The 144,179-nt window shown below is 38.5% G+C and overlaps 1 protein-coding gene across 1 annotated transcript; it reads left to right on the top strand.

Moving 5' to 3' along the window:
- Window positions 1–44,513: 44,513 nt before the first annotated feature.
- On the top strand, window positions 44,514–106,245 carry KLF15 (Kruppel like factor 15). Its single transcript, XM_044078593.1, has 3 exons — window positions 44,514–44,693; window positions 54,191–55,289; window positions 103,681–106,245. The coding sequence occupies exons 2-3, from the start codon at window positions 54,256–54,258 to the stop codon at window positions 103,847–103,849; spliced, it is 1,203 nt and encodes a 400-aa protein (XP_043934528.1). The 5' UTR covers window positions 44,514–44,693; window positions 54,191–54,255; the 3' UTR covers window positions 103,850–106,245.
- The last annotated feature ends 37,934 nt before the right edge of the window (window positions 106,246–144,179 follow it).

Below are 144,179 nucleotides of genomic sequence, written 5' to 3' on the forward strand. Positions count from 1 at the left end.
TGGAAATTTTCTGTAATTTCACCTCTACTCAAACAAAAAAAAAGATAAAAAGTTAGTTTCATCATATAAACCTATTTCATTATTAAATGTAGATCATAAAACATTTGTTTCCACTTTACCTATAAGATTAAGAGCTATAGCAGATACATTAACTAATAAGATCAGACATGATTTATAGTCTATAGATTAAGTTATGATAATATTAAAAGGGTAGTAACAATCTTAGATTTAGAAAATGGATTGAACAAAACAACTTGCTGTAATTAGATTTGACTCTGTCAATTGAAACTACACATTTAAAACTTTGGAAGCATTTGCATTTCCAGAACAATTTATTAGAATATTTATAAAATGTATAGAGATTCCAAAGCATATATTAAAAGTGGACCTTACATTTCTCAAGGAGTCACCATAAACAAAGGTACAAAACAAGGATGTCACTTGTCACCTCTACTGTTTGCATTATTGAACCCTTAGCTAACAGTATAAGAATCAATGATAAAGTTGAGGGTTTCTCAATTAATGAGGATTGTGAGTCTAAAATACAGCATTTTGCAGACAATGTTTTACTAACTATAGGAGATTTAAACTACTTAATTTAAGAAATAGTCGAGGAAATTAGAAAGTTTCAATAATTATCATTGCTGCAATTTAATAATTAAAATACTAGATAGTATGTTGAAAGATAAATATAAATATAATCGAGAGGGACAAGAATTAAAACATTTAGGAAAAATTGTATTAAGATGTAAGTAAGATTATTAATAATAATTCTGAAAGAGTAACTGAAGTGTTACTTCTCATTAAACAATGGAATGAGTGTTTTTTCACATTTGAAGATAGGTTTATATATATATATATATATATAATATATATATATATATATAGAGAGAGAGAGGGATACTCCATTCAATAGATTTAATATGTGACAAAAACTATTACAGAAAATGGAAAAATTGATAACTTCATTCTTCTGGTACCGTAAAAAAGCTGAGAATTGTTTATGAAAATCATATTAAACTGTGGAAGTATGGTGGTGTCAGCTTTCCTGACATAGAATCTTTTCCTATTGCTGCAAATTTTAACTCTATTATACTTTGATTACACTCAACTTAAATTAGTCAATGGAAAACCATTCAGGAACAGATTATACATTTTTTTATACATTTATCAAATATGGTAAATTAGATGTTTGTAACAATCCATTCATTTGGTTAATAAAATACACTTCTGAAGGAAACTTGTTTCAATCTCTAGATTTATCATATATGAAATTAATAACAGTTAAGAAATATGTTTTTAAAATCTCATTAATTTAAAATGGAAATTTTTATACTTTCCCATCACATATACCTGTGGATTTGCTTAAACTCAGGACAATTTTTGAAATAAATTTTCTAAAAAGCAATGGGTTAGTATTATGGTCTAATTGCTTTGAAAAAGGGAACTCTTAAGTCACCAGAAAGTTTAATGAAAGATTATAATTTGGATAAATCTCTTATCAGGAAATAATAGAAAGAAATGAGATGGATTTGTAGCTAATATGGTTGAAGAGGAACAGAACATTATTCCCTCAATATATGAATATATGGGTGCTATCTTCAAAGGTAAATTGACCTACAAAGGACATCTGTCCAAGTTATGTTATATAAGTTAATTATATATTATAATAGCTTAGATGCAAAATTTTGGTATTTTTTAGATAGTAGTGGATCGATTGACTCAACTGTTGATAAGAATAAAGCTGTGTTATTTAAATCAGTTAGACAAACACCTTCAGTTCTATACTGGAAAGTTTTTATGTGGAAAAAATCTCTCTCTCTCTCTCTCTCTATATATATATATATATATATATATATATATACATACATACATATACATATATGGATCTACTTCGGTAGATCGAAAGTTCAGAATATCAAAATTTATTTTAATGAGACAAAAATAGTGAAATTACTTAAGCATTAAAATGTACTATGTCGAAACTGATAATACTGAAAAGTCAACTGTGCATGTTAAAAATCATTCGCATCTTGTAAATGGAGATTGCTTTGTACTGCTACAAACAATGGCTCAATTTAAACAATTTACTTAACATAAAAATATTTTAAATATTTTTGCAGGGGAGTAAACCCCCCTGCACTCCCCATGTGGGGGTTGTGACCCTCACACCCCCTACTAATTATATTTACTAACTCCAAGTTTGCACTGCAATGAAGAAGCGGTTAAACTTACCAGTCCTTACTATACCATGATTTGCATTTGAAATCTTTTAAAAAGGTACACTTTCATTTTAAATCCACTATTTAAATGGAGCTGCTATTTCTGCCAGTACACCGTGATCTCTATTGACATGATTCGTGTGGTGTCTGACATGCACAGAGTTTGCATCTCTTTAAAATAAATTTCAATATTCCAAACATTCAATCTACTGAAGTAGATCCATATATATATATATATATATATATATATATATATATATATATATATAGATATATACACATAACCGCAGAATGTATGTTACTCCTTATAAAATTTCTAAGTCTAGTAAAGTGACTTCTTCAGTTTGCTGCAAAGATGTGAAAGCTGATTGGGCACATATGTTTATGGATTGTAAAAAGTAAATGTTTATTGGGAAGAGATACATGTTTTAAAGAGTTATGGTCTGATAATTGCTCTTTAACTAGATCAACAATACTAATGAATGTTCCACTTCCTTTATCTGTAAAAGACAAATAGCAAAACATGTTTTGGGAGTCTCAAAGTAGCTAGAAAAATAATTACAAAAAATGGAAATTAAACTCAGTTTTTACATTCAATACAATTTTAAGTTTAACAGCAATGCTGTATAAAACTGAAAAAAGTGATTAGAATAAGGTCTGTAAATCATAGTAAGACTTCTAGCTGTTGTAATAAGCTTGAAATGTTGCTACTGAAATACCAAGATACTTAATTTATTACATTAGATTACTCTGATGATACTAATTTCTTCCTTTCTGTATATATATTGTATAGATTTTAAATCAGTAAATATGTTCTTAACAAATTAAAAAAAATGATTAAAAGAACATTTGAAGGAATTCTGGTGTTCCGCTTACCACAATGGCAATGGCTAATTCTAGTAATCAATCCAATGAATAAAAATAAAAAAGAGCAAAATCTTTTCATTTTTCAACTGCATTTTGCATGATGAATAATATGAAAATGCTTATGCTCTTGTAGAAACACAGTTGCATAACTTTTTTCCATATGGCTTATATCAGGATTTCCTACTTCATGCATCAGTCTTGTAATCAGAAATAGTGTTTTCTCCATGTATAGGTATTTATTAAATGTATAATGGTTTACCAAGATAAGTACTCTTTTGATTTATATAGCAGTCAATTAACTGTTGCTTCTAAATGCTATACTTACATGTTGATTCTGCAGTTCAAAATAGTAACAATATATGCATCCAGGATTATTGTCTGGAAGACACTAATGTTCACAAGTGTTATGTATGACTGCTACTGTGTAACTGTCAGGTTTGCCCTAGATGACAGGCTGCAGAATCACTGTGGATTTTTCCTTTCCATGAGATGGAACAGCTTTTCTAGTTAGTATATATAACTAACATGTATGTGAGGGGTGCAGCCCCTACACTGGGTGTGCACTTGGTCTTGCACATCATGAAAAGTACTTTATCACCTATGTTCACATGTAAATGTTGGTCATATTTGAGTGATATTGTTCTTTTGTGACTGCAGGTATGTGCTGTGATCACAAAAGAGTAGACAGCTTGTCATGGAGACAACAATATGCCAATGTTATATTGTCGATTGTCTAGCTCATGGTAGAATAGAGTCCACAGACAGTCTACCTACCCAGTTATTGTATCAAAAGCATATAGATAGATAGATAGATAGATAGATAGATAGATAGATAGATAAGAAAATAACTCACCTAGGAAAGCATCCCATCTTCTGGTGAAAATCTGTCTACCAGTAAGAAATTAGCATGCTACTTCTGAGGAGTTACTAGCACCTAACCTGCCAGGAAGATGCTTGACTCTGGCTTGCTTGTGAGAAATGTGAGCTTCAGATACCATGTGAGGTTTACAGAGTTTTCTGTGACTGACTCTGAAAGGGGGAGGGGAGAGAAAGAACTACAAGATTCCTAAGCCCCAGCCTACTCATGGAGTCCATATTGAACAGGAAATGCTGCTAATGTAACCATATGGAGAACAGTCCACTGGGTAAAACTTGACACTGTCCTTCCAGTGACTGAAGGAGGTTTTATAAGTAAGATTCACTGTCAAAAGACCCTTGCGATTGAGTCCAGAATGCCTGAATCATATTTTATGGGTTCCTAAGTGATGTGACCTTCTCAGGATATATATGAAGTATTTACACTCATTCAAGTTAACTTCAGCAGAACTGTGGACTTTGCAGCTACAGGAGGATCCATAGAGCAGACAGGCAATAAGTGCAGTTTTTTAGAGAGCATCATGCAAGGATTAGTTATATTATTCTCTTTTGTCAGTATTTTTCACACTGTGCCTGCTTTGTAGTATGGAGGAATTTAGTGGTCATTTGACACCTTTACCATTAGTTACAGTTAGTAGAACTTTGTTATTTTCTTTACCTTTGATACAAGCTTGGTGTGATATATACCTGGCATACCTTTGTATTGTAGACTTATTCGACTAAAATAAACTAGATGTCAATGTTTCTACTGTTTTTTATGACATTAGCTGAATTATAAATTATATACAATTGTTTCTTCCTAAATTTACTCACCTCAAATAGTATCTTCTATCAGCATATGTCCATATTTTACAACAGAAAGTAATCTGCAAACATCCAGTGGCCACTCCACTTACTTTTTCCATTGAATAGTCAATGAATATTTAAGGAGACAATGTGGGCACTTCATACTCTCTTCTTCTTTTTCTGTATTCTTAGTGACAGATTTTTGAGTCAGTATAGAAACTATCTCAGGCTAAATGAGAATACATTACATACTTTTCACAATGAGACAACATGCAAAAGCTATAAATATAGCAAAGTGCTAGAGGCAAAACTCTAAGGATTTGAAGACATCTATGAGCATTCACCTTTCCCTAAATCTTACCCTGAGGTTCTCAAGGAGTTACTCACTAAGGCCTTTGAGCAAGAAAGAAGAGAAATTTAGAGGAGCGGTTGTATATATATATATATATATATATATATATATATATATTTATATATATATATATATATATATATATATATATATATATATATATGTCTGTGTATGTATAGACCCTCACAAATGAATATTCACCTGACGCTAATAAATAAAATCACTCACAAGATATGCAAACCAGCCACATTGAGACAGTGCTGTTGCTACAGACAATTTAGTAATCTGACATATAAGTATTGCTATAAAAAAGTTTATAAGGAGTGAGTCATGGCCACATATTACTATGAAGTCAAATTAAAGGACGTTTCTAGGACATTAAGAAAATGGCATGGTAGTAGGACCAAGTGAGGGTGAATAATGTGTGTCTTTCTGCTTTGAAGGAGACAGAGTGATATGACAATTGTTTTTACAGCACTTCCTCATGCAGGAAAAACTCAAAGACTGTGTGGTGTCCTGCCTTCACCAACAATAATTGGCTTTAATAATTGTCTTTGTGGCTGCTTTTATCAGAAAATTTAGTCTGTATCCATATGGAAGCAGGTAAGTGCTTCACCATCCTTCTTTGCAGGTGATAGCCTTTTCCCCTTTCCTCAGTAGAGTAGAAAAATATGCCATTCCAGTACCATTTTTGCTTAAGGTAAATTTAAATACTTCAAAAATTAATAGATGAAAATGTAAAAGAAGTCTAAATAAGGATCCATTTAACTTTTTCCATATTCCTAATTAATAATGCATTCCACGTAGATCATGTGGGACTGGTATGGATGCATTCTCCTACATACATGCCATAAAGCCACTTAGCATAAACCATAATGAAATTAATAACAACACGCATAAACATCAATAGCAATGATCACAGTATAACTGTCTCTTACTCTGTCCTCCTCTTTCACCTAGGAGCAGCATATAGAATATTGTTGACTTAGAACAACTACTAATGAAAATAATACTGTCATTAAGGGTGATTTCAAAGATCCCGTAAGGGACAGGAACAACTGCACTCCTAGTAATGTGTGATAACTGCCTCCTTGAATTAACCTCTAGAAACTGGGAAAGTCTTTCTACAGAAAACAAAAAACAAACAAACAAAAAGACAAAAAGAAACGTATTATTCTGACCAGCATACCATTTGTCTGTTGAGTCTTTTACCATCACACCTTGTCTTTTCAAATCAGACCACTATACTGTGGAACTTTATCAAAATAAGCATTAGTGTTTTTGGGCAGCACCTGTACGTTTAGGGATTTCTCCAGAATTAATCATGTCCTATCAATGCTAATTGGAATCAAAATTAATGTCCCAATATGTCAGTGAAACCTGAATAAGCTCCATCACCGCATCACTTACATCATAGTGTAAAACAACCCTATATAACTGAACTGCAGCATTTCTTGCAGCAAATGTACCATGCAAATGGAAAAGGCATTTATTTTTATTTATTTTTAGTTTAGTTTACTTGTTTTCCAGGGTAGAGTACTGATCCCAATGGACCTTTTTCAGACTCAGCCTGGAAGTGGTGTCTAGTTGAGTGACTTGTTCACAGTCACATAGTTAAACAATGGAAGCTGAATGAATCAAACCATGGATGATAGGGCCACAGGAAATGGCTCCTTAATCCTTTAACTCAACTGCCAGACAAATGCTATACTCCTATAAGAGTTGCAGTATTCCATAATATATGAAAAAGGAAAACCCATAGACAGTGTATCTGTTGTGCAGTTTCATAATTGTCAGTATGTGCTTGACAAGGAGACAGATATAGAGTGCCACCTCGACTTCTACAGGATGTGTTGTGCAAAACTGTATATTACACTGAGAATAACATATGCCTACAACCTGATGAAGCCTTCTGACATCCATAGTTATTAATTTGCTGTACACAGTTTCAGATTATAAAGAGTCTTTTAAGAGAACACATCTTCCAACTTCTGGTGGATATGTTGTGTAATACTTCTGGGATGGCACTGTGTGCCAGATGGCCTCACCTAGTTCTTTCGGTAGATTCCACAAGCAAAACAAATCAGAATCATTCTTAGGCTTAAATCTAAGCTTCTCACAATGAAAACTAAATATAACACAGTTAAATAAATAATGCTTCTAGCACAAACCTGTTGCATCAAATTGAAACAGAAAAACTTCAATAAAATCAGAAAAGCCATAAGAATACGAGTATCAATGCTTTATAGTCAACTAAGAATAAAGGAGTGCATCAAAATATGTTAGATAGATAGTAAGGTCTACAAAATAACTAAGCCTTAATGGAGGTGTGAAATTGTTCCATCAACAGGTCAAGCTGTAAAAGACAATGCAGTGCAATCCAGATATGCCCTTGATGGAACTCTGGCATGACCATCAAATTCTTAATGTAAGAAGGAGCTGAGTCATGTGGGATGAGAATCATTACAATAATGATCTTGTTTTCACTCTTTGAATTGTTTGGTATCTACTGCAGACTTTGGAAAAAAGTTCTTGCATAGGACTAATGACGTGCTTCTCTTAAAAACATGCATCAGATAAAAGTAACCTGTATCCTTACAAGGCATTCCAGTTCAAAAACATTAAGCATGTCCACATGTGAAGAGACTAAAGCATATATACTAGACAAGTTTTCTTTAAAATGAGATGATTACTGTGAACAATGTTCTTAAAAAGATAAAAAGAAGACTTAATGGCACCTGGCATCTAATTCTTTAGTTAGACATCAAGGACTTTAGCCAGACTTGAAAATCAAGGTACTTTAATTGCCTACCCAGCGATTAGTCACAAACTCCAATGCTATCTACCAAACTGTCCTCTACGGTCAAATGCTAAACAACTGTTTACCCTCTACAAACAACAAAGGGCTGCTGGGGTCACTATCTATTCCAATAATTTAGCTAGAACTTGAATAAAATTCCTACATCAGTCAGGTCTATCTCACACCTTCATCTTTCCAAACTATTACTAAAAGATTTCCTCTCTGCCTCCTGGCTTTGTCCCTGTTCCTCATCTGGGACATAACTCACTAACACCCTTCATCACCTTCTTATAGATCCCTTTAAAGCACTAAATCACTCAATCTGCTTATCCCCTTCCAATACTTCACTTTACTGTAGTACTTAAACTACTATACTGACTTCTAATTTTCACAGCCAAATTACAATTCTTTCACTACTTCTCTATTAACACTTAAACTTGCATATCCCTTCTAATTCCTCACTCTGTTTCTTAAACTATTCCTACCTATTTTATTCACTGCTCTTCTATTTGTAAATTCTCAGTACAGTGCTTGTATACTGATGTTTGTGAATATCAGTACAAGTTTTATTATACTGACTACAATGCTGTGTTCATTGACACTGCATTATAAAATTTGTTATTATAAATATTGATTGCGTTAAATTGTTACCTTGAAACATTTCTCCCTGACCCTCTAACAAAAAAGGGCACCTGGGTCCAGTCAGGCTTTCCCAGTAAACATCATAGGAAAAAGGTGAAACGTAGTGAAGCATATGTGTAGTTAACATCTCGCTTGCCTGAAGGAGTCATAAATAACTACTCATCTTCCAGCTAATAACATGCCTCTCTGTTTCTAATTTTCAGGCATGTCCTTCATTTTTTGCTGTACTTCTAATATGTCCTAAAACTAGCAATTCTGTCAGAAAAGGCGGTAGATTACACTTAACAAACGATTGAAAATGCATGCTAATTCACATTCTCTTATTCTGTCAAGTTCAAAAAGTTAATAGTATTAAAATGTCCCTTGTTGTCCATGATTATCTCTTGATTTGTCCATGATTCTTGAGACAGAACTTGAGAGTTATGGATGACACTCAGGCTATCTTGCAATGTGACCAGGACAGACCACATACTGGGGGAAAGGGTTATAACTGGGAATTATCTCCATAGCAGTGATACCTCAAATTTTACCTTTAAATGATATCTAAAAGGGGAATTATTTAACCTATGATTAACAGTTATTCAAGAATGTAGATCTGTGGTATCCTGCAATTCAGAGGATGTTTCTTTGTGGAAACAGCTCAGAAACATTCCTGTGAATGTATCCCAAGAGATAACAGGTAGACTAGTCAAAGGCTGCGAATTAAGAAAAGTATGTTCCAATAAGATCACATGATGCATGATGTCAAATGCAGCTCAGACAGCCAGTAAGACCAGGACTGAATAATAATAATAATAACAAAGACCCTCACCAACATATTATTAATTCCCCACAAGAACATATTATTAATTCCCCAAAAGATAATAAAACCAAAACACATAGAAACCATACCAAACCATTCTCTCTCTCATCCTCTAAACCCTCTAACCTACTATCCTTGGCCAATCTCAATATACGTAGCATCTGTAACAAAATTAGTCAACTCCATGCCCTACTAGAAACACACAACTTTGATATTTTATGCTTATCAGAAACTTGGCTAAAGCCTTCAATTAAAGACATTGAAATTACCCCACCTGGTTATAACATTGTTAGACTTGACCGCGCCACCAGGAAGGGTGGGGGAGTAGCAATTATATATAAAACAAACCTAAAGCTTACTCTTCTTGACCTTACCCTTACCCAAAACAACAATGCCGAAATAATCTGCTCCAAAATACAAATCAACACTACTAAAGCAATAAACTTCATTTGTGCATATCTCCCCCCTGGAAATAACATCCCCACCTTAGAACAAATTCTTGAACAACTCTCTAATAAACTCCCTCAAGAAACACTATTCCTTGGGGACTTTAACACTGATTGGAAATCATGTAACAATACTAACCCTACTTCCCATATAAACCTTTATGGTTTCAAACAACTCATTAATAGTCCCACTAGAATCAATAAAAAAAGCAAAAAAGAAACCACCTTAGACTGGATCCTTACTAACTCCCCCCTGCAAACCTACCAAACTGGCATCCTTCCAGATGACCTTAGCGATCACTCCCTCACCTACGTCATTAGAGCTAAAACTAACCTAAACTTACATACCTCTCACAGAACACTATACTCCAAAAAACAATTTAATCCCGAACAGTTTCAAACAGAACTTTCACAATACAACTGGGCCCCTCTAAAACACCTCACACTCAACAAGGCTGTTGAACACTTCAGCTCAGCATTCCTTGCAATCCTAAATCAACATGCCCCAGTCGCACCATTAGAACAAAGACTAAAACAGCACCCTGGCTAACCTCTAATACTAAGCATAAAATTATACTCAGAAATAAATCTTGGAATAAATGGCGTTCCTCTAGAAACCAAACAGATCATCAAACCTTTAGAGAGCTCAGAAACAGTACCAAAAAAGCCATCCTTTCAGATAAAAATAATTATTACTTTGAACTTCAGCAATCCACCAAAAAAGAACCAAAAAAGTTCTGGTCTACTATTAACATCTACTTACCCCAGGCAAAATAGTTACACCCAACCCACAGGACTCAGACCCTGATGATCCCTCTTTAATAGCCAATAACTTCAATACTTTCTTTACTACTTCCATACAAAGTCTAGCTAACCACCTATCTCCTGACACTTCTCAACTGCTCTTAAGTAGCTTCAATGACTCTCTTCCTCCCCTTCAACTACAACCCATATCCACCTCCTATATACAATCACTTTTACAAAAACTTAAACCCACTACCCCCTCAGCAGATAAGCTTCCTGCTGAATTCCTGCAAGTAGCAGCTAAAGCTATTGCCTACCCTGTCTCTATCCTAATAAACAGATCCATAAAAGAAAGTACTTTCCCAGCAATCTGGAAGATATCATACATCATACCCTTACACAAAGGAGGTAAATCTACTGACCTTTCTAACTTTCGCCCTATAGCACTATTATCTCCTCTAGCTAAAATCATGGAAAAATGTATACACAAACAACTACTTAACCATCTCCTCCATAACAACCTACTAGCTAACACTCAACATGGATTCAGACCTTCACATAGTACTACCACTGCACTACTTTCTTTTACCAACACTATCAACTGTAACCATAACAACAACAAACTAACCTCTTCTCTTTTCCTAGACCTGTCAAAAGCCTTTGATATGGTAAACCATACACTTCTTCTACACATACTTAAATCCCTTGCCTTGGATTACTCTTCCTTAACCTGGTTTTCATCCTATCTTGAAAACCGACAACAAGCAGTACTCTGGAAAAATTCTCTATCTGCTCTACTACCTATCTCTTTAGGAGTACCTCAAGGATCTATACTAGGCCCACTTTTATTTTCTATCTTTATTAATGATCTCCAATCATCTATCCAAAACACTACCTGTATACAATATGCAGATGATTCTACCATAATTTGTACGGCTTCCTCTCAAATAGAACTCCAGTCTCTTACACAATCAACCTTTTCAACCGTTGAACAGTGGTTCTCAAAAAGATGTCTTCTCCTCAACCCCAAGAAAACTAAACTATTACTATTCTCACCTACCCACAAATCTACTCAACTAAACTTCACTATTACTGCAAGTGATAATTCAAACATTTCCCCCGACTCTACTACAAAACTGCTTGGTGTTACTATTGATAATAATCTTAACTATGATTATCACATCAATAACACAATAAAAGCAGTTAATAAAAAGATTGTCTCACTGTACAGAATCAAACCCTTCCTTACACCCGAAGCACGGACCACCTTAGCACAATCACATCTTATCTCTACCCTTGTGTATGCTTCCCCTATTTACACTAATCTCTCTAAAGGTAACCTTAGGAAACTGACTACATCTTACCACAATATAGCTCGATTTGCCACAGCATCTCAGTATAGAACTCACCACTATCTAAACTTATAGGTTCATAGGTTCATACTAGGCTATCTGCCCAAGGGCATTTATAAGCCCAGCCCAGAGTTTTTGTGGCTTTCGCCACCCCTTTAGTTTGAAGAAAACTATGCCCATTATTTTGCTGTGCCTCTGTCAAGCAGTGACACTGAGGTAATCCCTGGGGTATATCTGCGATCTCCCATCCATTGGTCAAGATTTCTCTTGAACATGGCCAGCGAGGTGCTCTGCCTCACATGTACCGGGATTTTGTTCCACAGCATAGGGAGTCTCTGGGTGATGAATCTGTCCCTCCAGCACGTCCTATTAATAACCGTGTCAAGGTTTAAGTCTCCCGCCCTTGTAGTTCTGGGGATCTAGATTTTTTGATGTGAAGCATGTTCATCAAATCTGGGTTTGACATGGCCTTGTATGTCAGGCACAGGTCACCTCTGAGCAAGCGTGGCGACTGAATAGAGCTGGAGTTCTTTCAGTCGGGCAGCATAAGACATATTTTTGAGACCCTTTATCCTTTTGGTGAGGAACTTTTGGGGCCTTTCCAGCTGCTGCAGGTGTCAGGTCAGATACATTCCGAATGGGGCATTGTACTCAATCCTTGGTCTGATGAGTGATGAGTACAGGGGGACGATGACCTCCCTTGATCTAGATGTGAATCCCTTCATGATCAGGTGGGCAATGTAGAAGGTCTTCCTAACTACTTTAGCAATGTGAGTGTCAAATGAAAGGTTACTGTCAACCTGGGTCCCCAGATCCCTGATAACTTCTTCTGTGCTCAGTGGATTGCCACCTATATGGTAGCTAGGGGTAACCTTGTTTTTCCCGAAGGGTATGACTATGCATTTCTTGGCGTTTAACTTTAGGCCATGGCTCTGGCACCAGTTTTCCGTTTCTGTGAGACCCTTCTGAAGGATATCTGTGTCAGATGTGTTTTCGACTATGGCACCGAGTTTGCAGTCATCTGCAAACTTTGTCAGCCATAACCCTCTTGTGTTTGCTTGTACTTCAGAAAAGTAGATGCTGAACAAGAGTGGGCCCAGGACTGAGCCCTGTGGGACACCACTTGTGACAGGCTTTGAGTCTGACATGGCGCCAGCAACTCTGACCCTGTGGGTTCTGTCACTTAGCCAGTTTGCAACCCATCTTGTGATGTATGGGTTTACATTTAAGCTGATGAGTTTTTCAATGATACCTGAGTGGGGTATTGTGTCGAAAGCCTTTGCCAGGTTGAGGTAGGCTGTATGGACTGCCTTTCCCTCATCAATGGCCTTGGTGACTGTTTCGAAAAAGTCAACCAAGTTTAAAAGGCATGATCTGCCTTTGACAAAGCCAAACTGGGTTGGATCCAAAGTCTGCAAGTTCCCTATGTCTTTATTTATGAGTTTCATTATGATCCTCTCCATGGCTTTGCAGATCAGGCTTGTCAAGCTGATGGGATGGTAATTTCCAGGGTTGGTGGAGGCACTGCCTTTGTGAAGTGGGACCACAGTTGCCGTGCGCCACTCCTTGGGTACGTATCCTGAGGTGAGGCTGAGATTAAACAGCTGTCCTAACTGCGGGTTTAATTCCTCATTGAGTTCGTGGAGCACACAGCCGGGGACACCATCCGGTCCCATGGATGCTGTGTTTTTCGCCTTAGAGAGAGCAGTTCTCACCTGGGCGTTAGAGATGTTTGGGGGGCTACATTCCTCTGGTATAGATATCTGTCCTTTTGGGGGGGAGAAGTTTGCACTGAACTTTTCAGCCAGTATATTGGCGATGTCTGTAGGTTCAGTAATTTTCACATCATTTTGAACTAATTCTGAGCATATCTGAGAGTTTCCTCCCAGGTTTCTAACATAGCTAAAGAAGGCCTTATGATTGTCTTTTGAGTCCTTAGCGATTTTTCTCTCAAAATTTGCCTTGGATGATTTTATGAGAGCTCTTAGTTTTTTACTTATAATGATCAAAGGTGTCTTACCTTTTAAGGATTTTGCTCTATCTTGTAGTAGCTTCCTCCTTTTGTTGTAGAGCTTGTTTATGGCTGGGGTCCACCAGACTGGACGCTTGCCTTTGGTACAAAGAGTCTTTGTTTTGTTTGGGATTGCCTGATCCATGCAGTCCTGTAGGTGCTGGTAGAAGGCATTTGTAAGTGATTCAGCGGCTTGAGTAATGTTTACCACCGGCTCGGGGGCCTTAAAAGAGACCACACTATTCTTTAGAAGTGTGAAGTCGGCTTTTGAGAAGTTCTTCACTGTGGTCTTTTTTATCTCAGGTGGGGGCGGAATGAGGACCTCCAGTGAGATTAGTTTATGATCTGATCTCACCAGTGAGGGATATACTTCTGGTGTTGAACATTGTGATCCCATGTTCGTGATGATGAGATCAAGTATGTTTTCACCTCTTGTGGGGATGGTGACTAGTTGTTCCATGGCATTTGAGTTTATGAACTCCAGGAACCTTTGGGCTAGAATGTTTGGGCTTGAGTAGTGATCCCAGTCTATATTAGGGTAGTTGAAGTCACCTAGTATGATGGTGTTTGGAGATACATTTATCCCCTCCAGTGTTTTCAGGAAAGCTATGTGAGTTTCCTGAGTTTGAGAGGGTGGCCTGTAACATGCTACAAATTGCAGAGCAGTCTTGCCTGTGGTTAATTGCACCTGGATGGTCTCCGATGCATCGTGCATTGCCACCAACCTTGAGGTGTGGGTGTCCTTGATGAATATGGACACCCCCCCCTCCTTTCTTGGTGTTGTCCGGATTTTGGGGCCGGAACGCATGATATGAGGTAAAACCTGATAGTGCTGGGGTGCTCTCTGGAGCCTTGAACCAGGTTTCAGTCACAGCACAGACATCAATGTTCTCCATACTGAGAAGGGCCTTGAGTGCCTGCATCTTGAGGTTGAGACTTCTGGCATTGAGCAGCATTTCCCGTAGTTTTTTTCCCTTTTTGCGTTCTAGGGTGGTAGGTTTAGAATTTGAGCCTTGCCTAAAAAAGGCACTATGGGGGTGGCAAGAGCCTTTGCCAATATCCAGAAGCCCAGGGGTGACAGGTGCAAGCCGTCCCTTGCGAAGCAGCGTGGCTTGTCCAGCATGTCATCCCAGGCAGACAGACATTGGATCCCCTTTGAATGACACCAGAGTTTAAGCCAATTATTAAAGCTGATCATCTTATCTCTGTATTGTGGCATCATTCTTGGTGAAGGTAGGATACTGCTCAAGGTCAGGGTCATACCTGCCTGGGCTACATAATCAGAGAGCTCCTCAATGTCTCTTTTCATGTAGTCCAAGGAGGTACGTCTCAGGTCGTTTACACCAGCGTGGACAATGACTGAGTCGTACTTGTACCTGCTGTTGAGAGACCTGAGTGCTTGCGTTATGTGGCGGATTCTAGCGCCTGACAGGCAGCTTACTGTGACCTTCTCCTTACTCAATTTGGTGAGCGGGACGTCAGTGTGTCTGACTATGGAGTCACCAATGACGAGTGTGTCTGGCATTGTGTTTGGCCTTAAGGGCTGTGACTGTTTGGCACACTGACTGTGTGGTCTATGTGTTGCTTGTGTTGTGTCCTGAGGTGGTAGTTGTTTGGGTGTCTGCTTTGGTGGCCTCTGCTGTTTTGGTAGATTTTTGATCAGAGCATCCGAGTATGTCTTTGTGTGTTTATGTGTATGATTTGAAGTTGTGATAGTACTATGTGAGACTGGGTATGTGGTGTGTGTGGTTACCTTCTCCTCCTGTCTGGTCTTGCCAGTCCTATGTTGAGAGAGCTCAGCCTCCAGTTTGGCTGTATAGTTGCATCTCTCGCATGTATTTGTGTTTTGTGGGAGAAGAAGAACTTTAAACAATTACACTGGTTGGAACTTCCTAACAAGCTTATCTATCAACAACTCTTAATAGCACATAAAATTCTATATCAACCATCAAAAACACCGTCTCTTAGCAACCTCTTGACTCCATAATAACCTGAAACAACTACGCTCCTCAGAAAAGCTACAAGTTAACACTACTAGAATTACAAATTCTGCAGGTAACTGCCTTTTCTCCAACTCAGTTGGCAAAATATGGAATAACCTTCCCTCACACATCTCCTCTCTAGCCACTCTTCCTCTCTTTAAGAAACAACTTCTTTTGCATCTGAACAATTTCTGGCTCTGCTCTTGTACCAATCCTGACTAATCTGCTTTCATCTTTCTACTATCATATTTCTTTATTCAACACTGCAATATTTCTCTCTGATCACAAATGACTTAATGATTCTATTGTTACTACTGTTCTCATATATGAAAAAAAAAAAAAAAAATTTGTTACAATTAATGTTTTTATAAGTATGTATTACATTTTGAACTACGTAATACTCCCACCCTCCCATATTTTGTACTGAAAGTAGTCAATGCCTTACTTATTACGTAGTTGGTATTATTTGTTTTTTTCTTAGATTTGTATTACCTGACCTGGACTAATATCTTTGTATTTTTGCTCATTGCCTGTCTCATAAGTGTTTATTGTACATGTTTATTTTCTATTACCTTGCTTTAATCTGTGGAGCTTTTCTCCCCGGGCCTCCACTGAAAATGGACATTGATCCAGCTGGACTAGCCCGGTCAACAAATGTAAAATAAATAAATAAATAAATAAATTATTCTTAAATTAGCCACAATTTTTTGAAATTTGACAGAAATAGAGTGAGGAGTTCACAAGACTTCAGATATGATTCAAGCTGTTACTGAAATCAACTTTTCAATACACTTACCAATAAAAGCAAGGTTAGAAATAGGCTGGTGATTCTCCAAATGAATCAGATCCAACTTGGTTCCTTGAGGACAGGTGTAATAAAAGCTTCTTTTAAGTCTGAATAAAAAAACAACTACCCATATGAAGTATCTGACAATTTACAGAATCTCTGGATCCAGCATAACCAGACAAGCTGTAACCAGTCTGGTTAGTACTGGATATAACCTGCAGGTCACGGAACACTTGCTTAAAATCAAATACATTCCCTCAGAGCAGTCAACCTTAGTATATTCATGCACATCAGACAAAGTCAGTAAACTCGCACACATCAGACAAAGTCAGCTGGAATGTCTCTGGCATTGCTGTTACACCCTAAAGAGGTACTATGACAAGTTTCCTACCCAATGAGAGTAGTCATGGCTGTAAGTACTTCAGCATTCAGAGGATAAAAAAGCCTTAGGTTTGGAAAGGCAGGTAAGGTGGACTACACAGTGCATCCACATCTTAGAGGAGCCTTGCTAGTTGCCTATAAATTACAATTTTTTTTCTGGATAAGAACATTATCTTCTTATGAAAGATTACTGCATGATGGCTCAGGAGACCACTAAGGAGCCTAGTCCAGTTTCTCATTTGCCCCAAAGCACTGCTTGGATAAGTGACTTGCTGAAGGTCAAACAGTAGGCAAACCAAGGCTGAGTGAATCAAACTATATATCACATGAATCAGCTCATTAACAGCTCATAACCTAATACTATCTGCAGACTGCAGTAAGTGCCATGGGATCTTTTACATCCATTTGAGATACCACCAACCCAGGCAGTTGGGACCTCAGTCTAAAGAGTCATCCAAGGGATGGCGCATTCAGGAGTGTAGCCCACACGTATACTGCACTGTAGTGTCAGTAATAGAAAATAAATCTAAGCACCAGGAATGCAAACAGAACCCACAGCCTTCTGCATTTAGAGGATAAAAATCCACCATCAAAGCAAAATTACTATATGTTGAGACACTGGCACTAAATTCTGATCTACTCTGTAACACATATGGATACTCACCACTATAATAATAAGGAGTTTAATTTCCATTGCATTTTTTCACAGGATCCTAAGCCTCCTACACAGAATGTAGATGGACAAAGGATTGAAACTGAAATAAAACAGCTAGGAGTGTGTTCAGATTGTGACTTAAATGCTGTTCTTGAACCAATGCAAAGAAGATACAAAGCTGCACCCAATCCAGAGTTTTGTTAGAAAAATAAGATAAGGTTGTGCACATGCCAACATTTATTGACCATTGGCTTGTCTGACAAAATATTTGCTCTAATTATTTGCTACTGCAGATAAAATCAAAATATGTTGATAGCTGGGCATTTGCTCTGGTTGTCTTTTAAAAAATTAAGAGTTGTGCACCTCATTTTTATGTACTATATGAAATTGTTCAGTGTTCAAAAAACTGTCTGAAGACAATGACAAGAAGCTTGGAAGTCACTGAAAACAGAATACAGCAAGATGCACCAACTCCTCTCTTTCCTACTTTTATATCCAATAGGCTGCACCTATACCTATCATGTCAACCAATGATTAAGCCATACTCTACTACAATTCATTATATCACTTCCTCACAGAATATAACATCACTTCCTCTAACTATAAGCAGCTATCCAAACCTATAATGACACTCACTGATAAAGTAATACTCTACTACAACACACTACATCACTTCCTGTCAGAACATAACACCATTTCCTATGAACTACAAACCTTTCACTACAACTCCTTTCTTTCATCCCAGTTACCTCCCACAACTACAGTCTTCTTTTACAGTCCTTACCTAGTATTCTCCAGTATCATGCCTAGCATCTACTTTACGGCATTTCTTTTCCATATGTCTATGGTAGAAGCATAAAACTCATATCACCTAGCAGCTTTCAACTATCTCCACTCTTATCATAGATTATCTACTCACCTCACCAATGTTAGTCATAACAATTATTGTTTTCCATCCTCATCCTTACATACTCAACTTCATATAATTTTCCCTTCTCTCATCTTTCTCTAATCTCTACACACCAATCCACATTTAGTCACCCACCCAATAACCCAATTACATCTGAACTCTTTACAACCCAGCTCATAGAGTTTTGTAGACTTAAGTATCTTCACCATAAGTTCAAACAACCATATTCCATCCTTGAATCCTTAAAAAAAAGATGTGCTGTTTGTAACCATCTATTTGTCCTCTCATGAATAACCTGAAACAATCTGGTGATGTACACACTGACCATGGCCCAACTACTATTTTAAATATATTCCAACCCCTAATACCTACAAGTATAAGCCTAGCACCAATGTCAAAAACCAAAAAAATCCTCCTTAAAATTCTCTAACTTAAATTCTCAAAGCTTCTGTGATAAAGTTACCAAACTCCATGCATGAACAAACAGTCACACCCTGACATCCTTGTCTTCACTGAACGAAACATGGCTTAAGCCCTCTGTTAAAGATGAAGAACTTCTACCTCCATGATTTAACATATTTTATAACATATTTTGTGTCATACTGAGATGACTGTAAGACCAAAAGAGCTGGGTATGATCTATTATGAATAAAAATTCACTTCAACTGCAACTTTATTCTCATAATATTCCCATATTCCACAATGCAGAAATCCTATTTACCTTACTAAAACAAGCCTCCCCGGTGGGCATCTAGCATTAATAAGTTATACAACAAAAGGAAGAGGTTGCTGTCAAAGAATAAAAAAGAGAAGTCCCAGCACTGGAAGAACACCCTCCACTGATTGAACAAACAATAACAAACAAATAAAACAACTTGTAAAATCCTCTAAGGGCAACTTGGAAAAAAAATTAGCAACTATAGCTAAGGACAACCATAAGGCATTCTTCAGGTATATCTATAACCTAAACTGTAGGACCCAGACATGTGCTGAACTAGCTGTGTATGACATTACACACTGATCCTGCAAAACCAGTTAACCTATTTTAACAGACAGGTTTGGCAAAAATTTCACCCCCTCTGTCCTCTTCAAACATTCCACAAAGCATTCCCTCTAAATATCCCCCACCTTGCACCCCCAAAGAGCAAATCATTAATGTTCTCTCCAAGGCCAAAAATACAGCTTCTATGGGACTGGATGGCATCCCAGGTTGCATTTTAAATGGTCTAAAACATGAGTTAGCAACTCCATTAGGTACCCTCTTCAGCCACAGCCTGAGTAAGGGTTTTGTTCCTGCTGAATGGAAAAAAGGAGGCATTACCCCCTTCATAAAGGGGTACAGCAACAGACCTTGAGAACTACAGACCCATAAGCTTAACCAGTCTTATCTGTAAGGCCATGGAACAAATCATTATGGACCTTATAAATAAGGATATAGGTGATCTCCAAACCCTTGATCCAACACAGTTTAATTTTATCAAAGGTAGGTCATGCCTGCTAAACCTGGTGGACTTCTTCAAAAATGTCACCAGAGCCATAGATGAAGGCAAACCTGTGCATAACAGCCTACCATGACTTAGCCAAGCCTTCGACACAATCCCACATTCAGGCATCATTGATAAACTCTCCCAGTTGAATATCAACTCTTATGTCATCAGGTGGGTTGCCAACTGTCTCACTGACAGATCACACTCAGTCAAAATTGGGGACTTTATCTCAACCAGCAGGCCTGTTACCAGTGGGGTTCCACAGGTGTCATTGTTAGGCCCCCTACTGTTTGGAATATACTTCTCAGAAGTTCAGGCCAAAACAGAGGGGCTGACTACTGCAAATTAGGTGCAATCATTGAATCTCCAAATAATATCAATCTACTGTCAATATACTTCAAGAGGGACTTACACAAACCAATAACTGGTGCCTAAGCCATGAACTCAAACTCAGTGCTAAAAAATGCGTAATCATCCCCCTTCGGTGAAAATAATATCCCTGCAGACTATCATATAAATAATAATACTCTAAGAAACAACTCAGTAGTGAGAGATTTCAGAACACAAGTTGACTGTAGCCTAAACTTTGACCACCATGTGTCTACTGTAGCAAGGAAGCCATTCTATGTCACACACCTCATTAGCAAAAGCATTGCCTAAAGAGTGAAAGAGGTCATAACACCTCTGTACTTGACCCTCATCTGGCCAATAATTGAGTACAATGCTCCCTTTGGTATGCTATCAGGCATCTGTAGCAACTTGAGTGACCTCAGAGATTTCTAACCAAGAAAACTGTGGGTCTCCAGCACATGTCATACATCGACAGACTGAAATTACTGTCACTGTACTCAATAGCATACAGACTAGAGGAGACTTGTGCCTGGCCTATAGAGCAATCTCAGATCCAAACCTAATGGAAATATTGCACATCCACAAGTCAAATGGGACAAGGGTCACCCACTCCAGGGATCTTAACCTGGCCTACGACATAAATAGGACCTGCTGGAGAGACAGATATGTCTCTCAGAGGTAGCCACTCCTCTAGAGTAGGTTACCAATTCACATCGAACAAAGCCCCTTTAGTACTCCGTTTAAGTGTAGCTTGGATGACTGGATGGGAAACCGTAAATTCTTGCTGGGAATCTCACCTATGACCCTCCTAGATATGGGCAGTCATTGCTAACTAAGATCTTGAGTTTAGGCAAGATCCCTTATACTGGGTTTCTCTAGTATTATACTGGGTACATTAGCTAGGTTTATAGGTTCATAGGTTCATAGCTTAGTCCTAAGCTAACTGCCCTTGCGAGCCATTTTCAGCCTAGCCAATTATCCCTTGTGAGACTCAAATCATGCACTTTGTGTTTGTAAGGCAAAAACCTTAACCATTAGGCCACCCTCCCAACCACCTTTGGGTCTATAGCCCAGTAACCACCTATGAACCAAAAGAAAGCCACATTGTCTATCTACAGGAACTAGAATCACACAGTATTAAACACAATACCGTTTTATAGATGATCTAAACTATCCAACTATAGACTGGTAAGCCTACACCACCACTAGTGCATAAACATTGACATTCCTGGACTTTGTTAATATACACACCCTAGAACAATTAGCCATAGTAGCCACTGAGTGAATAACATCATGGATTTTGTCCTTACTAATATGGGAGCATCTTACATCATTCCTTGCATATCTTCATCACTTGTTAGGTATGACAATAAAGCAGTCTCCTTTGAAATAAAAATGAAACCAGAGATCCATTCCACCAAAGGTAGCTTTAGAAGTTTGTTTGAGTCAAGCTACCTAGTCCTAAGTGATACATAGGGAAGCTTCGAATCCCCAGCAAACCTAGTTAACTCGACTAAATATGCAGAAGTGTACACCACCATACTACACCAGCAAGTAAACAGCTGCACTAGATGTAGCTGTACCCAGTAGGAACAAGTGAAGGTCAAATTCCAGAAACAAACTCAAATGGTGGAACCATAATATCAACAAGCTCTATAAGGAAAGGTAAAGAATTTTCACCAAAAGTGAGAACAATAATTCCCAGAATATTTGTGCCCATGTAACTGACTGAAATAAACAAATAACTCAGGAGCATAATAAAATTCACCAAAGCCTAAAGACAAGGCATTTTTTTAATTATGTTTGGAATCTTGAAAGCACAATACAGTAATGCACTGAACTAATTGTGAAAAATGTTACAGACACTAAGGATGAAAATATAGCAAACCTGCTGGCCGATAAATTTAGTTCTAACTTTATCCCTCATTCCCTGCGATCTGTCCCTCAAGATATACTTGAAAGTGGCTCAACTCTAGCTATCACACTAGACTAAGTCCTAAAAGTAATATTGAAGCTAAAAATACTGCATCAGTGGGTCCTGACAATATCCCTGGAAGCATCTTAAACAGAATGAAGCACGATTTAGCCACAGCCCTAATAAGAATATTCAATCTCAGCCTCCAAACAGATTTTTTACCAAATGAATGGAGAACAGCTACAGTCATTCCCCTGCATAAAGGAGGATCTTCCACAGACCCGGGCAATTACAGTCCTAGAAGTCTGACCAGCCTTATATGCAAAGCCATGGAAATACTTTTGGAATTAATCAGTTAGGACATATGGAACCTCAAAGCACTGGCCCCGTCACAGTTTGGATTCATCAAGGGCACAGTTTGGATTCATCAAGGGCAGGTCATACTTAGTCAACCTAGGGAATATTTTTGTAAAGACCAACAAAGCAACAGATGAAGGCAAAATGGTACACATCACATACATCAACCTGGTCAAAAATCTTTTCACACAATTCCCCACTTGAGCATTGTAGAAAAGGTAAATAAACTGGGAATAACCCCCAAGTCCCCCCCCCCCATATTGCCAACTGTCTCACAGATAGGATTCAGATAATCAATACAGGAGAAGTTACTTCCACAAAGAGACCAGTCACCCGTGGAGCCCCCAGGGTTCTGTGCTAGGACCTCTCATGTTTAGCATCTACTTTTCTAAAGTAAAAGCCAGTACTAAAATGCTCTGGCTGACTAAGTATCCTTTGGGAAGTCATCTACAACAGAAAAATACCACATTGACAATATGGCCCTAAGAGTTGACCCAGTTGATTGGGATTTGGGAACATATGTGGATAGTGTTATTGTAAGAAAGTCCTTCTATGTTACACAGCTTATAAACAGAGGGATTGTATCTAGATCTAGGAATGTATTTGTCCCCCTTTACTCATCCCTCACTAGGCCAATCATTGAACATAATGCTCCCTTCAGCATATATCTGTCCAGAAATGTGCAACAAATGGAACACACACAGGGATGCCTAACTAAAAGAATACAATTCCTACACAACACATCCTACATGCGGTGACTCAGAGCCCTTCCCTATACTCAGTATCTTACAGACTGCTAAGAAGTGCTGTGTTTCTGGCATATAAGGCATCCTCTCACCCATTACTAATGGATTTACTGCATATCAGCAAGTCACATGGCATCAAAAATACTCAATCTAGGGATCTAAACCTCTTCTGCAACATCAACAGAATGGTTTGGAGGAACAGGTGTATCTCACATAGGATATTCTTTCTAAGGAACAGATTCGCCATTCACATAAAACAAAGTTCATCCCTGTCAGTTTTTAAGTACAACTTCGATCTAATGTATGTGAAACAGAAAATTTACCCTGGCCTTCCCCCTGTACTACTAATGGATAGAGGCAACTCCTAAATGCTTTATCCCATGGATGTGCCCTCTCACATTATCTATGTTATAATCCCAGTTATTCTCATTAGGGGTAATTTATAATTATTGACCATAGTGGGGGTAAGGCCAGTCTATTACCAAATGGAATACGTTATTTCAAGAACAAAAAGGGAAATTGGCTAGGCTTAAAATGGCCCACAAGCACAGCTAGCCCAGTACTTACCTGTGAACATATGAACCTAAAGAAAAACAAATCAGTTTGTATGATAGCTCTACACATCTTTGCAAAAAATGAGATAAGTATGCCTTAATGAATTCTTTCATGGTTCTTCCAAAATATCTCTGAAAAAAAGGGCATACTTGGTGACCTTCCAGTAAACAGGGCTAACGCTGATAAATGGGCTGCTGTACACTCAGTAACTCTATAAATTAGACAACACATTCATTACATAAACAGATTTAACAAGACCACAAATACTACTTCATTCTTAGACTGGAGTCTTACCTCCAACCCTAAAAAAGGGCACATTCTTTAATATAATTAATGAACACCTCACCACATAGGCCATTACACCTCACAAAGCATCCTGTCTCTCACACCTACAACTTTGTGAGAAACCTTATCAACTTCACTCCTGAAACATTCTTAATGATTGTGCAGAAATTTATCTGGCATCTGCATAAATATGTCTCCTTAGACAAGGTGACCAAAATATTTCATACCTTTCTTAACATCCTGAATACACAGGTTCCACCAAGCAGGAAGCATGTCAAGTCCATCCCAGCCCCATGCCCACCTATACTATACAGCAATACATGCAAAAAAAAAAATGAGATAAGGCCTAGAGATGTTGGCAGCACACCTACAAACTACCATTTGTACAGAATACTTCATAACAAAGTCAACACTTTAGTTAACCACAGCAGAAAAAGTTACTACTTTAACCTGCAAAATAAGCATCCAAGTAATCCAGAAAACTACTGGACAACAATCAACAGCCTTCTAAAACTAGGAAAACCTTCACAAGCCAACCATATATCAAATGAACCTGATAATAAACTAATACACTCTTTTAAATCACATTTCATCAATCCATCAACATCACTTCTCCAAAATCCAACCAGCAACAAATCTGAATAATTTCCTTTTATTCAAATAACCTAAAACAATAAGTAAAAAGGTCACACAGAAGAACCAATCGGTTAAAAAACAAAAAGAAAAATCTTGCAAGGCTAGACTTTTACTGTGTGATACCGTAAACCTCTTGTCTTAAAGGCAATATGGGATATATGCAAATTACCCCTTGATGATGTCAGGTGTTTCAGCTAAATGGCAATTCTGAATGCCCATGACTTTTTCTTTTAAGTCTATTTATGGACAATTTCAGGCCAATAAAGCCAACCCCCACTAGCTGTGGATATGCATGTTTCTGCCTTCTTATGGCATCATCAGCACAGCATAAGTGGCATCATCAGCACAATGATGAGAATACAGACAGAGACGGTTAGGGCTTTTGCTGCAAGCTTAATGTATTTATTTGGTTTATATGTTGGATGTGAGATGCTAAATATTTAAGTAGAGTACTGTTACCACATATTTATTAATTAAATGCAGTTTCCTGCAGTGACACTGCATATATCTATCTATATCTATATATATATGTATATATATATATATATATATATATATATATATATATATATATATATATATATATGTCTATATCTATATATATATATATATATATATATATATATATATATATATATATATATACATATCTAGATATATGGGTGTAGGACTACTCACTGAAAGCACATTTCACTGAAAGTCAAATGACTGTGCACAAATCACTGAAAGCTCAATTCACTGAAAACACAATGCACTGAAACACATTTCACTGAAAGGTATATATGGCATTTTCCCCACTGTAGTCTGACCCTGGAGTTAGTAGCCCCTCACATAGTTTGGATATACATTAAGTTCAGAAAAGAGTAATTTATTGGAATTGCAAGTATCCTTGTATATAGTTCAAAATATTTAAAATAGGTGGGGTGCTACACCCCCCCACACCCCCTTTTACTATATATATACTAATTCCAGGGTCGCACTACAGTGGGGAAAAGGCCATATATAACTTTCAGGGAAATGTGTTTCAGTGAACTGTGTTTTCAGTGAATTGAGCTTTCAGTGAATTGTCCACAGTCAAATGTGTGTCAGTGAAATGTGCTTTCAGTGAACAGTCCTAGACCTATACATATATATATATATATATATATATATATATATATAAAACTATAAAACCAGTTGTGGGCAGCGTAGAGAGAAGAGGCTTGAATCATCTAACCACCACTCAAAGTAGATGTCAGCTATCATGGCAGTTGGTGTGGTCCTTAGAGATGCTGCACTGGCACATCATTTAGAATGTCAGCACTAATAAACATGGAGGTGCAAGATCATTCTACCCTCTGAAGTACATCGAATAAAATACTGCCGGCGAGAAATGTTTGCCTGACTAAATGATCTGAAGCACCATCCCACCATTATCATATTAGTGTGCAAAACCTAAACACTATGGGGGGATAGGAGTGGAATGTGTGCTTCTAGAAACCTCTGTGCTTTCTGCCCCATTTCACTTGGAGTGGCCTTAATATATAGTTGGAAAATTAGTATCTCAGATAGAGTCACTATCTTGGAATGTGAAGCGCCTAAATACTGAAGTTAAAAAGAAGGATATCAGCACATACAGTGTAAGACCTGCATGTTTGCAAGCAACCAAACTGAATGTCCCCAATGCAAAAACATATCTCAGGCACTGGAAAGGGTGGTACATTGGTGCCTACAACAAAGCACCTTCAAAAGATGTTCCAACATCATTTAGCCAGAAGTTGGGTTGAGGTAAATTGAAGGCTAAACAACAAGACAGACAGATGGGCTTTATTCAAAGTCCGATCTGCATTAGGTTGTCTATTACTGGTTAACTTCTATAGGTCTAATCAGGAAGATCTGAGCTCCTTCACATCATTGTGTAATGCATGATGTGAAATGGGGGATATTATGGGTGATAACTTTAATGCTGTATTAGACATTAGGATGAGCAAAATAGCTAATACCTGACCTAGATTATCCAAATGTAGAGACATAGTTTTGTCTTGGATGAAGTAATTAATTTGGTAGATTTATGGAGAATAAAACATCTGAATGAAAAGAAGCCACAGTGGTGCAGCAGTAGCATTGTCGCCTCACAGCAAGAGTTTCTCCCGTTCAATTCTTGGCTGGAGCGCCTTCTGTGTGGAGTCTGCATGTCCTCCTTGTGGTTGAGTGGAGTTCGAAAGACATGTGTTGAGCGTGCCTTCATGAAGGTTGGGCGTCAAGCTGGCACCTCAGCACCGTAAAAATTTACTGCCAATCATTAGTGGACCGGAGTTCTGCTGTGGCGACCTCTAACCGGGAAAAGCCAAAAGAAGAAGAAGAAGAACAAAACATCTGAAAGAAAGGGCATTTACCTATAATGCTTCACAGATAGATTCAGACAGCAAGTTATGTATGCTATTGATAAGTCATCATTTAATGGAAGGTGTCTCACAGATAGAAATCTGCCCTAATGTATTTTTCTGGCCATAGCATATTACATACGAGTTTTGTGAACTCTGCTGACCTCAGACTTCATGCCAAATACAGACTAACTTCTATTTTACTAACAGCCACACTTCAACAAATTTGAAAGAATGGGCAAGCCAGTTTTAATAAGCAAGTGTACTTCTGGTGAACACATATATCTGGCATGATAGTCCTTAATTCAAGAGGAATTTAATAGCCTATGCTAAATATTTAAGTACAAACAGAGGGAGACATCTATAATTCACTTTCTGCTTACCAAACACAGTTAGTTGCAGCTATGAAGAGATACAAAGATTAATACTGTAAGGATAAGGTATATAACCTAGAGACATGGTAATTAAAAAGAAAGACCAAAAACATCTCTGGACCAGATAGTCAATACACCAACCAAGGGTGCAACCATACTGGATCTGTTCTTCACTATACGGGAGAGTGCTGCACATCCCCTACTTTAATGCCTTCCCTGGTAAGGTCAGACCACAAAATGGTCTCCTTTGAAGTAAAAATAAATTCTGGACCCCCAGCTAAACTGGGAATATTCTGGGGGTCTATATTATATCCTCAAATGCTTAAAAAAGCGAACGCTGATTGATCGAACTTATTTTCGCGAAACTGCAAAATATCGAAGCAGCAGAAACTCAAATTTTTTTCCTAGGGAAAGAATTTGGTTGTCCGTTTCTGTTGCTTCGGTATTTTCAGTGTTATGGTGGAACGTTACCGGTCGGATTCAGGTAAGTGTGCGATTATGTGGATGTGAGTGTTAGGGTGATTTAGGTGAGTTAGGGTTAGGGCTCGGGTTAGGTGTGTGTGCGATTGAGTGGACATATGGGTTAGAGCGGATTTAAGTGAGTTAGGGTTAGGGAGCAGGTGAGGTGAGTGTGCGATAGTGACGGACCTTAGGGTTAGGGTTTGGGTTAAGGTAAGTGGGTAGTTAGTGGTGTGTGCATAGTTTAGTGTAGGGTTAGGTATCAGATTTTAGGTGTATGTGTGTGGATTTCTGTTTGTTTGGTGTGCTTGTGTTGTGTGTATGTGTTTTGGATCAGCGATTTTTTTCCCTGGAAAAAAAAATCGCTGATCTGACAGTTCGAGATTGTAAGCTTTCGCTTAAATTAGGTTGATCAATCAGCGTTCGCTTTTTTAAGCATTAAATGATATAATATAGACCCTATTCTGGAACTATTCTAAGGCTAACCTCCTGCTATTAAGTGAGAACCTGGTAAAATTTCAAGCCCCTATAAACCCTGAGAACACTTCTGCCTATGCAGAACTCTTTACAGAAACCCTGTACAAGCATGTTAATAGCTGTATAGAGGCAGCTGCACCCAACAGAAAGAAGTACAGAACTAACTAAAAACAAGCCACCCTGGTGGAGTCACAAAATCAATCAGATGTATAACAGGAGGAAGAAAATCATGGCAAAAATTAGGAGGCGCAGCACCCAGCAGGATAAAAACACTCTAATTAAACTAACCAAACAACTTAGAGGACACATAAAGTCTACCAAAGCTAAATTTGAGGTAAGTTTGGCCTCCTAGGCCAAGGACAATCACAAAGCATTTTTTAGCTATGTCCACAACCTCAAAGGCAATACGCAATTGTGTGCAGAATTCATTGTAAATGGAGCCACGTATACTGAGCCAGAAGATATAGCAAACCTCCTGGCTGATAAATTCAGCTCCAACTTTACTCCTCTCTCCCCCTCAACCTTCCTTCAGGAAATATCATCAAATACAACTCCCCCTACTATCACTAGGAAACAGGTCCTTAATGCTCTCTCTAAGACCAAGAACACTGCATCAATGGGCCCAGACCATATCCCAGGATGCCTTCTAACTAGCATGAAACATGACCTATCAGGGTCTCTAGAATTACTATTTAACTGTAGCCTCCAAACAGGCTTTGTGCCTCATGAATGGAGAAAGGCAACAGTCATCCCTCTGCACAAAGGTGGGCCATCTACAGACCCTGGAAACTACATAACCATAAGTCTCACTAGTCTTATATGTAAAGCCATGGAAAGAATTATCACGGAGATGATCAATACAGATATAGCAAACCTCCAGACACTGGACCCAACCCAGTTTGGTTTCTTAAAGGGCAGATCATGCCTACTCAACCTGGTGGACTTCTTTGAGAAGGTCAACAAAGCAATGGATAAGGGCAATGTCATTCACACTGCCTACCTTGACCTGGCCAATGCATTTGACACAATACCCCACTCAGGCATTGTTGACAAACTCAAAATGTTAGGTACATACCTGTATGTTACCCACTGGATAGCCAACTGGCTCACAGACAGGATCCAGGAAGTTAGAATTGGGGAATCCACCTGTACAAAGAGGCCAGTCACAAGTGGAGTCCCTCAGTGATCATTCCTTGGACCGCTCCTTTTTGGCATTTACTTCTCAGAAGTCAAGGCCAATGTCAGTAGCCTCTGGCTGACTAAATTTGCAGATGATTGCAAATTAGGAGCTGTGAATAAATTTCACGCAGACACAAATGTTTCCAGGAGGAGATGAAACAGACAAACAGCTGGTGTCAGAGTCATGGCCTAAAACTAAATGCCAAGAAATGCATAATAGTAACCTTTGGGAAGTCATCCATCCCTGATAACTATCATATTGACAACACATCCGTTAGAGTTGGCCCAGTAGTCAGGGACTTAGGGACACACATAGATAGTAATCTAGCCTTTGATCATCATCTGTCTGCACTGGTGAGGAAATCATTCTATATTGCACAACTTATAAACATAGGTATCTAAGTCCAAGAAAGTCATTGTTCCACTGTATTTAGCATTCATCAGACCTATCATTGAGTACAGTGCTCCCTTTGGTAGGTACACAACAACTGGAATGTCCACAAAAGTTCCTCACTAAAAGAATACAGGGCATAAGTATTATGTCCTTTGCAGACCACCTCAAGGCCCTATCCCTGAATTCTGTTTCCTACAGGCTTTTAAGGGGAGATCTATGCCTGGCATACAGGGTATTGTCAGACCCCACTCTGATGGACCTTCTGCATATTTACAAAACAAACAGTACCAGAATTACCTGTTCTAAAGACTTAAAACTTGCCTGTGATATAAATAAGACCTGCTGGAGAGATAGGTATGTATCCCAGAGACTACCCCATCTATGGAACAGGTTTTCCATCCATGTGAAGCAGAGTTCCTCCCTAATCCAATTCAAGTGCAACTTAGACAATCGGATGGGAAACCGGAAATTCCTCCCTGGTTTGGCACCTATGTCTCTGATGCAAACAGGTAACCTGTAAATGGTTCATCTCCCAGGCGCATGCTAACACTTATCAAGGGTATCAGAACTCGTCAGAGATTTGGGATGCATGGCTAGGCTTAAAAAGGCCCTTGTGGTCGTTAGCCTAGTAAATACCTATGAACCTATGAACTTCAAGTATGCTTTGCAACACCAATGTTGGGCGAGGATTAAACTATTTTATTCGGTGAAGCATTTGAGATTCCCAAACTCCTAGCCTATAGGCTACATGAGCAAAAGCAAACTCAGAAAAACCAAAAACGAACCAGCACTGGAAGAAAAAGGCTGAATACTTTAATTAAGCAACGTAAATCTTGAAAAGTACCAACAAGTACCAACAACTTGCAAACCGGTTTTGGCTATAATTTTAGCCTTCATCAGTGCATCAAAAAACAAAACAAATGGTGCATCTTAGTTCCTGCTTATATAGCCAAAAGTTTTAAAGCTATACATACATGCAGTTGAACTTAGTAATATAAAGATTGTTTTGTAAATGTACAAAAATTTCTTTAATAAATGTAAAACTAGATTGGCATGAAAAATTACACATTTTCATTTAAACCTGGTTTAAATACAGCCCCCAACCTGGTAATCCATACAAACTCCATATTATTCAGTTTCTCATGCCATCCAGTTTTGAGAGTTCTGTGCATGTTGATTTTATCAATAATAGTAAATTTGAATTGGGCAGTTTTGTGGATGGTAGTGTGTTTATACAAAGCATTAGACATTTTGCAAGTTCTAATAGCACTAAGATGTTCACTTATACGAAACCTGAGGGGTCTAGATGTTTGACCAACGTAAAATGAAAAACATGTGCATGTGGCCAAATAGATAACACAGTCAGTGCTGCAGTTACCAAAAATGTTTATCTGGTATATCTTAGCAGTATTCCTGCTAGTGAATTCCATAGTTTTATAAATATGTCTGCATGCACTGCAATGGCCACAAGGAAAACAGACCCTTAATGGGTCACCAAATAATGTAGTCTGAATGGTTATTGGAGGATTGTGCCTTTTATAATGTGTTAAATAAGAATTAATTGTTCTTCCTCTACGGTATGAAAAGAGACATCTTTCAGATAATATTTCATTGAGATGTTCATGGGCCCTCAAAATCTCCCAGTGGTTGTCAATTATCTGTCTGAATAGGGATGTATTGCTGCCAAAGGTAGTTACAAATCTAATGGGTTGATCTGTGTTGGATTCAATGACTGAATTTTTGTATTGTAAAAGTTCAGACCTGGATATACCTCTCACATGATTCCTAGTTTGGATGATACGAGATTTGTTATATCCCCTATTTATGAACCTATCCGCCAATTCTGTTTCACATATAGAATGGGAGTCTGTAGGTAAACAAATATGCTTCATACGCAAAAATTGTGATTTGGGGATGTTGTTGATGATGTGGCGGGGATGATGGCTGGCAGCATGTAAAAGTGTATTATACTGGGGAAATTTTCTGTAAACGCAGGTGGCCAAAGTATGGTCATTCTGTCTAGAAACAGCGACTTCCAAAAACATTATTTTGTAATATCTAATGGTTAAAGTAAACCGAATTCCCCATGTGTTATTGTTTAAATATGACACAAATTCCTCTGCCATATTCAAATCACCCCGCCACTCCATCCAACAATCATCCAGGTATCTTCTCCAAATGTCTAATTCTGGCATGTAGATATTGTTATGGGAATCATATATATATTGTTCTTCAAAGAAACCCATAAATAGATCAGCATATATGGGAGCAAAGGATGCTCCCATAGCTGTACCTCTCACTTGCCAGTAGGCCTGCCCTTCAAAATAGAAAATATTCTTTGTCAATACACATTCTGTCAATTGGATCAAGAAGTTGTTAAATCCAGGGGTGTATAACTTGGATCTATCTAACCAAAATGCTACAGCCGATAATCCAGCATCATGTGGGATGCTGGTATAAAGAGAAGCAACATCCAATATACACAACCACCAATCCTCATCCAATTGTGTGTCATTGACAATTTTGAGGAATTCTGTTGTATCTTGTAGCCTAGATCTGACCAGGGAGAGTAACGGTTTAAGATAGAATGTAAGAAAGGCAGATAAAGGTTCAGTAAGTGATCCATTGCCTGATAAAATAGGTCTACCAGGAGGATTTGTAGAATGTTTATGAATCTTTGGGAGGAGATATAAATATTGAGCTCTCGGGTCAGACACCTTCAACTGTTTGCATATGTGGTTATCAATAATGCCCTCCTCAGTAGCTAAGTCCAGTAACAAGTCAATGCGTGTCTTAAAGTTAAGTGTAGGATCCACCACAAGTTGGATATAAAACCTAGCATCAGAAAGTTGTCTATGTGCTTCTGCTTGATACATGGACCAATCCATAACCACAATACCTCCCCCCTTATCAGCTGGCACAATAACAATATTATGATTTGTACTCAAATCATTTAGAGCTTGTCGTTCCTCAAAAGTTAGATTTTGTCTTATGGGTTGATAGCCCAAGGAAAAATGTAAGTCCTTGGTAACACATTCTTTGAATATTGCTACGCGCTTTTCCATGGGGGGTTGAAAGTTAGATTTACCAAATTTGAAAACAGTAGATCTTTGAGTTTCAACAGAATCTGAAAAAAATATTTTTAAACTGATCAGCCTGCAAAAATCATTGAGTTCATTCACTAATATATGTTCATGGGACTCCTGATTGGAAGGGCAATCATAATCTGTAGCAGAGGATGCTTCATCCTCAGATGTGCCACTAACTGTTTGTGTATTCTTTCTTAGTATGGACATTGGCCTTTTCTTTCTATTGTTGGTTTTAGAACCAAAATCAGTAAATCTTACATTTTTTCTGGGTGACAAAAGGTTTACCCTTTTCATAATCTGCCATGTCACGGTTAAATTTGTATGCTTTATTTTTGATCAACTGCTCTTCCAATGAGGCCAAATCCTTGGCCAAATTGGTTAAATGGGTATTATAAAAATTTTCAGACTCATAAACTTGGGCCTCCAAACAATTCTTGTGTAATTCAATAACATGGCGGATTATGAAAAGGGTAAACCTTTTGTCACCCAGAAAAATGTAAGATTTACTGATTTTGGTTGTAAAACCAACAATAGAAAGAAAAGGCCAAGGTCCATACTAAGAAAGAATACACAAACAGTTAGTGGCACATCTGAGGATGAAGCATCCTCTGCTACAGATTATGATTGCCCTTCCAATCAGGAGTCCCCAGCTGCCAAAAGGAAACAATTTGTTGACCCTTTAGATCTAGGAGACACAGAGGTGGCAGAAAACATAGAAGGAAGGGCCCAAAGTCTTGCAATGTTGTTACAGAAAATTGTGAAACAATAAATAATGTGCATAACATCTCTTCTTTTGAATTATCTGAGGCTCACAATAAACTGCTGAATAAGGGTCTTAACTTTGTGCCGACTGCTTTTGTTCCAGAACATATATTAGTGAATGAACTCAATGATTTTTGCAGGTTGATCAATTTAAAAATATTTTTTTCAGATTCTGTTGAAACCCAAAGATCTACTGTTTTCAAATTTGGTAAATCTAACTTTCAACCACCCATGGATAAGCACGTAGCAATATTCAAGGAATGTGTTACCAAGGACTTACATTTTTCCTTGGGCTATCAACCCATAAGACAAAATCTAACTTTTGAGGAATGACAAGCTCTAAATGATTTGAGTACAAATCATAATATTGTCATTGTGCCAGCTGATAAGGGGGGAGGTATTGTGGTTATGGATTGGTCCATGTATCAAGCAGAAGCACATAGACAACTTCCTGATGCTAGGTTTTATATCCAACTTGTGGTGGATCCTACACCTAACTTTAAGACACACATTGACTCGTTACTGGACTTAGCTACTGAGGAGGGCATTATTGATAATCACATATGCAAACAGTTGAAGGTGTCTGACCCGAGAGCTCAATATTTATATCTCCTCCCAAAGATTCATAAACATTCTACAAATCCTCCTAGTAGACCTATTGTATCAGGCAATGGATCACTTACTGAACCTTTATCTGCCTTTCTTACATTCTATCTTAAACCGTTACTCTCCCTGGTCAGATCTAGGCTACAAGACACAACGGAATTCCTCAAAATTGTCAATGACACACAATTCGATGAGGATTGGTGGTTGTGTACATTGGATGTTGCTTCTCTTTATACCAGCATCCCACATGATGCTGGATTATGGGCTGTAACATTTTGGTTGGATAGATCCAAGTTAGACACCCCTGGATTTAACAACTTCTTGATCCAATTGACAGAATGTGCATTGACAAAGAATATTTTCTATTTTGAAGGGCAGGCCTACTAGCAAGTGAGAGGTACAGCTATGGGAGCATCCTTTGCTCCAATATATGCTGATCTATTTATGGGTTTCTTTGAAGAACAATATATATATGATTCCCATAACAGTATTTACATGCCAGAATTAGACATTTGGAGAAGATACCTGGATGATTGTTGGATGGTGTGCCGGGGTGATTTGAATATGGCAGAGGAATTTGTGTCATATTTAAACAATAACACATCGGGAATTTGGTTTACTTTAACCATTGAATATCACAAAATAGTGTTTTTGGATGTCGCTGTTTCTAGACAGAATGACCATACTTTGGCCACCCGTGTTTACAGAAAATTTCCCCAGTATAATACACTTTTACATGCTGCCAGCCATCATCCCCACCACATCATCAACAACATCCCCAAATCACAATTTTTGCGTATGAAGCGTAAAACAGAATTGGCGGATAGGTTCATAAATAGGGGATATAACAAATCTCGTATCATCCAAACTAGGAATCATGTGAGAGGTATATCCAGGTCTGAACTTTTGCAATACAAAAATCCAGTCATTGCATCCAACACAGATCAACCCATTAGAATTATAACTACCTTTGGCAGCAATACATCCCTATTCAGACAGATAGTTGATAACCATTGGGAGATTTTGAGGGCCCATGAACATCTCAATTAAATATTATCTGAAAGATGTCTCTTTTCATACCATAGAGGAAGAACAATTAATTCTTATTTAACAAATTATAAAAGGCACAATCCTCCAATAACCATTCAGACTACATTATCTGGTGACCCATTAAGGGGCTGTTTTCCTTGTGGCCATTGCAGTGTATGCAGACATATTAATAAAACTATGGAATTCACTAGCAGGAATACTGCTAAGATATACCAGATAAACATTTTTGGTAACTGCAGCACTGATTGGGTTATCTATTTGGCCACATGCACATGTTTTTCATTTTACGTTGGTCAAACATCTAGACTCCTCAGGTTTCGTATAAGTGAACATCTTAGTGCTATTAGAACTTGCAAAATGTCTAATGTTTTGTATAAACACACTACCATCCACAAAACTGCCCAATTCAAATTTACTATTATTGATAAAATCAACATGCACAGAACTCTCAAAACTGGATGGCATGAGAAACTGAATAATATGGAGTTTGCATGGATTACCAGGTTGGGGGCTCTATTTAAGCCAGGTTTAAATGAAAATGTGTAATTTTTCATGCCAATCTAGTTTTACATTTATTAATGACGTTTTTGTACATTTACAAAACAATCTTTATATTACTAAGTTGAACTGCATGTATGTATAACTTTAAAACTTTTGGCTATATAAGCAGGAACCAAGATGCACCATTTGTTTTGTTTTTTGATGCACTGATGAAGGCTAAAATTATAGCTGAAACCGGTTTGCAAGTTGTTGGTACTTTTCAAGATTGATGTTGCTTAATTAAAGTATTCAGCCTTTTTCTTCCAGTGCTGGTTCGTTTTTGGTTTTTCTGGATTAATAGTTGAATCGTGCACTTGTCCACTGTGCGTGTATTTGGACTGTTCCAAAAGCAAACTCAGGCCATCACAAATCTTAGAAATGCCCAGGGATCTTAGTGCACTCTGCTCAGGAAATCAACAATACCAAGAAGGAATTTTTTCAGCAGCTATTCCAGAAATACAGTTTCCCCTAGCCACAACTGTGTTAGTCTGCTTCTTGATAACAATCCCTGACCTACAATCCATCTGTCAAAACCAATGGAAACTAATTCTTCTTTGTAGAGGGTGTAATACAACAAGCTATAATGCTCCTGGAATTTGTGAGAGCTGTAGGGCCAGACCGACTAACTGCAGAGCTATACAAGAAGCTACAGAATGATTTGGTCCCTACTCTGTTAAAATTATTTGGGACTAGTGAGACTGTAGGCATCCTATTGACCCAGTCTATAGTGGTGATCACTGTAACTTTCTTTAAAGGAGAGGAAAGACACCTTTTGACCCTTGAAACTATATTCTCATTTTTTTGATGCACATCTAAATTAAAGTATAAGCCAAGGTACGGGCAGCTAGATTGGGGAAAGTGATACATATACTGATGGTGGAAACACAACAAGCTTTCATACCATACAGAGAGGGTATACCTGGCTTGATGAGAACCTTCATCAATATGCAACAATTATGAAGGTTAAACCTGAACCCAGCAGCTGAATTGTTCTTAGATTTTAACAAAGCCTTTGGCACAGTGTAGTGGAGCTTTATTTGGTCAGAGCTGAGGCAGTTTGGTATTAAGGGGATTTTCTCATTTGGCTTAAGCTTTTATACATCCAACTATTAGCACAAGTTGTCACTAATAATGCATGTTCAGTGCCCTTCAACATTTCCTGGGGAGATGGACAGGGCTGCCTCCTGTCCACATACTAATTAATTTTGACAGTAAAATCACTGACTATTGAAATAAGGGAAAAATACAGTCATCTGGGCATCAAACTTCTTGGGGAGGGTGCTTTAACTAACATGTGGTTTGTAGATTATTGCATTTTGTGGTTACTTAACCCCCAGGACAATATAAATGAGTGTCTAGATCTATTACATGATTTTGAAAGATCTTTGGTCCTCGCAATTAATTAGAAGAAGACTGCATTATTTCCCCACAATGCAGCTTGCTGGAAAATCCAAGACGCACTGGTCCTTTATGGGGTGCAGTTTGTAAATTCCCATGTCTATCACAGCATCAAAACTGCAGATACCATAAATGAAATAGTTTATATAAATCTGTGCCTTTTGTGATCCTATATGTGTGGCAAAATAAGGGTCTGGAGGAGACTGTACCTACCTCTTTTAGGAAAGACTGCAGCCATATGCATGTGCTTACTCCACAAATTCATATTCATGGACAGATGTCTCCATAACCTGCACTTTCTTGCTGTCATAAAAATTACAACAGGAGTTGATTCATTTTATATGGGATGGAAAATATCCTTTTTGGCCAGAAAGGAGTTAATTGCATCCAAACACTATGGCAGACTGGGGTTCTCTGATCTTTCAAGATATGCTTAAGCCACCAAACTTGCTCACTTCATCTTACCCATAACCAGGGCCAGATCAAACTGGTTATTCCCAGAAATCACTCTCAATCTAAAAATGGGTAGGATGCTTTCCATAAAGGAATGTAGGAGAGTATGGGACCCTGGTGGGTAAGAAATGAGTACGGAAAAACTTACTGAAAGCATCAGAAGCATCTGGGTACTTATCTGGAATTTGGAATTATGCTGGATGTGGAACTTTGTATCTTTCTGGCAGGACTGGATTTCAGGTTCTCATTCTGGTGTAGAATATATACTAATGACAGATCTAGTCCTTTAACACTAGCTGAATGTCAGGTTCAATGTACCAATGAAAATTTATTTTGGTGGCAATACCTATACCTCTTGCACATGGGGAATAGAGTAAGTAAAACCCCATCCTCACTAGAGTCAATAGTAGGCCAGCATCCTCAGTGGGTCAAGGTCAGGGACTACCATCTATCCACCTTATAAAAATATTTGGACAACCATAATGCCAAGATATTTGAACCTGGCAGATAAAAATGGGAAAGGATGTTAGGTGTGCATGTGATGCTGAAGGACTGGGATAAATGTGCTCAGATGACTGAGACATGGAGTCTCACACATCCCTTGTTCTTCATGCATTTAAAAAAAATCACTTCTGGCAACTCACTGCTTTACATGAGCATAACAGAACATCTAAGGAAGCCAGGTGCTGGAGATGCTGCAGCACTAATGTTGACTGCCTACACGTTATTCTGCAGCCCAGCAGTGCAGACATTACGGGCCAGAACACATGAGGCAGCTTCCTATGCACTAAGAACACCTATTTTAGCTTTAAGTGACAGTCGTTTCTGTGTTATGAGTATAACTTTTCATATATCAGGCCTTATTGAAAGGAATGGGTTACTTTATCTGCAATCCACCATTTCAGCCATCATATGTAAGTATTGGAAATTTCCCATTAATTATATTTTTTAAAGACTCAAACTGTTACAGCAATAGACTTTGCAATGTTCAAAGAAAATATCATGAAATCTCTGCTGAAGAGGAACTTTGGTCCACTTTTTTAAATATGTTGTCTATTCTCAGAAGAAGTACAGATTGTATCTGCTCTTCTTTTCTGACTGAACTTTGCATGCATTTGAACTACATTGTTGAAAAATTATGCAGTAAATTCTGTTTCAGTAAAAACAGAGAGAACACTACTGCTTTACCCTTTACAAAGCTAAATGGCTTCTCATACCTCGAAGAAATATCCTTCTATTAGGTTCTCTTTTATTAAAACTTATTTTTGAAGAAAGATTTCTCTATTTATCACTAAGGATCCTAGACAGACTCCTATCATACAATGTCAGATCTCAATCCAGCTCAACAGGCCACTTATAAACTCCTTTCACCAAAAAAAAAGACACATTTTCTCACTACTTGCTCCAGAAATATGAGAATCTATTCTAGACAACATGAAGTCCATATCTTCATTCAGCAATTAACAGAAAGAACTAATACCTTTCCTAATCAGTCAGACACACTGAAAGTGCTTCCACAATACCTCTGTCAGCTAACTGTACACATCACCAACACCTGAATTTCAGTAAATCCTCCCCTCCCACAACTGTGATTTTCTATATCAATCCCTCACCTTTTTAATTCTTTGATGCATACTTTCTCTAATTGACTTTTTTATTTATTTATTTATCCTTTGTTGACTGGGTTAGTCCCACTAGACTTCACTGATGTTGGATTTACCGTGAAAGCACTTATTCCTGTATATTGTATTAAATATTTATATCAGCTTTTCCTGCCTTACATGTGTTCCTGATACTCTTTTATTAGTTTTTTGCTATTTGACATTTATTCGTGATAGTATCTGGATTTGCTCTGGACTTGGTGGCAATATTTTGGCTAAAATACTTAACGGATTACACACAGTCTGTCAAATGACAAATGTTCTCTACCTTCTACCTTGTCTAAACTGGTGTCCCACAAGGGTCCATTCTTGAATCCCTCCTACTATTTAATATTTTCATCAACAAACTGCAAATTTCCACTGGTCCCTCTGCAATGTTTCTGTATGCTTACATTTCCATATTAATCTGTTCAGCTCATTCCTCGTCTTACCTTCAGTTCTTTACCGATAATGCATTTACTGCTGCAGAGTACTGCTTATAAAACTCTGACTTCATACTCAATCAAATAAATAAATAAATACAATATAATAGATAAATAAATGAATGAACAAATAACTAATCTTTCTCTATACATCCTTACCTCCTGACTCAACCAAGCTAACCATGCTATCATCGTAAAATATGACAGTGGATATAGCTTCCAGTATGAAAAACTGCTCAGACTGGCCAGTGACAACAAAATAAAATTTGGTCTGGAGATTACTAATGTCATAAAAGATTCAGTAAAAGTTAGGAGTCTTATACAAAGTCAAACATTACATAACTGATCACAGTTGTATAGCTACAGCCACTACTTACATACCCTATGCGACTTTTAAATTCAACAATCTCCATCCAACTCAGCTGCAGAGGCTGATGCAGTACTATAACAAAACTGCAATATTTGCTGCTGGATTCTCCAGCAGAGATCACCAATGAATGCACTTAAGGGACTCTAGTGGATGGAATGTCCACAGTATCTGAAATAGGCCCACTTCATACTATATCAGTACATTAAATGTTCATCAACAGCAACCTTCCTGCAGTGGTGATGCTCTGTACCCATCTACCACATCCAACTTCCTGAACAATATCCCTTTCACACTGAGGCATCTTAAAAATCCAAGAGTCTTAAAAAGAACCTCATTACCAAGCTCTGCTCCTACCCTACCCAGCCAAACTAACCTAAATGTGCTACATCCCCCACGTCTCTGTATTATGTACACTTCACCACATTAAGTTGGTAAACCTTTTGCTCTTTGCTCTGAATGCTTACCACATACCTCTGTTTTTCATTTTTATCTGCCTTCTTTTCTGCTACTCCACTTTGGCCTACTTTTATTTTCTCTGCATAAGTTTTGTTTTCTATCTCATCACAGTAATGATGTACAGTTACAAAAAAGAAATAAGAGACACTGGATAAAGATTTCTAATTAAGAATGTTTGGGAGACAGTCAGCTGAACAGATCCTATTTGGAACTGTCAGCCACTGTGTTTAAGCTACCACAGAAGTCTTCATAATATGTGAATGACATGTGTCGTCTTATTGTTATTAACAGAAAACAGTGCCATATCATCTTCATAAACTTGCAGCCTATATTAAAAAGAAATATCCCGCTATATGTTCTGTGGGACATGTGCATTGGGAATAAATAACTAGGAAAGTGATCATCAATTGTAGTACTGCAAAATCTACCTGCTAATTAAGACACACACAACCTTATAAAATTCCACCTTACACTTAACTTTGATAAAGAGAGAACGATATTCTTGTAACAAACACAAATGAAAGCTTTGACAAATCAGTAAGAAAGACTAAATTTTTGTTTGCGATATCACAGACACAACAAATCCTTTGACTACAATACAGTATCTCAAACAAAAAGACTGAATGCCTCTTTCTGAAACCATGGTAGAAACTCTAGTAAATTTGTATTCTCACAATAATTTATCAACTTTTGAAAAATCTTTGAAACTGGTGAAAAAGGTGCTATGGGACAATAATTTAGCCTGATTTTTTCCCCTTTTTAGAAGTATGCACTACAATTATTGTTTCTAGGTTTCTGAAACAAGCATGACATCTCAAATGGAGGATGTGTTGGATGAGGTACTTAAGTTAAAGGAAATGTTTGTAGAAAGGGGATACCCCGGTCCCCTTGTGATAGCTTGCTATTGGAAGTTTATAATGAATGGGGGAGAAGGTATAAACCCCTACTAGGAACTGGGTTAACAGCAACATCACGACCTGATGAATACAAAAATGAGAAGGCCTTAATAGTTAAATACAACCAGTTCTCTAATGAAATCAAGGAAATTATTAAAAGAAATCTACTGGTGTATTTTTAAAACCAATGCTGATTTATTTTACTCAGTGGAGCCAGAACCAGTATTTATTACTAAAACTGCCCCTAATTTCAAGAAACTAATGGAGAATAAACATATGGCTTCTTCCAAGACTTCTAAAGGCACTACTAAATGTGGATATTGCAAACAATCCACCTACATCACAGGCAACCACACTGTGGTGTTAGGAAACATAATGAAAACTAAGATCACTTTTCAATATGGGAACTGTATTACACCTACAGTGGTCTATCTTGCGATGTGTGTTGCATGTCCAACTTTCTATGTTGGCAAAATGGAGCGTGCCCTTCAGACACGCATTTATGAACATACATATGATATCGCCAACAAAAATGAAAACTGCCTTATACAGACAATCTATACAAACTGATGGATTTAGCAAATTTCAATTTGGTATATTAGAAAATATTACATTAGACCCCAGAAGGGGTGACTGGAAGAACTTTTTAAAAGTTTGTGAATTGCATTGGCAACTCGGTTTGGGGCATCTTTTTCTCCAGGATTGAATGGCTGCATTTTTATCGCATCTGTACTAAACCTGAAAGCCAATAAATTATAATTGCATGTTTTTTCTGTGGGATTACTATGTTGGTATTTCTGGTGTACTGTTTTAAAGTTTAAAAAAACATGGTTCCTTGTGCTTTTTAAAATAAGATATCAGTTATTGTGCAGTATTATTTTCTGGCCCTTTAAAAAAGATTTAGTTTCAATTAATCTGCTGTGATGGCTTAGTGGTTAGCTACTGTGACTATAGTGTACAGGGTCATGGGTTCAAGACCTACAAAGGCTGGGTATTATGGGCAGACTCAAAAAACTTCAACTATTTTCTATCTCATATCACCTTCTTAGAGGCGATCTCTGCTTGACTTACAAAGCCATGTCTGACACAACTCTGTCAGAAATGCTACATCTAAAGAAATCCCAATCCCTCCGCATCACACGTTCCAAAGACCTCATCCTCATTACCACAATTAACAGAACATGCTGATGGAACAGGTTCATAACCCAGAGACTGCCCATGTTATGGAACAGACTTCCCATACATGTCAAGCAGAGCAAGTCAGTGGCCCTCTTCAAGAGAAATCTTGATGAGTGGATAGGAAATAAAAAATTCACCTCATGGATCATTCCAGTGGCTCTACTCGACAGAGGCACTAGGAAATAAGATTGGGTGGCACGATGTCAGAGTAATCCTATGGGCTAGGCTTGTAAAGGCTCCAGGGTCATTAGCCTAGTACACACCTATGAACTACTAATGAGATTCATTTTTATGGTGCACTTAATGGCTCTGTGTTGGGACAACTTTATTCTGATGAGGTCTCGTTTGGAGACAAAAGCGCTCAGTGTTATTGGTTTTAGATTTTACTTTTTCCTGGCGATTTTAATAAATGTATTTGAACCATCTGTGGATCCTCCATGACGCTGATTTCTTCTGGTTCTTAATTCATCAAATGAACTTTTTCTAAGTATAAAGTAACACATTTGAACCATTTTATCAGCTTCCTATTTGAAGTTTAGTTACAATACAGCGGTCAACCTGTTAGCACAAAAAATCTGGACAAAGACAGAAATAATGGGGGTTCAAAGCCCCCACAATAGGGACAAATTTTAAATTTTGCTCTAAGAAACTAAGCAAATTGCTACAATAAAAGTTCTTGTGTTACCGTTATATCTCTCAGCTATTCAGATTTTCACGGAATGTCCAGCTTTTTGCCTCATATTTGTGGCCTGCTTCTCATAAATTTGTATTTAAAGTCAGACAATAATGGCAGACATTTGAGGTATATTTTGCTGCAAATAAGTTTCCCACATTATGTGAGGCATTGTTCCACATTTTACGGATTGAAGGTTGACAGTTATGAACCAGAAATACAATCGCACAGAAATCTAAAAATTGCATAATTAAAGCTTGGCGTAAATTCAGGACTATGTGCGTGTTTCAGACAGTGATAACCTTTTCTGCTTGCTTACGGCTATTCAGACTACACACAACTCTTTGGTAACGCCAATTCGAAAGCCCACGCTCCTAATATTAAACAATATACTCCGATGAGTACGTTTTCGTCATACCTGCCATTGAGCACATGCCTCTTTTGTCGGAGTTTTGCCTGAATTTCACAGCTGAAAGAGAAGCACGTTTAACCAGGCTTATCAACATTCCTGCAGCTAACTGAGACTCATTCAAAACATAGGAGGGGAGCATTGCTGTACGAGTAACAGATTGCTGCTTACAAGTCTAATGACGACAAACCTGTAGATCACACCTCTTCAGTACATTCCGCCAATGGGCGTTGAGTGTCAGGCGAGCCTACCGCGAGCCTTCATTCCCTGGCTCGAGCAGTTAGCATCTGAGCTGGAGTCATGTGACAGTAATAATATAGTACAACTGCACTAACTCCAGCAGAGGGGAAACAGCTACCAACCTGAACGCGTGAGTCTCAACGTAGTTAATGTGTAAATATATCCTGCTGCTGTTGCAGTCGTGGTCAATGTCAAGGACACGTTTATAAGGGAGCTGAACATTTGCTCAAGCTTTCTTTTCCCTTACATTCTTGCACATTCTACTATCGAAGAATCAGACGTTCGCTGTTAAAGAGGTACGAGAAATACATGCTTCTGCCATGATTTGTCCGTATTAGCATATTACCTTGTTCTAGTGTTTGGGGGGGGGGGTTACAGCCCTTGCTGTCACAGTTTGATTGGGTACGGGGTTACAGCCCTTGCTGTCACAGTTTGATTGTTTATCATTCTACCATTTGTTTTCACTATATACATTTTGTACTATAAAATACAAAACTAATGTACAGTAATGCAAGTACCTTCATCATGGACAAACCCCCTTCTACAATGCCATGAAGACCTACCTAGTGGAGCTGTAACTGCAGTCTAGCTGTTTTCTGGTGCAATATCTGTATTGATTGCATCTGTATTCTAATGCCTTTTACAGAAAAAGAATTTCACCGTTTCGCAATAACTTCGCTATATCTGCTCTACTGTGGCATGCACTGTAAATTATGTCATTTTACTGGAAAACTTTGGAAACTACACTGGCGAGGCACGAATGTGCAAACCCATTCCACTGACTGCTTTTTTATCACAAATTTCTGACCTGTGAAGTAAACGAAGCTTTTAAGTTAAAGAATCTGGAAATTCAGATTAAGTTGCATATTCAGAATAAGGTTGTACGAGTGAAATTACACAGTCTCTCTTATTAGCTGTGCTCCGAATATGTATTAAGGATATCTTTTTGGAGATGAAAGTTATCTGTAATTTCTGCAAAGGTTTAGTTATTTTACTTTTTTGTGGTTGTAATGCTGCCTTTTGTTTGGTTCCACTGCGATATAAAATTGTTTAATAAAAATAAGAAAGTGCAAACGTGTTTAAATATTGTTAAATTGTGACTGACATAGCGTAAACTCGCCATTTCTCTTGGATGTCCTTTGCTGTTGGTTATGGTAATACTGTAATGTTGACAGGAGCTGACTAGTTTTGGGTTACTGTCGGTCACACTGAACCTGGAGGCCACAGAAGGGGGAAGGCATTTAGTGGAAAAAGTACAATCAAGTCCATTCATATGATTTAAGGAAAAATAGGCAGAGTTAAAAATGCATCTTCTGCAGATGTTAACCTGGGTGAAGATACATACATATATATTTAAATCATAAATTATATTGTGGGGAGATGATGCTAAAAAAGGAAGAAACTTGGGGCATACAGAGTCTGTGCTCTGAAAAATGATAAATAAGATAAAGTGTTACTTGAAACAATTCCTGTGCTGCTTGGATATAACAGCCTTTCTACCACAGTATGGTGCTATAGTAATGCAGAGTAGCAACAAGTTTGTATAAACAGAGGACATTCGGAAGAAATAAAAGTCAGGATTTCAGACCATGTTTTTCTTATCTTTCTTTCTTTCTTTTCTTTTTTATTCTTTACTTGCAGTTACCCTGCATTTTCCTTCTTATTATTCATTTGTAATTTTACTTAGTACTGACTAAAATAAGTTGTTGATATCATTTTACTTTACAAAATTGTTTGTTCCAGCAAAATATATACTGTATGCAAAAAAATGCATTTTTAAGTTGGCTGATGACTTTGGAAAAGTTGTTAATTTTAGTTTGGTGCAAGGAAACATCCATGACAGAGTACTTTGGTTAACTTACCTTTTTTTTTCATTTAATAGTTCATTAATGGATGTGTTTATCTGTGGTATGTGTGTGTGTTTGTGTGTATGTGCACACACGTGCAGTCATGGGGAAAATGTATACATGTTATGTACTTCAAAAATGACATATTCGATGAGTACTATCAGCTACGGGATATTTACACATTTTGAATTTCTTCGTGAACTTGGTTTGCCATTTAAGTTATCTTTAGATCATGTTTATATGCTAGGATGCACAGTAGAGCACACAAATTATCAACATTGACTGGCCTATTAAGCTATAATTATGTTTTCATTATAGTCAACCTTTTTGGGTACCCACCTCTCTGTTTACTGCATTTATTAATTCTAAAATTCAGAAGTACCTCACAAAGAGGATCCTAGACCTTAAACACATGTCCTATATGGACAGACTCAAAAAGCTCCAACAATAATATCTCATATCGCCTACTTAGAGGTGATATCTGCTTGACTTAAAGCCATGTCTGACCCAGCTCTGTTAGAAATGCTACATCTAAAGAAATCCCAATCCCTCCGTACCACATGCTCCAGAGACCTCAACCTCATTACCACAATCAGCAGAACATGCTGGAGAGACAGGTTCATAACCCAGAGACTCCACATGCTATGGAATAGACTTCCCATACATGTCAAGCAGAGCACCTCACTGGCCCACTTCAAGAGAAATCTTGTTGAGTAGATGGGAAATAGAAAATTCATCCAGTGGCTCTACTCGAAACAGGCACCTGGAACTAAGATTGGGTGGCACAATGCCAAGGTGATCCTATGGGCTAGGCTTGTAAAGGCTCCAGGGCCATTAGCCTAGTACACACCTATGAACCTATAAACATGTCATTATTTAATGTAGCATAGTGAACAAACAGTATGTGACTATATAAGTGCAAACTCACATTGCATTAAGGTACTGTTTAATAAGTGGTGTCTTAACAAAAAAAGTAAAAAAAAGAAGAAAACCTGTGATTCGGTTAACTATTGAATTGTTGTTTTAAGTGCTGTGCCCTCTAAATATCTTTGTGGTAGCTGTTAATGCAGAGGAATATCTGTAAAAATGAGCATCAGTGACTGTCAAATGTTTTAAGTGTGGTGGCTTCTAATCTGTGGTAACTGTGGATCCAGAGATGTGCAATTCCATCACTAAAGCATGGTCTTCAAACACATTTTATTGGAGAACAGGGAAGCACATGGATGGTCCTGTGTTATTGATTGTGTTACTTTTTACTTTCGTAGAGGTTCTTTTCCATGAAAGTAGTGCAACTAAAGGGGTCACAGCAGCAGCACAGTAAACAACAAATAAGGGGTACCTTAGCGACAATACATATGATGGAAGGAAACGTCCCAGCAAGTTGTTGTACTGTCTTCCCCTTCGATGTTTAGTGTATTCTGCTTGTACTTAACACTGAAGAAGGTTATTTTGAGACTATTGCCCTTTTTATAGTGACATAAGTTGTAAATATTCTATCTAATGGAAATGTGGATAGTTGAGCGATCCCTTGCTATTCTCTAACCAATGCAATCAGATCTTAAGCATCAGTTGGAACTATTAAAGCTTATATTTTTAATTTTATGACTTTATGATGCATAGGAGCATGAGGTAAGCCAGTCATCTACTTGTGCTTTTATCTCAACCAGTAGATATCTTTATCTTGGCTTAACTTGATTCTTCTGGTCCAGTTGGACTTTCCTGGTAAACAAATGTAAATAAATAGTGAAGATTATTAAGCTGACATTACAAAATGAGATGTCAAATTAAACAAGAGTCACATGTAAGGGATTACATAATTAGCATAAGACTGAAACTGCATGCTGTTTGTTTTTGTCAGCAATCAAAGTGGGACTGTACACTGCACCTATCGTGACTGACAGATTGAATCGCTGTGATTCTATACAGGATACATGCTGATTTAAACCCCTGTGATTCTACATAGGATAAAAGCTGAATAAGTATGAACTTTTTTATCTGCTATTTGCCATACTAAAACAAAAAACAGAATTGAAGACAATAAAAACATATCCACCAAACTCTTATAAAGCCCTGAAATGAGTTGGAATAAATGAACCCAGTACCAGTGACATCAGAAGCTATTGAGAGTTTGAGAAGAACTGGGAAGGGATGTCTTACTGCATTCAGAACAAGTTTATTTATTAATTTGACAAATGGGATCTGTGCATTGTAGTAAACTCTAAACCATATGCAAATGATTATCATTTTAACTAGTATTGTAATGTTTCCCAGCACGTTAAATAAGTTTTGTGTTTTGCCAGCCTTTATTGATTACTAATCATAACTGTTATCAATTTTTATTAAATAGTATCCTTGAGGTATACGGACTCTGGAATCTTACCACAGATGTCTTTGTTATTTGGTTATTTGATTTTATACCCACTGTTTGAAGCCTCTTCTCTTGAGATTGAAGACCAACTAGGCAGTCAATGATGGGGGATAAGACTTGCCCCAAGGTTGGTGACCTTGAAGTTAATTATAACCAAAAAGAAAATGCTACTGGACGCCCATAGAAATTTAAACCATGGAAGTAGTTCAAATTAATTTATTTGTTCCATAAATAATTCCATCAGTTAAGGGCTTTCATCTATAAATCGTAAAGTTAATTACGTTAGATAGCTAATGCAGGGGAGTCTCTTTCTCCAAAGCAGAATGGAGGGTGGAGGCTAGGGTAACTGCATAAAAAATGTATTAGTGTATTATGTTTTTGGGTCTATATCACATTATCAAATGTTTCTTTAAGTGAATACCTAATTGTCGAACTACAATCATCAAAATCCTCATTCAGCGAACACCCTATTCAGCAAAAAATTCTTCAAACTGTTTTAGTTGGCCAGCCTGAAAAGAACATCATGTGATTGACATGCCAACTGGCTATGATTATGCATTATGTCACTGTAGTGCAATCTTGGAGTTGGTATATTTAGTTTGCAAGGGATGTGCGGTGCACAGCCCTCAAGGTGGGGGGGGGGGTGCATAGCCACCCCTGCGAAAATGTAAAAAAAAATTACCTTTCCCAGTGGTTGGCCAATTAAAACAATTCAGTAAATTCTCCTTTACTGAATAGGGTGTTTGCTGAATATGGTTTTCGAAGATTGTAGTTCAACAATTAGGTATTCGCTGAAAGAAACATTCAACAATGTGATATAGACCCGTCTTTTTAGGTAGCCAGACACAACTGATCTGGCCTTGATGAGACAAGCTGATAGTAAACTAAGCATATATTCATGTCTTTGAAGTATCAGAATTTGTTTCTTTATACTACATCTTGCTTGCAGCTAAGCTCAGAATGCTGTCTTACTATCAGCTGGACTATGATGTTGCTTCCAGACTTGCTTGGCTAGAAGTGGCTTACCAGAATCCCTGGATGGAGTGGCATCCTAGGTTGTGGAGGAACACTCGGGTGTTCCCGAAGAGTTATACTTGAACCCCTGTTACCTTGATTTTTAACACTGTGCATTTCTTAGACTATACTCATTTTAATGTTTATTTGATATGTGTATGTATCTGTGTGTATGTATGTATGTAAGATATAGATATATATATATATATATATATATATATATATATATATATATATATATATATATATATATATATATATAGTTTTGAGAGTTCCCACACTAGCAATCAGTTTAAGGGTTGCTGACTGCAGGTGTAGGCAGTATTTCATTTGATTTACTGGTGAGGCACTGGCCATGGTTACAGCTAATGCAACATCTGTGTTTGATTTTGTGTCCTTTGGTGGATTGGCGAGGTAGTCAGGAACATGTGTTACTGGAACATCTTTCTTCAAAGTAGGAGTCTAGTTGAAAAGGCATTACAAGTTAAATGCTGAGACTGCTTAAAACCCAAGATTTATATTCTTTTTTTTCATTTTGAAAAAACTGCAAACCATCTTAGAGCACTACTACTGTAACTATGACAACAGCTGTGAGAGGGTCAGCTGCCCTCCATGAGTTGGAATTTGATCTCTCCCTACAAAATGCGAAGAATACATTTATGCAACTACTGGATACTTCAAGGTTGCTACATGTTTAATGTTAAGAAGTAAAAAAGAAGGGGAGACTTGTAGTGGATCACCTCATCATAGCATGTTCTTAATAGGATAAGTATATTTAAGGGTAAATGGATGTTAGTAAAATTTGATAAAGTGAATTGAGTAAAGTCTTGAGATCAGAAAGTCTGTAGTTAAGTCTGTCCAATCACTCCATCCATGAGAATTATTTGGATGAAGGTGGCAGAAAAATGGAAGTGGACTGACAGCTGATCTACTGGGGAAGGACTTTTGTCATGTTCTATAAATTATATGTTGATTGTAAAAAAATTCACATTTACCTAGCTTATATTTGCATTTTGAGGTTAATTAACATTAAAAAGGACTGCTGTCAGAGTGTTTCTGCATATTTTTGGTGTACATTTTCAGAGTGTAATTTTTGTTGGCTGTGGATACAAGAAAGTAATGATGATGACATGTCATGCTGATACATATGTAAGTATGTATGAATAAGAGGGTAGTAGTCAAAACAGAGTAATGGGTTTAAAAATGAGCATTAGTGACTGTCTAAATATTTTAAATGTGGTGATATGGAGTTCCATTATATTACTGGATTGCACACACACACACACACACACATATATGGCTCTACTTTTAAATCACAAAAGTTTAAAATACTGAAGACCAGAAGACCGAAACGATTAAACCAAAATCTCAGAATACTGAAACTTCAGTATACCAAGTCCCAGAATGCCGAACTGTAATGTAAAGGTGAATCGGTAAGTGATGAAATTCTGCTCGGTCACTTTAAGATTTGTGTAACATACATTAAATGAACATGGCAAAGTTTACGTTCCAAGCTCCTGGTGTTGGTGGAGATGTTTTTGTAAGTTTTGTCTGTAAAGTAAAGAAAAGAAGTGGTAGTTATCGACCAGTTTGTGTTTGGAGAGGTAGAGTTGTGTGGTTATGTTTAGCTAGTGGTGATAAGTTGAAATCATTGATTGTTTATAGTAACACAGGAGATCATGTTGATGTGGTGAGTAAAGAATATTAAATGTGTAGTTGTAGTTTACCCTTTTTCACAATGTAGTATTAACTATAGGGGGTGTGGGAGCTTGCCCTCCTGCTTAAAGGTAGGGAAGTCGGTAGTGGATTGTTTTGTATTTGTTGGTGTCTGTTTTGTGGTGTAGGGTAGAAAGTTTATGTTTGTGCTCTGTTTTTTGATATTTTGGGACTCTGTTTTACAATTTTAGGATATTGAAGTTTCATCATTCTGGTCTCGATCTTCTGGTTTTCGGTATTTTGAAATTCCGTGATTTCAAAGTAGATTTTATATAAATATATCTATTTTTTTTGGCAGACTGGGAAAAGCTAGTAACTCTTAATAGTATGTACATCAAGAAAGTGGTAGATGAGTGTGTTTTCAACCACTGTCAGTGGTCAGTGACTTGAGTTTTTGGGTCTTTATTTTTATTTGAGCTGTCAGTTAAACTGGCCAGGGATTAAAAGGATGGCACCTTCCCAATATAATATGATTCCCTGATAGTTGATTTCACATTGGGCCAGAGAGATGACTGATGAAGAACACTGTGTAAGCACTATTAGTTCACTGAATTAATAAATGTCACACTTGCAGCTCTGCAACTCTGCTGTTAAATGTCTCAGCCTACAAGAGTTATACATTTTTTAGAGCTCGTTGTTATTCTTAATAAGCTAGAATACATCCCTAAATTGTAGTTTTGTAACACGTCCGTGGCATTTTCACTACATAAAAGAGTTATGCATTGTTGGATTATAAATAAACACTAGGCTATTAATATGCAGACTATTATAAGCCTAGTCAACAAAGAGAAGTCAGAATCAAAACTTGTACCTCATATTTATGAGGTTAAGACCTTAAGCAATATATTACATGGTGGCCAGTGCCACTTTGCTGGCTATATTTTCCGTATTCCTATCTGTCATAAGGATATATTTGGTTTTCTTCTGCAGATTCTGATGTCTTCCTACAACATTCCCTAGTGTTTTTTCATGCTTTACAGCCACGTGGCATAACTGTCTCTCTCTTTTCAAGACTTAGTGTGAGAAGCCCCTCATTCCTTCCCCTCCATCTGGGGAGGGCTCTCCTTTGTGAAATAGTTTTGTGGTTGCCAGATGTGTTTAAAACGGGTTTTAAAAAGAAGAAAAAGTACAATCCTGATTCTTGGTTTCTTTAACAATGCTAGGTAAGTGTTTGCCCAAAGAGCACACTGATGTTTTTCTCTCTTTGGGAACAGTACCTGCAGTAGTGTTACAGCCTGTTTTTCTGCTTATGAGAAATACTGAATCATGCACTTAATTAATACCAGGTGCTGCCACCCTTGTTGGGCTATATGGAGCTCTGTTTTCCACCTGGGGTGAGATTTGTCCTAAGGGGGCTGGTTCTGCTATCATCTCTACTATAGCTGGCCTCACTGCTGTTTGCTACTATACATAGTTGAAACAACATTTCTATAGCCCAGTGGTTTGTATCTATTTTGGTGAGCGGAATCGGAGCTTGTAACTTTTATAATGTTCCTCAAAAGACAGTTATATTAACAAGTTTGTCTATAACATTTACCACTGTGTCTATCCAAATATAGATGATACTGGAGCTCCACACACCTTTAGAAAGCGAATACTGAACCAGCACATCTGTAGTTCAACAGAAACTTTATTTTATTTAATGATTCATATTATGTTATGTTTTTACTGAGATGTTAAACAGAGTGACTGATACTGATTTAAAATGTGAAACATATTTAATCTTAAAGCTGTATTTTGTTATTGACAACCCTAATAACAGTGTACAATGATAGTATTTATATTGTAAAACTTACTGCAGAAAAGCACTACCCGAAGCAGAGGCCATAAACACAAGCACTCCTTCAACACTTACTAAGCTGCAAAAACTTAAAAAAGTGCAATAGAGTATATTTTAAACAGTTTTTGCAGGAAGAAGTGACTTAAAAGACTTTTTGAAAGTTGAAGTATAAGCTGCTATTGACTGTTCTGACCAAAGCTAAAACAGCAGTGACATTGGGAAGAAATATTATGCAAATATTCTTTCTAGTATTTTCTTCTTGATGGGTCATGTGTTTGAGCAGCACATATGTATAATACACACACACGCATGCCTGCTTGTGTGCACTCACACATCATACATACATTCACACACATTCCGTCTTTTTTTCCACACAAGATTACTACTTCCCTTACAGCTGGCAGTTTTATTCCTAGCAAACAAACTAAAGTTTTAGCATTTGTCCTTTTCATACTTGCCTTAACCTAATCAAGGAAACCAAAGTATGAATGAGCACACAGTTTTAATTCAGTTGTGAAAATCCTTATGTTTTTGTTACTTGAAGCAGGTCATTACATGAATCGGGACAGTGTAAATAATTTGGGGCACAGCTCATTGCTCTGCAGAGGACATAGATCACATTCATGTTTTTTCCATTAGATTTGTGGTTAATGTGGTTAACAGTGAGGCCAAATAGTTGTGTATAGTGACTTGGACCAAGACATACTTTGTGCACCAAGTTTCAGGGCTTATTCATTGCATAGTTATTTATTTTATTGAAAGTTCTACATCTAGCAAAACAGTATGGTCTAAGTAGAGAAAGTACACATCTTTTGAGAGCAAAGGTACAAGTTATACCAAAGATTTAAGGCTCAGTTTACATAGACATTTAATATGTAAAATGAACCAGTGCCTATAATGCTCTAACACAGTCTGGTAGTACTATGTAGGGTTATCATGCAACCACAGTAACCACATGGTTAGCATGTATATTGCTTCTGTTAATTTCCAATGTGCTTGAATACATTTGCTCTTTTTCTAAAAAGGTTGTAGCTGCATAACTCACTATTTCCATTTGTTTTACTTTAGGAATCATTTGAAGCCAAACTGTGTCTGTATATGTTGAGCAGCAAACAGCAAAACAGGATCTAGGAATGGTGGATCATTTGCTTCCCAGTGATGAATCATTCCTGCATGTAAATTCATTTTCTGGGTACAAATATAACATGCTGACAGATGGGGGGCACTACCAAATGCAACCTTCACCACTATCAGAGGATGAGAGTGATTCATCCAGCTTCCGTTCCTGCTCTAGCCCAGAATCCCAGGTTCTGAGCTCAAGTTATGAAAGCACTTCAAGTACTGAAAGCCAAGACAGCATTTTGGACTACCTTCTTTCTCAAGCTTCTTTGGGAAAGATGTCCCAGTCATGGTGGGACAAGAGAGAAGCTAGTTCAGGGGTGAAAGATGAGAACTTTGGGGTACCCAGCTTTACAGCAGATGTTGAAGAGTCTGGAGCATTTCAGCCAACACTTGAAGAGATTGAGGAATTTCTTGAAGAAAATATGAATCATGACCTCAAATGTGAACTCCAAAATGAGACCAAGGAACTGAGGACTACTGGTCAGTTTTCTCATACTGCAATTCAATGCAATGACCAAACTGTGCCCAGTATTGGTGATTGTGAGTCTAAACTAGAACACTGTTCTACTGAACAACAAAGTGCTGCCTCACACCAAAGTGAACCTAGTGACAGAGGAATGCCAATTATCTTACAAATACAACCTTTACAGATTAAACAGGAAGGGACCTCTGGTTTCAATGAACAGCAACAAGGAGCAATAAAGATTGCACAGCTGCTAGTTAACATTCAAGGACAGACATATGCATTGGTGCCTCAGATTGTTCAGTCTACAAACTCAAGTCTGTCCCCCAAATTTGTTCGAATAGCTCCTGTACCAATTGCTGCAAAACCTTTAAGCGTGGGTGAGGGGACACAAGGGCATTCAGGTATCATCATTGGGCAGAAATTTCAAAAGAGCGCAACATCAGAACTGATAAAAATGCATAAGTGTACCTTCCCTGGTTGCAACAAAATGTATACCAAGAGTAGTCATTTAAAGGCCCACCTGCGGAGGCACACAGGAGAAAAACCATTTGCATGCACGTGGCCTGGATGTGGTTGGAGGTCAGTATTAAATATCTCTGCCATGCCCCAAAGAGTTATTAAGAATAGTCAGAGCATATGTCTTTCTAATACTTGATTTAGGTATTTATACATGCACTCTTTTTTTCTGATCTTGTAACAAGTGTTATACAGTATTATTACTCTAAATGTATCATTGCTTTTTCATTTTACCTTCAGTTACACAATGTGCAACAATACATTCTGCTGGGCAATACTGTTAGTGTGTTGAAATTCTGATTGATTTCTGCACCCAAGTGATAGCATTACCATATAGTCATATATACAACCCTTACATTCTTACATAGTTTTAAGAAAACAATTCTGCAGTTTTGCTTTAAAACTGGTACAGAACACTAAATGCTTCAAAAATATATTGACAGACAGCTCTCGTCATCATATCTGACCGATCACATTTCCTAGATTATTCTCATAATTTTTATTACCCTGCTTTCAGGACTAAGCTTTTTGCTTTATGTTAATCAAGTCACTTTAGCATCACATGTAGGACCTCTGCTTTATGATAAAACAATTGAAATTCAGTATTTTGTTACATCATGTAAACTTTCAATAGCTCCCCTTCCTAGCACCAGTCAGCCCAGTCATTCTTCCCATGAGGGGCATCAGCTAGACCTATTCATTCACCAACCAGAGCAGAATTCCTTTGGCCCATTTGTTCTTTGGCTAAGGCCCAAAACCTGAGGCAAAAGAGAGGCTTTGCTTTCTGCAGTTATGTGAGAGACCCCCTTACTCAGCCTAACCCCTAACTATGGTAGCCAGTGGCATGCATGCATAAGCTGCTGTCCAGGAAGGAGGCATACCCCATGCTATGAGCACCCTGGCTTATATGCAACACACTGACACTATGACTTCATTCAAGCTCTGTCCTTCCCCTGGTTCATCAGTTCAGGCCAGCAATGCAATGGGTCTAGCTAACTCCTTCCCCTGAGACTGAAGATTCAGCGAGGCTGCTCAGTCTCACCCCCCCCAGTTTTTCCAGAGACTTCCAGTTGCTAATCAAATTTGGGTCATCTAGGATATAGTCAGGGCTTCATCCTTGTAAATTCACAGAGCTAGAAAATTAAATTCCATTTTAATGAGCCAGAAATCCTGGAAATGTACTTGTGATTGTAAAGTCCAGTTTCTGGTCCTCATTATGATTCACTGTAATGCCTGGGAGTGTTAACTTGCAACTGTATTTGTTAACCAGATAGGTGTGCTGGTTTCATGAAAACATTGTGTACTGGCAGCAAAGAAGATACATGCTGTTGTATAAGTGGTTTTTACTTGCAGCTCCTGTTTAACCACATTCCAGCTTGTAAAAGAAAAAAAAAAGTGATTCTTTCAGAAAAATTATACATAACAAAACTGTCTCCTGCAGTGTGCCCCATGTCACCAACAGTGGACAGCTGTACAATTTGGGAAGATGATTGTTACCTGAAGTCCAATCCCAGATACCCTTGCTTTGACCTTTAACAAGTTTTGTTTCATCTTTACTGACAAAAAGCAGAAGGTAAAAATGAGATGAAAGCACTCTAGAAAGCAACGAAGTTAAACAGTCAAGGATACTTTTTTTCTTTGTTAAAGCAAACTGTCATTTTTCTTTTAAGAGTACATGCATGCAAATAATATTGACAAAGAAGGAAATAATGGATAATTTTCTTCTCCTGAGTATGTTGCCTGCTTTCAAATGTTGTTTAATTTTATTTCTGCTTTGTTGAGTTGCAGAATTTTATTTCCATTGATGGGATCTGATCCCATTTATATTTTTATGAGTCTGGCAACAACCTATTTAAAATCAGTTTGAGAAAACTTGATAATGATTACGTTGCTGGACTTCATAGTTAGAATACTGGGTTTAATTCCTTGACCTGCACTCAAGTAGCATTTGACGCTAAATAATTTACTTTACCTCTTCATACTAAAATTGTACTTTGTGCGATGCTGAGTGATGGTGTCGGCACAGAGCTGCAGACCTAGGGCATGTACTGTTTTGTCAGCCAGGGTGGAGGTGAGGGGGGATTACTGTGGTGAGTGCTATGCACTGACAGCTCGCACACTGCCACAACCTGTTTGCACTTGCCCACAACAAAGTCATGTGGATATCCACATTTTTTTTTTCTGAATCCCACTAGCAATCTCATAACTTTAACAGTGTTTTGCATTTTGATTTTAAGCTAATAGCACACTAATTTCTACAGTCAACATGAACTGTATGACAGTTATCATATTCAGTGGGGCTGAAACCACAGGGCTGTGCACCTTGCTATTGCACATAATGATCCTTAGGGGTCCTTTTTTCAGCCCCTTGTTTTTCCACTGCTTAAGCATTCAGTTTGTGGGATATAGTGTTTTTGTGAACTGTTACCAATATGGAGAAAAATAATAACTTTTATATTTTTTCTTGCTTGTGGTTAATGGCAAATATATTTGGGTGCCGCGAGTGAGTGTGTGTGTGTGTGTGTGTGTGTGTGTGTGTGTGTGTGTGTGTGTGTGTGTGTGTGTGTGTGTGTGTGTGTGTGTGTGTGTGTGTGTGCGCGCGCGAATGAAGGAAATCCATTAGTTGTTGAAGGGTGCCCCACCCCACAACAACCTTAATTAAATATAATTATGCCAAGGCTGCTGCAGTAAGTATTTGTAAGTACTGAATGTCGACTATATTGGTTGTAGATGGCAAACCTCTCAAATGTTCAGATTTATGCTTCATATTTTTGGTCTATTTCTCATACAATATGTGTTTTTCTGGAAAATCGAGGATTGAACTCACTAAATAATGATAGAATCTTGAGTTTCAGACTTCATATACTCCAGAAAATACTAACACAAAACCTGTTATTCTATTAACTTTCTAAATTTATCAGAGCAACATTTAAAATCTGTCCCTATTTTTGGGCCTTTGACCCCCTCCGTTATTTGTTGGCTTTGTTCCACTGTGAGGTTGAGAGGTACTGCAACACTACAGTGGGAGGGAGAAAGAGAAAGATGTGGTAACATATCTATTTCTCATACAATGTGTGTTTTTCAGGAAAATCGAGGAGTGAAGTCGCTAAATAATGACAGAAATGTGAGTTGCAGACTTTGTATACTCCAGAAAATACTTATTAACATAAAACCTGCTATTCTATCAACTTTCTAAATGTATAAGAGCAATATTTAAAATCTGCCCCTGTGTTTTGGGCCTTTGTCCCCCCTCCATTGTTTGTTGACATTGTTCCACTGAGAGTTTGAGAGGTACTGCAACACTACACAGGGAGGGAGAAAGAGAGAGAGAAAGATGTGGTAACATACACTGTAAGCTATGGCATGAAATAAGTTATTAACAGGGCTTTGATTAGTAAGCAAAAAGGTGGTGGTATATATATCCCCACCCAGTCCCACCCCAACCCCCACCCCAAATACTTCTTTTTTTTTCTGCAAATCCTCTTTTATGAAAAATAAATAAAATCTTCTCTGTTAATAATGCAACAATTGAAGTCACTTCTCACAGCAAATTATTAGGCATGATAGTGGACAGTAATCTTAAATTTTACCTGCAGTCCTGCATTATCCTTGTGCTGACGGGTCCACCTGTCCCAGACAGTTATTTTGTTTGAAGAGCTCCTGTTATATCCTTTATTCATGGGGTTCCAAATGAAAAATCTCAATATTCAATATATCACATAACAGGTTAAAATTTGAAATTGACAAATCGTCAAGTGTATGTGTACTGTGTTGCAAAAATCCCACAGCTGTATTTAGAAACAACTGAAATGAGGGCCTGGCCTGATGGTGAAAGGCCTGGTAAGTTTCTGGACAAAAGATCAAGGCTTACAGGCAACAGATATCCATAGTAGGGATCATGAATTAATCCAGAGTCCCATCACTTCTATGAGCAACTTTACTTAGAAGTCCTTTGCTTGATGATTGGGAGAGTAAGATGAGTGAATTCTTTGACAAAGTGAACCCTCTTAAACTGTCACTGGAAAAGTGGAGTAGAGTTCTCCCTACAATTTCTCAAGGGGAGGTGTGCAAGGTGATAGGTGGTATGCCTTGTGGTGAACCCTGTGACCTGGATGGGGTAACTGTATAAAAGCCTTGTATCACATTTTCCATGGGTTGTTGATTATTTTTAGATCTTTCCAGACTTGCAGGATGATTAACCTTCTCTTGAACATCTGCCATAATAATGGTCATCTCTAAACCCAGGAAGGATTCCTTACTGGTCACTGGCTGCAAAACATTGCCTGGTTTCTCTTAATGTGGAATTTTATGTATATAAACCAGAATGGCTTCAGTGGTAAAAAAACGATCCACTAGGCGTATAATATAATACAATGCACTTTATTGACAACACACACAGAGGAAAAAAAATACGAATGAATAATACTAATCCAAATAGACCAAATCCAAGCGCTTTCGTCTCCTGTGTAGGAGACTTTTTCAAGAACAGAGCATGCCCAACAACTGAAAACATTTATACCATCCTTAATTAAATTTCAAACCAAAACACCAATCATTTTCTTTTTCTACTAATTAATCCATTAGTGTAAGGTGCAACAATTAAAGGAGTAGCTCAATAAAATATGCAGTTCTACCACGACCAAACATTACAAATATTAAGACATGTATATGTGTATACTGTTTATGCAATACAGTCAGTTATCATGAAATATATTAAAAAGTATGTAACTAATAGTCTAATATCCAAGTATGAAATTTCTTCTTCACCAATGTTGTGGGTACATTTAAGAAAGGGTGTTGAATTATTAATATAAATTAAAAAATCATCAATAAGGTCCCTTGGACCAACCCAAAAGATGAAAATATCATCCAAAAATCTGACATACATTCTACAATAGTTAAAGAAATGTGATTTAAAAACAACTCTCTTTTCCCATTGTAGCATCACCATATTAGCATAAAGGCCACCACAAGGGGAACCCATAGTAATACTCACCATTTGAATAAAAAATTCTTTGTTAAAAAATATACAATCATTTTTTAAAACAAGATCAAACAGTTGGTCGAACACATTGATTCTTTGTCTATATAAGTTATATATACTCACACATTTTTTATACTTTTACTTATACAGATGCTTATTTATTCATATATTGATAATTTTTTGTGAATAGGTTACATAAGCATGCGCGTATGTGTATGCACTTGTAAAACCTAATACAAGTACATTAGTTATATACTTTTTAATATATTTCATGATAACTGACTGTATTGCATGAACAGTATACACACATACATGTTTTAATATTTGTATTGTTTGGTCGTGGTAGAACTGCATATTTTATTGTGCTACTCCTTTAATTATTACACCTTACACTAATGGATTAATTAGTAGAAACTGAAAATGATTGGTGTTTTGGTTTGAAATTTAATTAAAGATGGTATAAATGTTTTCAGTTGTTGAGCATGCTCTGTTCTTGAAAATGTCTCCTACACAGGAGACGAAGGTGCTTGGGTTTGGTCTATTTGGATTAGTATTATTCATTAATTTATTTTTTTTCCTCTGTGTGTGTTGTCAGTAAAGTGCATTGTATGATATTATACGCCTACTGGATCATTTTTTCACCACTGAAGCCATTCTGGTTTATTTGTTTTTTCGGCTTTTTTAGTTTGCACAACTTTATGTATATGTTAAAGTCCTAGCACACCAGATTAAATCTCTTCTGTCAAAATGTATCTTTCCCACACAGGCTGGATTTGTACTAATTTGGAAAATTGAGGATATCTTAAGGACAGCGCTCCTTTATGTCAAGACTGCAAGGGATAGTTGAGCCCGCTCAGGTGGTTTTAGCTGACTTTGAGAAGGTTTTCAACTTGGTTAGAGAGAGTTCTTTGAAGATAGCATCCTAATCTGTGATTATCTTGCAATGAAGCCCTCCTCGAGTATATCTTTAAGTAATGGTTTATTGTCTAGTCCCTTTAGTTTGTACAAGGGCACTTGCTAGGATTGTCAATTTTCTCATTCTTTTTTTTTTTTTTTACTGTATAACCCCTAAATAGGTTCCTTCGGTACATTTATGGGTAATCCATGTAATGGTTTATTGTCTAGTCCCTTTAGTTTGTACAAGAGCACTTGCTAGGATTGTCAGTTTTCTCATGTTTTTTTTTTTTTTTTACTGTATAACCCCTAAATAGATTCCTTCAGTACATTTATGGGCAATCCATGTGTGGGATAGTAGGGGCTGTACTTATGTACAAGTGTATCAATTTTGTAGTTATTGCTATGTTTATGTTTTTAACATTTATTACCCTTGTGGGTTTTTGTATTTTAGGTTTTACATGAATTTATTATGTTTTCTCTATGGCCATTTGGGGCTTGTGTTTTTTTAAAAGTGGGCAGGGTTTGTATCTTGGATTTTTGAATTATTTGATGATGTGATTAATTAATGACATTTAAGGACTTGATGTTATTAGTGTTTTGTCTGATGAAGTTTGCTAATTCTAGTAAACGAAAGCGCTTACTTCACACAGCTGGCGTGGAGTGTTTCTTGTTCCTTTTGGTGGTTATTTTATTACTTATTTTGCTGGTGTTTCGTTTGTCATTGGTAGAGATTCCTTCTGGGTCGCAGCTGCTTTTTGCTAATGAGAGTCTTGGTACACCCATTAGTACATCTACCGAACAGCACATGATTGGGAACTTAACATTACTGATTCAAATTCTCACTCAGCATGTTGATGTTCTGTCCAACCAACTTAACGGACGTATGGCTAATGCTTTGGGGGCTTTGGTCCCTGATCACATTTCAGGATCACAGGATTAGAGGGATCTGACCTATGCCTCTCCTTCTACGGCCAATTTAGTTCGTTCTGATCAGTCTTCCAACGTGGAACCCTGCAACAACAACAACAACAGTGATGTGCTCTGTCAAGATAACTTACGACAAGGACTTGTAAGTACTAATTGTACAATTCCTTCCCTTAATGAATGGTTTAACAACTCCATTTTGTTTTGCTCTGAGAATACAACTATGAATGAACAAGTATGTGTCTCCGGTGTTAATCGGAGCATCATTGTAGAAAATTAAAAATTTTTCGACCAGAAGCTCTTTAAATTTAAAAAGCTTTAGTTAGAAGTTCAGTATCTAAAAGAATGTCTGAATAGGCAGCAAGTACCAAAGGGGCTGAGACAGTGGCGGTTTCCAACTGGTCTCGTACATAACTCTCCCTTCCATTTAGACTTACTGCGCCTGTTTGATGGGCAGGGCTGTGAATTCAGTGAACATTTGATTAAAGACTATTGTTTACAAATTAAAGCCCTGAAAGTTGATTTGACTCACTTGGATAATGATATCCAAGCAGATAATGACTTTATCCATTATAAATTTGATTACTCCTAGATGTTTTCAAGTACTGAGACCTCTTTGAACAAAATTCGAGAAACTAAAATTAAGAAATTAAACGGGGACAAATATACGATTATGAGCATGGTCTGGCATACCCCTCTCCCCCTACAAATGCACAGAATAATTTGGTGAGTAAAAATGGGGGAGGGCAAATAGTAAGCAGTACCGATAATGACCCTGAAACTGTTAACTGTTATTGCGGGAACGTCCAATGACATCAGTATGGATAACCCACATGTCAGGAGAAGTGAAAGAATTTCTAATAAGCGGGATCATGGTAATTCTACTAGTTTCTTCACTTCCATGAATAATCAAACTGGTTTGCAGGATTTTCATGGGGTCAATGGCAACAACTCAGTGAGACAACAGGGCGACTCTTACAGAGGACAAGGGAGGAAGAAACAGAACAAACGGAGGAGGTAGTTGTCGAGGATGGATTATTGCATCATAACTCTTGTTTGGAACCAGGAAATACCATGCGTGTACTATTTAATAGCACTAGTGATTTTTAAAATATTTAACTATTCTCAGATGTTCATTGTGCATACAGCTGCAGTCATAACAGATGGGTTCTCCTGCCGTCAGGCGGGTCCTCGGTCGGCCGAATTCCAAAGTCTAGGTCCGGCGTCGGTTGTCTTTCTTTCCTGACGTCAGTGCGACAGGGGTATATAAGACACTGCCGACGCCATTTTCTTCAGTCTTTTTTGCCGCGCGGTGCCCGAAGCAGAAGTAGTTCGCAAGTGCCGGTCGGCCAGCTCCTGAAATTACGAAAATTTGGAAACCGAAGTCTTCTTTAAAGCTAAGTACCCCGTTGGGGAAACTTTTCTTGCCTCAGACCGATGTCAGACAAAGTTAACAATTGTATTTCTTGTGGGAAGCAAATACCGCATAAGGATTTCCATTCCCTCTTCTGTAACCGAGACCGCAGGTGCCTCGGCCCATACCCAGACTACAGCTACCGAAGCCACTGTGAGTGTTGAGCCTCCTAATGTGGACAGGTCCACTTCCACCCATGGTGTCTTTAGACCCTCATCTTCCTTTTCCATAAAGGCCTTTACTAAGTCCAAATCAGCCATGCATCCCAAGAGGCCTGTTGCACAGGGCCCATCTCCAGAACCCATGCCTAAAAAGCAGATGCTAAAAATGGCTGAGGATTTAATTACTCTTTTATCAGGGGTTCCCAACCCCCTCCGGACAAGAGACCCAGAGTGGAGGAAGATTCTCCCTCTTCTGACCAGGGCTCCATTATTTCAGAACATTCTGATGAAGAGCGACACTCGTACTCCCCCTTTGAAGATTCTGATGCAGAGCAGTCCATTCCTTCTGTATCTCCCCCAGAGGATTTTTCTTTTGGGGAAATCTTGCATACCTTGAGGGAACACTTCCATTGGGAAGGCCAAGACTTTTCTGATTCCAAGAAAAGACTTGGGGAATTTCTTTTGCTACCTCAGCACAGACCTCTGGCGATACCTCCTGTCTTGGACATACTTGATGATGTTTACTCGGAGGCTTGCCTTAATCCGGATTCCCTGCCTCCTGCCCCAGTCAAGCCTGATAGGTACTACAGAGTTCCTAACTCTCACCAATTTCTTTACAAAAGCCATAATGCTGACCCTGAAACCATTTCTCAAGGCCCCAAGGGAATGAAGGCCTCTACTGCTAAGAATCCACTACCTTCTGAAAGAGAGTCTAGATCCTTAGAAAGGTGGGGAAAAAAGGTATATACCTCGGCCACCCTAGCCATGAGGGCCTTAAATTGTCAGTTCCATATGCTTAAATATCAGCAGTTTCTGTTATCACAATTAAGGAATAAAATGTCACAACCTGAACAACCAGATTTGAAGGAGTTGCAGGATATGATGCATAGTGCAGAACAAGTGGGTAAACACATCTTACAATGTGGCTATGATGCTCTAGAGGCCTCAAGTAGAGCTGCTGTTACAGGATCAGTCATTCGTAGACATGCCTGGCTTAGGAAACAAACCTTGCCTGATCATGTTAAAGCTAAACTACTAGATGCTCCTTTACAAAAGGATGTATTATTTGGTACTAATGCTGAGGAGATACTACGGAAAATGGAAGAAAAAGCTAAATCTATGCAAACTGTCAAAGCTTTTCTACAGGTTCAACCACCACGTTTTAGCAGAAATTGGCCTTCAAAAAACTGGTCCTTTCCAGCCACGGACAAGCCCCAAAGAGGTAGATACAGGCACACAAGGGGCAGAGGACAATCTCAAGGATCATATAGAGGCAGACAATGGCAAACTCCAGCACCAAGAGGTGGCGAAGACAGTACACAACAATACAGGAAACAAACCCAATGACTTTCTCCTTTGCATGCCAAGCAAGTCTCAGCTGGCAGCACCCTTGGTAGGAAAGCTGGCATTATTTACAAAAAAATTGGCATATTATCACAACAGACAAATGGATCCTGGACATTATAAACAGAGGCTACAGATTTCATTTTCACACTCTTCCAAAAATGAGAGGCATGCCAAACCTGCCACACAATCAAAGGGCAGAGGCTCAAATACAAATTTCAAAGCTCATGGACATCAAAGCTATTCAAGAGGTACCTACTCACGAACAAGGTCAAGGTTTTTATTCCAGACTATTCCTGGTACCAAGGAAAGGAACCGACTGGAGACCCATTTTGGACTTATCCATCCTAAACACATTTCTACTCGTACCAAAATTCAAGATGCTCACCTTACAGCAGCTTCTTCCCATGCTGGGCAAGGAGTCTTGGCTGGTAACATTGGACCTCAAGGAGGCATACCTGCATGTCCCAATCAGACAAAGCTGCAGAAGATACCTCAGATTTCTTGCAGGTTCAATCCACTATCAATTCTCTGCATTGCCCTTTGTCTTATCTACTGCACCCAGAGTATTCACGAAATGCCTGGCATCAGTAATTGCCTACTGCAGACTTCAAAGGATACAAATTTACCCTTATTTGGACGATTGCCTGATCCAAGCGGACAGCAGACACATACGTCTGGAACATCTGGCTTATGTAACACTGTTATTGAATTCTCTGGGATACACAGTCAACAAAGAGAAATCCAGGCTAACACCATCTCAGAAAATAACTTTCCTGGGTGCCAACTTGGACACAAACACCCAGATAGCCTATCTTATGCCAGAAAAACAGGGGCAGTTAACTCAGTACTTCAAAATACTAGCAAATTGTACCAGGCTAACTGCAAGGAAAATCCTGCAGGCTCTGGGCTTCATGGCATCTTGCATTCTTCTAATCCCATGTGCAAAGTTGCATATGAGGAAACTTCAATGGTACCTAAAAAACCTTTGGTCTCAACACAGCCACAGTTTGGAAACAATAATACCAATAATTCCATGTTTGCAAAAGGAATTTCTATGGTGGGCCCAAGCATGCCAAACAAACACAGGTCTACCATTCTGCAAGCCTCAAGCAAATCAAGTCATCACAACAGACGCCTCAGACTACGCCTGGGGGCACACATGACAGACAGGTGCATTCAGGGCAAATGGTCCCAAAAGGAAAAGCACCTTCACATCAATCAAAAGGAAATGCTAGCAGTGATAAATGCAATTACAGCTTTCAAGGACCTCCTGCATCCAGGGCAATTATTGATAAGAACAGACAACACCACAGTAATGTGGTACATAAACAAACAAGGAGGAACACATTCATACCCCCTGTGCAGGCTAGCCATGTCACTTTGGAACTTGGCTCTGGAATGGCAAATCGAACTTCAAGCACAGTACCTGCCAGGATTGGAAAACACGCTGGCAGACAATCTAAGCAGAAATATGACAGACCCACATGAATGGAAGTTGCATCCTCAAGTCTTTACAAAGATAATCCAAGCATGGGGAAGGCCAGACATAGATCTCTTTGCCACCCACAGGAATCATCAATTGACAAAGTTCTGCTCAAGGACCTTCCATCCAAAGGCCTGGAGAGTGGATGCCCTTTCTTTCAGTTGGGCAGCACGGACAGTTTACGCCTTCCCACCTTTGCCTCTTCTGCCCAAGGTGCTCTTGAAAGCAAGAGAAGACAGACCGAAGATGATATTGATTGCTCCAGACTGGCCAAGACAACACTGGTACCCACTCCTGAGGAGCCTAACACATACTCCTCCCTGGACCCTACCTCTAATGCCTCTTCTACTGACTCAGCACAGCTACAAAACTCTTCACAGTCAGCTGAAAACACTCAGTCTGGCTGCATGGAAAATTCCTTAACACCACAACAGACCCTACTCTCCAAAGAGGTGCAGGATGTCATTTTGGAGGCCAGAAGGCCATCTACTAGAAAGGCTTACTCCGCAAAATGGAAACGGTTTTGCGTTTGGAATGAGAAAAAAGGCTAGGATCCTAGAAAACTGAATTTGCCTCAGATATTACAGTATCTAGCTGAGCTGTTGAACAGTAGACTTTCATTTTCCTCCATCAAAATTCATGCCTCAGCCATTTCTGCAGAATACAACACTGATCCACCCTTATTCTCTCACCCACTCTTAAGACAGTTCCTCAGAGGGGCTAAGAATATAAGACCTCCAAGGAAACAACCAATACCAGCCTGGGATCTTAATTACATTCTAGAAAAATTAACATTGCCTCCCTTTGAACCAGCTGCCTCAACAGATTTGCAATATTTATCCTGGAAAACAGCTTTCCTTCTGGCCATTACCTCAGCTCGTAGGGTTTCGGAACTACAAGCCCTCATGGCTGTGCAGCCCTTTCTCATCTTCCATCAGGACAGGGTTTCCCTACGAACCAACCTGTCATTTATGCCTAAGGTAGTATCCAGGGTAGCTTTAAATCAGGCCATACACTTACCTACCTTTTACCCCAATCCTCAAAACAAAGGGGAAAGGCTGCTACATTCCTTAGACATCCATAGACAGCTACATTACTATTTGGACAGAACAAAGCCTTTCAGGAAATCAGAACAACTCTTTGTGTCCTATGCTGTAGGAGCTCAAGGGAAGCCAATTTCCAAGCAGACAATTTCGAAATGGATAGGCCACTGCATACGGTTTTGTTACTCCTTTCATGGTAAATCTGTACCTGCAGGCATCAGATCCCACTACACAAGGGCCACAGCTACCTCTGCAGCCTTCCTCAGAGGAGTCCCTACCAAAGATATTTTGGAGGCAGCCACTTGGAGTTCTGTGCATACCTTCACTAAACACTACCACCTACCTTTATACTCCAAAACTAGAGCAGGCTTTGCTACTGCTGTGTTGCAGGGCATTCTGACTCCTCCCATTTCCACCTAGTGCCTACCACCCTGTGCGTAGCTTTGGGATTCTACCCATCTGTTATGACTGCAGCTGTATGCACGATGAACATAGTACAGTTTTGTACCTACCATAAATGTAGATGTTCGAGTGCTAATACAGCTGCAGTCCAGGTTTCCCTCCCTCCTTCCCCTCTGGGTACAGACCTAGTGGCTAACTCCTCATCTTACAACTTGATTGGGTTATCCTTCTATGGTGTATTTCCTTGCAACTACTGATTTTTGATTATATTGTAATGCATAATTATATATTATATATATATATATATATATATATATATATATATATATATATATATATATATATTGCCTTCTTTCTGGGGGCACCTGACATCTGGGGCAAGAAAGACTGAAGAAAATGGTGTCGGCTGTGTCTTATATACCCTTGTCGCACTGACGTCAGGAAAGAAAGCTACGACAACCGACGCCGGACCTAGACTTTGGAATTCGGCCGACCGAGGACCCGCCTGACTGCAGGAGAACCCATCTGTTATGACTGCAGCTGTATTAGCACTCGAACATCTACATTTATGGTAGGTACAAAACTGTACTTTTACACCGTCTGAGATCTTGGTGGAAACTTTTGCTAAGGGACTTACCTTTGTACCCAGTGCATGTGCAGATTTAGTGAACACATTATTGGATTTGAAATCTTTTACACGTTAACTTAATTTAAATGTTTTATTGGGTAATTGTAGCTATCTGACTACTGATTTCAGAACATCAAGTATTTTTAATCTCCCGTTGCACACCTCCATTCTCCTTTTTGAGAAACAATGTGAGAATGACATCAGATGTTTATTGAATGACAAGCAAGTGTATGGTAAGAAAATGGATAATCTGTCTACCATGGAAAGGGATGCATTATGTGATTTAAAGTTTGCAAATGTTCGGGGCATTAAGCCGGATAAAGGGGGCGGGCTGATTTGTATGGACAGTGAGGACTATAATGAAAGGATGTATTCTCTTTTATCTAGTGAGGCCTATGAAAAGGTGCCCAGGAATACAATGAACGGGGCTTATCAGCATATTAAAAGTTTCATAAATGATCTTTTTATTAATGGCTTTATAGATATTGACTTATATAATTATTTGAATATCATTTGTCCCATTGTACCTGTTATCTTCGGCCTGCCGAAAATTCATAAAAATCTGAACGATCCCCCATTACGCCCCATTGTGGATAGTAGGCAATCCATCACCTTTGGTTGTGCCAAATTTGTTGACAGTAAACTGAAGCAGTTTTGGTGGGGGAGCGATATATTTGTAGGGATTCCTGGCCTTTTCTTGAATCTGTGAATAAACTTACTTAAAGTGATGATTATAATTTTCTTACCATTGATATCCGGGATTTATACACCAGTATCCCACAAGAAATGGGACGTGATTGGGTTAGGGAATTTTTATTAGAGAAGAGGGTGGATGGTGAGGTCATTAATTTAGTTGATTATTTGTTGGAAATGGTTTTGAATAACAATTATTTTATGTTTAACAAAGAGTTTTATTTACAGAGGACCGGGGTTGCCATGGGCTCACCCTGTGGTGCTACCTTCACCAACACAGTTATGGTCTATTGGGAGAAGAACCACTTATTTAAGGATGTTGTTTTTAAACAACTAGTGGTTTGGTATACCCGTTGTCTGGATGATATTTTTATCATCTGGAATGGGGATTCAGTTACGGCATCAGCCTTTGTGCAACATATTTTGGGGTTTACTGACTTCCGGGATTTCACCTGGGAATTTGATAGTGAACATATTGCTTATTTAGACGCTGACTTATTTAAGGATAGGTCTAATAAAAGATTTACATCAAAATTATTAGAAAGGCCACCTATTCCAACGTCTTTTTGCTCTTTGCAAGCTCTCACCCTTACCATCAAAAGAAAGCCGTTGTTAAGGGACAGCTGCTGAGAGCTGCTAGGATGGTCACTTTGGATTCTGAATTTTTGGTGGAATGTGACCTTTTGAAGGACATATTTATTAAATGGGGTTATCCAGAGAATTTGATCAATCAATTGATTGAGGAGGTCTTTTATAAAAGGTTGGCTGGGAACTTTAAACCTTTACTTTATTTAGATTCAAATTATGATACATCTAATTCAACTAGGAATACCTTGAGTCCATCCTCGATGGCAGCACCACTACCTATATCATGTCAGGGTGTACCTATTGACCTAACGGAGTCAAGTTTTGAGGGAGGAAAGCCACATTTGAAAGACAATTTTAATATTGGGTTTATTACCACTTTTTCTGTGGACGCACCATTATTGAGACTTATTTTAAATAAGAATTGGTGCTTCCTCTCTGAGGATATTACTATTGGGAATAAGGTAGGGGAAGTCCCTAAGATAATTTTTAGGAAAGGATGGAATTTAAAATCTAGATTGGAGAATGGTATATAAAGAAATAAGTCCCTTCATTGTGTCATGTTTAAATGTGGGAGATGTAGGGTTTGTAAATATGTAAATCATGTCAGTATCTTTGTCCTTCATGACCAACATTATTATTTGAAAGGGCGATTCAATTGTGAATCCAAGGGCATTATTTATTTAGCATTGTGCCAATTCTTTCTGACTTTTATGTTGGCAAGACGGAGAGGTGCCTGAAACAAAGAATTTACGAGCACATTTATAATATTGGCAAATTAAACCTGAACAATGCCTTGGCTAGGCACGTGAAGGATTATCCCACACACTAATTTCTTTTTTGTGGGAAAATAGAGGAAAATGTTAGAGGGGGACCTACTTCTTTAAAATTAGATGAAAAAGAACTGGCTTGGCAGCTTAGGCTGAATGCACACGTACCCCCAGGACTAAATTATAGTCTTTCTATCAAATGTATTCTGAAATTAAAATTCCTTAATAGATGAACTTCACGGTTAGGAAAGTTTAATCAGTTATGTAAGTGCTCACATGGATACAAGTGTATCAATTTTGTAGTTATTACTAAGTTTATGTTTTTAACATTTATTTCCCTTGCGGGTGTTTGTATTTTAGGTTTTACATTAATTTATTATGTTTTCTCTATGGCCGTTTGGGGCTTGTGTTTTTTTAAAAGTGGGCGGGGTTTGTATCTTGGATTTTTTAATTATTTGATGATGTAATTAGTTAATGATATAAGGACTTGATGTTATTAGTGTTTTGTCTGATGAAGTTTGCTGATTCTAGTAAACGAAAGCGCTTACTTCACACAGCTGGCTTGGAGTGTTTCTTGTTCCTTTTTAAGGGCAGTACTTATGAATGATTGTTTAGTCCTTATGCAGAACCCAAGAAAGGATCTCACTGACATAGCTGGATGCCTGGATTACTGAAAAGCTTTGATATCATTTCTGGGCAGTGTCTCAGCAAAGCCAACACAGAGATATCTGTGGCCAACTCACAGACTGAGACTGAAGGATGAGGGTCTGGATCCCCCCCTCTACATGGTCCTGTCCCAGATATTTAGTGTTCTACTTTCACCATCATGTGAATTTTATGATAATATTGGATGCCAAGATTCACTTCTCAAGCTTTACTCTCAAGGTGCTCCCCTTGACATCCAAGTCTGAAAATATTATAAAGAGGTTATGATTGGAGACCAGATCATAATCTTCAATGTTGTAATCATTTTTGCGAATTAGAGTAATATTTAAGAAATTGTCCCAGATTTTCAGCTTTTGTCCCCTCATTACTTGTTTTCTCTAGAATTCTTGATCAAAGAAATTAAGATGCATGTCCCCTTTTTCATGCTAAGAATGGGCATCCTCAAGACTGCATAGTACAGGAAAATGATTGCTTCTGCTGTCTATTCATTCTATAGCTGTCTGGGAACTGGAGAACAGAGGGTAGAATGAGTGTAAGGAGCGGAAAGCACACATATTTGTCAGGAAAGAGTCACTATAACTCACATTGACATAGACATATAATTAATGGCACAAATGATGACAATCTCAGATGAAAAGGTGGAGATATGTAACATGCAGTATGATTAGTGAATTATCTGAAATGTGAAGACCCACAGTCACATGGAAAATTTAAAGCAGTATGCTTGCTCTCACTTAATTGTCGATTTACTGAAGACATCATGTCACAGATAAGTACTGCATAATATTGTGATTTACAGAATTTCCAAAATTGAAGAATATCAACTGCAAGTTAATAACGACCTCCGTTATGTAGTCCCATAAAACAATCAGTCCTTATTCCTTAAGCTGATGGAGTTTTGAAGAAAATTTCAGACTTTTTGCATATTTTCATCAAATGAAGTCTCCCTAATTCATTCTTTGCTTTGAGTGTCAATGGCTGATCTTCGTCCTTGTAATAGTCACAAATTAACGTATCTTGCAGGATCAAAGTGTGTGAGGTGTGTGTGTGGAGGGCCAACCAATCATATCAAGAGAAGTGCGGAAATGGTTCTTGTAAGTAATGAGGCTCTCATTGGAGTAACAATTAGATTAATTTGCAAAAAGCCATGTTCGCACTCACTTGATGAAACTGGAATACAACTAAGAGCATGCAATAGTGGCTGCAGTTTTTTGGACTGTTTTCAGTGAGGTACTGATGGAATCCATAAATTGCATCTCTTTCTGGTAACTGTAGATTTCTACAGATGCCCCTAATTTCCTTTTCACCAAAGTTAAATGATTATGTACATCCTTAGGCCATTGCTTTTGGTCAAATATGCATGCCTGTTGTGCAAATGTGGCATTGTCACAGTCAAGTAGCCTTCTAGACATTGATTCATGAAGTTTTGTGTAAGACACAGTTGGATCAATTGGAGGATCATTTTTGCAATCCTTGCTGTGAAGCAACACGCCGCTGAACTGGAGATTTTTCACAGCTATTGCAGCCGTCTCGTAATACTGACCTGGATTTGTTTGCCTTTCTTTGAAAACTTGAATGAGCATTTGTATCTTTCATTTGCTTTGTACAAATCGGTGTTGCAATCTTGCAATTCCAAGCTTAATTCTGACAGTTCTTGAAGGGCGTCGCACATTAGGCCAAGATCTAACACAAACACTGACGTGATTTTTCTTTGGAAACCCTCATACATACACCACTCTGTACGATCACGTGATGGACATTGTTTGGCTTCCTCAAAATGTTTAACCATAACTTTGTACTTTTTCCAAACTGCAGACATGGTATGATAACTTGGATGCTACCCATCATGTGCTTAAAATCCGACCAATTATTAGCATCTGAGTATCGAGCTCTTTTGCACACATCTGTAATTTTTTGGTGATTAATGGTATAGCACATACAGCTTATCAAGGAATGCCTTAAATCTGTTAATACCCGAAACTTGTTTGATTACATCCCCAACAGAGAGTTCCAATCTGTGATTCATACAGTGCCAAAAGATAACTGATGGCAACTAGTCTGTCATTAGCTTCTTAACGCCACTTTTACATCCTAGCATAATGGTTGCATCATCACATGCAACACAAACCAAGTTACATTTCAGGTAATCCTCTGTTAAACCATGAGATTTAAGGCACTCAAGCAAAGAATTAAAAATCCCTTCCGATGTTGTGTTTTGCAATTCAGTTAAGTCCAAAAATAAATTTACTGCTGAGTTCATTCTGCTGTCAGCAAGACAGGTGCGAACATAAACAATGAGCTTTGATTTGTTGCTCAGCATTGTTGACTTATCAATAATTAATGATATTTTGCTACTGGATGTGACAAGATTTTTTCTCATTTCATCGCTTATGTGATTAACTATATTGATGCATGCATCACTAGAATGAAGAATGTGTCCCATATCAACTCCATTTAGTTGTTGTAAATCAATTTCAGACTCAAAATTATGTAAGCTTTGGTTTTCTTTCACCACTTTATAGGCAGTACAAAAAATGTTCATAGTGACAGTATTTTTTTTTTATTTTTTTTTTGCCTGGTCCTTCAAAATCATCTGCTCCAGAATCTGTTTGTCTGCTTCTTCAAGAAGCTTTGTGGCAGCTTTGTGATCACAGATTCCTTGTGGTCGAATGTTTTTCACAGGGATGTTAACTGTTGTTGTCGACTTTCACCAAAGGAAGTTATCAAGTCATTGGTCCATACCTTTGCAATTTTGAGACCCTTCTTACTCTCTACGCCAAGACCTGCCACACTGCGGCACGTTTTACATCCAAATTTGTTACTGCAAATCAACAGCCAGCCGTACTTACTGCAGTAGTCATTTTTCTGGTCCAAAGTCCAGCAGTCAGGCCTGTCTGTGTCACCAGCAGCCTCATGAATGGCATTACTACATGAAGCAGAAGCAATACTTTGTAAGGATTCCACCTCCATAGCACCATCTGGCTCATCTGCAACACTACTGCTTGAAGCACAAGCAACATTTGGTGTAGACAGTGTAGACACCATCCTAATAGGGTCACTACAAACTGTAAGATTTGGACCATCCTTGCTCAGTCATGGTCGTTTATTTATAAGGCGTCCTGTCCCAGAAAAGTAACTAGTAATTTTGGCCATCACTAAAGGGTAAATGGTGTAGTATTTAGCAATGTGCTTATACATTTGTGTAGAATTCACAGTGACTCACTAAAGTATATTCCTGACTTCAAACAAGAGGACTATAAACTCTTTTGACAACGAAGAAGCTATTAAATGTAATCAGTGCTCTACCAAAATTGTACCGTTTGAGAGGTACGAGCCCTGACCCACACTGTCGTCAAATGCAGCCTAATCAATAATACTGCTGTACGTGCAGAATGAGAAGTACTGACCTTCACAGTACAGGAGTTGTAAACATTAGGCACTCTATTCAGAATACCATTATACATGCTTACATAAATTATATTTATTTTGATGATTTATAATATTCCAAACTTCTTCTGTTTTAAAAGTTGGATCTTGGAACATTCATAATAGCACCTTTTTACTGAAGAATCTAAAGAAACGGGATAAAATTTAAGAAATAAGCTAGATAATGTTACAGTTGTATGCTGCTGTATTAAATTATCTACAGCCAACCCCCCCAAAGAAAGAATTACATTTCACAGATTTAAAAAATGTGACACAGTCTTCTGAGCCTCTGACAAAAAAATCTTAATGGAGTAGGCAATAAGCATATAAAACACTTTATATTCATCTTTCTGCCCTACCACCCTTCTACCATGTTCAAACTGACATACTGTTAACTGATAGGCACAACTAATTTCTCACATACTTTTATTCTCCCTATTAATACCTGTATCTCTTTACCTCTACTAAGTTACTAATGACAAAATCACATCTCCTTCCCTCTCTTTACCATTTCAGAATGAATTTATATTATACGTTTATGGATTCTGTTACTTTCCTGTCATTATGTATTACCAATTTTGTAGTCTGTACTTTATTTTAATTCCCTGGCTAAATCTGTAAAATGGTCCAAACAGACCAGTGTTCTACCCCAGTTAATAAACTGAAATAAATAAATAAAATAAAACACAATACGGGTAGATATCTAAATGTATAATGTCATTTCCATTAGTGATACATACATACCGCAAAATATTAAACATTCCAGACCAGAACTGAGAACAGTCAACAGCCCCCCAAAGCACACAGACCACAGGAATCTGGTTGACCATGCTAATGTATTAAAAAAAGAAAATCAGCAGCCCCCCAAAACACATCGCCTCCCTAGTATCTGGTTAACCCTGCCAGATTATAACCATGCAACCTATAAAAAGAACATTTATAAGCTTGATATAAACTGCATTTTTAATAAGTTTTTGCAAGCCTTAATTTATCCATTTTTCCCTTTCAGACCAGTGTCTAGTTAGGAACACTTCCGGAACATTGTCATTGGACCACAGTACTTGAAATGTTGAGGACAGCCCACTGTCTTACCTTCAGCTGTTATCTGGAATGCAAAAGCTATAACAAGGAATGATATATTATTAAGTCTGGGTCAATGTTATGTTAATTTTAAGGCCCACTTGTACATATGTAAGATCAGAGCTTATACGTTTGCTGCCATCTCACATCACGTTACAAGAAGAAGCCGTGACACAGACAAATCAGGAAATATGGAAGTTACTACATTATATTGAGGAGGAGGACACAATATTAATGCATACATACAAATATTTCAAGCATGGGCATTAATGTTCGTGTAGCCTGCCAATATACTAAAACATTTGTTTCCATAATAACTGTTCAGGTTGTTCTTAAAAATATCTTCATTAATGTTTGCTTTAATGTAAATTGGTGGTCTATTCCGTGTATCATCTACTATCTCAGACAACCAATTAATACACTTTTGATAACCCCAAACATTCGCAGAGGTGGTTGCCTCTAAATGCTGTAAATACTCGAATAAGGTCATCTTAAATCTTTATCTGAGACACTGTACATTTTCAAATATTTGTCTTTCATAAGTGAGAGTGTGAGAACCAAAACAGTTGGAAGCCGTAGTCTAAACAATGACTTAGGGTTACACTGTCAGCGCTGCAGACTACCCACTTTAATCAGCATTATGAGATTAGCCCTAGCATCTATTTAGCTGTTTATTACTCTGGTTCCTCATGGAAATGGCTTTTCAGACGGACTATTTTCATTAGAGAATGAACACTTTCACAAAAATCATGCTGAACCCAGCTCAGAAGTAAAAACAGTCGCACATGTTTCAGAGTTGATTTACTTAAAATTTATTGTTATTTCTGTTCTATGAACCATCCTGTAGACTAAAACCCCAACAGCTTCATCTGACTCCCCTCATCAACTGCCAAACATGGTAAGCTATATCCATACAGCTGTGCATTACACATGGATGGAACAAGGGACTCTACACTGTAAAACAGTGCTCTGCCCTGATAAGAAGAGGTACAGGGTGCCATACCCCTACAAAGCAGAGGTGCCATGAATGTAATCTCTGCTAAAGTTAGTTGGAAAGTTGCATGCGGTGTCGTCAACATGCACTGAAAAGCACTTTCAGGTTCTGTCTTCCCCTTACTCATCAGTATTGACACTACCACCTTTAACATGACCCCTGCTCAGTGACACTTAAGTGTAACACAATGGCCCTTAAACGCACACACAGTACTAGTATCTGGTTGACCCTGCCAGGAAAAAAATAAAGAAAGTACCTCTGTGACCCTGCTTATCAACAGCCCCAAAAACATACAGAGAGACCACAGGAAGCATCTGAACAGTGGTTCTCTTGATAGTTCTTCATTGACCCTGCCCTGCTGCCAGTCAGTGTATTAAAAAAAAATCAACAGCCCCCCCACACACACACACACTGCCTCCCTAGTATCTGGTTAAACCCTGCCAGCTTATAACATATTAAAAAAAAAGTCAACACCACAGCCCTTAAGTTTCACAGAGTAGTATTATGCCAGGAAAAAATAAAGCATCTGGTTGGCGTGGCCCTCTCAACAGCCCCCAAAAAACAGACAAATCTGATATCACACAGGTCATAGCCTGACTCTCCTCTCACTCTCTTCTCGAAACTAAAGTGTGGGAAGAGAATGCAAGAGTAACAGGGCTAATCACCAGCCCACATCATGATTACACAGTCCCGTCAACCGCCACAGCCCACAGTCCAATGATACACACGTCAGAAGTTTAAATTCCGCAAGTAAGTGGACTCGCTGTATCCGGCGCTTTTGCAGCAGAGGTCCCGGTACACCATACTGGCATGTACCGTCTCAAAAAAAGCTCTGGTTATTGTTTATCCAACTTGCAAATAGCATTGTAGCATTAAGTGGGATAGAATAATAATTATAATTTTCAGTATTATAATTATAATATCTTACAATGATATCTTGAGGACACACAACAAGCCACATGTGGGACCTTGTGATTCAGAATGCTTTCTCTGAAAAACAAAAATTTAAGAAATGTTGTGGCAAAAGATTATTTAGGATTCTTAGTACATTTTATAGAACTTTTATAGAACTTGTGGTGTATAATGAATATTTTATGTTAGAATATGTACATTACTGAATTAGTCTATGTACCTTTAAGTGAGATAAGGAATAAATGTACTGGTTAGGAGCATCTAGTCCTCTAAAAATGTATTAGAGATAGATGATGCATATATCTGAAGTGGCTTATTTTGTTGTGAAATATGTGGGTGTGTTCAAACTGACTGTTTTCTTTAGTTGTAGATGTGCATGAAATACTTATGTTTTTTACAGTGAACATGATTACATTAGGTATATTTCAGATTTAATAAATATCTATACATTGCTATCATGCCTCTGAATATACTCTAAGAAGTTTGCCAGGTTTTGCTGCTTGGAGACCTCCACTAAAAATATTCAACAAATTTCAACCCTATGTTAGACAATGGCTAGGATTCAGAAATATATCTGGCTGTTAGAGGGAAGGCTGCATCAAAAATGGCCTGTTAGAGCGATCGTGGAAACCAGAATTTCATAGACACATGAGCTGCAATGAAGAAATACCTCATTATCACCAAATATGCATGTCTTTGGATCACTCAGCTTTTTTGCTGCTTTTGCAGCAATTATCACTGGTTTTACATCCTGTGTGTTATCTGACTATCTCAAGGATTACTTGTATAAAATTAGACCCTCTTAATAACAACCTGCATATCATTGCTGGAGCCTTCCTGTGTCCTGACAGAGTGCTCTTCAAACTATCTGGAGATATACAAAGCTGAGTATATTTTTCTGGCACTTCAGAGTTGTGTACTGGTAATTGTTGTTTGACTAATTTTATGTCATTGCTGGCTGACTTCAGAGTTGTGCACTTATTTGTGCTTCACTGTACAGTTTTTCAGATCTTTGCTGAAGGTGTTGTTTTTCCCCTACCCACTCTCCCTATTCTTGTCTTGTTGTTTAAATTTGGAGGCTTTTGCAATTGCCCGCCCCCACTGTAGATTTCATCTGGGACATCCCCCCCAGTCCCAGCTCTTTACCTCATTCTACCTAATAGACTCCTCCTGCACTTGTTTTTAGTCATTTTTAATTTAATTGCATTTTTTAAACTGTTTGGTCTGACATTGCTACATACTCAAGTGTGCTAGCTTGCACTGCATTTGAATTGTTTTTACTGCTGTTTTAGCTACTTTTCTGTATATATAAAAAAAAAATACCTTTCCTGTAACTAGTGTAGTCCGGATTCAGATTTGTTGTATCCAGGACTGTATGTAAGCTTCTGAGCCCCATTCCCAAGCTTTCTGTGTTGGAGGGAAGCCTTCTAGCTTATCAGTGGGAGTGGTAAGCACTAGGTAACCTATCTACCACATAAGGGTGGTTCTGGCCCAGAAATTGTAGTTATTGGCTGTTTGGGCAGTTTTACCATCTCTCTCAACTTTCTGAATTAAAAGCCCGCATTTGCACTTGCTTCCCCCCTTTCCTGTAACTAGTTTAGTCCAGATACAGATTCTTAGTTATACAGATTCTTAGTTTTAGCACTTGAATTTGCTTATTCATGATCAGCACTTGTTCAGAACTTGTAAGCACTAAATAACCTACTAATTACTACAGCACTCAACCTTCCTCATTACCTAGAGGAAAACAGTTTTGGTACTTGCTTAAAGAAAAACAGCTCTTGTACTCACTTTTCTCACTTATCTAGAGGAAAATATTTTTTTTATTCAGGCATGTCCAAGGGTCAGCTCCCAGTGTTCTCTCCTATCTATCTGATTAATCTGGGCATCTTGGAGCAATGTAGAAATTGCCTCATGTACACAGACAACCCTCTCCTCCTACCACCCAACACTACAACCTGTGAGAGATGCACTTATCTTTCCAAACTGGAGGTAAAACTCTCTCCAATCAAGACTGAACTTGACAGTCAAGAGGAGAAAGTAAACACTTGCACCACACCACACTCATCACATACTCTCACTAAATCTATACCACCAAAATCCACACATAGAAACACAAAAACATATGCAGAGGCTCTCAATAATAATTTGCTCAAGCAACAGAGACCTCCAAAGCAGAAATGCAAGCAACCTCCACCCCCCCATCACAACCCAAATGACACAGAGCCCGCAGACTCAAAGTGCCACTCAACCACAGCCAATAAGGCAAAACAACGTACCCAACACACTAGTCATAGGTGACCCTGTAGTCAGGCACACTGATGTCCCACTCACCAGGCTAAACAAGGAGAAGGTTACTGTCAGCTGTCTGTCGGGTGCCAGGATCCACCACATAGCCCACGCACTCAGGTCACTCTACAACAAGTACAAATTATAACTCTGTCATTGTCTATGTTGGTGTGAACGACCTGAGACATACCTATCTGGACTACATGAAAAGAGACATGGAAGAGCTCTCCGATCTTGTAGCCCAGGCAGGTATGACCCCAGCCCTGAGTAGCATTCTGCCAACACCCAGAATGATGCCACAGTACAAGGACAAAATGATTGACTTCAACAACTGGCTAAGCTTCTGATGCCATTCTAAAGGGATCCAGTATCTGTCTGCCTGGGATGACATGGTCGACAGACCACGATGCTTTGCCAGAGATGGTCTGCACCTGTCACCCCTGGGATTCCGGATACTGGCTAAGGTTCTTGCCGCCCCTATAGTGCCTTTTTTTAGGCAAGGTTCAAATGACAAATTCACCACCGTAACAGGAACAGGCAAGCAAAAACTGAGGGTGATGCTACTCAATGCTAAAAGTCTAAATCTCAAAATGCACTCACTCGAGGCACTCCTTAAAATGGGGAACATCGATATCTGTGCAGTGACTGAGACCTGGTTCAAGGCTCCAGAGAGCACCCCTGCACTACCAGGCTATAACTTATACCACACGTTTCAGCCATGTAACCTGGACCAGAACACCAAAGGCGGAGGTGTGTCCATATTCATTAATGATATCCACACCTCCAGGCTAATTGCTCAGCATAATGCAGCCGAGGTTACCCAAGTGCAACTAACTCTGGGCAAAACTGTAATCCATATTGTAGCTTGCTACAGATCACCCATCATGCCCCAGCATTCCCACTCCACTTTTCTTGATGTATTGGAAAATATTAGGGTTCAACCAAACACCCTAATAATGGGCAATTTCAACTACCCCACCATTAACTAGGAAAACTACTCATGTATTAACTCCTTCGCTCAACGCTTTCTGGAATTCATAAACTCAAATGCCTTGGATCAACTTATCCACACCCCCACCAGGGGCAACAATATTCTAGATCTAGTCATTGCCAACATGAGCGACTGGTGTTCCACACCTGAAGTCAACGCCTCATTGGTCCGTTCCAACCATAAGCTAAATACCCTAGATATCCACATCCTGCCCCTACCCCCCATTAAGGAAACCATGGTAAAAAATTTCTCCAAAGCCATCTTCATGCTTCTTAAGACAGAAGTGGTGAACTTCATGACACCCATGCAGATGGACAATACAGTTACGACTACTGAATCCTACACAATTGCACTTTATAAGCACTTACATGAGTGCATGGATCGTGCTATCCCAAACAGAACCAAGATGCTATCCTCCAAAAAAAGGAAGCCAATCTGGTGGCCCCCTGTGAACTGTACAACAGAAGGAAGAAACTGTTGCAAAAGAGAGTAAAATACCATGAGTGGAGGAGCTCCCCGGTCAGCCTCAGTAAGAAGCTGAGATCCCTGATAAAATCTCCAAAGCTAGTTACGAAAACAAAATCGCCACTGATTCTAAAGACAACCACAAAGCATTCTATAGCTATGTCAAGAGTCTCAATGGCGGCACTCAGATCTGCTCTAAGTTACAACACAATGGCACTAAATATACAGATCCAACTGATATTGCCAACATCCTGGCAGATAGGTTCAGTGCTAACTTTACCCCCCTCTCACCCCCTAAAGAGCCCATCTCTATACCGGAAGAATGCAAAGTTCCTGTAATCACAGCTGCACAGGTAAAAACCACACTCTCTGAAGCCAAGAACACAGCATCCATGGGACCAGATAACATCCCAGGCTGCGTTCTACATGAACTACAGAACGAAGTGGCACCCCACATAAGTACCATGTTCAGTCATAGCCTCAGCTCAGGCTTTGTGCCTGCTGAATGGCGCACAGTGACGGTTATCCCAATCCACAAGGGGGGAGCCACCACGGACCCCAGGAACTACCGCCCCATTAGCCTGACTAGCCTGGTCTGCAAGGCCATGAAACGTATCATCATGGAACTTAAAAACAAAGACATTGGTAATCTCCAAACTCTAGACCCCACCCAGTTCGGGTTTGTAAAATGCAGATCATGTCTCCTAAACCTGATGGACTTCTTTGAAGCAGTCACCAAAGCCGTAGACAAGGGTAAGGTGGTTCACACAGCCTATCTAGATCTTGCCAAGGCTTTCAACACCATCCCCCACTCTGGAATTATAGATAAACTCACTAAACTAGGTATAAATCCCTATGTCACAAGATGGGTTGCCAACTGTCTCACTGACAGAATCCACACTGTGAAAGTAGCAGACTCCAAATCTGACTTCAGACCAGTGACAAGTGGAGTACCCCATGGTTCAGTCCTGGGTCCTCTCCTGTTTGGTATCTACTTCTCTGAAGTACAGGCTAACACAGAAGATCTTTGGCTAATGAAGTTCGCAGATGACTGCAAACTAAGAGCCATAATCGAAACTTCTAATCATGTGCACATCCTACAAAAGGGCCTCGCTGAGACAGATGCCTGGTGTCAAAGCCATGGCCTCAAGCTCAATGGCAAAAAGTGCATTGTAATCCCCTTTGGTAAAATCTCTGTACCCAAGAACTACAACATAGGCAGTAGTATACTTAACACCGAAAGTGTGATAAGAGACCTTGGGACACCGGAGGACAGTAGTCTCTTCTTTGATAATCACATCGCCACAGTAGTCAGGAAATCCTTCTACGTGGCACACCTCATCACAAAAGGTTTCTCATCCAGAAAAAAGGAGGTCATTGTTCTCCTCTACTCATTAGACCCATTATAGAGTACAATGCCCCTTTTGGTATGTACCTCACAAGACATCTACAACAACTGGAAAGGCTGCAGAAATACCTTACAAAGAGGATTACCAGCCTCAAACAGATGCCCTACGCAGACCGTCTCAAAAAACTCCAGCTTTACTCCATCGCAAATCGCCTACTCAGAGGTGATCTCTGCCTAACATACAAAGCTATGTCAAACCCAGAGCTGTTGGACATGCTCCACTTAAAGAAATCCCAATCCCTCTGAGCTACATGCTCTAGGGACCTAAACCTTGTCACCACAATAAACAGAACATGCCGGAGGGATAGATTCCTGTCCCAGAGACTTCCCATACTCTGGAATAAACTACCTATCTATATCAAACAAACTCCTTATTAGCACTCTTCAAGAAAAATCTTGATGATTGGATGGGAAATAGGAAATTCATCCCAGGGATCACCTCTGTGGCTCTGCTCGACAGTGGCACAGGAAAATAATTTTCTTGGGTGGCAAAAGCCAGGGTACCTTTTTGGCTGGGCTTGTATAGGCCCCATGGCCAATAGCCTAGTACCTACCTATGGATTAGAAACAGCAGTAATATGTTTATTTAGGCCCATATTGCTAATCTTAACATGGCTACAAAATAATTCAGTTTCGTTATGGCCGACGTGTTAGTACGACCTGAAAAGAAAACAGCAGCAAGAGGAAAGTGATTCCCCCCTTTATTTCCTAGTGTTACTGGTTGAGTTAAAACAAAAATAAAATGTTTTAGACTTAAAAGTATATTATTAGGCAATAAGCATTCTAGTGCCAGTATATAAGACTTAAGGACATATTCACAACGGTGGACATTACAGAAGTATTACACTCTTGCTACACTGCATGAAAGTACCGGAGTGAGTGACTGCACAGAGTACTGGAAAGTAAGATGAAGCACAAGCAGCTCAGATGCAGATCAGGATACAGCACACAGACCCAGTGGTTACTGTGAAACAGATGATGGAGAAGAAGCTAGAGATGAGAATGAATCCAACTGAGCATTCCTAGACTTGGAGAATGCATATGATGAAGTCCCAAGAAATCCAATTTGGGCAGTCCTCCAAAGTACCAGAAACATTAGTAGAATTTTTGCAGGCTATATACAAGGATCCAATGGCACAAGTACAAACAACGTTCAGACTCACTGAGGGGTTCCCAGTGGTAGTGGGTGTGCATTAGGGGTAATCTGGGACCCCTCTGTTGTTTATACTGGTGATGGACTACATTAGTAAACAGGTCAGAGCGAACATATCAAGAGACCTGCAGTATGCAGATGATGTGGCATTACAAGCAAATATGGAACTGGAACTTCAGCACATGATAAAGGAATGGAATGCCAAACTGAGGGCACATGGGATGAAACTGAGTACAGACAAGATAGTTGTCATGGCAGCAAATGGACAAAATCAGGAGAAGCTGAAAATTGAGACAGAAGGGAAAATAGTGAACCAGGTTAATGGCTTCATCTATCTGTGAGTGGAAGGTGAGGAAAAGCAATTCTGAATGAGATGGTTGAAGGTAGAGTTAGGGAGGCAGCAGCCACCTTGCACTGAAAGTCAGGGATAGTGTGTGACAGCAGAATGCCAAAGAAGCTGAAACGTAAGGTGTATGAAATGGTGTTGTGAGGGCAGGAGATGATTTGAGAGAGACAGGAAGAAGACAAGAAGAAAAAAAGATATCACACAAGGAAGTGGATGGATTGTATAAGAGAAGACATGTGCAGTCAAGCATGACTGTCGAAGAAGGTAGAAGAATGGCACTGAACTGAGAGAGAGATGGCGACAGTTGATGTGACACCCTGACTTGTAAAAACTAGCTAAAAGGAGATTGATAATTGATGCTTTTGATGATTTCAGACATCGAATTTGCTTAGAACAAATGTTCGGTGCAGTGTTAATTATTTCAGTTTTGGTTTTTCACATTATTAGACATAATGTCTTTAAGTAAAACAAATTTTTTTTTTTCGTTTTGCTGCAAGAGAATTAAAATGCCTTAGGAGTGACTGACAGACAGTAACACAGTACTGTGAACATGAATGTTTAGTTAGGGTTTTTCGTGACTTTAGATATAAAGCCATATTTGTGCAGTACAATCTCTTTGACTGTTCCCATCTTATTGGTAGAAAATGTGCAAGTAATGTAAGTGCACATTGTATAAGAATGATCCTAATGCTGATTATAATGAAGTGAATAGTTCCATGAAGTTCACACAGTGTAGCACCAGAGTGTTACAGACCACATTACAGAAGGATTTATTGTGTATGTTTATGTGAGTGAATATCTATAGTTTAAGCATAAGGGTCATGTCATTAATGGTCTTGTGTTCAAATACCATTCAGTCATAAGCACCAGTGTGCTTTGATGTACAAAGGGCAGATTTAATTCTGACAGTGTCTGACACTGTACGGCAGGTGTGCACAGCGTAGTACACTATAAATGGGACCTCTATATATAGAATACATAATTCACCCATACTGATAGGAGAAGGAAGAAAATACTTATCCTTGCCTTCCCCCTTACACATCTGTTTGTATATGCATAAATATGCACACACACACACACACACACACACACACACACACACACACACACACACACACACACACACACACAAACCTACATGCTAAATACTTCTATAATGTGATCCTATATTACTCTTGAGCTACACTGTGTGAACCACATGGACATCTGCTGATGTTCTAAGGCACCATAGAGAGTCTGTATTTGGAATGTGTACAGTGTCCTTCAGATAGGACAAATGTATCACACCATCCTAATTATTCTGCAATTAATACTTCACTATGCACATCATAGTATATAACAAACTTTCCCAGCATTTTAGAGCATCCCTTCCCTGTAGTTGTCTTTACTGGGTAATGCCTGTGAATTATGTTCAGCAAAGACCCTGTTGTTACATTGATGATGGCCGTGGTGGTGCAATGGTTAGTGTTGTTGCCTCACAGTAAGAGGTTCTCCATTTCGATTCTCGACTGGAGTGCCATCTGGGTAGAGTCTGCATGTCCTGTCTGTGGCGAAGTGAGTTTTAAAGACAAGCAGGTAGGTGTGTGTGTGTGTGTGTGTGTGTGTGTGTGTGTGTGTGTGTGTGTGTTCATATATATAGCAGACAATGCATTTGAAAACATCTTTTATCCATTTACATATTTACCTGTTCCACCCTCATAACTTAATACAAGTGTGAAAAGCCTCAGTTTTCTCTCTGTTAGCCAAAGTCAAACTTGCAGGAATAAAATGACACGTCTTTCATTCACTGAAAATGGACTGACAATTAACTCTGTGTTAGAAGTAAACACCAGAATAACATATGAAGCTATTTCTTTTTTGACTACCTAGTGATCTGTTTTGCCATTTCTGTTTGAGACTTTTAAATATTTTGAAAGTAAATGTTCCTTTTATAATTGCAATACAATTTAGGAACCAATGAATTATCCTATGCTTTTGATTAATAATGAATTAGTAGTCATTTAGTGATGAGGAATGTTATTTTTATCTAGGAAATGAATAGAATAGCATGAATATTTTTCTGCATGCGCTTGGCACATGCCACCACATATGCTTTCAGAATGTTACACTGACAGTGGAAGAGTGAAAAGGCACAAAGATGAATGCTTCCTAATCAGCTTGTAGTGGCTGTAGAGTTGCTTTTGATTTTTTGTGGTGTATTTCTGTTTCCCAGAGGCATTTTCATAACGCACTTTGACTTAGAGCAGACATCCATTGGCAAATGTCTCAAACCATACAAATGCGAACCTTTGTAGGTATTCTCTGGACTGAGACATATTGTCTGTGATGCTGATTTGTCCTTCTGGTTCCTTGCCTTAAAAAGGAATGGACACTGACACATCAAACATGTTTCAGTTCAGTGATAAGTAATCAAAATATACAAAACAGGACAAGATCTGGAAGTATATAAAGGTCAAGTGGTTCTTATCTGTTAAAATAAATGGCTCCATATTTTATAAGCATTGGCACTACTGTTGTCATCATTAACTCAACTTTTGCACTTTTATTAAAAAATAAATAAAACAGGATTCCTTTACTTTGCAGCCCTTCAATGATGTACTTTTTATATTTCTCAGAAAAGGCATTTAGCAATATAGAAATTAGTGAAACAGCATAACGTTCTTACTCATCTCAACTAAAGTGTAGAGTTTAACCTAAATGAAGAGTGTAGGTTTTAATACTGGCATATTGTACATATCAGCAGGTCATCAGAAAAATTTGAAGTGGAAATCTGGCAGCGTAAACTTATGGTTGAAGAAAGGCACTCAGTTTTATTCAAAGGTGCTACGGTGTACAGTACAACCTCCTTGGTTATAAACAGGAGGATATATAAATAAGCTTACTAAGTGACAATGTATTTAGAAGTGGAACGTGATGAAGCTTGTGTTACAGCTGACTGAGCCTCTTGGCACAATGGTGTGTTGTTTTATTAAATGTACACCACCTGCTTATGTATACATGTGTACTGCAACTGCATATGTTCTATATAACTACATTTCATGGTCATGTAACTTATGAATGAAACTGATAACTGTATAAAATTCTTTCAGATGACTTGCATAAATCAGTTTCACAGCTATTTTATCTACAGTATAATATGTTAATTAACATGCAAAAGTAAAGTAACATTTTTTAAGTTTAATGTGATTTTTAAAGCTTTACAATAACTATACATAAGAAAACAAAAATCAGATAAAGCCATATCAAAACTGCTGTTTCTTTCCTTTGGTTTGGTTGCTGTAATAGTTTCAGATTTGTAGCAGAGAAATCCACAGAAGAAATTGGTGCAAGTCATTATCATCCCCATCAGACAAACTGTAAAGCTGACAAAGGGAGATACAGTCCACAACCATTCTTTTTGCTTACTGTTTATTTATTTATGTATTTATTTATTTATTTACATTTGTTGACCGGGAGTGTCCAACTGGACGTAGGTCCATTTTCAGCGGAGGCCCGGGGAGAAAAGCTCCACAGTTAAAATAAACAGACAATAGTTGCATTGGATTACATAGCGATTAACAATTTAACATAGCAATTACTTACAACATATTTACAGATGAAGAACATAGTACATCAGTAGACAACTAGAATCTTTATCTTTGAAGTACATAACCGACATTAAAAAATGTTACAATGAGAAGTTACTGCTGTATAATAAGTACTAAGCTTATGAGCATCTGAGCTTGCTATAATCAAGGTAGTTAGTGGAGTGGAAAGAAAGGTAGTGGTTGGATGGATACTGTTCCCACAGAATCACATTACCTATGAATATGAATAACATTTACTGTAAAAGCTTGTTGTAGAGTTGCTGGAGAAGGTTGGCTTAAAACCTCAGCTTTGGCCGGCTAAGATCTAGCTGTAATCAACTGGACGTATAAAAGAATTTAAGTACCTTTTATTTGCACTTTTTTCAAATAATACAGCATTTTAATTGATTTATTTGTGTTGCATTGAATATTAACTGAACTGGAAGTTTTGACTCTGTTTTTTCAGTTAGTGCTTGCTAGAATTTTATTACCTGTTAGTAATTGCAGGCGGGGGTAGTCTCATTCATTGATACCCTGTCACTGTCTATTTGAGTGGTACATTTTGGAATATTTTCTGATTAAAACCTCACCTTTGTCTGGCTAAGATCTAGCTGTATTCAGCTGGACGTATAAGAGAATTTAAGTACCTTTTATCTGCACTTTTTTTCAAATAATACAGCATTTTAATTAATGTATTTGTGTTGAATTGAATATTAACTGAATTGGAAGTTTTGACTCTGTATTTTCTGTTAGTGCTTGCTAGAATTTTGTTACCTGTTAGTAATTGCAAATGGGGGTAGTCTCATTCATTGATATCCTGTCACTGACTATTTAAGTGGTACATTTTGGAATATTTTCTGCTTAAAATCTCAGGTTTGGCCGGCTAAGATCTAGATGTATTCAACTGGATGTAAAAGAGAATTTAAGTACCTTTTACCTGCACTTTTTTTCAAATAATACAGCATTTGAATTTATTTGTGTTGCATTGAATAGTAACTGAACTGGAAGTTTTGACTCTGTTTTTTCAGTTCGTGTTTGCTGGAATTTTATTGCCTGTTAGTAATTGCAGATGGGGGTAGTCTCATTCATTGATATCCTGTCACTGCCTATTTAAGTGGTACATTTTGGAATATTTTCTGCTTAAAACTTTGGCCTGTAAGATCAAGTTGAATTCAACTGGACGTATAAGGGAATTTAAGTATTTTATCTGCACTTTTTTCAAATAATACAGCTTTTTAGATGAGTTATTTGTGTTGCATTGAATATTAACTGAACTGGAAGTTTTGACTCTGTTTTTTCAGTTAGTTTCCCTTCCACCCTCCCTGTTTTTATTTTGGTGTTAATCTTGGTGGCTTTGAAACTGCCCGCACATGTTGTGAATTTGTGTTTGGATACTCCTTCTGGGCCTATCTCATTTGCTCACTCAACTGAGTGCAGTGAGATCATATTCTGATTTCAGGCATTCCTACTGTGTACAAAGAGAGCATCTGGGAAAGAAAAAAAATGTTTAAGCTTGTTTCCTGCCTTTCCTGTAAGTGGTCTAGACTGTTTGTAGGCTTCTGAGCCCCCAAGCATTTCTGTGTTGGAGGGAAGCAGCTTAATGTTGTTTCTTACAACTAGCCAGTTTTCTAGTTTCAGCACTCAAATCTGTTTCTTTGAACTCAGCACTTGTTCAGAACTCGTAAGCACTAAAAAAGCTGCAAATTACTACAGCACTCAACTTTCCTCACTTGCTAGCGGAAAGCAGTTTTTAGTACTTAATTAATAAGCACCTATCCAGCCATGTCTAATGGTCAGCACTCAGTGATTTCTCCAGTCTACCTGATGAATCTGGGCATCTTGGGGCAATGCAGCAATTGCCTCATGTAAACAGACAATCCTCTCCTCCTACCACCCAACACTACAACCTGTGAGAGATGCACTTATGTAGCCAAACTGGAAGCAAAGCTCTCTTCACCCAAGACTGGACTAGACAGTCAAGAGGAGAAGGTAAACACTTGCACCACAACACACTCATCACATAATCCCTCAAAACCTACACCACCAGAACACAAACATAGAAACACAAAACACAAACCTGCATTCGTGGAGGCTCTCAATAATAACCTGCCCAAGCATCAGGGACCTCCAGAGCAGAAACGCAAGCAAACTCCACCCCCCAACACAACCCAAATGACACATAGCCCACAAACTCAGTGTGCCACTCAACCACAGCCCATAAGGCATAACAACGTACCCAACACTCTAGTCATAGGTGACTCAATAGTCATGCACACTGATGTTCCACTCACCAGGCTAAACAAGGAGAAAGTTACTGACAGCTGCCTGTCAGATGCTATGATCCACCACATAATGCACGCACTCAGGTCATTCCACAACAAGTACAAATCCCATTGTCCATGCTGGTGTGAATGACCTGAGACGTACCTCCCTGGACTACATGAAAAGAGACATGGAGGAGCTCTCCGATCTTGTAGCCCAGGCAGGTATGACCCTAGCCCTGAGTAGCATCCTGTCATCACCCAGAATGCTACCACAGTACAAGGCAAAATGATTGACTTCAACAATTGGCTAAGCTTCTGGTGTCATTCTGAGGGGATCCACTATTTGTCTGCCTGGGATGACATGATTGACAGACCATGATGCTTTGCCAGAGATGGCCTGCACCTGTCGCCCTTGGGATTCCGGATACTGGCTAAGGCTCTTGCCACCCCTGAAGTGCCTTTTTTATGCAAGGTTCAAATGACAAATTCACCACCGTAACAGGTACAAGCAAGCAAAATCAGTGGGTAATGCTACTCTGCTAGAAGTCTAAACCTCAAAATGCAGTCACTCGAGGCACTACTTAAAATGGAGAACATCAACATCTGTGCAGTGACGGAGACCTGGTTCAAAGCTCCAGCGAGCACCCCTGCGTTACCAGGCTATAATTCATACTACACCTTTTGGCCACCGAACCCGGAACGAACCACTAAAGGTGGAGGCGTGTCCATATTCATTAAGGATATCCACACCTCCAGGCTAGTTGCACAGCATAATGCATCTGAGATTATCCAAGTGCAACTAACTCTGGGCAAGACCGCAATCCAAATTGTAGCTTGCTACAGACCCCCCACCATGCCCCAGGATTCCCACTCCTCATTTCTTGATACACTGGAAAATATTAGGGTACAACCCAACACCCTAATAATGGACAATTTCAACTACCCCACCATTAACTGGGAAAACTACTCATGTACCAACTCTTTTGCTCAACGTTTTCTGGAATTCATAAATTCCAATGCCTTGGATCAGCTTATTCACACCCCCACTAGGGGCAGCAATATCCTAGACCTGGTCATTACCAACATGGGTAACCGGTGTTCCATACCAGAGGTCAATTCCTCATTGGTCAGATTCGACCACAAGCTAATCACCCTAGACATCCACATCCCGCCTCCACCCCCAGTTGGGGAAACCACCGTAAAAAACCTCTCCAAAGCCAACTTCACACTTCTTAAGACTGAAGTGGCAAACTTCATAACACCCATGCAGATGGACAATAGAGGTACGACTGCTGAATCCTACACAAATGCACTGTATAAGCACTTACATGAGTGCATGGATCATGCTATCCCTAATAGAACCAAGATGCTATCCTCCAAAAAAAGGAAGCCAATCTGGTGGTCCTCTGTCATAAACAAACTCTACAACAGAAGAAAGAAACTGTTGCAGAAAAGAGTAAAATCCCATGACTGGAGGAACTCCCTAGTCAACCTCAGTAAGAAGCTGAGATCCCTCATAAAATCCTCCAAAGCTAGTTATGAAAACAAAATTGCCACTGACTCTAAAGACAACCACAAAGCATTCTATATCTATGTCAAGAATCTCAATGGCAACACTCAGATCTGCTCCGAGTTACAGCACAATGGCACTAAATATACAGAACCAACTGATATTGCCAGCATCCTGGCAGATAGGTTCAGTGCTAACTTTACCCCTCTCTCACCCCCTAGAGGGCCCATCTCTATACCGGAAGAATGCAAATTTCCAGTAATTACGACTGCATAGGTAAAAAACACACTCTCCGAAGCCAACAACACAGCATCCATGGGACCTGACAATATCCCGGGCTGCGTTCTACATGAACTAGAGAGTGAGCTGGCACCCTACCTAAGTACCATGTTCAATCATAGCCTCACCTCAGGCTTTGAACCCACTGAATGGCGTACCACAACAGTTATCCCTCTCCACAAAGGGGGAGCCACGACGGACCCCAGGAACTACCGCCCTGTTAGCCTGACGAGCCTGGTCTGCAAGGCCATGGAACGTATCATCATAGAACTCATAAACAAAGACATTGGTAATCTCCAAACTCTGGACCCTACCCTGTTCGGATTTGTAAAAGATAGATCATGTCTCCTTAACCTGATTGACTTCTTTGAAGCAGTCACCAAAGCCATAGATGAGGGTAAGGTGGTTCACACAGCTTTTCTAGATCTCACCAAGGCTTTCAACACCATCCCCCACTCTGGAATTATAGATAAGCTCACTAAACTAGGTATAAATCCATATGTCACAAGATGGGTTGCCAACTGGCTCACGGACAGAACCCACACTGTGAAAGTAGCAGACTCTAAATCCGACTTCAGAGCAGTGACAAGTGGAGCACTACAGGGTTCAGTCCTGGGTCCTCTCTAACACAGAAGGTGTTTGGCTAACAAAGTTTGCAGATTACTGCAAACTAGGAGCCATAATCAAAACTCCTAACAATGTGGACATACTACAAAAGGGCCTCACTGAGACAGATGCCTGGTGTCAAAGCCATGGCCTGAAGCTCAATGCCAAAAAGTGTATTGTCATCCCCTTTGGTAAAAACTTTGTACCCATGAACTACCACATAGCTGGTAGTCTACTTAATGCCGAAAATGTGATGAGACCTTGGGACACAGGTGGACAGTAGTCTCTCCTTTGATAATCACATTGCCACAGTGGTCAGGAAATCCTTCTACGTGGCTCACCTCATCACAAAAGGTTTCTCATCCAGAAAAAAAGAGGTCATTGTTCCCTTCTAATCCTCACTCATTAGACCCATTACAGAGTACAACGCCCCTTTTGGTATGTACCTCACAAGACATATACAACAACTGGAAAGGCCACAGAAATACCTCACAAAGAGGATTACTGGCCTCAAACAGATGCCCTATGCAGACCGTCTCAAAAAACTCCAGCTTTACTCCGTCGCATATCACTTACTCAGAGGCGATCTCTGCCTAACATACAAAGCTATGTCAAACCCAGAGCTGTTGGACATGCTCCACTTAAAGAAATCCCATTCCCTCCAAGCTACACGCTCTAGGGACCTAAACCTTGTCACCACAATAAACAGAACATGCTGGAAGGATAGATTCCTGTCCCTGAGACTTCCCATACTCTGGAACAGACTACCTATCTGTGTCAAACAGAGTTCCTCATTAGCACTCTTCAAGAAAAATATTGATGATTGGATGGGAAATAGGAAATTCACCCCAGGGATCACTTTTGTGGCTCTGCTCGACAGGGGCACAGGAAAATAATTTTCTTGGCTGGCGAAAGCCAGGGTACATTTTTGGCTAGGCTTATGGAGGACCTAGGACCAATAGCCTAGTACATACCTATGAACATTATTAAACAAAAAGCATTTCTTAGTTTTTATATTCATTCATCAGACTTGGAGATCGATGACTATTGAAACAGTGTATTCATACCAAATGCAGGTTTTGCTGTAGAACTAAGCATTCTTCAACAAAGAACCTAGTTGAAAGTTAATCTAAAACATTGTATATTAAATAGAAACAATAATTTTAAGTTTTTTAAGACAAAACAACATCGACATCTTACCCGGGTGGCAGCATCTCTATTCTTTTTTGTCAAAATAACAACTGCAGCAACCAGTGACATCTCAAAATTTAACATATTTAATAACTCTCAATACAAGTTTGTCTTGCAATTCTCATTAATAATGATGTAGCCATTAGAAATAGTAATATTTTTTCTAATGTTATGGTATCCTTTCATACGAGAGGGAGATACTGCAATGAATCTCCACAATTCCATTTAAGATTTCATAAAGGACTTGTAAAACTAAGTAAAATTGTCTGCTTACCAATACCTCATTTTAAAACATTTAACCCAGGAAGATTGTAAACAAAGTAGATGGCAAACTTTCAATTAGATATTTTCTATATGTATGGCCAAAACACAATGATATGATTTGTTGTCCTGTATTAACTCTTTAGTTAATATAAGATTCCAAACATATCTAATAGATTTGCACGCTCTAAAATATGTAATGTATCTCCCACTAAGTTGTCATTAGAAATTAGACACTGTGGTGAAGATATTTTACCCATTCTAGCCATATAAATAAACAATGTGGAGCAATATAAACTGATAATATTTCGTATGCATTACTGTAGATTGTCTGATACTAAGGGTAGATAATTGTATCTATTAATAGACAGTATCAGTAATTGGGCATATGGATATCAAAACAGAAATTAGAATTCTTAACAAAAATATAATATTATAGATTTATTTTTTTCCTTGAGATAGTTCATCTGTCAAAATATTGAATCAGAGTGATCTTTGTTCTACTTAAGTAATGGGGTTAAGAGTGTATGTTACAATCCTATTCAGGTTTAGCCAAGCTGAGGGTTTAAGGTACTATTCTGGTAGGGTTGCCTTATTAGAAATGTTTCATTCATGTACATCAGATGAATCAATGAAACATCAAAGTGCACTTTGAGTTGTTTCTCCCTTTGCCATTCATTATTAATAATAATATTATGATTATCTAAAAAATATTGCAACAATATAACATAATCAAGTATTTCAGTTTTATGAAATAGTGCATTAAAATATAAACCAAACCGTTTTAGACTTGGTAATTGAATAAATTCATCAGAATTCCAGCAGAGAAAATTTATAGTTTAGTGTGAGAAGTTTATCGCTTTAACTTTGGACCTCATGGCTTCAAAACTATAAGGGAATATTTTGAGAATTAGGTTTATAGTGACATGATCTAGATAAAAGTTTGATAACTATTGGAGAGAAAGTGAGAGAGTGAGAAGCTAGAGAACTAATTGTATTGATTAATTTGAAGTTTTACCATACTCCCTTAGCTTCTTTACCACTTTTGGTGTGGCTTGTTTGGGGTTACTAAAATGGAGCAAAATATCATCTGTAATGGATGTAATAATTATAATATTTCCTCCAAAGTATATTTCCATATATTTGAAATCATGTATAATATGGTGAAAAAGTCTCAAAGGATAGAATAAAAAGATAATCAAAAAGAGGGCATCCATGGGTTCCATTTACACTATTAATAGGGTGGACCTACCCATTTTTTTTCAATGCAAGTAAATGATGAGTCATAGAAATGTTTACTAGCATTAATATATTGCTCTGGGAAATTCCATTTCTTGATAGAGGAAAGGGATACCTATCCTTTCAAACACTTTACTAGCATCAGGTGTAAAAACTCCCCTTGATGTGTTAGATTTTTGATTATGACGTTAGAGTAATAGTAATATAAGGTCATTATACTGAATTTGTGTTTCTTCCATAAATTCTATCTGGAAGTTTGCAATTACTGAGCAGCTGCCAGTGTAAAATGTTTATCGTTCAATTGAATAAGGATATAGGTTGGTAGTCGTTAAATACTGTAGTCTATGTATTGAGTTTATAAATGAAAATATTTAATTGATTGATGGTTTGATTTGTTGACCAGCGTAGAGCACTTATCTATCTTTGCCATTTGCAGGTTCAGCCCAGGGTTTACAAGCAAAAGTACTAAAATCACAATATGATTCAGCGTTTAAATTTACAAGAGACGGACAGGTGTGTACACCGGACAGTAAAGCATACTGAACTGTGATGAAGTTAAAAAGAAAAAACATAATGCTTTTCAAGTAGTATGTAATGCCATGTACATGCATCTTGTAGAACTACAAAGAAAGCATGCAAAAAATAGGATTGTGTTTTGAGCATAAATGTAGTGGTAGTTGGGGGCCTTGTCGAGAAGGAAGACATAGATAGGAGAGGGAGACTAATGAGGAGGGGGTGGGTGTTTTCAAAGTGTTTTGAAGAGCGATACTGTTTTAAGTGGCTATTTGAACTTCCTTATTCTTGGATGGTATTAAATAGTAGAACTGGAACTACTTTTAGTTTATACTTTTTGTAGAAAGATGTGTAAAAATGTTTGGGCCAGGGGGTCTTACTAGGTTTTAAGGTTGCCAAAGCTTCTGCCAATTCCTGTAAAGTATTATAATTTTGTAACATAGGCATCATGGCAAAATGAATTGCATTTCATTTAAATTATTTAAGCAATTTGCAGTATATGATTGTTTAATGTGAGACTGAAGTACTGGATTATTGTATTTATGTGTGTTGTAGAAGATATTTAACATTTCTTGAAGTTTACTGTACACAAAGTTATTTTTATGCATAATATATTATTAAAGCTGTGACTAGTTTTGAAATATCTGCTAGCAACTTGGAATAGACACTGGCCTATTCCGTTTACTTTGCCTTTATCCGTGTTTCAAAAATGTATTGATTTTAAATATGATTTTTATTTACCTGGAAGCACTATTGAGTCTAAATATTTTGATTAATCAATTTTTTTGCAAATCTTTATCTAATTTATATATTGCTTTTTTAGGTAAGAATAATTTCTGATTAATGTCCCTGTTAGAGCTGTTTAAATACCACACATCAGATGTAACTATACCTTATTAAAAAGTTGTAGTATTTTCTTCATTAACACAGTTTTCTTATAAAAGCTCATGATTATGTCTAGTTTAGTGTAAGAACTGAAGTCAATTGGACATTTATCTTACCAGTGTTAGTGAATGATCTGTGAAAGACCAAGGTTCTTTTTACATTCCAGATCTTAGTTACTTGGAAGACCATACTTTATGTGAAGGAGAAAACAAATACAGTCCCTTCCTTCAGGGGATAACAATCTACAGTATATGGATCAGTGAAAACACTGTTGTTTATTAGGTTCTTAATAAGTGCAAAGTCTGTATTTTTATTTGTAATATGTGATCCTGGTTTATCCAAGTATGAACCTAGTGTTAGGGTTCATTCTCTAGCTAATAACTTCATTACATGTTTTTATAGAAACCAAAATCATTTATATATGAATCCAGTTTTAACCATGCTGCTCATATTTAAGTGTCCATTAAACTGATTAGCAAACTTTTGCATAGTGGAACAATGTATACATTTTATTCACTATGTGGCTGTCTTCCTCTGATGTTTTAGTCTTTAACCAGAAGGGAATATACATGTTATTCTGAATAATTGTGACAGGAGCCAAGAGGTTGGCTACATTGTGACACAGTAAAAGAAATCGAATGCAAGATCCCAATCTCTGCCTTCAGAATTTAAGTGACATAGGTCAGTATATACAACTCTGGAGCAGCTATTTGTTTGCTGGAGAAATTGTCAAACTATTATATGTGAAGAATCATCTTTTATAAAGAATGGGCAAGGACAATTTGTTGCTTCTTTTAGTAAAGTTAAATATCATCTAGTCACAGAATTTAAGCAGTATCCGGGAGGTTTTTTGTGGGGTCACACATACAATGTTGTTGTGGCTTTCGGCTTTTCCCAGTTAGGGGTCGTCACAGAGGAACTCCGGTCCGCTAATGATTGGCAGTAGATTTTTACATGCCAAGTTGCTGGCCCTGATGCACAACCTTCAACGAAGGTACGCCCATTCATGCATGTCTCCACACAGAAGATGCTCTAGCTGAGAATCGAGCAGGACAACGTCTTGCTGTGAGGCGACAATGCTACCGCAGCACCACCACTGCAGTACATACAGTGACAACAATAATAGGTAAAATAAGAGTTCTGTGACATTCTTATATGTTTATAATAAAGTATAGAGTGTACATTTTTTTTCTACAAGAATAACCACTGACCGTATCCAGGCATATCATTATCCATCCATATTACCCTGAAGAGAATCCATTTTGAATTGATGACAGTGACATGACATTATTATGCAGCTAATAGAGAGCTTAAAGATCTGTAGTGCAGAGCATAGCTTTTATGTCTATATATATACATCAAGACACTAGTTGTTGAAAAAGTGGACCTTGAATTGACCATTGGAAGTCATCTGCCAGGACATTTATAAGGTTTACTTTTTGTTTATGCCATATCAAATGGATCAGTGTTACATGTAGCTATCCATACAGTTGTGGGCCTCAGCAAAGTGTTAAGGTACCATGATCTATTCAGAGAAGTGTTAGTAGCAAGTGGCTATACCCTTTGACATTTCATCAAATACTCCATCATTGGCCAGTCTTCTATTTATACTGTGAAGAACACTGACTGTGATAGGCAATGGCATTACTGATTCACCCCCTCTGTCCCTCCATCAGTAAACCAGGACATCCCTAGCATCTGCCCCCTCCCCTCCTCATCAGGGAGCAGGTCATTAATGCCCTCTCAAAGGCAGAAAATACAGCCTCCGTGGAACCCAACAACATCCCTGGCTGTGTCCTACATGAACTCAGACAAAAGTTCTCAGAATCACTAGACACCCTATTCAACCAAAGCCTGCGCACCAGCTTTGTCACAGCAGAATGGAGGACAGCCAATGTCATCCCTCTATAGAAAGGTGGAGTGTCCACTAACCCAGACAGTTATAGGCCCATCAGCCTAACTAGCCTGATCTGCAAAGCCATGGAACGCATTATCATGGACCTTATAAACAAGGACATTGGCAACCTCCAAATGCTTGATCCCACACAGTTTGGTTTTGTCAAATGGAGATCATGCCTGTTAAACATGGTCACCTTCTTCGAAACAGTCACCAAAGCCATGGATGAGAAGACAGCCTACCTTGATCTAGCCAAAGCTTTCGACACCATTTCCCACTCGGGCATAATAGATAATCTCTCCCAGCTAGGAATCAACTGATATGTTACCAGATGGGTAGCTAACTGGGTCACTGATAGAACCCACTCAGCCAAAATAAGGGAAACCACCTCTAGTAGTAGACCTGTAACAAGTGGCGTACCCCAAGGATTGGTCATGGGGCCGCTACTGTGTGAGATATACTTTTCTGAGGTGCAAGCCAAAACCAGGGGAATGTGGCTGACCAAGTTTGCAGATGACTGCAAGCTGGGTACTGTCATAAATTTCCCTAGTGATGTCAGCATCCTCCAAGTGGGCCTTACCCAAACTAATGACTGGTGCCAGAAGCATGGGCTCAAACTTAATGCAAAGAAATGCATCATTATCCCCTTTGGGAAAAATGGCATTCCCAGTAATTATCACGTTAACAACAATGTACTAAGCATGCAATCAGTTGTGAGGGACTTGGGCATGCAGATTGGTACCAACCTGATGTTTAACCACCACATTGCTTCCATTGTACGGAAGGCTTTCTACATGGCTCACCTCATAAGTATGGGTATTTCATCCAGGAATAACAAGGTCATAACATTCCTGTACTCCTCCCTTATCAGACCCATTATCGAGTACAATGCCCCCTTTGGCATGTACCTTGCCAAGCACATGCCACGTGCAGCAGATGGAGAGACTACAGAAGTTCCTGACCAGGAAAATCCAGGGTCTCAAACACCTGTCCTTCACAGAAAGACTAAAAGCCCTGTCCTTCTACTCAGTCTCGTACAGACTGCTCAGAGGTGACCTGTGCCTGGCATACAAGGCCATCTCAGTCTCACCCTTGATGGAGTTCCTCCATATCCATAAGTCAAACTCCACTCACACAGCCCACACGCAAGGCCTCAACCTGGTCTGTGACATTAATTGAACTTGTTGGCGAGATAGATTTGTGTCCCACTGACACCCCCATCTGTGGATTAGACTCTCTCTCCATGTCAAGCAGCGTAGCTCACTAGTCATCTTTAAGAGGAACCTGGACGACTGGATGGAAAACAGAAAATATACCTCTGGGATCCCACCTGTGTCCCTGTTGAGCAGGGAAAACAAGTGCTGACTTTGTGGGAACATGGGTGAAATTCTTGGCTAGGCTTATAAGGGCCTCTGGGCTAATAGGCTAGTATCGTCCTATGAACCTGTCCGACTTCCAGCTCTGAAATTATGTTACTTTAGTTTTTCATAATAATTATTGCTTACAAGCATTATATTATCCATTTGTAGGACAGCTTGATAACTTTCTTCCCCAAAATACATAAAATGGTCATCAAGCCAGTTCAGGCAACTCTGTAAAACACTGTACATCAATCTATGAACTACTACTTTCCAATTCCTTAAGCTAAAAGCAGAGCTTATTTGCCTTATAATGTTCCTAATGTTATTTTGTATGTTTCTTTTGTCTTTGTTCTTTTCCATGTTGAATTCATTGTTTCCCAAGTAATATCTACAGGGAAGTAGGTCATATTTATGAATTGATGTGCACTTTTCCTGTGGCTCAAATGTTGCATCACGCCTAGACATGTTGTGCTGAGTTTAAAAATATTGCAACTCTCTAAGCCCCCAAAATTTTGTTATAGCCAAGGAACTGGTTAAAAGAATGGCCAAAACAGCTCTTCTTGAAGTTTGTTCCTCCTTTACAGTGAAAGAACAGGGATTACTGGAGTCCAAGTACCACTATAAGAAACAGACAGACAGATCATTTATCATATTCATCTCCTAATAGAAGGTGAGGGAAAAAGCATTCCTTTTCTCTGTTTCATCTGCACCTATGCCATGTGCCTTGTATCCTTCTCCCTAGGTGTTAGGCCCAAGTTCAATCACTGCAAGTATGTTTTATCATGGCCATTCTTTTTGACAGTACCATTTCACATCTGGTGACAATTTAACATGTTTTCAGGTAACAATAGTCAAGCCATCATTATCTTCTAGCACCTAGAGCTAGTTTTGTTCAGTGTGCTATATTTCAGCCAAAAATTAGTAGAGCTTTTCCTACCATACAACTGAATGTTTGTTTTTAATTCAGTCCTCATCAGCCTTGGTAAGTGAAGAACACATCATCATTGTCACCGTATACCTCACACAGTTATGGCCTCACTTGGAATGTGAAGTCCTGGAGGTGGCACTTAAGAGAGTTCTTGCAATACTACCCATGTTTATTCCCTGGGCTGTGTAAGGTAAATACCCCTAGTTCAAGCAAGTTCCTTGTCTAGGGACTATTACCTCTCTCAACCCTGATGTCTTTCATTTTTTTCATTAATTTATCTGTTTGTTTTATTTTATTATCTGGATGTGCAGCAGAAGGTATTTTATTATCTAGATGTCTAGCAGAAGCATTCCTGCACCCAGTAGAGGTCTGTGGAGAAAAGCACAAAGAATATGATGGAACTGAACATACAGACACGTGCATTATACCGACATTGTACTAAATAAACATAGGCACAGATCACTGTGCACAATTTAAATATAGCAAAACACAATGTTTCTAGTCATGACATATATGAATAGAGCTGTATGCACGACTAGCAGTTAGGAGTTGCTGAAATTGATCTACAAACATTCAGGGATATTCTGTGTACTATGTGTAGTATACAACTATTCATTGCTGTGATTCATAGAATAGATCACAAAGATGAAGAGTGGTACACAAAAGCCTGTCAGCATCTATGAATATTATACAGGTGTGCACATATACACTGGTATACACGAGACACCAGTTCTGCACAACTACACAGCACAGCTAAAAACAGCAACTTTAACAAGGTATACTGTACTTTACTAAGTGGCTATGAGGTATCTACTTAGTAAGTTATATTATGCCTTAACAAGTTGCTGTTCCCTCTTGCATTGTTTTCTGCCAGCATGCCTATCTGTGATTCATAAAAAAATTGCAGTCATTAGGCAGGACATTGCATCTGCACTCATTATCATGTTGTAGTAATGAGGGTATCTGGTATCTGGTAGTGTAAGAGCTCCCATTAGTGGGAGCTGTTTAGCATCACTGTGAAGGGATGGGGAAAGGTGTGGTTGTGGTAGCAGGGGTGTTTGCACCAGAGGGAACTTCATTGTAGGTAGAGTTTTTCCTGTCACACAACTGACTTTTTTTTTTTAATTCAGTCCTCCTCAGCTTTGGTAGGTGAGGAACACATCATCATGAAGTGGGGGAGGGATGTCATTGTGCTCATAAGAACTACAGCACTCTTGGTATAAGGTTCAGATCCCATAAGTATTCTTATTGGGACTATCCAGTTCTCTGTTAGAATTGTGTTTGCAAATTTCATACCACTTCAGGGGAATAACCTACATGTACATTCCATGCACAGATTTCTGTGATTACCCAGTGGGATAAAAGTGTATGTGAGGGTCTTACCCCATTGTGAACCAATGTGTGTGAATCACGTCGGCCTTTCTTACAAATTCCTGTTGTGTTGCACAAATGATGCACAATGTTTATGAACGGCACCTATTGTATGTACAGGTCTTCTTTAGAATTTATACTGCCCAAACAGATTGTACGCAAAGCATCTACCGGAAAACACTGAGTGCTCAGAAAATTGAATTGTGGAAATAGCCGTTTGTCTTAGATACAACAGGGTTTTGCTCCTTCCCCACTGTAGCGTGATCTCAGAGTTGGTATATATAACTGTCGGGGCCATGTGTGGGGAACATGGGGGGGTGCTTTCCCCTACAAAAATATATTTTATGCTTTCATTTATGTTTTTCGATGTTCTAGACATTCACTGTTTCTGGTTGATGTTTTGAATGTCAACTATTTATGCAGTTGACTATATGACTTAGATCAGAATGTACACGTAAGCAGTCTGTGTTAAGCTAAACTGTGTCTGTATTGTTTAAAACACACATGCCCGATTAGAGAGAAGTTGTATGATGCACATTAATATATGCTCCAGCCAGGTACTTACACGTGTATCTCATTCACACTTGCACTAGCAACTAAAAACTCTCTAGAGACTTGGTCAGTAGCTGACTATGACAACGGTGTATCCATTACTTACACTAGAATAACGTGTTGATAGACACATTTTTCTCTTCTCTGCAGATGATCCTGAAAAGGTATTATACATTTGTAATGACATTAGTGGTACAACAGTAATTAATTTTTCTAAGCTCTTGTGGTTTTATATCAATATTTAAACTTTTACTGTCTGAAGGTTAAACAAATAAGCATACAGAGTAGATGAAACAGATAAGTAATCAAACATGTATGCAAGCATTCAGTTGTAAATAGACTACCTTGATATTCATTAGGGGTGTCCGGTACAGAAATGTTGACTAATTATAATAATAATTTTTCCTGAGTACTTGATTAGCATGTTTTTTTCTATATTTTTGCAATGAATAAACTGAAAATAAATAAATAAATAAATAAATAAATAAATAAATAAATAAATAAAAGGGTAATATGTTCTGTTTTGTTTGCCACAGTTTCAAGATTAGGACTCTATCCAAGTCCTAACGAAAAAAAAAATTACAATGGCTTGAGTATGCATTCTGTAAATTAACCAAGGAGAACAATAAAAGTGCATACATGCTGAAACTAATTTAGCATTTGGTAGATATTTCTCCAGACAATATGTAATGGTTTTCATGGATTAAATGCAAAGCATAATGTTCTGCTGCAGGAGGTCCAGTGATAATGGTTTTAAGATAGTGAGGGAAAGGAATATAGAAATAGGAGCCAGTGAAAGATACTTTTTAATATGCTTCAGACGTAGTTAAACTGCACTTAGTACAGTAATATAAAAGTTGCCGTGTCTTTAACAAGATGTTCCTATTTTTATATTAATGGAAGTGTCTTGAGATGATTGTCATTATAGTCATTATATTCATTGTATTCATTAAAACTGTCTTCACCGTAGGTTTTCCAGGTCTGATGAGCTGTCCAGACATAGACGATCCCACTCTGGTGTAAAGCCATACCAGTGTCCTGTCTGTGAAAAGAAGTTTGCCAGAAGTGACCACTTGTCCAAGCATATCAAAGTGCACCGGTTTCCAAGAAATAGCAGATCTGTTCGTTCTACCAGTTAACTACCTCCAATGTGCCATCATAAGCAGTCAAGTGTGCTTTGTTGTGGTTAGTTGATGACAATTGGAACACAATACTGTTATTTTATGCACCATGTATGAGTATGTGAATCCTTATATTTGTTTAGTTTTTTTTTTCTTTGTGGGTTGGGGGCTAAAACGACAGTATTTTTAAGCTGTTACACTGCTGTCAGAAGTTATTGCCCTTATGTCTGTACCATTGTTTCAGTTACTTACATGGAAGGCAGGCAGTGTTGCTGAAGAGGGCACCTTATAATGTGACAGTTAAAAATTAACAGCTTATATTGATTTATTTTAGAAATGCATTTAAAATGCTTTTGTTAGTTAGTATCATAAAAATCCAAGCAACCCAGAGACATATATAATTTCATTCCCTTTATTCATGCACCAAATTAGTGGTTTCTGGTGTTCATGTTTTACTTACTATGGAACCTTTTTAACTGTGAGATTTGTTTCAGAAGTTGCTTCCACATGAATATTTTTAAGCTTTCTCGAGATAAGCCCATTTATTAAATTTAGATGGCAATATTTAACTGTTGCAATGTCTGCTATTCTCTCTTTTTCGCAACTTTTTATTAAACAAAATAAATTCAAAATAAAAAATAAGACATTTGTCTTGTATACAACAGAAAACAGTGCAAACACAAGCAGTTACGTCCCCTCCATTCGTATGATGCTTTGTTTGATGTGACAGAGCTGGAACATTCCCTCCTACCTATTCATCGATGCACTTTCTTACAAGAGAAAGACAAGGATAGCTATGTGCAACTTGCAGTTTTGTAGTACAATATATTCTGCTGGCTTTAAATTACACATAAATATGTATATACAAACTTTAGCATCAAATTGTTGCTTCTGTTCCAGGTAACAAACATTAATTTGTAGTCATATAAAAATGTTTCTCTAGTTCGTTCAACAAAGTACCTCTGTAGTGTTGTGAAACGAGCCACATATGATGCCATCTTATATGAAAGAAAGATGACCTCTTCTTACTTTACATCTACAGTAACAGCATTTATCAGCTGATGGAGTTTTTCATCTCTCTCGCTCTCTCTCTCTCAGTGGTAGCATGACTATTCACTTTGTTCATTATTATTGCATTGCGAGGAAATATGTCTGTCAGCCAAGAACCTGTGTTTTCAAGTTCACTGAGAAGTCACATCAAAAGCTATTAAATAGAATGTCTGAAAATTGTTGTGTGCAGATAAATATCTCCAGCCTCGTCTATAGGCCATATGAACATGTCTGTTTTCAGTATTACTATCAAAGGTTTCTAAATCCACAATCTTCTTTTGATATTTAAACTAGCATAAATCATCAAAACATCAGTAGTAAATCCAGACATTCCTTTTATCTTGCCTGTTTACAGGGACTTTGCACTTTGGAGTGCCCTTACTTTGTTGACTTCTGTAGAGGAGGATTTCTTTAACAGGTTGCATGAACATTCAGATCTAAAACATTTATGTCCCAAGCTCTAGGCATACAGACTACCTGTATAGAAACTTTTTCTGCAAAACAGCATTCCTGTTCACCTTTTGTTCATTAATGGCACCTGTAACACCAGGTTTGTTCTAACTGATTATATGCTTTTACTTCAGTCATCTTTTGCAGCAAGGGCAGTAGAGTATCGGTCTGTTAGCAAATTATTGGTCAGCATTTTCAGCTAGACATCTGTCTTGAATGATACAAAGCTTAACACTCTGCTCAATGTTTTATTTTTGCATAGATTAAAGCATATTCTAGCTAACACAAGGTATTCATTAATCATAATCACATAAAAGGGCAATATCTTTTTACGGAAGTCAGGTTAAATATCGTTGTTATGATCATTAATGTTTTCAGAACACAGTGGCTATAAAGCATGGTGCTATATTTAGAAGTATTTTGAGCCTAAAACCTCTTAATTCAGTGCCACATAATGAAACATGTTGTGGTGATTATCACTTTAAGTATAAAAAATGTAAATTATTAATAATATTACGAGAGTCTATTTTGGATATGACTGCCACATAAAATAACCTGTAATAAAACCCTGCATTTATATATGTTTTAGATTAATACAATCACATATAGTAATATATAATGTATATATATTGATAAATTTCATTTTGGAACAATATCTCCATTCCATTTGTTAGAAATTAATATAAGTGATCTAGCTTGTATTAATTAAGCAACCGCACATCCTATGAATGTATGTAAATAGACTGTATATAGCTACATCTATATAAAATATCTTTTAATAACATGTCTTGGGTTTATGTAAATTGTAAGAAGCCTGTAAAGTCAATGTATATACATAACAATTATGTATATTTTCCATTTGTGCAACATAAAGATACTTTTACTTTGTCAATAAAATAACAATGAAATTAAAACATGTTTTTTCTCTTCAGTTTTGTTAATACACTGTCAAGAATGGAAAGTGCATTGTCAGTAATGAAGCTCTGCTTTCAGCAGTGATGGCTGTGCAACAAGCAGTCTGTTATTATGGTACTGATTAAGTATTGAGGTAAGATGTAGTGGAATACGTCTCTTGTTTACAGTAGCAGACTAAGTCTGCACTCCATGACTACAGAAAATGATCACAGGTGTAAAGAAAATGACCAAGCTGCAGCGCGGTGCTGTAAACCACTATACTGCACTGCTAGCCATTCCAGGGCAGTAATTTAGATCATCAAGGTTAACAACTGTAGTACCACCACAGATCTTGCCTTATTTAAAAGCTACAAGTGCATTTCTGTAAGCTTTGACAACGTCTAGATACTCTGAATAGATCTGTAACACGAGTACCATCATGACAGACAAAAGGCAAACATTTATCATGTCAAATGCTACCTTGCATAACACATAACACTGACAATATTTTATTTCAGGTATTTCTGTTTACACTGGTTATTTAATAATAATGTTGTGCATCTCAAGAATGAAAATGAGCTACTGTCTGTTCATGGAAATATTGACAACCACACATTGCAACACATTTCTGTGGCACATATTAACTAAGGTAAAAGTGCAGGTTCTTTAAAGTTTAGCATATTGCATTTGTTCTTTGCTTGCAAATGAGACACACACACACACACACACACACACACACACACACACACACACACACACACACACACACACACTAAATCTGGATTTTCTCATCTGAGGAACATGGCACCATCAAATGATCCAGGGGCCACCTTGACGTAGCAAAGTATTAATCCTAACTGCGCTTTGACTTTGGCCGGAACCAGGTTACAATCTCCTGTTTAACCCCAACTATGGACTGCCTCTGCAGTAATAAATCTACATGTATCCTTTTGTATTGTCCTTTGGTCATGCTTGATTTGTTGGTTTTGGACAGTCTGAAAGCAACGAAGCACCAAGTCCAGTTTTCAGTGAAGAGGATGTCCCATGAGTGGTATGACTAGAGTCTGTTTACTGGTAGCATAAACAGCTTTCTCATAGGCAAGCAAAATTGTCTGGCTTTTAGCCCGGGGGGGGGGGTAAACTTTTCACTTACCATAGCTTGGAGCTCTTACTTCAGATTTTACCCAAACATCTCATCAAGTCCATAAGTTGCTGGATGCCAAGGGGTTAGCATAATAAGTCAAATACTATTTTCACAAAGGTATGTCTAGACATTACCTACCATGAACAGAGGATCATTATCACTTACTAATTACTGTGCCATTCTGGTTTTGGTTCTGGTAAAAAGGATTCTGACATGAAGTCGTAGAGAAATGGTGGTAAAGATCTCAGGCCATTTACAGCATGCATCAGCTACTGACAAAAAAGTAGTTCCCACAAATGACCCAGAAAAATCAGCATGAATTCACTGCCATGGTGATGTGAGGTCCTGCCATGGATGCAGTGGTCCATGTTGTGGCTCATCTGGCAGCTGGTATAGTTCTTTGTCAGCTTTTCAATCTCCTGATTAATCCTTGGCCACCACGCATAACTTTGAATCGGTATATTCATTTCTACTACACCCATAATTAATCTGGGACACACATAACGTAGTGTGTATGGCAGTCCTTAACTCACACATTACATAGTCAATATTTAAGGTAAGTTTATCTCAATTTAGATAACAGTCAGCCAGCGGAGATTAATGTTGAAGTGTATAGCCATTTTGTGTCACAATATATACTCGTGATAAAACATTTTCATACCTGGTTTCTGCATCTACTGTGTCTTCAGTAACCTGTAGCCTCTGAACTTGACTGAAGGAGAACAGATCCAGTGCTTCATCTTCTTTGTGTTTATCACTTACAGTATCTTGTGGTAATTAAAACAAACGATCAGCATTTGTATGATATGTGGTGTAATTATATTACATTTTGTATAAAACAAGAAGAACACCTATTATGCACCAAGCTCCTTCGCAAATAAATACACAAACGGCTGCAATAATCCAAAAAATTATGCAAAGGCATGGCTCCAGGTTGTAGCATTCAGTTATTATAACAGTCCAAGACAAATTCTAGAAAATAGTTATAGATCCACAGAGGCAAAAGTAGATTCAGAAGGCCAACTTTAATGAACACAAGCGCTTTCACATTTAGCTTCTTCAGGTGTATGAATGAGTTCAAAAAACCACACCTTATATCCACACATAAAATCACATGACATCAATCATTATTTAAAAATACATACTCAAAAATATCAAATACTAAAAAATCTTGTTATAAAAACATCTTGTCTTAAACACAATGTTCATAACTATAAAATTAAACATATTATACTGAAACTTCTATCTACGTAAAGGTCTTTTAGATAGTACTGGTTTAATAGGGACACAATCACTGAGGCCATGGCCATAGTTTGCTCTAAGTCTTACTATCCACTGTGCCTCTAACTCCTCAGTTTTAGATCTAATATTTCCTCTTCTAATATTTAAAAAAGTCTTACCTATCACTAAGAATTTAAAGCTTGCTGCTCATCAGTACTTGCAACATGCTTTGCAAGAGCATTGGTACCACTATTTTTTCCTATGTGATACAAATGCTCCCTTATTCTTTCTTTTAAGGTGCGATCAGTTTTACCTATATAAAATTTACTACAGATGATGCAGCTAACTAAATATACCACATGCGAAGTCTCACATGTAGCATCCACTTTAATATCAAAAACTTCACCTGTATCTGTATGTTTAAATATTTTTTCAGAGGATATATAACCACAGAATCTGCACTTTCCACATGGTTTAGTTCCTACTGCTGCTGTAATATATGTGTGTTCCCTCTTAAAGCATAACCTTTGTTTCAAAGACCTCCTATTCCTAAACGAAAATTGGGGCCTTACACCTACTATTTCCTTAATACGATCATCCGTCATTAAGATGTTCCAATGATCATTAATAACTCTAGTGTACATATTGACATCTCTGGTATAACTAAATGGCATTCTAAGTTGTTTGTCTTGTACATGTTTATTTCTAGGTGGTCTATCTGAGAAATAAGGTTTAGCAGTAGTATCTCTTAATTTACTTACTGCTACTGAATTATTCTGAATTAAATTCAGTTCATAACCTCTGTCTAATAATTCACTCTCAGTTATTCTTATCTGTTGTTGATAATTACTCTCTTGCATTTAACTTAGAAGCTCTAAAAAATTGATTTCTTGCTACATTCCTAAAAATATAACTAGGAGGCATGCTATGTCTAAACAATAACTGATTAGCATGACATTCCTTCCTATACAATCTAGTGTTAATTTTACATAACTCATCCTTTTTTTTTACAATTACAAGAACTTTTGTTCTAACAGCTATGCCAATTTAGTTATGTCAGTATGGGAATCAGAATTTATTTTAGAAGGTGGCTACAAGGAATTTATAATGTTTTATAGGAGATTTGTAGACGACCTTTTTGTTTTATGGAAAGGAACAGTGAGACAATTACAAGAGTTCCTGATATATATTAATAATTCCTCAGATTTTTTAAAATTTACAGTGAATTTTTCTGATGTGGGTATTAATTTCTTGGATGTATATATTGAAAAGGATGAGTTATGTAAAATTAACACTAGATTGTATGGGAAGGAATGTCATGCTAATCAGTTATTGTTTAGACATAGCATGCATCCTAGTTATATTTTTAGGAATGTAGCAAGAAATCAATTTTTTAGAGCTTCTAGGTTAAATGCAAGAGAGAGAGAGTGATTATCAACAACAGATGAGAATAACTGAGAGTGAATTGTTAGACAGAGGTTCTGAACTGAATTTAATTCAGAATAATTCAGTAGCAGTAAGTAAATTAAGAGATACTACTGCTAAACCTTATTTCTCAGATAGACCACCTAGAAATAAACATGTACAAGACAAACAACTTAGAATGCCATTTAGTTATACCAGAGATGTCAATATGTACACTAGATTTATTAATGTTCATTGGAACATCTTAATGACGGATGATCGTATTAAGGAAATAGTAGGTGCAAGGCCCCAATTTTCGTTTAGGAATAGGAGGTCTTTGAAACAAAGGTTATGCTTTAATAGGGAACACACATATATTACAGCAGCAGTAGGAACTAAACCATGTGGAAAGTGCAGATTTTGTGGTTATATATCCTCTGAAAAAATATTTAAACATGCAGATACAGGTGAAGTTTTTGATATTAAAGTGGATGCTACATGTGAGACTTCACATGTGGTATATTTAGCTAGCTGCATCATCTGTAGTAAATTTTATATAGGTAAAACTGATCGTACCTTAAAAGAAAGAATAAGGGAGCATTTGTATCACATAGGAAAAAATAGTGGTACCAATGCTCTTGCAAAGCATGTTGCAAGTACCAAGCTTTAAATTCTTAGTGATAGGTAAGACTTTTTTAAATATTAGAAGAGGAAATATTAGATCTAAAACTGAGGAGTTAGAGGCACAGTGGATAGTAAGATTTAGAGCAAACTATGGCCATGGCCTCAGTGATTGTGTCCCTATTAAACCAGTACTATCTAAAAGACTTTTACGTAGATAGAAGTTTCACTATAATATGTTTAATTTTATAGTTATGAACATTGTGTTTTAAGACAAGATGTTTTTATAACAAGATTTTTTAGTATTTGATACTTTTGAGTATGTATTTTTAAATAATGATTGATGTCATGTGATTTTATGTGTGGATATAAGGTGTAGTTTTTTGAACTCATTCATACACCTGAAGAAGCTAAATGTGAAAGCGCTTGTGTTCATCAAAGTTGGCCTTCTGAATCTACTTTTGCCTCTGTGGATCTATAACTATTTTCTAGAATTTGTCTTGGACTGTTATAATAACTGAATGCTACAACCTGGAGCCGTTCCTTTGCAACATATTCAATTTTGTGTCAATGCCAACTCAGAAACAATGTCCATTGCTGAATTTGGACAGATGCCAGTAATATTCTGTAAATGTATTATAATCTGTTTGCATTTTAGGTGGTGTGGGGATTTTACCCCCTTGTATATAATTATTTATCAGCTACTGTAAAATGTTTTTATGTGTTTTTCTGCAGCCTTTCACCCCAACTCATTGTAAAATATTTAATCTGTTGCAGGGCTTTTCTTCCCTTATATATAATTACTTATCAGCTCATTGTAAAATATTTAATCTGTTGCAGGGCTTTTCCTCCCTTTGTATATAATTACTCGTCAACTACTGTTTAAATGTTTTTGAATCTGTTGAGCTTTTCTTCCCATGCCACTGCTGAAAATGGGCCATTGACTGAGTCGGACGTTCACGATTATCATAGGATAAATAAAAATTTATAAAATACTGTAGTAGGAGATCCCTTTTGGGCATAAATAGTTGAGACCAGTGGTATGTAATATGCAAAAATTATCTGCCAAATAGGTACTGATTCAGCCTCTTGACAACTCACATAAAACCGAATTGCTTCTCTGTCAGTTTGGAATAATTTTTCTTGGCTGTGGATAAGTAGCTTGAACGAAACACTACAGGCTTCTCACTACCATCTATCACAATCAGTAACACTGATCCAGCACCATATGGTAATGTGTCACAAACCATTTTCACAGGAAGGATGGATAGAGGTGACCAACATGCGTCATCATAAAATTAATTTTCACAATTTATAGTCCACTTCTATGGTCTAACAGTTTGTAAAAGCTCACCTAGAGAACATGATGCATAAAGCTGCCATAGTAGTCTACCAACCCCAAGAAGGATATGAGCAATGAAATATTTTGTGATCATTAATCCTTTAGTACAACCTGAATTTTGTGTTTTCACTTATGCAGTCCTTGGCTATCTGTAACATGGCCACAGTACATCACAATATGTTTTAAAAACTCACATTTGACCCCCATAACTGTTATCATATTGCTGTAATCAACTGAGGACTCTTGAGGTTTTCCTATATGCATGTCATCTATAGCACTAGTGACAAAGATATAATTAGGATAACACTGGAATCTGGGCAGTTCCTGGAGGACCTAATCCACTTGACCACTACCAGATAACTGGGAGAGAAGCTACCCCAAACACCAGACTGTTGTAGCAGTAGATGCTCTTTGTGTTACTGATTATTAGGAACACATTTTGAGTTTCTTCCATCTCCATTTGTAGATAGGGATCAGTTATGCCCACCTTTGAAAAATGTTGTGGTAAATGTTTTGTCTCTTCTTAATAAAGGGTAGTGTTCGGCTTGCACTTCTAATTTAATTTTGACCTTGCATTCCCTACACAGTGTAATTTTTTTCCCATTTTCCTTTCTGTATGGATTATTGGCGTTATCCAAGGTGTCTTGAAAGTATTCCATTTGCTTCTTTCAAGTGGTCCATCTTCTCTGCAGTTAGTGGGTAGACAGCATACGCTGCTAGATATGCCTTGAAAATGAGGAGCTATATTTTATTTAAACACAATTTTACTTTTATTTGCTGCAGAGAACAAATGCCACTTTTAAACAGAGGTAGAACATCTTTTAAAATCAAATCTAATTTTCCTAAAGAGGTTGAAAAGGCTAAAATGTGTTCATCTTTCTCCAAAGAAGCTTTCTTAACTACATTTGACCCCATAAGGATGTATAACAATTATGTATAGAATACAAAACTAACACTTTCTTTTTAACTATTTTATTCTATTGCTATGGGCCGCACTGCAAGGCGAGTACATTTTTCAGTAATGTATGCCTTGGGAAAGTCAGGACATGGGTTTGGTTTTTGAAACATGCTTTATAGTTATTTTGAGGTACTGCTATAACATGTGATCCTGTATCTGATTCATTTGTGACTACATAACTGATTATTTTTGGAAAGAACAAAATTGCTTGCTTGTCCCATTTATGCTAAATGACTCTAGACTACCCAATATATCTTCACTGTTGTATCAACATTTCTCCAGCATTATGCATATTGTTGTTCTCACTGCTACTCATTTTGACTTTTATTGTACACTAAGATTGTTAATCTAGGATGGCTTGCAATGTTGATATTAATTACTGTCATTTATTTATATTTCCATAGTTGCATTTATATTTTCAAAATGGAGAGGGATATAGTAATTGTGGTGCATGATGTGAAATGTCACGGTGGGGGACAAAAAAAAATGCATCATCACTGTACACTATATAGTACTATACTTCAGATGCTATTAGTTTGCTTGTAATTATAATAATACACAATATTTCAAATTAATTTTAATATTTCTAAAACCAAGTGATTTATAAACCATTGCATGGCATCAGGTGAAACCAAAGATGATGTTGTAGAAAACTGTCATTGATGTTTACACTGGTGTACATCTTGTGAATTTATCTTAATTATACAAATGAACATAAATTGTCATATTTCTATGAATATCTCAATAAATAACTAACTACCCAGAAAGGAATGTCTTACTGCCATGTGAACACTCAAGTCACTGGAGAAAAAGTGATCTAATGTTATAAGTCTAGATTTTACAGGGTCTGCTCTGTGAAACATTTATAAAACTTTTCAGAAAATTTAATTGTGGGTTTTTATGCATTTTAATATATTATTGTATAGATTTAAAGACTGTGAATGGACTATTACTACTGTAAAGTAGGCTCTTCCATAGCATTGCTGTCTTTTTAATAGGATTTACAGTTTAAAAGATATTTACATTTGTTTGGCTTATGATTTTTAACTTGATTTTTTTTGGAAAAGGCTATTGAATATAAGGATTTGTTAAGGCTGCAGGAGGTGTGACATTGCACAACTGAGGTATTAAGGAGTTAAAGTGTTAAGCCCCCTTTTTCTGTGGCACATTTAATTTTTTTTTTCATTTTCCCAAATAAAATACCAAATGAAGTAATATTTCATTATTATTTGAGTATATCAAAGGAAGAATTATTTAACTGCTGTAGGTGTTATATAATAGTAGTACTAGGCAAAGCAAAAGTTTTGTTAATGCAAATTATATTAAAAAGTACAAATAGTTATCTTGATTTTCTGCAAATCTAACAACTGTTCTTCTCAAACTAGACTATTTAATTTCAACAAAACACTGTATTGCAGCAGTAAGCACAGCACATAAAATGTCCATCAACACTCGTAAATGTTTGAAACATCTTTCATAAAATACTTGCAAGTCGGTAAGTGCTTTCACCAAGTACACATTGGCTTCATCAGACCGTAATAATATTAAAACACACAACCACATGCTTTACAAAGTCAAATGATAAATTAAAACAATTCAAATTCACCAGTAGCATGTTCTACATCATCCTTCATTTGCATACATAAATTGCTTTCAATTATTCTTTGATAGCCTCACTTATTAATGGAGAATAGCTCCTTTTCAGTACATGTATTGCATTTAAACATTGCAAATAGTACGGTTTCAATAAAACCTGTACTTGATAAAAGGAGATTACCAAGGTAGGATGGCCAGTCAATTTGGTTTAGTAAGTAAGGTGCAATGTTTAGATGCAATACATGTATTGGAAATGAGCTATTCTTCTTTAATAAGTGAGGCTATCAAAGAATAACTGAAAGCAATTAATATATGCAAATGAAGGATGATGTAGAAAGTACAGTTGTGTACACTTATCATAAATGTAGATGTTCGAGTGTATTTACTGTTGCAGTCCTTACAAAATGGGTATCCGGCTCCCGGTAGCCCACAGTCAGCCAGAATACCAAAGTCCTTGGTATATATATATATATATATCTGTGTGTATATTACCCCAGGGATCACTTCAGTGGCTCTGCTGGACAGAGGCACAGGGAACTAATCTAAGGGGGTGGCGAAAGCCAACACATTCTGGCTAGGCTTATAAATGCCTTTGGGCAGATAGCCTAGTACCTACCTATGAACCTATATGGTCGGCTGCATTCGGTTTAGGCCTGACATCAGGATGTCAGGTACAAAAGAATGCAGCCGATGCCATTTCCTCAGTCTTTCTTGCCACGGAGCCTGAAGCAGAAGCATTTTGCACGAGTGCCGGTCGGCCAAGTACCTTCTTTTTGTATTCCGACTGATTAGTTGAAGACATCCTCAGATAAGTATCCCGTTGGGGACCCTCTTTTTTTGCTTTAACGAATGTCAGAGAAAGTTAATAATCGTCTTGCCTGTGGAAAACAGATTCCTCACCGTGATTTTTACTCCTATTGCATTACTTGTTTGGGCCTTGAGCACAACATCCCTAATTGTGTTCTCTGTGCTTCTTTCAACCCGCGTACCATACACCATAGAGCTAGGATTTTGTTCAAGCATTTTTGGAATTTGGCCCAAGTTCGTTGGTATGGTGTCTTCTGGTCTCCCGACTTCAGATGTTCCTAAGAAATGCAAGGATAAGGAATGCAACAGGCTTAGGGTCAAATTAGCTGACAACGTCTCTGTTAAGTTGGTTGTCAGCCCAACGGTAGTCAGTGAGGTGCTTTCTTTGCCCCTGCAGTCCATGGATGTTCAGCAGCAGGTGCCTGCAAAGACCTTTTCTGAGCATTCCATACCACAGTCTTCTACTTCATCTTCTGACCCTCTGCCAGTCACCATCTCTGATGGATCCAGAGCCGCTAAGCAGGCGCCGGCTTCTGAGGCCTGTTTTCTCCTCCTGGAGACCAGATCCAGACCAATGACCTTGATTCAGATTTCTGCGGTGGCTAGGCCTCCCGAGTCCCTCCAGCTTTCTAGCAGGCCATCCTGCTGAAAATCTACTCCTAAGCAGGCGTCGGCCTCCTCTCAAATGCCTCAGGTTCAGATGGTTAAAATGGCTAGTGATCTCTTGACCCTTATCAAGGGCTCTCAGCCACCTCCTTTTAAAAGGATTAGGGAATTATCCCAAGAAACTTTCTTTGCCTCAGACTCTGAGGTTTCCAGCAACTCTGCTGATGAAGAGGGAAATTATCCACTTTTTTTCTGGTTTTGAGGATTCTGATGCAGAAGACTCCATCCCTTCTGCCTCCCCTCCAGAAGATTTTTCTTTTGGAGATACTCTGAATACTCTTAGAGAGCATTTCAAGTTTCTTCTTTACTAAACCTGGGAGCAATAGAGCCAGTTCCTGCACTACAGATAGGCCAGGGTTTCTACTCGATGCTTTTCCTGGTTCCCAAAAAAGGGGGCACCTGGTGCCCTATTCTGGATCTGTCCATTCTAAACACTTTTCTGGTTATTCCCAAATTCAAAATGCTCACTCTTCAGCAGTTGCTGCCAATGCTGGCCAAGGATTCCTGGTTGGTGACTTTGGCTCTCAAAGAAGCTTATCTGCACATCCCAATAAGGGAAAGCTGCAGGTAGTTCCTTCACTTCAGGGTGGGGAACAGGCGCTTCCAATTCTCTGTACTTCCCTTTGGCTTATCTACTGCTCCCAGAGTTTTTACCAAATGCCTGGCTCCAGTCATTGCTTATTGCAGGGAAAGAAACATTCAAATTTACCCTTACTTGGACCATTGTCTTATTCAGGCAAACTCTCCAGAGCAACTTCTAAAGGATTTGGACTTTGTAAAGAACATTCTCATCTCTTTGGGCTACACCATCAACTAAAAGAAGTTGAAACTGGTACCCACTAGAGAGATTGTATTCCTGGGAGCGAGCCTGAACACAGCCGCCCAGATGGTATTCCTCCCTCATGAGAAACAAATAGATCTTTTGAATTACGTCAAAAATTTGGCAAGCATGACCCAGCTCTCTGCAAGGCAATTCCTCCAAGCCCTGGGATTCATGGCTTCATGTATTCTGATGATTCCATATGCCAGTCTGCATATGAGGAAAATACAATGGTACCTCAAAAACCTTTGGTGTCAACACACTCAGGATTTAGACTTGATACTTCCTCTGATTCTTTGCCTGCAGAAGGAGTTCCTTTGGTGGGTGATGGCCTGTGCACAGAACAAAGGCCTGCCTTTCTGTCCACCTCCTGCCAGCCAGACACTCACCACAGATGCCTTGGACTACGCTTGGGGAGCACATCTGGAGGGCAGATGCATTCAGGGGACTTGGAACTCTCAACAGGTTCATTTGCACGTAAATCTGAAGGAATTAATGGCAGTCCAGCAGGCCTTAATGACTTTCAAACATCTTCTCTCTCCTGGTACTCTTCTGGTCAGGACAGACAACACCACAATCATGTGGTACATCAACAAGCAGGGAAGGACACACTCTTACATCCTGTGCAGACAAAGTATGATACTATGGCAGCTTCCATGGGCATTCATCTGATAGCTCATTTTCTTCCAGGAAGGCTCAACACCCTGGCAGACTAGTTGAGCAAGCAGGTCCTGGATCCTCATGAATGGCAACTAAACAAGACCATCGTCTATCGCATCATTCAGCGTTGGGGCACTCCTCATGTGGATCTCTTCTCATCTTCAACCAACCACCTTCATCCAACCTTTTGCACCAGGGATCATCACAACAAAGCTTGGAAAGTGGATGCTCTGTCCTTCCCCTGGACACAGCTCTCAATCTATGCATTCCCTCCTCTGCTTCTTCTTCCCAGAGTGCTGTTAAAGATAAGGGATGAAAAACCAAGGGCCATCATCATAGCTCCAGACTGGCCCAGACAACATTGGTATCCACTACTTTGCAGTCTCTCCCAGTCTCGGCCTTGGCATCTTCCCCTGATACCAGATCTCTTGGTTCAGAAGGGGGGGAAAATTCTTCATCCTCATCTTCAGACTGCATTTGGCAGCTTGGCTCATAATTTAAACCTTTCCCAACAAGTGGTTGAGGTCCTTCATGAGGCCAGGAGGCCTAGCACTACTAGGAAATCTTAGACAGATAAGTGGAAAGGATTCTCCATTTGGATGCAGACTAGAAGGGAAGACCCTTCTCAACCTACTCTTCCTCTTATTCTTGACCATCTGGCAGGCTTGCTTAATGGTGGACTTTCCTTTTCTTCTGTCAAAATCCATGCTTCAGCTATTTCTGCTCATTGTTCCTTTGAGCATCCCATTTTCTCTCATCCCCTGATGAAGCATTTCCTCAGGGGAGCTAGCAATTTAAAGCCTCCCAGAAGGGCACTTACCCCTGCTTTGGATCTCAATTTTGTACTTGGGAAACTTACTCTGCCTCCAGCTGCCTCAGCAGACCTGAAGTTTCTCTCCTGGAAAACTGCCTTTCTTTTGGCTATTACTTCAGAGTTTCTGAGCTGCAGGCCCTAATGGCAGTAGAGCCTTTTATCATCTTCCATGTGGATCGGGTTTCTCTTCAAACTAATCCCTCCTTTATGCCTAAGGTGGTTTCTAGCCTGACTCTTAACCAGTCTGTCCACCTGCCTACCTTCTTTCCTAATCCTCAGAATAAAGGGGAAAGGTTACTGCATTCCCTGGATGTGCATAGACAGGACTAAATCTTTTCGAAAGTCAGATTAGTTGTTGGTCAGTTTTGCTCCTGGAGCTCAGGGCAAAGCTTTTTCTAAATGGACCATTTCTAAGTGGATTGCTCATTGTATTCACTTTTGTTACTTACAGCATGGCAAGGTTCCTCCTCAGAGTATTAGGACCCATTCTACTAGGGCAGCCACTACCTCAGCAGCTTTTTTAAGAGTTGTACCTACTAGGGACATACTGGAAGCAGCTACATGGACATCTGTCCACAATTTCACTAAACATTACAATTTACCCTTGTTTTCTAAGTCCAGGGCTGGTTTTGCCACTGCAGTGTTGCAGGGTATCCTTACCAACCCTTAAACAGTGGGTGTTCCTCCTCCCTTTTGTTTTTTTTTCCTGGGCTTTGGGAATCAACCCATTTTGTAAGGACTGCAACAGTGAAACACGATGAACATGGTATAGTTGTGTACACTTACCATAAATGTAGATGTTCGAGTGTATTCACTGTTGAAGTCCTGGTCCCCCCCTTCCATCATCCCTTTTTTCCTAGGGCACAGACTGGATTTTCTTTTCCTGGTCTAACTTTTTTTGGGGGCTCCTGAAAGTTAAGGCAAGAAAAACTGAGGAAATGGCATCGGCTGCCTTCTTTTGTACCTGACGTCCTGATGTCAGGCCTAAACCGAAGGCAGCCAACATCATATACCAAGGACTTTGGTATTCTGGATGACTGTGGGCTACAGGGAGCCAGATAACCCATTTTGTAAGGACTGCAACAGTGAATACACTCGAACATCTACATTTATGATAAGTGTACACAACTGTACTTTCTACATCATCCTTCATTTGCATACATTAATTGCTTTAAATTATTCTTTGATAGCCTCACTTATTAAAGAAGAATAGCTCTTTTTCAATACATGTATTGCATCTAAACATTGCACCTTACTTACTAAACCAAATCGACTGGCCATCCTACCTTGGTAATCTCCTTTTCTCAAGTACAGGTTTTATTGAATCCGTCCTATTTAAACCCGATCCTTTATCAGCTCTCAACTGAAGGATCCATTTAAGTTCAAATTTACTAGTTCTATTTTCAATGTTACCCATCCTAGGCCCTACTTGCACTATTTGTATAACCTTAAATTTAAAATGATGAACTCGATCACTATCTACAGTATATCTAGCAAGTGCATTCATGCTATTACCTACTCTAATACTATATAAATGTTCCCTTACACGTTCTCAAGTTTGATTGGTCTTCCCAACATAGAATGTTTTACAGCATTCACAATGTGCTACATACACTAGATGCTTTGTGGTGCAAGTTGCCCTTACATTAAATGTAAACTTTCTTTTAAAGTCTGGATGTATAATGGTATCATCACTATCTACCAGGGCACAGAAATTGCAGGAGCCACAAGGATATGTTCAATATTGTTGAATATTTGGCTGTCTGCCTTTATCTAGATAGCATAGCATCATTTTTATGATCTACAATTTCTATATCCAAATGTAGGACTTTTCTCCCTCCACTCTATTAATCTTATCATCCATTCTTAATAAGTACCAATTGTATGAAACAACTTGTTTAACCAAATTAACATTGCTAGTGTACGCCACTGAAACTTTAACTTTACCCTTAGAATCTTAGTGCTTCTCATTCCCGCCTGCAGCTGAATTGTAAATAGATGAAAAATATGGTTTAGCTCGCCCATCCCTCCTAGAATCAACTTCTGCCAGGATGGGGTTCACGTCACTATCCTTATAGCCTGTATGTATTAATGACTCTCAAAGTTTATCACATCCACCCTTATAATCCAGTTCAACATTATGTAACCTGGAAACTCTCATACCTTGCCCTTTTATTATGTTGTTAAATACCTTTCTAGGGTGCATGCTTTTCCTGTGCAATATTGAGTTTCTATAACATTCCTTTCTATACAGACTAGTAGTCAATGTACCATCCAAACATTTATTTACTAATACATCTAGAAATTTAATGGATTTGCATGACCATTTATACGTAAATCTCAGAAATGTAATAGATTCATGCAATTTCAAGACAAACTGTTGTAGGTCTTCTATGCTATTAGCCCACACAAAAACACATCGTCTACAAAACGACGATAAAACAGAATATGCTGTGAATATAGTTCCATCCTAAACACATCCTCCAACTCCCATTGTGCCATAACTGCATTTGCATAACTATTTGCACAGCACGTCTCCATTACTATGCCGTGCTTCTGTTTATAGTAGCAATTGTCAAACAAATATTTTGTTGTTAAGCGCAATGCCCATGAAATCACAAATCAGTTCTATTAAGTTATGTCCATATTCACTTTGATCATTTAAATATAAATATCTATGTAACTATTCTACTCCTTCCATATTAGGTGTTGTTGTTAACAAATATATCACATCCATAGTAACTAACATATATTCATGTATTTGGTCATGCCTTTCCACAAATCTGTACAGATCCTGTACAAAATGTTTAGTATCCTTCAACACGGTTTCCGATCTATCCAGAACTGATCTAACATGTTTTTCAATAAAAACATTGAAGGGTTTAGTAACCCACCCTTGCCCAGCCACTATAGGCCAAAATAGAGGTATCCTAGAATTTTTATGCACTTTAGGTTGTCCCTGAAACATAGGTATAGTAGGTGATTCAGCTGTAAGGTATTGTGCAAGCTCCATTGTGATCTGAAAATTTAACATATAGTCATTCACCATATAGTGCATATCTCTCATCAAATTTCCTATACATTTGATGTCTACCCTCTCATATACATTTTCATCCCCCAACATATTAATAGAACTAAAATAAAAGTTTCTGTCCGTGACAACTATCATACCACCCTTATCTGCTGGGCGTATGACTATAGAACTGTCATTTCTTAATGTATTAAGTGCTTCCTCTTCATTCTTATTCATATTATAAATATTTTTGCCATTCAGTTTGGTATCAAACAACCTATATAAATCTTGTTCACAAACTTTACAGAAAGCTTCTAATATTGGATGATTCGTAGGTACCATGCTACCCAGTTTTTTAAAATCGCATTGTTTTACATCACTATTTTCATACATTAGTTTCAGCATTACATCCCTTACAAATATTCTCGTCAGTAATGGATTCCGATATATTTGCTGCTTATGCAGGAATAAAAGACATACCCATACCCTGTACCCCAGTCTCAATATCAGTCAATGTCCTGTTAGAAATATTCAGGACTAACGATTGTGCGGTTCCCACATTTTCTTGATAGTTGGGTAACCAATTGATGTTCTTCGTGTTTCACTGTTGCAGCCATCACACTTGGGTTATCTGCCTGCAGGTAGCCCTCAGTTGGCCCAAATACCAGAGTCTTGGGATTTCGGCGTTGGATGCTATTGCCTCTTCCATGACGTCAGGTCGTCAGGGGTATAAAACATGCAGCCGATGCCATTACATCAGTCTTTCTTCCCGAGAAGGAGCTCGAAGCAGAATTAGTTCGCAAGTGCCAGTCGGCCACTACCTGAAATTTTCATTTTTTGAATTTCAAACCCGGAGTCCTCTAAAGCTAAGTACGCCATTGGGGATTCTTTTTTCTTGCTCTAACCGATGTCAGAAAAAGTTAAAAATTGTCTTGCCTGTGGAAAGCAAATACCTCATACAGATTTTCATTCTTACTGCGTCACCTGTTTAGGCCCAGACCGCAATGTCCCTCGCTGTTGGTTTTGTGCCTTAACGCCCAAACCAATTGTCAGCTGGGCTATTTTTGTAGCTAAATTCTTTCACTCTCGTTCTCCATATTTCAAAATGGCTTCAGTAAGCCATCCGACTACCGATCTTCTGAAAAAGCACAAAGACAGGGACAGACCGAATAGGTCAAAAATTGCAGATAACGCTTCCGTTAAGCTTGCCACCAGTCAGCCGGTACTAAGTGAGGTGCAATTGCAACCCCTGATGCCTGCTTGTACAGATTCGCAGGCCTCTGCTGAGACCCATTTGGAGTCCGGTATGCTGCGAGATGCTTCTTCAACAATGGAACATATGGATGTCTCTACCTTGGATGAGTCCAGAGCCACTGTGCAGACACCAGCTTCTGAGGGTGTATTCCGACCTACCGATATTCGTATTAAACCGACAACTTCTTTTTTAACTAAAACTACAGAGTTTCTCAAGCCCAGAGTTCGCACTACGCCTAGAAAACTGATGTCCAAAGCGCATGCTCAAGCTCCCATGCCATAAAAACAAATGCTTAGAATGGCTAAAGACCTTATTACTCTAATTAGGGGAAGGCAGCCTTCCCCTGCTAAAAGGCAAAGAATTGAAGTTCCTTCTGATTCTACAGACCAGGAGTCCGATGACTCTGACCCTTCTGATTACCAGGACATACCCTTATCTACCTATGAAGATTCAGATGCAGAGGAATCTATTCCCTCTGCCTCCCCTCCAGAGGATTTTTCTTTTGGTGAAACCTTGCATACCTTAAGAGAGCATTTCTGCTGGAAATGCCAGGACTATCCTCAGTCCAAAAAGAGACTCAGGGAATTTTTAGATTTGCCTCAGCACAGGCCTCTAGCTATACCCACTGTCCTGGATATTGTAGATGATGTCTTCTTAGAATCCAGTGTTACTCCTGACACTTTACCACCAGCTCCTAGAAAACCTGACCGATACTATAGAGTACCTAACTCTCACAAATTTCTCTTTAAAAATCCTACTGAGGATCCAGGGACCATTTCCCAGGGACCTAAAGGCACTAAGGCTACTACTGCCAAAAACCCTACCCCTTCAGACAGGGATTCTAGAGCTTTAGACACATGGGGTAAGAAGGTATATGCCCTGCAACTCTTCCCATCAGGGCTTTGAATTGCCAGTTTCACATGTTGAAGTACCAGCAACATATTATGGAACTAGTTAAACAAAAAATGGTGTTACTTCCAGATCGTGCAGAAAATAAAGATTTACAAGAGTTAATGCATTCTGCAAACAAAGTTAGTAAACATACTCTGCAGTGTGGGTTTGATGCCTTAGAAGCATCTTGCAGGGCTGCTGTCACTGGGTCTATATTGAGAAGGCATGCTTGGCTGAAGGAACAACTCTTGCCAGACCATGTCAAAGCAAAATTACTAGATGCTCCATTAAAGCAGGATCATTTGTTTGGCACAAAAGCAGAAGAAGTACTTAAAAAGATGGAAAAAAAGCTAAATTTATGCAAACTGTCCAAGATTTCTTACAGGTGCAGCAACCTAGATTCAGTAGGCATTGGCCTTCAAATAACTGGTCTTTTCCAGTCCCTCCCAGGCCTTCTCAGTCCAAACTCAGGGGAAGCAACCCCCCAAGTCTACAGTCTCAGGGTATGCAGAGATCTAAACAATTGAGTGTTCCCACCTCAAAAACAGGGAGTTGTAAGCCACCCCTTATGTAAAAATTTCACAATGACTTTCCAATTATCCTTCCCAGCCATGCCCAAGTACTTGCAGCCCTAGGAGGAAAACTCGCCCTTCATGCAAAAAACTGGATGTCCATTACTCAGGACCGATGGGTTCTAAACATTGTATCCCCAGGATACAGATTCTACTTCCACTCACTGCCAACCCCAGGCAGGTTGCCAGACCTTCCTCCAAACCAGTGGACAGAGGCTCAGAAGCAAGTACTTTCCCTTCTCCATATCCGGGCCTTTCAACCTGTTCCAGTAGAACAAAGAGGGCAGGGCTTCTACTCTAGACTGTTCCTGGTGCCCAGAAAAGAGAGCTCTTGGCACCCTATCCTGGATCTATCAATTCTCAACACCTGTCTGGTGGTCCCAAAATTCTTACACTGCAACAGCTTCTTCCTATACTAGCCAAGGATGCCTGATTAGTCGCCCTAGACTTAAAAGAAGCTTATCTGCACATCCCCATAAAGGAGTCTTGTGGGAAATATCTACATTTCAGGGCAGGCTTATGCACTATCAGCTCTCTGCACTTTCCTTTGACTTATCTACTCTGTCCAGAGTATTCACAAAGTGCCTGGCTCCAGCCATTGCATACTGCAGGAAGAGAAATATTCAAATTTACTCATACTTGGACGATTGCCTGATTCAGGTGGACAGTCAGGAATTGTTACTTCAGCACCTGGCATTTGTAAAGACTTCTGACTTCACTGGGATATGCCATCAATGAAAATAAATCACAGCTGGTGCCCAGCCAACAAATTGTATCCCTGGGAGCAAGCTTGAACACAACTTCCCAGATGGCATTCCTCACTCCAGAAAAGCAGGTCCATTTGACAAACTATTTCAAACTAATGGCCACCAAAACCTAGCTATCTGCAAGGAAAATACTGCAAGCCCTAGGGTTCATGGCCTCATGCATTCTGCTAATTCCATATACAAGACTGCATATGAGGAAACTTCAGTGGTACTTAAAAAGTCCTGGTGTCAACATTCTCAGGACCTGGAAACAGTGATTCCTATCATACCTTGTCTAAGGGCAGAGTTCATTGGGGGGGGGGTGGAGACATGCAACCACAACAAGGGACTTCCTTTCACTCAACCTCTCGCCACCCAAACCCTGACAACAGACGCATCAGACTATACATGGGGGGCTCACATGGCAGGCAAATGGATCCCAGAACAAATTCCCCTGCATATCAATCAAAAAGAGATGCTAGATGTACAGAATGCTCTGACAGCCTTCAAATACCTTATCCTTCCAGAACAGCTCCTGATAAAGACAGACAACACCACAGTTATGTGGTATGTAAACAAGCAGGGGGGAACTCATTCTTACACAATCTGCAGGTTAGCCATGGCCCTGTGGAACACAGTCTTGAGCAACCAAGTGCACCTACAAGCTCAATTCTTGCCAGGCAAGCAAAATCCACTGGCAGATGACTTAAGCAGAAATCTACTGGACCCACACGAATGGAAACTGGAATCCAACTCATTTAAACTTCTAACCCAGAGGTGGAGAACACCGGAGGTGGACCTTTTTGCCTCCCCCCAAAACCACCAATTGAGAAAATTTTGCACCAGGAGCCCTCACGATAGAGCCTGGAAGGTGGTTGCCCTATCCTTTACATGGAAAAAACTCTCAATGTATGCCTTTCCTCCTCTGCCCCTCCTCTCAAAAGTACTACTCAAGATCAAACAGGACAGGCCAAGGGTAATCCTTATTGCACCAGACTGGCCATTCCAGCACTGGTGCCCACTCCTACACAGTCTGACAGCAGTGTCACCCTGGCACCTACATCAGACACCTTCCCTGCTGTCTCAGCAGGAGGGACAGATTTTGCATCCACAGCTGCAAACCCTAAACCTTGCAGCCTGGCTTATCCCCTAAATACACCACCAGCATCCCTCAGCAAACAGGTGCTAGATGTCATCCTTGAGGTCAGAAGGCCTAGTACTGGGAAATCCTATGCTGAAAAGTGGAAAATATATTGTTCTTGGAGTCGGTCTCATGGAAAGGACACAGCTGTGCGCACCTTACCTCAAATCCTTGATTACCTAGCAGAGCTGCTCCACAGAGGCCTATCCTTCTCATCCATTAAGATTCATGCCTCTGCCGTGTCAGCTCATTATAATACTGAGCCACCTCTCTTTTCTCACCCTCTCATCAAACTATTCCTGAGAGGAGCTAACAATTTAAGGCCCCCTAGGAGAGCTCCCACCCCGGCCTGGGATCTTAACTTTGTACTGGAGAAGCTCACACTTCCCCCTTTTGAACCTGCTGCTTCAGCAGATTTAAAATTCCTCTCTTGGAAAACAGCCTTACTTCTAGCTATTACTTCAGCTGTGGAGCCCTTCATTATTTTCCATGCTGACAGGGTTTCCCTCAGGGCTAATCTATCCTTTATGCCCAAGGTGGCTTTAAAGCAATCCATCCATTTGCCAACCTTTTTCCCTAACCCTCAGAATAAAGGGGAAATGACCCTGCACTCCTTGGACATGGACAGATAGCTCAGGTTCTACCTTGACAGGACTAAGCCATTTAGAAAATCTGACCAGCTGCTAGTCAGCTTTGCTACAGGAGCAGAGGGCAAGGTCAGTTTGAAGCAAACCATTTCCAAATGGATAGCACACTGCATTTTTTTCATGGCCCAATAAAGATCGTAAGCATGTCCGAGAAGTACCACAAACTGATACAAGTAGGACTCCATTTGGAAATGGTGCCACAAGGCCTGTAACATCGGCTGCTATTGAGGAAGGGATGAATATCCAGTTGTCTGGGAATGATATAAGAAATTCACCCGAGTATGTGGGTGATATGGATGTACAAATACAATGTGGTCAGGGTAACAGCGAACATATAATGGGTAAGCCCCAGGATGTAGTTGTGTGAAGGAAAGAACAAACAAACCCAATACAGCAAGGATTTGCTAGACCACCTTTTCCCATTTGACAGAAGAGAGAGACAGGTCCATGAGCCGGTCGAGGAGTCATGGGCAAACCTAGAAGAAAGGCCAGATGGGAATGTACAGTTGTGTACACTTACCGTAAATGTAGATGTTCGAGTGTATTCACTGTTGCAGTCATCACACTTGGGTTATCTGCCTGCAGGTAGCCCTCAGTCTGCCCAAATACCACAGTCTTGGGATTTCTGTGTCGGATGCTGTCAGCTCTTCCATGCCGTCAGGTCGTCAAGTGTATAAAACATGCAGCTTATGCCATTACATCAGTTTTTCTTGCCCCAGATGTCAGGAGCCCCCAAAATAGAAAGCTATTACGTGGTGTGGAACACCTCCAGTAAAAAGTAGAAAGGATAGAGAAAGCCTTTATGGCCATTTTTTATGGCAGGTGTATTTACTTCTCGGACATGCTTACAATCTTTATTGGGCCATGAAAAAAATGGGTCTGTATTATAACATCGAAGTCTTACAACTTTGAATGTTATAATATCGAACCCATTCGATCGAAACACCAGAAAACTGAACAGTCAGAATAGCGAATTTTTTCTCAGGGAAGAAATTTGCTGTTCCGACAAACATACACACAAAACAAGCACACCAAAATAAATAATCCACACACATACACTTCACAAAACCCTACACTAAGCCATACATACACTACTAGCTATCCACTTACCTTAACCCAACCCTAACCCTAAGATCCCTAACTATTACACACTCACCTTACCTGCTCCCTAACCCTAAAGTCCCTATCGCACACTCACCTTACCCAATCCCTAACCCTAAGGTCCCTGTTGCACACTCACCTTCGTTCGCACACTTACCTTAACCCGGTCCATAACCTTCACTCCACAGTTGAGGAAATAGCAAAGCTGCAGAAACAGCCCACTGAATACTTTCCCTAGGAAAGTATTTGGTGTTTTGCGGCTTCACTATTTCAAGCGTTCGTTGAATAGGGGTCAATATTATAACATTCGAAGTTTTAAGACTTTGATGTTATGATATAGACCCGAAAAAATATGTCCTTGTTTAAAGTATGAAAGATATCTATCAAGTCTTTTCTTCTTTTGGCTAATTAGCCTTCTCTCATACATTGATACATTATCTACGACCCCTCCAATTGCTTTATCAGCAATTACTTGTGGAAATGAAGTATATAATGCTTCCTGCTGTTCACTTATGGCAGCCGTCAAATTATCTTCCTCTGGTTTAAAAATCTCATTTATCAAACCCATGTATCCAAAACTGGCTTTTAAATTTAAATTTTGCCATTTAGTGAGAAGTTCTGGGTATTGCATGCTATACGTAGGCATTTGTAATACCCTTAAGCCCCTCGGTACCACTCTAAAATGGAGACATGCTTCGAAATGGTACCTTTGATGTTGCAGTCTCTTCAATTTAAAAAGGTCATCCTCTAAATGATTGAGTTGTGTTCGAAAAGTTTGTCTATCATACTTAAATACAAGTACAATACCTTCGGAGGCTAATTCCCCATTATATTCAAGCAGCAGATTATCGCCACCCTGGAGCAGGCCCGCTAGACCGTTTGCCCTTCTGATTCCATCTTGACCGGAAATGTTGTTACACGACCCACTCATTTGCATTACACATACTACCGTCATGCTCTCGTGGGTAACCAAAGTAGAGACAAACATAGTATGCACAATCACCCGAGTAAACCAGCTAGCAATATATAGAACTCCAAGTAAAACAAAACACTGTATTGCAGCAGGAAGCACAGCACATAAAATGTCCACCAACACTCATAAATGTTTGAAATATCTTTAATAAAATACTTGCAAGTCAGTAAACACTTTCATCAAGTACACATTGGCTTCATCAGACCGTAATAATATTAAAACACACAGCCACATGCTTTATAAAGTCATATGATCAATTAAAACAATTCAAATTCACCAGTAGCATGATAATGTATCAATGTATGCGAGAAGGCTAATTAGACAAAAGAAGATAAGACTTTATAGAGATCTTTCAGACTTTAAACAAGGACATATTTTTTCATGGCCCAATGAAGATCGTAGGGCTGTCCGAGAAGTACCACAAACTGATACAAGCAGGACGCCATTTGGAAATTGTGCCGCAAGGCCTGGAACATTGGCTGTTATTGAGGAGGAGATGAATATCCATTTGTCTGGGAATGATATAAGAAATTCACCCGAGTCTGTGGGTGATATGGATGTACAAATACAATGTGGTCAGAGTAACAACGAACATATAATGGGTAAGCCCCAGGATGTAGTTGTGCGAAGGAAAGAACAAACAAACCCAATACAGCAAGGATTTGCTAGATCACCTTTTCCCATTCGAGACAGGTCCATGAGTCGGTCGAGGAGTCGTGGGCGAACCAAGAGGAAAGGCCAGATGGGAACAATAGGTTACCCAACGATCAAGAAAATGTGAGAACTGCACAATCGTTATGGTACCTACGAATCATCCAATATTAGAAGCTTTGTGTAAACTTTGTGAACAAGATTTATATAGGTTGTTTCATACCAAACTGACTGGCAAAAAGTTTTATAATATGAATAAGAATGAAGGGGAAGCACTTAATACATTAAGAAATGACACGTCAATAGTCATATGCCCAGCAGAAAAGGGCGGTATGATAGTTGTCATGGACAGAAACATATTTTAGTTCTATTAATGATATGTTGGGGGATGAAAATGTATATGAGAGGGTAGACATCAAATGTATAGGAAATTTGATGAGAGATATGCACTATATGGTGAATGGCTATATGTTAAATTTTCAGATCACAATGGAGCTTGCACAATACCTTACAGCTGAATCACCTACTATACCTATGTTTCAGGGACAACGTAAAGTGCATAAAAATTCTAGGATACCTCTATTTTGGCCTATAGTGGCTGGGCAAGGGTGGGTTAATAAACCCTTCAATGTTTTTATTGAAAAACATGTTAGATCAGTTCTGGATAGATCGGAAACCGTGTTGAAGGATACTAAACATTTTGTACAGGATCTGTACAGATTTGTGGAAAGGCATGACCAAATACGTGAATATATGTTAGTTACTATGGATGTGGTATCTTTGTTAACAACAATACCTAATATGGGAGGAGTAGAATATTTACATAGATATTTAAATGATCAAAGTGAATATGTACATAAGTTAATAGAACTGATTTGTGATTTTTTGGACGTTGTGCTTAACAACAATATATTTGTGTTTGACAACTGCTACTATAAACAGAAGCCCGGCGTAGCAATGGGGACATGCTGTGCGAATAGTTATGCAAATGCAGTTGTGGCACAATGGGAGTTGGAGGATGTGTTTAGGATGGAAGTATAGTCACAGCATGTTCTGTTTTATCTTCGTTTTTTAGACAACGTGTTTTTGTTGTGGGGTGGTAGCATAGACGACCTACAACAGTTTGTCTTGCAATTGCATGAATCTACTACATTTTTGAGAGTCATGTTTAATGGTCATGCAAATCCATTGAATTTCTAGATGTATTAGTAAATAAAGGTTTGGATGGTACATTGACTACTAGTCTGTACAGAAAGGAATGTTATAGAAACTCAATATGGCACAGGAAAAGCATGCACGCTAGAAGGGTATTTAACAACATAATAAAAGGGCAAGGTATGAGAGTTTCCAGGTTACATAATTTTGAACTGGATTATAAGGGTAGATGTGATACACTTAGAGAGTCATTAATACATAGAGGCTATAAGGATAGTGAAGTTAACCCCATCCAGGCAAAAGTTGATTCTATGAGGGATGGGCAAGCTAAACCATATTTTTCATCTATTTACGATTCAGCTGCAGGCGGGAATGAGAAGCATTATGATTCTAAGGGTAGAGTTAAAGTTTCAATGGCGTACACTAGCAATGTTAATTTGGTTAAACAAGTGTTTCATACAATTGGTACTTATTAAGAATGGATGATAAGATTAATAGAGTTGTGGGGAAAAGTCCTACATTTAGCTATAGAAATTGTAGATCATTAAAAATGATGCTATGCTATCCAGATAAAGGCAGACAACCAAATATTCAACAATTTCGGACATATCCTTCTGGCCCCTGCAATTTCTGTGCTCTGGTAGATAGTGATAATACCTTTATACATCCAGACTTTAATAAATAGTTTACATTTAATGTAAGGGCAACTCGCACCACAAAGCATCTACTGTATGTAGCACATTGTGAATGCTGTAAAACATTCTATGTTAGGAAGACCGATCAAACTTTAAGAGAACGTGTAAGGGAACATTTATATAGTATTAGGGTAAATAATAGCATGGATCCACTTGCTAGATATACTGTAGATAGTGATCGAGTTCATCATTTTAAGTTTAAGGTCATACAAATAGTGCAAGTAGGGCCTAGGATGGGCAACATTGAAAATAGAACTAGTGAAGTTGAGCTTAAATGATTCCTTCAGTTGAGAGCTGAAAAAGAATTGGGTTTAAATAGTATGGTTTCAATAAAACCTGTACTTGATAAAAGGAGATTACCAAGGTAGGATGGCCAGTCGATTTGGTTTAGTAAGTAAGGTGCAATGTTTAGATGCAATACATGTATTGAAAATGAGCTATTCTTCTTTAATAAGTGAGGCTATCAAAGAATAACTGAAAGCAATTAATGTATGCAAATGAAGGATGATGCACAACATGCTACTGGTGAATCTGAATTATTTTAATTGATCATATGACTTTATAAAGTATGCGGTTGTGTGTTTTAATATTATTACGGTCTGATGAAGCCAATGTGTACTTGGTGAAAGCGCTTACCGACTTGTAAGTATTTTATTAAAGATATTTCAAACATTTATGAGTATTGGTGGACATTTTATGTGCTGTGCTTCCTGCTGCAATACAGTGTTTTGCTTTACATGGAGTTCTATATATTGCTAGCTGGTTTACTCATTGGGTGATTGTGAGTACTATGTTAGACTATTTAACTAGTTAATGCATTTAACAGCTATAATGGCTGCTAAATGTTTCACTAGTAAATCTGGCACTTTACTAAGTGTGGCAGGTTCAGAAATGGTCTAATATTTTCCCTAAATTAGAAACTGAAACTCCTTGAAGGAATAAAGGCTAGGATTCATAAGCATATAACGTACTCTGCAGCAAAGCATTAATAGTACCATATTTTCTCTGAACTCTGCCCAAAGTTGTAATAGAATAGTGTTTCAAAAATACATCTCATGAAAGTTAAAGGCTTCTTCTCCACTGGCTTATAAATCTAAAATCCTTGCTACATGTATTTTCACTCATTAATATTTTTAGACTTCTAACCAGTGCCAAAAATGCAGTGCGACTTTTTCAAGCTGGAAATTTTGACCATATGGTTTCAACAATCTGGTACGTTGATCAAATGAAATACATGTGTGTGTAGAGATATGCATGAGTTTTGTGTTATGAGTGTGGAATTTGTGCATGTGTGTGTGTTACACTGAACATACTTAATGGTCACATGCAAATGAGTCATTGATGAGTTTTTCTCAATGTGACGCTTTCATATCTCTGAATCACTTATTATCACTGCAGCATTATTTGAGTTCACCAATGAATCTGTAGTACCACTTCAGTGATATTCTCTCTGAATACCCCTACATATGCAAATCAAGAACATATCTATCTCCACTGAAGAAACTCAGATATGAGCAAGACTGACTCTGCTTCATTCCCATATGGCTGATAGCTTGTTCCTCACCCTCTTCTCAGCAGATAACGAAGCTCAAAGTCTGTGTGTCTCAAGCTGGTGGAAGTAAACTTCCTGTTACTGCCACAGAACCACACTCCTCTTTCTACATTCTATTGCTCTACAATCTAGCACCACCAGTCCATTGCTAATATTGATTGCGACACATCCAGACCACCTACTTGGGAGATCCACACTCAATCTGGTATGAGATGTCTGTACAGCTCTTGCATTTTCATTCACATATGACATGTCTGAACTCTAGCTTGATGCACACTGTTTGAACATGTTTTGTTGAGTAGCAACATATGTCACTTGGTATGTTCTTATTTTTAACTAGGAAAAGGCAAAGTTATCTCTGAGAGAGACTCAAACTGATTTGTAATTAAGATGCAACTGGAAGAAAAGTGTATCCCCAGCCATGGGAACTCCTTGAGGACAATCTGCAGTTCTGGAATCCATAAAAGGAATGTCTATACAAGGTGAGAGACAAGAGGACAGCCATCAGATGGGTGGATTGGATGCAGGGGAAAGATACAAACACCAACTATTGAATCTAAATCTCTTCTCACTAGACACCAACAGAGACAAGAAGGACAAATGACAGGGAACCCAAGATCAAATCAGGAAGTTGTAAGGGTGTCATTCTGAACTCTTCTCACTAGGCACCCATAGAGACAAGAAAGACAAATGAGAGGGAACACGAGATCAAGTCAGGAAGTTCTGAGGGTATCATTCTGAGCAAAAAGGATGGCTAGAATGAGGAAGGGCATTTTGTAGATAAGTAAATTTTGAATTTTCAGGCTATTTCTTCAAGGAAGGAACTGAGGACCCATGGAATGAACAGGCAGAATGAGTGGTATAGATGGACATTCAAAGAGACCTACAGGTGGACATTGAAAAGGTGGAGAAATGGTAAGGAAGAAGACAGAAATGTTATAAGGTTGAATATGTAATGCAGTTATAAGTCAAGCTATTTTGGTTTAGTGTACCTTTTACTTGCAAGAAAATGTAGTAGAACACAGAAGAAAAGCACTTGCCTGTATCTATGAACTACATATTTTCACACCTGCTCTTTTCACTGATAATCTAGAGCACGCTGACCCATGCATATGTGACGGCAGACAACTGCACATGGCTGAGTTCAAATTAAACTGTGTTTAGCTTCTTCCTCACACAAAGCAACAAGACATCACAAACCTTGACCTCTTTCAACTATCCAGCAAGCCCAATAAATCTAATCCTAAATTAGCCAGCTAAACGCTGGGCTTTCCCAAAAGGCTAATCAAAACTGTAAACAATAAAGTTTTAAAACTCCATCTATATGTGACCAGTTTGCCACAGCTAAAACACCATCTTCTAAATTACTTAGACTAAAGACAATATTCTATGGATAAAGGTTATCTAACCCTCAAGTAACCTATGCTGCATTGCCTGACCTCTAAGAGGTTAGTATGTTATCATTTCTATAGTACCATGACCATAGTTGAAACTTGTGTGCCCTCCTTAGCCACTGCTAACAAAACTGTCATCCCCTCACTAAAAAAGAAAAAAAAAGTAAGAAATGATTAAGAGGAGGCTAGTTAGGGTGGGTATCTAAAGCACTGCTACAAATATGTACATTAGAGTCAGAACAGTGGAAGCTAACATGCATAAAGGAGAACAAAAACTCTCTACATAACCTTTCTGTGTTTCAGAAATATTGGTGTGAAAAGGAAGCAAACCTTGTCAAATAATGTACTCCAAAAACAAAATCTTTTTTCCTCCAACCGTTATTTCCTCTAGAAGAACTTGACTTCTCTTACTGGATATAAAGGTACCTCTGCTACATAATAGCAGAAGCAGTACAAAAGCCTTTCATGATATATTCACAACAGAAATGACAACCAAACTCCCATCCTAAACACCTCTTTTGAGTGATCATAAAACTGATAAACCTCCTTTCCTATTCAGAAGAATAACAAAAGTTCAAATTTCCAACCCACTAACGTTAGATTATGTCACCTTCATCTATTGACTTACTGTCTAAAATACAAAAATCTCAGTGCTTTTGCTGATTATCATCTGTTGTATAACACATTCAGGGACCTTTCTCTCCAAGTTTTCAATGTGATAACAGAATGAATCAGCTAATGGACCATGTGGAAAGAGATGCCAAGATCCCCATTTACAATACATCAGTTTGCAGCGCACTTAACATATAATATTGGTTATATAAGAAGAATGCTTCTCTCCATTGTGCTTGGTTGCCCATTTAACAAACTCATTTTAAGTTACTTAATAACAACCTCTAATTTAAAAATATAGTCCAAGAAAAGTAAAATACCTAATATCCATTGCACAGTTAGCACAATGGTTAAGGTTTATGCCTCCCATATACAAGGTACATGGTTTCATCCTGACCTCCAGCCAATGCTTGTGTGGAGTTTTCATGTTCTCCCCATGTCACATACTGTAGATGATATTGTCAGGGGAAGAGTATTATATAAACCAACTGCTTAGTCTATCAACTGTAGTGTCCTGTAGATAGAAGAACATGGTTTACAGACTGCACCACTTAGTGGTGTAAAAACTGTCTGTAAATGATTTGCTCACATTGACTAATGGGCATGTGCTGGAGATAAGTGGTTGAAGACCTGAATTACACCTGTAACTCATACTAGTAGTAGTGTGAGAGGTATATGTGTCCCTATTGGCCAAAATCTGCCATAAACCCTAGCAGCCCCGGGCCAGTACATTGGCTGGCATCTGGCCCAGATTGGGATGCCTAAACTAACCAACCTGCCAAACACGGACTAAGGATGCTATACACAGGTTCACTAATGGGATGTTTGGAAATGGGTGAAGAAGAGGCTGGACATCCTCTGTATCCAAGAAGTGGTAGACTAGAGCAACATTTGGGATCCACAGTCTATAACTCAGGGGAAGGACAGTTGAGTAAGGAATGTCATCAGATTTAATGACAGATTCATGGCAATCAGACTCCAGTAAAAGGATAGGGCAGTCGGATTATGACTCATAGCAGGAGAGTTGTAATAAAGCATTTGCAAGATCTATTAGATATAGCAGGACAACATCAGCTGATGGGAAGCTGAATGCATATATTGGGACACAGAACAAGATACGAGTCAAAACAAGTCAAACCCAGAGCTGCTGGGCATGCTACACTTAAAGAAATCCCAATCCATCAGAGCCACACACTCCAGGGATCTAAACCTTGTCATCACAATAAACCAAACATGCTGGGAGGATAGCTTCCTGACCCAGAGAGTCTCCAGACTCTGGAATAGACTGCCCATACATGTCAAGCAGAGTGCCTCTTTGGCCCTCTTCAAAAGGAACTTTGATGATTGGATTGGAGAAAGGAAATTCACTCCAAGATCAAATCAGTCACCCTGCTAGACAGGGGTCCAGGAAGTAAATAGTGTGGGAAGAAATAGCCAGGGAATTGTTATGGCTAGGCTTGTATAGGCCCTAGGGATGATAGCCTAGTACCAACCTATGAGGATGATCTGGGTCCATATGGGTGAGGAAAGAGGAATAAGCAGGACAGTCCATTCTAGATTTCTGTCTGGCAAATGGCTTGAAGGTGCCAGCACACAATTCAGCAAGAGAGACAATCACTAGATCACAATACAGGACTGGCCAACATGTAACTCATGTAGATTTCTTCATAGTAAGGAAAGGGTATTGGGGTAGACATAGAGAGTGCAAAGTCATCCCCCCAGACAGCCCAAATCATAAACCACTGGTTGACACAATCAGCTGCAAGCAGTGGTCAGAGAAGGCTCAAAGGTCAATAGAGTCTAGCCTGAAGATCTGAAAAGAAAGGTTCAATGAATTACTCAGGTGTCTATCACCTCAGGAAAAAGAGGAAATAGGTGGAGTACTTAGAAGAATGGCAGTGCCTCAAAACAGCATGTGTGATGACTATATGGCAGATTTGCAACTGAGCCAGATATGGAAATAAGATACATATGGAAAGCTGCTGGTGGAGTGCTGAAGTCCAGCAAGTCATCAAAAGAAAGAACTCTTGTCACACTGCATGAAAATTCTGGAGACAGTGACTTATCAACAAATATGCAGAGCAGTAGAAAGTAAGATGACAGATGAGTAAAGCAGCACAACCAATCCAATGTTTGCACTGAGACAGATAGTTGAGAAGAAGCTAAAGAGAAGGAAACAGTCCAACTGGATATTCCTAGAACTGGAGAAAGCATATGACAAGATGCCAAGAAAGTTGATTTGGACATGGTTTAAGATCCTCGAAACATTGTTAGAATTAGGACATGCTATGTACAAGGACCCAATGACACAAGTATGAACAGTGTTCAAACTCACATAGGGATTCCTAGTGGGAGTCAGTGTGCACTGAGGTTCAGTTCTCAGCCCACTGCTGTTTATACTGGTGATAGACTACATAAACAAACAAGTTGGAGAGACATTGTATGCAGACAATGTGGCATTACAGGCAAACTCTGAACAAGAACTTCAGCAAATGATAGGGGAATGGCATGCAAAACTGAAGGCACATGGGACAAAACTTAGTACAGATAAGAAAGTTGTAATGGCAGCAAATGGGGAAATCAGAAGCTGAAAACTGATATAGAAGGGAAAATAGTGGAATAGATTAACATCTTAAAGTATCTGGTAGGGGTGTTAGAGGAGAAGGAATGTCTGAATGAGGAGATCAAAGCTAGAGTCAGAGGGGCTGCAGCCAACTGGCACAGAGTGACAGGGGTAGTGAATGATACAAGAATGCCAAAGAAGCTGAAAAGTAAGGGGTGAAAAAAGTACTGCTGCATGGTACAGAAACCTGGTCAGTGAAAGCAGAGCAGTTGAGGAAGCTAGATGTGATGGAGATGAAGTGCCTGAGATGGATGGTAGAATACACACTGTAGGACAGATAAAGAAATGAGGACATCGGAGCAGAAGCCAAAGTAACTCCAATTACAGAAAAGGTCAAAGATAACAGATTACAGTGGTCTGGTCATGTGCAGAAAGTAGAAGACAGTCTGGATGATGATTTAGGACACACAGGTAGAAGGCAAAAGGAAGTGAGGGCATCCAGCAAAGAGATGGATGGATTATATCAAGCAAAAAAGCACCTATAAGCCAAAGAAATTCAGGTACAAATATGAAAAAAAAAAAAAACCCAAAGATGTTCACCACAACGTTTTAATGGTAGATGGATGGATTATATGAGAGAAGCCCTGCAACAGTGAGGTATGACTATCAAAGAAGGTAGGAGAGCGGCACTGACTTAAGAGAGAGAGATGGCAATAGATGTCACAACATCCTGACCCCATTTGGAAAATGGAAAAAAAGGGGATTGATAATGGTGATGATAAAGGACTTGCTCCTATATCTGAAGATGGTAAGCATCGATAAAGTAATATGGCTGCCCGTATTGCATGGGGAGTAGAAAAAAAGTGTTGAGTGGTATTTATATTGGCATTAACAAATTAATGAGGATTTTATAAACAGTGATTTACATGAGTATGGAATGAGCTTTATAGTGTAGAAAACCAATACAGAGTTAATTGGAACATTTTTGAGGCTGCTTAGAGTTAAATGTGGGTTTTCTCATATTCATAAACATTTTATGAGCAATAAAATAAAGCAATGCAACTTAGGATGTTTCTGCTTCTCATTTAAAGACCAATTAAGCAGAATTATAATAGGAAAAACTTGGCAAGTAAAAGCAACAGAGAAATGCAAATGGTTTAGCAAGTGTCTAGAACGTTGATATGTTTTTAACTTAAAACATATTAGACACAAGTTCTACTTTATTCTGAGTCCACTGTACAGTAAATTAAGAAAATATGGAATGTATAACCCTGCTTATGCAGAGGTACAAATGGACTCTGATTTGATATCCCATTTTGCCCAATACTTTTGACAAGTGGTTTTTAGTATTTTCAGATGCCTTCTTGTGTGATCATTGAAGTCTGGTAGTAAGTACGTAAGACTAAGCCTACATCCATTATTCATCAGTCTTTACTCGGGCTTATTATAGTCTTATTACTTGTGTGGATGAAGACAGTTTTAGACATATGAACTAAAGCTCTTATTTTTCTTCTTCCAGAAGCAACTGAACAAAAATTTAAAATGAATGGTAAAATTATCTGCAAATTATTTTAATTGCAGTCACTTAGTTGTGTGTTATTCCTGTTAAAAAATAAATGAAGGTTGAAGGTTCTATTACTATAATCGAGTTTTATTAGTGAGCTGGGGATGACATTTTATTTGTTTAATTTATCCTAGGGCAATTTAGTGACTGCCTGAAATCTCAGTTTGCAATTTTGTAGTGATGTTCAATAAAAGCACTTAGGTAATCAGATCCTAGGCAGAGCTTCATGTGTGGGCATTTACAGTCACAGTGTGACTGGCCACACATCTAAGAGATAGTGTAATTGACCACACATCTGAGACAGTGTGACTGACCACACATCTAAGAGATAGTGACCATGAGGAGTAGGAAATGAGTCTCACGGTATTCAAGTAATTTTCAAATTTTTATTTGATTAGATTGCTCCCATCATGACCCACAGTGCAGTCTTCAAAATGAACTGCAGATTGCATCATTCCCCTACTTGTGTGCAGCTTGGCTTTTGTATACTTCTGTTAGTGAACATGTTCTATAGCTATTCACAAGTTCTGCAGCTAGCAACATGTTCTGTATGTGAAATTTTTTAGTAGTCAAACATAATATCCCTGTAAGGATGTTGCAGGACTCAAACTTGTTAAAACATCAACTCCTGGAAAGTTTTTTAAATATACTGACCATATTCTAAGATCACAGTTTTGCAGAGCATGTTTCATCCTTAATGGATGTTTTCTTTTCCTAGATGTTGTGCAACCATGGGGTTAATATATAATAGTTGGGGTGTGGGATTAAAGTCACCCACAGGGACAATTCAAAGGGGCTTCCCCTCTACAAAAATGAATATTTAGAGTGATTTACCACACATTTTTGTCAGATGAATATTTTGATAAGGTTGAATCATCCACTATCCATGGAGAGTTTCAATTTGACTTCTGCAGTAACGCACCTCATGGTCCAAAACAGCATAAAATTGTGACAATTTGTTCCATTTATCATTGCTCAGGTTTGATATTCTAAGAACTAATCAGAATACCCATTAGAGAGCATGTTGTAAAGTATTTCATAATTCACCATGTGTGAAGGTCTGTTATGTGCGTTTTGAACATTTACCATAATCTGGTATCAAATAATCAGGGCTGGTGCTAGTATTTTGGGGGCCCCCAGCAAGATTCAAGTTGGGGGCCCTACCCAGGAGAATATAAACAATGTGACCATATTACCATCATGCCTCCTTCCCTATCAAGCTCATGCAGCGCCATTTAAAAATCACTGTGTAGTATTATTACATTCAGACCATTAAAAAGACTTGAAATGTTAAGGTACACACTGGCTGGCATTTAGTACCAATGTTACATTATGACAAGCCCCTGTACCACAGTAAGGTAGCCACTCACAATTGTACACACACACACTGACCCCGCGGGACTGCACAGTGGTGCAGCAGTTAACTTTGCCCCCCCCCCCCCAGCTAGAGGTTCTCTGGTTCGATTCTCAGCTGGGTTGCCTTCTGTGTGGAGTCTGCATGTCCTCCCTGTGTCCGTGTGGTTTCCTCCCACATTCCAAAGACATGCTTCTGCAGCATTTCTCCCTGGACCTCTGCTAAAAATAGGGTCTGTCCTAGTCGGACTTTCCCGGTCAACAAATGTTAAATAAATAAATAAAATTTAGTACCAATAAATTATGACAAACCACTGCACCACAGCAAGGTAGCCACACACAGAGGTTCACACACTGACTGACATTTAATACTAATGTTACATTATGACAAGCCCCTGTACCACAGCAAGGTAGCCAGTCACAAATACACATACACACACACTGACTGGCATTTAGAAGTAATGTTACATTATGGCAAGCCTCTGTAAAGCATCAAGGTAGCCAGTCCCACAGAAGTACACAAAGACACCCACACAGACTCCCTCACACAGGACAGAGACACAAGGCAGACAGTTACACAGACTCGCAGACAGGACATAGACACCCACACATGATGGACAGCACTACAGTAAGACTGAACATTAAGAATTTAAAATACTGGCCTTATGAACTAATAATGATGCTGGAATAAGATTTTCCAGTAGCATACGTTGTGTGACCCCACATTTTTGAAGAACAGACCAAAACTAACAAACATCTGGACATTGTGCAACATTCTCACAGCCTCTACCAACCTCCTAACCTCTCAGCATAATTCCAAAGCTGAAACTAACTGCAGAACAAAGGTGTAATATCAAGGATAGTTACAAACATTGCTATGATAAACATAGAAAAATATTAGAATAACAGGGATTGCATTAGCATTTATTACAATAATCAGTACATTCTGCAGAACTCTCATAGTCCCCCCAAAAGTCACAGCACAATTTTAGAGGAGGTATCAGTGCATTCTGCAGAACTCTCATAGTCCCCCCAAAAGTCTCAGCACAATTCCAGAGGAGGTACAAACAAAAAAAAAACAAGACAAGGACGTAACATTAGGAGGTTTAAAACATTGTGGTTATGAACTAATAAAGATGGTAGGATGGTAGAATAACAGATTTTTCCAGTAGCATGCATTGTGTGAATTCACATTTATGATGACTAACAGACCAAAAATACAGGTCAAACATCTAAACATTGTGCAACATTCTCACAGCCCCTACCCCTCTCTTCTAACCTCACAGCTTAACAATTCCAGACAAAGCCCAAAAAAAAAAAAAAAAAGAAAATGCAAAACAAAGGCATAACATCAGGGATAGTTTGAAACTTTGCTATGATCAACTTCGATAGTAGAACAGGGGTTGCACTGGCACACATTAAGACTTCAGTACCTTCTGCAGAATTGTCACAGCCCTTACCCCCCAGTATCTCAGCACAATAAATCTGGATGAAGTGAAAGTAAAATAAAAACACAAAGGCATAACATAAAAAACAATGCGCTTATCAGCAAATATAGATGCTGGAATAACAGATTATGAAGTAAAATGTATTGCGTACCCCACATGTTTTAATGAAAATAGATAAATACCAGGCAGACATCTGAATATTGCACAACATTCTCACAGACTGTAACCCCCCTACCAACCTGTCAGCACAATAACTCTAGACAAAGCAAAAAATTATCATAGAGCAAAGGCGTACCATCAGGGATAGTTGTAAATGCTACCGGTGTACACAATACTAGTATAACAGGGTTTGCATTAGTATACATTAAAACAGCAGCTGTACATTCTGCAACTTTCTCACAGCCACTAACTCCCCTCCCAACCTCTCAGCACAATAATTCTGGACAGAGCAAAAAATTATCATAGAACAAAGGTGTAGCATCAGGCATAGTTGTAAACATTGCCGGTATACACAAAACATACTAGCAGAACAGGGTTTGCATTGGTATAAATTAAAACATCTGTATATTCTGCAGCATTCTCACAGCCACTATCCCCCACTACCAATATTTCAGCACAATTGTACACAAAACAAAAATGCAATATTGAATATTCTTATATATACCGTGAGACTCATTTCCTACTCCTCATGGTCACTATCTCTTAGATGTGTGGTCAGTCACACTGTCTCTTACATCAAATCTGGACATTAATTACAAACAAGCCTTCCTTCCTCAGCCTCTTAGCAGAAGAATTCTGGACAAAGATAAAATAAAACTGTTACAACCATAGCCCCCCCCCCACACACACACACACACACAAATCATCTTAGTGTAACAACTCTGCAGAAAAAAAGTTATACAATCCTCTCCCTAGGTTTTCTCCCCCCCAGCAAAAAATAAAGTTAAAAATAAACCCAGCAACTTACCTTTTCTGCAGTTGACAGAAAATCCTTTAAAACTAAATGCGTTATCCCTTGAAACACTCTAAACTGTGTACTCCATCATCTGGTCCTTCTTCCCAGTCTGCTAACACATGCCCAAGCTTATCTTTTCAGATGTCCTCCCTTCTACATCTGCCTACAGTGAATATCCATAAATTATAATGCATGCTAAAAGGGATGCTAGAATGGCTTGTGTTCCCCTACATCTGCCTACTCTTAATATCAATAGATATAATGCATGTTAAAAGGGCTAATAGAATGGCTTGTATTCCCAAAATGCAATCTATTCAAACTAGGAACAAAGTTCATAGCAACTTTGTTCATGTTTTCAGGTATGAGACTGTGAATCACGATCGTTCACTTAGGGATAGAGTGCTGAGGATTTGTGAAGATGAACGTGGTTTCCTTCATCACGATAAGAACATGGAGGATGATACTGTTAGAGTGGACAGTCGGGAAAGTTGAGAGTTCATCAGCATGATCCATTCCAGACAACCGCATGAGTGATTACCTAACACATTTATATCTCATACTTGCTCATATGAAGTAAGGTGGAGAGACAGATTTATATGCAAAAAAAAAAAAACATTGCCACATATGATAGGTTCTTTGCCCTAGTTAACTGAACTGTGATTTGCTGCCACCTTCAACTTCATACACTGTTAATTCTCCCTATAGATGAGAAATCTGTGTGATATATTTAGTTTCAGGATTTTTTGGGGTGGGTGGTAGAGTTTGGCAGCCGCAAGCTCAGTATGGCTTATAAGAAAAACAAATATTTAACTAAAGGTGCATAGCATTTTACAGGCATTTTGGTAATAGATATTGCATCCACTGATAGGCACAACATAACTCATAAAAATATGAATAACATTTAATATGGTCTTGTGCACAAATAGAACTCTATGAAACATTCAGAGTCTGCGTTAAATATACACTTTTCCCAATAATAGTGTGTTTGTGCATATACTTAGAAATAATCCATGTAATACAGTCTTTCTCAGCTATGAAATTGTGTTCAGTTTCTGATTTATTTCACTGCTATTGCAATTATATATATTTAATAAGACAACATATATTTTTTCTGCATCAGCATGCAATTTCTAGTGCCACCTCATGAGAATGGTAGTACATGGCCCAAAACCATAAAATAAAAAGAATGATTCCCAAGGTTAGCATGCATAATAGAACGGATGGCACATGCAATGGATATTACCTTGCTCTATGTATATTCTCAGATATGTCCTAAATTCTCATTTTTCTCTTTCAGGAAAAATACTTCACAGCAGGTGTCACATATATATGAGAAATGTGCTGCTGCATCTAAAAAGAAAGGGAAACAACGGACATTTAAATGTCTGTTTGGATTAGACTTGCTACAGCCAATCAGGTCCCTTGCTTCATTGAAGCAGACCTGTTTGAGAGCAGCTAACAAGTAAAGCAAGGGACCTGATTGGCTGCAGCCATCAAGGAAGCAAGTTCTTTCAGGGAAAAAAAATAAGGCGGAATCGTGCGATGGCACTGCCGAATGAGCGAGGAGACAAGCAAGGAGTGAAAGCGATGTTGAAACCCGCGGCTGCTTCATATGGGGGC

The sequence above is a fragment of the Protopterus annectens genome, chromosome 7.part1 (assembly GCF_019279795.1).
Source record: "Protopterus annectens isolate FY-2018-M chromosome 7.part1, PAN1.0, whole genome shotgun sequence".
In the NCBI taxonomy this organism is placed as follows: domain Eukaryota; kingdom Metazoa; phylum Chordata; order Ceratodontiformes; family Protopteridae; genus Protopterus; species Protopterus annectens.

Coding starts and splice junctions, on each gene's coding strand:
- KLF15 (XM_044078593.1), top strand. CDS start 54,256: ATGGTGGATCATTTGCTTCCCAGTGATGAATCATTCCTGCATGTAAAT. Junction 55,290..103,680: donor TGGCCTGGATGTGGTTGGAG/GTCAGTATTAAA, acceptor TCTTCACCGTAG/GTTTTCCAGGTCTGATGAGC.